Here is a 104,761-nt window from a genome sequence, read left to right on the forward strand (position 1 = left end):
GTTAATGTGTCACTTAGAGATTATCCACACACACCCTCCATCAACCATGTCTACAAGACGTGAAAGTGATATAGCGTCCTCAATCTTCACTAAATATGTTATGTTCGTTTTACACATAATGCTCAATCCCACACTGCTTTATTTATTAAAAAGTGTAAGACGCAAATCTACATGGGGGCACAGGGGACACGTGCCCCCAATAAAATGGTGGACAAATATGGGAGAGGGGGTGGGTAGAGAATAGGGAGATAGGTAAAGGGAATATAAAACGCTAAGACCCCTCTTCTATACCCTACACATCATTTTTGATCTTGCTATTAAAATTGAGATTTCATTAACCGAAAATGACCGATGCCGCCCCATCCCGGTGCCCCCTCAACTACGCCTCTGTCTCGTTTAAAGAATTGATTATTGTCTAACCTGGAGATTATAACATTTGTCGAAACATTTTATATTTAGTGGACCTAGGGGTACCATTTCGACGAGCATTGACGTTTCTTGCCCGGATTTCAACTTACAAAATTTCTAAAATTTTCGAGCGAATGAAGCGAAGAAAAAAAAATCACTTTATTATGGCGACAATGTAAGATTGTCATCAAATTATACAAAAGAGGAAATCAAAAAAGTACAAAGAGACCACCTCGCTGCCTGATTATGGGGAGACTGGTGCCTCTAAATGAGATGATGACTACCCAGGGGAATGCCGCCCTAAATGAAATCCCCTTAGTTTATGTCTCCAGCTATTGAGTAAATTTTGTAAGCAAGTTACCTCCATTTCATGTTGTTCTATCAAATTCCTTCTTAGGACATTTTACAACTATAATTATGCATACTTATGTAGGCGTAATGGGTCGTATACATGTGTATGCATGAACATAATTATATCTATTGCTTGTGCTATTCTTTTGCTTGAATCCGTATGCATTAACATAAGTACTTGCTTGAATGCAAAATCGTTTGCTAGGAAGCACAAGCAATTGCTTTGTAACGATCAAGCAATTGCTTAAAGACGTATGGATAAAACGAAACTTTTGTTCGTAAAAGCATTTGTTCCTTTTTTAAAGCTCCGTCATATGAACTTGAACTCTTGCTTAATCAGACGTTCGTGTTTAAGCATTATGTTCATGCGCGTAAGAGAAACCCAAAGTTGTACTGGAGTAGAATCAAACAAGAAGATAATTTGTATGCATACCGCCCAAATATTTTTCCTAAATCAAGATTTGTCGATTAATATTAGAATATACTTTTTTTGGTGGACAGTTGCTAAAATCGATTTTGATTTATCATTATTGATTTACTAAGATAATAATGCCCCCCCCCCCAAAAAAAAGAGGAAAATACCTGTTACTATTATGATTTTGTCACGCGTACCAAAATGAAATAACTGACGTAAGCCCCCTTTTTTAAATCCAATACCTATCATGTTCATTAATGTTTTATTTTTGGCGATTTCCTTATAACTTGTCTGCTTACAGGTGTGTGGGTTAATGAACTTTGATTAGGTCGTATCCCAAAAATCGGTTTCCACATTCGAACTTTCAACATAGGTATTTATAGCAAAATAGATTAAGAGCCTGATTGGATAACAATATTGTTGGTTTTGGCCGACTTCCATCTCAATAAAGTTACTATTAAATGTGTTTAATGAGGCATATGATACATTATATACCTCACTTAAGAAATCCAGCCATCTGATTGGTCGAATTGCATTCATAAACTTCAACTGTTCCTGTAAAATTCTCGGTAACCATGCATAAAACATTTCAATATTTTTAATAACCATGGTTATTAAAAAAGTTGGTCAGCCTCCATGGTTACCCCATAGGGTTACATGTTAAAAAATGGTTTGAGCGATGGAGGATGCCGTATGTGTGCGAAGGATTGGTCGGTAATTTCAATACAATTGAATCTCGATCGATCTTACCGACAATTTTATCTTGCATTGTTGACATGAAGACGAAAATAAACTTCCAAAAACAAAAAAACAACATCTGCCGATAGATCTTGATCTAAGTTCGTGCCAATATGCATTGCAAAAGTAAAAGAAGAGTCCGTATATGGAGCTTTTGCGAAGCATTCATCACACGCGAAGCCGGTTTCAATCCATTTTAATGTATATATCGGAGAAAACTGCCAGGCATGTTAACGGCGGGCCATAGCCGAGTGGTCTAAGCGTTGGTTTTCGGTACATCTCTTGTTGTACGCAAAGGTTCGAATCCCGTCTTCGACTAAAATGATAAATATTTTTCATTTTTCATTTTTTAGTCTATTTTTTTTCGGCATATAAATGTATTAATGACTGCTTTAATATTCGAGAAATAGTTGTTTTCATACGCTCTCGGGAAGGTTACAATTGGGCTATTCCCCTCGGCAAGCCTCGGGGAATAGCACAATTCTAACCTTCCCTCGAGCGTAATAAAACAACTATTTCTCTCAAAGCAGTCATTAATACTATATTATAACGCTATTTCACCCACCATAATCAGCTCATCAATTCAAGTAGGTCTTTTGTGTAGGACTCGCAAGCTTGATAAAAGAAATAGTTTAATAGACCTAGAAGAAGATAAAAATATCCCGTTTCCCATTCCTCCCTCTTCCCCTTCCTCCATCTACCTCCCCTACCCCTTCTCTCCCCCCTTCTCCCCCTCTCTCTCTCTCTCTCTCTCTCTCTCTCGTTCTCTCAATAATGTTTGGCCAATAGGAATACTATAATGCTGAAGGATTCTCAAATTATGAGCCCATAGCACTGCGAGAAAATGGGTGTGTCCCAGAGAGGCGGGAAGAGGGTACATTGAAATTCCTATATACAGGAACGGGCGACATAATGACAGTTGTTAGGGGTGGAGGGAGCAGCCTACCAGCGAAGCGAGGCAACTCGTGAGAATGTTATTATTCCAAATATTACACGTTTGATTACATGGATGAACACGCAGAAAGTTGGAGTATGATTAATGACAAACGAGCCATGAGCTTGACAGCATTTATCCTCATCTATCTGCGATATTTTAAGGCAAAGAATTTGACTGCGACAAATGTTCAGTGAGGGGCATAAGGTCAAAATGGTCTCGATGCATCGAAATTAAATCGCTTTCGGAAAATTTTGCGAAGAATAAAACATTTAATTTGCTAGAATAAAGATATGGCGCGTTTCTCATATCATTTTACTTCGTCAAATAAGGTTTACAATCTTTACATGATCGTGTAAATTTTCTCATACTTAATTTTAAGGTCTACAAGATAAAGGCTAAATGGAACCCCACCCCATTTAGTTGGGCCTGGGCCAGCCGAGACCTTCCATCTGTCAGTTAACCATTTGTCAGTGTTAAACCCAGTTCACAGCTCGCCTGTCACCTCGCTGAATTTCCAACGAGTCCCAAAAGCATCCCTAAGAAAAAGGCAAAGACCTAGCTGCCACGCTCCCATTATTCCGATGGTATGTCGATTACGTCCGCTGCTATTACAGGCTCAGTCGTTGCGGCGCGCGGCTGACAACCCACGGGAGAATTCTGGGCTAGGAGCAAGGGGTCAGCGAGAAGGTTTTGCGGTGTACCGGGTGGATTTAGCCCAACAGCACTATTTGGCGATTCTTTAACTTAGGCGCGATGAAAGAAATGGTGTCGGAAACGGGCTCTGTGGGGCCTCGAGACGGCATCTTTGCTGAAAGCGGGATAAAAGACTAATCTTCATGGAAATCCTGCACAAGCACCCCTAGCATCCTGCTTAACTTTTGACAAATCCCAGAACACGTGACGTGTGATGAAATACTTTAAACCATGTCTTCCATGAAAGACTTACAAGAGGTGACGGACTTCAAAGAATAAATTAAATATAATGATATATCACATCGGCCTCCGTAATTAAAATGTTTTACCCACAATACAACTGATACAATGATGAATTTAATGAACTGAATTGATGTTACATACAAAGCACAGTGTTAGCTAAGCAAGAAAGGGAAAAGAAGAAAAAAACACCTACTAAGAAATACTATGGAGCAAAATCACTCGACATACATCATCCATGTTATATGTTCATGACCATGCGGTGCCATTAATACGTGCTGAAGAGGCAATGAGTAGACGTAGAAAAATCAAGATTGGGAGGAGTTCGAGGGACTGTGGACAAGTTCATGGTATAGAAATATCCATATGGATACTGATGTAACAGATAAGAGAAGTAATTCTGTATATCTTGCACCAATAAAATGATGCAACGTCTCTCAAGAAACCATTAGAGGTCGCTCCATTAAGTCTCTTATCACAGCGACATGCCCCACACACAACTCGGTCGTCACCCTGTGAAATATATCTCGATAAAAATTACGACTGATGAAATGTTGACATGAGAGCAGGTCCAGACATCAACTGCTTACATCTTAAAGTTGATCGTCTAGAAAATACGGCGTCTTTCAACACAATATAACAATCACAAATAAATACAGGGCATAGCAAACAGCAGTTGTACATGGACGTATCAAAACCCGGAATCTCGTCATCAGCAAATATCGACGTCGTGATGTTGTTTGTCGTGTTACTTTAAATTCTGTAAAGGCTTCTGGTATAGCTAATTCGTCATTTATCTTTGATGTTATCATCTGTTGTATCTACCCAATGATTCCTATACTAGCATCGATCTGGCGCACTAACACTATTCAATTATTACTTAGACATTTGATCAAAAGTTGGATATTCTTATTTGTCTTATTCCATTACCTTTTCATATTATTTTGTCTTACTTTGGTTGATTTGACACTTCTATTTTCTTTCACATCTACACTTAAGAAAACCATGAAACATTCTTATTTTCCATTCATTTCCTGCTTCCTATTCTGTACTCGAAGGAATTTTTTCATCTTTCTTGCCCTCTCATTATTATCTTTCAATGATATTCTAATTTGTTCAAGGGTGACGAATCGGGCAACATTCAGAGAACATTAAATCATGAAAGAAACAAACATTGCATTTCAAAAGTAATCTCATTTGCAACTAGCTCTTTTCAGGAATCAAGGATTAACTTTTAAAAAAGTTAGCATCAGTATATATCACATTTCTTGCAAACAAGGATCTTAAATATCATAATTTAAATGATAAAGGAGTAAAGTTTATTCCTGGTCAAACCTTCAATTCTCCCTAAATTAGACGAGGTCTTTCCTTTAGCAATGCACTTTTAACGTAATACTTTAGCAACTGTTGGAGAGGGACAGAACATTGCGTCTGCGAATTCATCTCAAAGCATTTGATACTTAATTCAACCCTCAAAATTAAAACACAGAAACACTTATATAGTAAACTACGCTGAAAAATGAACTACCAAATATTACATTCCTCAAACATCAAAAAACAAACAGGGGTTAAGTTGTGGTATGACCGGTTATTTACCTCTTCTACCATAGCTATCTGAGGGGGGCAATCTTATACCCATGGAGAGATTTCTGGGTAAGGAGCGTGTCAGGCGGACGCCAGTGCTAGCGTGATTGGTAATCTAGGTTGATGGGAGGCTAACACACAGTGACACGTGGTGAGTAGTGGCGCCACTAAGACCACGTCCCATTGGTATCGCACGCCCCGGCCGGCCATTCTACTTACTCTCCGATTCCATAGAATCTTCAGCTAAAAAGAGATGCTCACTTCAGATGCTAATGGCGAAAATCGTCCAACGACGATGAAAAACGCCATAAAAACCAGCAACAATAACAACATAAAGTTACACTGAACATCAAAAGACATGACCAAATACGAAAGAAGCTGACATAAAAACACAAAAATTAATGAAGTTCGGGTGCAATAATGCTCCCCTGATCAAGTTATATTATAGCTCCAATATAGATACTCTCTTGATGGAACTGAATCCTCAGCTGATAGGATGCTTTCCATAAAAAGTGTTGATAATAGCTATATTATTGACAGGTAAAGTCGTATATTAATGTATATGCATCGTCTATTGCTGCTATACCTCTATTAAAAAATATAAAAAACTATACGATTGCAGTAAGAAAACGACAGAGTAGGATTCTTCTAGATGTAAACTATTTGAGTTTTACTCTGGCTCTGCAATTACACGGTGCAAGTGATGGTACAATAAAACTTGAATACAGATTAGAATATCAAAATGTAACATTTATGTTTTCTGACTTGCTGAAGTCACAAATATCATTCTTTACAATTTATTCTTTACAAGACATTCAGGAAGGAGTATTGGATCAAGTTAATACTACTGTTTCATTATGATTACGTAGTGGTATTTTCGTTCAAATCATAATGTCACAGGGTTTCTTCTGAGTAACAAGGCAAATCGTTGGAAGGAAATACATACTATCAGTTGTTACTACAAATCCGCATGGATGGAGGCAAGTGGAAGTTCACGCGAAAAAGGAAAACATGAGATTTGTTTACAATCATATTTTCTCTTTAGATCATAATTTACGCGCGCAACAGGACATCATGAAATATGGATGTAACGACGGAGCCAGTGCTCTTGCCCTATAAATTTGACACTGAAATACTTGTCATATTTTGAAATGTTTCTTATAAAGATAATCTTTCCTAAGTTCTATCACGTTGACGATACGAGTCAGTCTCAACTTTTGGCGGGAAAGTACGAGTGTATTGCAGGCAGGCTAACACTTGTTGTGCATGTATCATCCCTTCCCAGACTAGAAGGAATGTAGTTCGGCTTGTAAAATAATGGCGACCCATGAAATAACAGTTGTTAGGTCCAGTGAAGCAAGCCATTTTGCACTATGGATATTAGAGGAAGGACTAATAGTGTTTTCTAACGAAGTGAATAAACAACAACAACCGTCACAATATTGGCCAAAGCGCAATACTTAAAAGCCTACCAAGATAGAAAAAAAGAAAGAGAAACAGAGAGAGAGAGAGAGAGAGAGAGAGAGGAGAGAAAGAGAGAGAGAGAGAGAGAGAGGGGGAGAGAGAGAGAGAGAGAGAAAGAGAGAGAGAAAGAGAGAGAGAGAGAGAGAGAGGGAGAGAGAGAGAGAGAGAGAGGGGGGTAACGAATATTTGTTTTTACTGTAATTTCTGCTCATTATAATGAATTGGCATTTTCGACATGACACTATTAGATAATTTCACTTTCCCTTTTTGTTCGGGGCTGAAAGTATCGAATCAATAAGTAGTTTTCTTAATCATTGTTCCGTTCTAGTTTTGAATTATGTATTTAAAAGTGTCATTTGAGCTATTACCAAAGAAAAAAAAAGGTGTCCATTGAGTTGAAAAACGTGATGTCTTCCATTCATAATCAGGTCAAAAGTTTTGAGAAGGCTCAAGCAGCAGGGGTCTTGAAATCAAATCCTCCATCTCTAAATCTACTGTTGGTTTTATACCCTGATAATAGATCTCAAGAGAGCTGATCGGGTACATTCCCATGTGCGTAAAAATGTTACCAAATACTGTTATATTACTTTTAAAATGGCTCTGACTGTATGCGAAAAAGCTATGGGCGTCGACCGATAATGAGTTTTTTGGCGGGTTTCGTGACCTATGGGAACGCACTTCGGTAAGGAGCCGAATACCCGAAGGTGAAGATCGCACGCAGCTTTTGAAACAAGTTTCATTTCATATTTTCTACCAGAAAATCATATTTAGAAAAAACATAAAATGACATTTTAAAATCACTGATTTATGAAACCCAACCAATTACCAGTCAAGGAGCTATTGTATGTACCACATTAATGGGATTACACATATTATTAATATAGACTAATCCACCCAAGAAGTAAAATAACAGAGAAAAATCCAACAATTTTGAATCATAATTATGCACCAGAATCCACTTCTTCAGTCAATTGTCTCTTTTAGTTATCTTTTACATTTTTTTCAACCCTTGCATTTATTTCATGTATGTACCGATGTTTTTCGTATTATTATTTTAATAACTGGGAAACAGATGTACATGGGTTTTGATAAACCACTTTAAAATTATTTTCCGAAGAAATGTTTTATATTGTGTGAATGAATTAAAATTAAATTAAATCAAATCAAATCAGGAAGATCACGTATAGTCAGGCGCGGATCCAGGGGGGGGGGGCCGAGCGGGCCTTGGCCCCCCCCCCCCCCGCAAAAAAAAAAAAAGAAAAAAAGAGAGAGAAGAAAGGAAAAGAAGGGAAAGGGAAAGAGGAGAGAAAGGGAAAGAAAGAAGAAGAAGAAGAAAAGAAAAGGGGGAAGAAGGAGATCGGGGGGGGGGGGGAGGGACCGAAAGGGCCTTGCCTCCCAGGCTGTTGACCCCCCCCCCCCCCCAAATAAAAAAAATAAGAAAGAAGGAAGGAAAGGGAAAGAAAAAAGGAAAAGAGGAGATACTGGCGTACTAATAGGGGGGGGGGGCTTTGGGGAAATCAAATTCAAACGTGGTTTATTTCTAATTCCACAACGGTGGATTACAAATAAAGCTGAAATGACATAATTTCCGAGATTTGTCCTCACTTTTTAGTAATATTATTATTATTATCAGGCTATTATTAAATTATACGTTTGTATATGTATTTGTTGGAAAATGTCAAATTCCTAAATTTACAGCCAGGCAAGAAATATGATTCTTGAGATTCCTACATGTCAGGGCCCGAGGTACGGCAGGGATCGGGAGCCTCGAGCACCCCCCCCCCCCACTCTTGTGGGGGGGATCCGCCCCCTGGACCCCACGCCAAATAGTGACCTGCCAGTGTCACAAAATAATAGGTATTACAAAAAATGATCATCTGACCTTAATTAAACGCCTAAAACCCCTGAGCTTCCGGGGCCGGACAAGTTATCAAAATGTGTTTATCTGACCGCAGGCGCGTAGCCAGGGGGGGGGGGGGGGCGGTCCCCCCAAATCGGAAGAGGACGTAGGAAGTAAAAGGAGCAGACAAAGAAATTCAGACAAGGATTAAGAGTATAGAAAACGGTACAACGCATCGTCTTCTTTCTCTAATAATTTAATGAAACGTCAAAGCTTCGCGCAGGAGGGGAGGGGGGGGGGGGACTGAATTCAGACAAGGATTAAGAATCGAGAACGGTACAGTGAATCGTCTTCTTTCTCTCATAATTTTATGAAACGGAAAAGCTTTTGCGCGGGAGGGGGGAACGTGAATTCAGACGAGGATTCAGAGGCGAGAACGGTAATAATAATCTTTAATGAAACGTAAAAGCTTCCGCGCTTTGCGCGGGGTTGGAGGGGGAACTAAATTCCGACGAGGATTATTTTCGAGAACGGTACAACGAATCGTCTTTTTTCTCTATTGACTTAATGAAAATTAAAAGCTTCCGCGCGGGGAGGGGAGGGGGGAACCTGAATTCAGACGAGGATTAAGACTCGAGAACTGTACAGCCAATCGTTTTCATTCTCTCATAATCTTATGAAACTTAAAAGCTTCTGCGCTTCGCGCGGGAGGGGGGAGGGGACCTGAATTCAGACGAGGATTAAGAATCGAGAACTGTACAGCCAATCGTCTTCTTTCTCTCATAATCTTATGAAGCTTAAAAGCTTCCGCGCTTCGCGCGGGAGGGGGGGGGGGGACCTGAATTCAGACGAGGATTAAGAGTCGAGAACTCTACAACGAATCGTATTCTTTCTTTAATAGTTTAATGAAACGTCAAAGCTTCCGCGCTTCGCGCAGGAGGGGGGGGGGGACTGAATTTAGACGAGGATTAAGAGTCGAGAACGGTACAACGAATCGTCTTCTTTCTCTAATAATTTAATAAAACGTAACATTTTTCGCGCTTTGCGCGGGAGGGGAAAAACTAAATTCAGACGAGGATTAAGAGTCGAGAACGGTACAACGAATCGTCTTCTTTCTTTAATATTTTGATGAAACGTCTAAGCTTCCGCGCTTCGCACAGGAGGGGGAGGGGGCTGGATCAGTTAGACAAGGATTAAGAGTCGAGAACGGTACAACGAATCGTATTCTTTCTTTAATAGTTTAATGAGACGTCAAAGCTTCCGCGCTTCGCGCAGGAGGGGGAGGGGGGGGGACTGAATTTAGACGAGGATAAAGAGTCGAGAACTGTACAACGAATCGTCTTCTTTCTCTAATAATTAAATGAAACGTAAAATTTTCCTCGCTTTGCGCGGGAGGGGAAAAACTAAATTCAGACGAGGATTAAGAGTCGAGAACGGTACAACGAATCGTCTTCTTTCTTTAATAGTTTGATGAAACGTCAAAGCTTCCGCGCTTCGCGCAGGAGGGGGAGGGGGGCTGAATCAGTTAGACAAGGATTAAGAGTCGAGAACTCTACAACGAAACGTCTTCTTTGTCTAATAATTTAATAAAACGTAAAATTTTCCGCGCTTTGCGCGGGAGGGGAAAAACTAAATTCAGATGAGATCAATAGTCGAGAACGGTACAACGAATCGTCTTCTTTCTTTAATAGTTTAATGAAACGTCAAAGCTTCCGCGCTTCGCGCAGGAGGGGGGGCTGAATTTAGACAAGGATTAAGAGTCGAGAACTCTACAACGAATCGTCTTCTTTCTCTAATAATTTAATAAATAATAAAAAATTTCGCGCTTCGCGCGGGAGGGGAAAAACTAAATTCAGACGAAGATTTTGAGTCGAGAACGGTACAACGAATCGTTTTCTTTCTCTAATAATTTAATGAAACGTCAAAGCTTCCGCGTTTCGTGGAGGAGGGTGGGGAAAACTCGCCCCTCCCTGCACCGACCCCCCCCCCCGCATTACGTCACTGTTGGTCACCATAACGTACCAATATTTGGCTCGCATAATTTCAAATTTGGGCCCCCCCCCCCCTAAGAAATCCTGGATCCGCGCCTGCCGTATAGTTATTCCATTTTATTCGTGATAATATGGAAGGGTTCGATAGTCAAAGGGAATCCTTGATGACCCATCCATTAACTCCTTTCTACAGTCAATATGGCAAACTGGTCTGTTTTGGCCTGAACTTCCATAACATATCTCCCGACTTCTTTATGTTGGTTACTTTCATTAGTGTCGGCACCACCACCACACCATCGTAATCATTCCCGGCCATTATCGGCATCACCACGTTCATCATCACCATGGTCACCAACACCATAAGCATTATCATCATCATCATCACCCTCGTCGTCATCGTCATCGCTTTCATCACGTCACCCATGATCACCACCACCACCACCATCACCGTCATCTCCTTTTTCATTTATTACCAGGGACGGCGATCCGGGGGGGGGGGGGGGCAGGGGGAGGAAAAGTCCCCCCTCAATATTTACCGGAATATTTGAAACAGTGCAAATAACAAAATGTATAGAATACTGAAGACTGCAACACACAAGAGTGCAGCGTTTAGACAAATACAAATGCAAAAATCTTCTCGCTCGGTCGCTACGCTTGGTCGCTACACTCCCTCGCATAATATCCTTCAAAAATACAAGCAAATATTGTAGAAAATCTTATTCTGTTGGTACCACGCAAGCACAGTTTACACTGTATGTTTACAAGATTAAGAGTTATAAAAATAGATCAGTGCTATACAAATGGAAATCCCGCTTGCTCTTTTAAGGAGTCCCTTAACCCTTCGGACTGCACACTAATTACCAGCAAAGTAAAAGTGAAGTGTGGAAAAAAAGTATATTGTTCGTTGTTATACTATAGTTTTGCTATAAGGAATGTGATTTTGCAATAAAAAAAAACTTAAAAAACATGTGAGGGGTAGTCACTTTCGTTACCTTCGCCCCTCTCGTTCACTATGCTCCCTCGTACCTCGCATTTCGTCCTCCCGGTCACGAAAGAAATCGCCGCCCCTGTTTTTTTTTACAATGAAGGGGGTTTTCTGTTCTGTATCTATAGGTTTAACTAGGACCAACGCTCTCTTTGTTAGTTTGAAGGGACATTTGAGAGTTTTTCGTTTCGTCGAAATTTATCGGCGTACGGGCTACTCAATCCCCCCTCTTTTTTGGGGGGGGGGGGGGGAGGGGGGAGGGGGGGGGGTAATTGTCTATTTCAACAACAAAAAAGAGAATATGGGTATACGGCACACCTCTCACACCCATTGCCGTTAAGCAATTTAAAATGCCCGTTTCACCGAATTGTTTCATTCATGTATGATGTCTATTCTGCTTTATCGATATTTCTTCCTTATAACGCACATGCATATATACTTTCTATGTTTATCCTTCATGATCATATCTAATGCTAAGTATTGATCTGAATGAAATATGTAACCTGCCAATCTGAATGAAATATGTAACCTGCCAATCAGAACGATGTAGGATTTCGCGGGAAACTATTTTAGAGAAAGAATGAAGCATGACATCTCGCTTGAATCATGCTCAATCGCTCAGGGAGGAACAACAGTTTGCAAACCCCTTACTACCCTCCATTACAATAATATTAGACTTATTTCAATAATGAAGTTGAGGTTGTGTCCTCTTTCTAGTTCAGTCCCAGATATGAAAATTGGTGTCGCACTTTATTTGATCCAGCGTCCATCATAGATGCATTACCATCAATTGCGTTTCCCCCTTTCGACGTTTTTCCAGAGAATAGTTGTTTGTAGAAGAAAATCGGATTGGACAAGTTCAATCCTTGGACTAGCCCCATTGATCCATTCCGGCACCAGTGGATTTTCTCTTCTATTCTCCCCGGAACTCCCGGCATGTTTTCATGTTTGACGTACCACCTTAGTAGCTGCGGTCCGACCTGTCATCGCATTAGCACCATTACTTTTTTATGGTCGCAATTTGGGAAATTTAGGCCAAACTTTTCATCCTTGATTTCACATTTTTCGAGTGACTTTGCCGCTAAACCGTAATGACATTTGGTTTTGAAAGATTTGAAGGGGTAGGGGCGTGCACCTCTGGTGCATGCGTTTAACTTTATGATTATGGGAGTCAGTCAGCCAATGAGGGATTGTCTCTGGCTCCCCTGAACCTTCGCTGTTAGGTTAAGTGGTATTACGATTCCATGCTCACACTCAAAGGCCTCAGCCTCTCATATCATTCTGTATTAATTTGCTTCCAAAAGTATTATGTAAGAATGTAATATTACAACCTACACGTTTTTAAGTAGGACTAATCAATTTACATCATTGTAACATATTATAGCTCGCCCATTATCTACTCCTCTCAGAATAAAAAGTAACATATCAGGAAATCCCCATTTAATTTTAGGAGGTCTGAATTCGCGTATCTTGTAAATGTGAATGGCTCTTTGAAATAAGAATCATTTATTTTGATCTTCACGTTCACAGCAAATTTATTGATATTGTACACCAACCGACGATTTGGCCTACGCATCGCACATTAAAGTATTATGGCATAACGTCTATGAATTAAAATCATACATTGACGCAGTGGCTTGACGCAACTTGTTCCGTCATCACAATTATTCCGACAAGTTCACAACGTAATCCATGTGTCAAGAAGTTGTGACTGTATGCGTGTGCATATAAACCGAGAGTGTTCTTTGTTGTACATGGATGTGACTAAATGGCCTTGATTGACGCAATGGAATTGACACCACGTGTGCAGTTGGAACAAAGCCATGTCTTGGGAAGTTAATCCTATTTTTATTATTTGAATTAAGAATGAAACTGGAAGAAGTGTTGATTATTATTATGACGATGAAACCCATTTGTTGTCACCCAAAGGCTCATTTCGCGTTTGTCTCCTGCACAGCCTCTCTCTATCTCTCTGTCTCTCTCTCTGTCTATCTCTGTCTCTCTGTCTCTCTCTTCTCTCTCTCTCTCTCTCTCTCTCTCTCTCTCTCTCTCTCTCTCTCTCTATATATTTTTATTTAAATACACATCTGCATATAAAATTATTAATTACCTCGCTTTCTCGTCCTTGCAGTTACACGCTACTTTTTATATTTAATGTTATACCTAGTTTGTGTTGCCTTTGTCTTTTCCTCTTTGTCACAAATTGCCAATGCCTTTCCTTTAGCTCCCATAATCTCAATGTTTGTTGTCGCCCCTTTAACGCTTCATTCAATGTAATTCGCGTCATTCTATCTATCCTATTCTCGATCCCTCTACAACCATTTTCTCATGACATATGCTCGAGGTCTCTCTCTGATTGACCTTTTGGAATGAGTTTTGTCAATCTGTCTGTGTGCTAGAGACGTCTGGCCTACCAGCCCCAATCAGACCAAACTCTGATCACAATAACACAGGCCAAGTTTGATTAAGTTCACCAATCAAAGTGACCCTCCTACAAAACTAAATAGGGAAACCTAAACCGATGGCTCATAGTAAATGTGACATGTCTGAATTCCCCTTTCGTTCTGGTGTCCACGTCACAGCTTATGTTTCATTTGAAGAAAAAATCTGTGGGAACCAGAGCGAGTGATGAGAAAGTCACCATTTCAAAAATACTGGAGTGTGATTTGGCCTATGCATCCTTACATTCAAAGTTATTATGGCCGCAACATCAGATTTGTTTTCAAAAGGTATATTCGAAATTAATTCATATCGCCAGGTGATCTGCATACGTATCACAAATAATGAGCCAAATACTTTCTGGCGACCAGAGTATGTAGTCGATTACTTTTTATCATTTCAATTTTAAGATCGCTTCTGTGTTAATTATCATACTTACTATCGCTTTAAAATTGTATTGATATACACTGAGATTATACCAATACATTGTAGTTTATGTTAAGCAAAGAGAGATATAGACCGGATTCCGTAACTTACTCTTTTTAGAAGTTGACGTGAATGGAAAGTTAAATTTAACTTGGACAGACGTCTTGTTAGCCTAATTAATAGGTCTGTCTGCCATCGCTGCATCTGTCTAGTATAATCAATCTTACTCTACACATGTCCACATCGTCAGATGAATTCGAAGAAATGTCAAAGCAGACATATTTTTAGTTGACGCTAGGTTAATCTTGAGGAGAAAACTTACCCACGCACATGATGTGATTATACGTCTTTTCTTCGCAAAAAGTTAAAGAGTGCCCAGTCAAATTGCAGGGTGAATGACCGCATTCTTCCTTCACCAAGATTTTAAACAACATAGAATACAGGGGCACCCTGGTATATTGGTGAAGGCACCTGACTCTCGTTCCGGATTCAATCTTTTCTCGATAGTTCCGTCATTAGACAAAGTTATTTTGCACACATTTATCCTTCTCGACCCAGGTGTATTGAATATGTACCTGCAATTGCTGCAGTAATAATAACTACAGGGCTCGCATGCAAACAGTGCTGTAATAACAATGTGGCTATCCTTAATAATACGTCTTTATGGAACTGATTCTAAAATGATAAAAACCTACCCATTAGCATGCGTAATGAAGTTAGTGTATGGATATCGGTACAAAACATGAAGGGAGGAAATAGAATAAGACGATAACTATGATTCGAACGAGAAATTAGTACGAAAGAAGAAAACATGAGGATATAAAAATGGGTTTAAAAAATGGTGATGTTGATGACGATGATGATGATAAACAAAGTTATATCGGTGAATGTTTGGAAAGAAAGTCGGCACCGCCCCTAAACGCCCTCCTGGATGCATGGTCTGGTTGCCTAGATACGATAAGTGGTACTTCCAAGGCTGGTGCCGTGCCTCATCATTGATCATTATCGGGGTCGTTTTCGCCATGACCTCTTGTTATCGTCATCCAAATCATCAACGAACGTGTAGAAAGAGACGTGTCTGGTATGGGCATCCCTCAAGCAGGGGCGTCCAAACATTTTTAAGGATGGGGGAGTGGGGGGGGGGGGGGGGGGGGGGGGCTTTCGTATGCGGATTAACAGTGGAGGAAAAATCGCAGTGAAACACAAATTCGAACTGTCGCTGCCATTACGCTATTCAGATGTCGTGGACTTTGGAGGGTTTCAATTTAAAACATCCCGCGCCACCTTCATTCCTGAAACCATCTTTGACTGGACAGGGTATAGATTTCATCTTGTAGTTATTACGTTTGTGGTAACTGTCTCTTATGTATCCCAGGATCGACACCCTAGTCTCCCAGGATAGACGCCCTGCTGGCAGACACCCCCTCCTGGCAGTCGCTTATCTTTTTACAGACTGGGTGTACGGGGTAATGTAAGGATAATATGACGTATCTACTTCTCCTGCTTACACCACCATCACCACCATCATCACCACCACCATCACCACCATCATCACCACCACCATCACCAACAACAACAACAACATCAACAACAACACCATCACCACCATCATCAACACCACCACCAATACTACCATCACCGTGACCATTACCACCTTCACCATTACTAACACCACCACCATCAACACCACCCCACTAAAACCACCACCACCACCACCATAAGTAAGAAACAAACCCTTCATTCATTACGAGGATATCAAATACTTCGTATGTATGTTTAAACATGTTCTTACTTGTTCCTTGTTGCTGCTATGAGTTTATGTCCATGATTTTTATATAATTATTATTATTATTATCATTTTATTTTCGTAAATTATAAATTATTATTATTATTATTATTATTATTATTATTATTGTAAATTATTGGCATTATCACCATTATTGGTGATAATGAGTTACCCTGTCTAAATAACAGAAATAAATAAATAAATAAATAAATTACCACTTCCTTACACCACTATCAAGACTACCTGCACTCTTACAAAATATTGGGTAAAATTTTGCTCAGCACGAGTTTAATAAATTGTATCCACCCAACTCTTTGCCTAACTTAACTAATATAATGTTCAATTAGGGTCAAAATAGAGAATAATTACTTCAAAATGGGCAAGATATTAACCAAGTTTTTTTTTGTAATCAGTACTATCCCACCCCACCAGCACTATCACTATTGCAGCATGACAGCACAGAAGGTTTGGTGTATTTCACAAAGGAAGGGGAAAGAGAGGGATGTAATGCTTCGTTGCGAAAAATGTGGATAGGGCATTGCACTAAAAGTCATGTTTTGGGTTTAACGTATTCAAATTACTAAACTTTTATCAATCAATGAATCCTGCGAAGCAAGGTTTTGTTAAAACACCATCATTAGTGAATTTTCGCCTGTCCGTTAGATTAGAGAGGGGGGGGGGGTGACTTGCTTTCATGAGGGCAATGTGCCCCTGCATTTCCCATTGACTACCCCAATGGTTGAATTTTTAATTTCAATATTTTCAATTCACACTGTATGCTTATACTTTTACTTGATACAATTAATTTCGCTTAAGTCCTATACCTTAATACCTCTAGGAGTCTGCTACTCTTAGATCATTTTGTACTGCTTGGCCAACATGTTGATGTCACACCATTATGAGTTTTCCGTCAATCTCTACGCTCCGTTGCAGCTAGCGTTAAGCAAACCTCGGAAACAAACAACATTTCGTAAGGCTAAAAAAGAGAGGAAAAGGGAGGGAAATAGGATTGCAGGATAATCCCAGGATTAGGTCGTCGAACTTACATATTAACCTAGTTTCAGGGTATTAAAAACTTGAAATGAGTTGAATTGTGTTTGGTAACAGGAGATGGAAACACTGGTTTTATACCACTGTAAATTACGCACCTTCCAACCATTTTGATCCTTGTTAAGTTCTTTGTGAGAGGGTCAACTTTCCACGTAACCATGGTTACTTGATACATTGCTTTGTCAACTATTATCATTCAGTCTTCCACACAATACATTTCCTTCTATCTTGTTGCTAATTCTTTCCTGTACATGAATATATATATGAAAAAGTGATGTATATTGATAATAGTATAATAACAATAATACAATTCTTGATTTGTACAGCACTTAATTCTTTTGTTTTGCAGGTATTTCAAATTAGAGTTTGGTATTCAGAAAGTATTTACTTCTGTCCGAAATTGCATACTATTGATAACAAAATATTAAAGCATTTTCACTGACGTATAACAAATATTTTATACGCCTTATTCCTTTTGAATATCATCTAACATTGTTGTTGATATACATACAAACTATTCAATGGGCTGTGATGATAATCATATCAATTAAGCAAATAGTAATCTTAATTTTTTGTTCGCTTCTACCAGTAGGTTCAAGGCACACGGTTCCTTTATTTTCTTTCCTGTGGTTACTTTTGTAAGTTGAGATGTATCAATATCTGATAATTGTCAGAATTGTGGTGATGGAAGTTTTCCCGATTGATGAAATTTGGGCCGGGATGGGAGTCGGTGGACAATTATGCTCTTCTAAGGAATGGTGTTTTTGCCAGTTTGTCCATCCTGGATTATGAACCTCCTTAGGTCATGGGGAAAACTAGGAGTTTATTGAGTTTTCTCCCTTACTTTTAACAAGATAGTTTTCTCAATACGCTGTAACATAGAAACACTTTTAAAGAATAAATTCTTGAAAATAGTGTAGGCCTCAACAAAATTCTTCTGGAATTTCGAGTCAGTGACATCTCCGATTAAGTTAACCCAAACCCAGTAAATCCGCCATACCACATAGCTTCCATGCATACGGCGTGATCTTAACTGGTGTTTTTGTCCTTCTGTGCTGTCGATAACCTTCAAAATGTCAAGAAAATAAAAAGAAAGAGAGGAAGGATTCTCATAAATGATAAGAAAAGAAAGAAAGGAGAGAGTGGGATCCATCAACAATCGAATGGCATAGCCGGACCAGTCGTCCAAGACATTCTTTAGACAGATTTAGAGGATCATCAACAATTGCATCTATGATAATCTCCGTGCATGAGGTGGATTGTTTGTCATCAAACTAGACGCAATCCTGAATTCAATCGGACCTGTTTAACGAGTCAGAGCTCAAGAGATATGCAGTAAAGTCAAAAGGGATTCACTTGAATATTGTTGAGTTACAGTGTTTGGAGTATCCACAAAGAGTGTTTTTATGACATTTCAATCATCGTGATGTTCCTCGAATTCCACAGCTTTCGCAAGTTTCCACCTAACCACTAAATTAATTATGTATGGGATCGCTCAAAAAGGTTATCGCAGTTTAACTTTCGTGGTATCAAAATAGGTATTCATTATAAATTGATCAATAAGACGAAAGGTAGCCGACATGAATTACCAAAAAACAATAACCTAAACAATTTCTTTCAAATTCAGATATAATTATGCGAAATTCTGTTAATTTGAATTTTCACTCTCTGCTCTGTTTATTTTACAGTTATCTATAGAAGATGGTAGAACACTCCACATAAAATGAAAATAGGAAATGATGAGTTACAAGTCATAATTGATCGAGACCACTCCACTATCTTATAAATGCAAAATCGGAAAGATAAAGAAATAAAAACAACGTAAATGTATATACCTATAAACAAACTATGAAACCAATTACGCTATACAAGTTAATAAACAAGGGTGCAATAGGGGTGCAGATTTGCATCCACATATGCGTAATTGGCAGAGGGTGCTGCTAGTGTAGCAGAATCGTATCTTTATTTCTTAGTGTGTAGAATCACTTTGTTCCTAATGTTAGTTTTTTAGGGAATATGCGACAACATGGTTGACAAATGTATTAGTTCTCTTTTTTGTTGTATTTTGATTGATTGTAAATGACTACGAATGGTAGGCCCCGGTGTAGGCCTAGTAATTAATTGCATACGTTTGCAAGTTATTTCACTATGGAAGAAAAGAAAATACATTTTTAGAATTAAATAATTGGCCAATTTAGTATAGTTTTGATATAGAACCGGTTGGAAGCAGTAGGAGAAGACAGGGACAACATTGATTGTTATTACGTATGGAAAAAGGGTTTCAACTAAGAAATGACAGAGGAGAAACGGTGCTAATTCACTGAAATCGGTCGTAACTTTCGCAATGCATTGTTCTATTTTCCCCGTAAATCGTAGAGACAGTGTTTGATGACGACATGCTGAGGACTGAATCTAATAAACTACTGACTGCACAGGAATGGACATACGCTTCAGCAACGATCATCGTCATAAGAATAAAATAGATTTACCATGAAACCGATCCACAATGAATAAGAGGAAAGGATTAATACTGCGGTATCTAATCCACAATATAGTAGGAAGTTTGTGGTCAATTTGTTGGTTTTGTTAAATACTATTTATTTTAAGCCAACGTTTTATACTATTTCATGTTAATCGAAGGATAGAAATATTTCCTTTTATTATGTTTATTCTGCCCATTAGTGTTGACACAATTTAATCCAAGCACTGTTTCGATTGGGATGTCATTCCGCCTATGGGAGAGCGTACACAATAATAAAATGGCAGCTTTGTTTTTCTTTGAAGACAGGAAATGACTACCAAATTTTGTAATGTCAGGATGTTTAAAGAAATATGGAAAGCGTGATAAAATAACAAACCTGTTTACCAATCTCATCTCCTCAGAGTGAGAAGGGCGCTAACAATAAAAACATGTTTAACGACCTTCTGGCTCTCAAAACACGATCCGTCGATCTACGATCTAATGGAGATGTTGTATTCGAGTGGTTTAATCACTTGACTTGAGGTCATGGGTTCGATACCCGCCATGGCACTTATGTCCTTAATCAAAGCATTTGATCTACATTGCTTCTCTCCACCCAGGGATTAAATGGGTAGCCAGTACAGGATTCGAACGTCATTGTGGTTGGATTGGCATTGTAAGTGTCAATTAAATGGCACCTGACATGGAATGCTTCCCAGGGAGTGGAGAATGCACAAACAATGTGTGCAGAGAAAGGCTGTTTCTGACGACTAGGGTAATCATACGATGTATCTGGAAACAGGGTAAAGCCCTTCAGAAACATCATCAGTGTATTAAACGCATTATAATTCCAGAATATTATTACCATAATATTCCGCAATGATCTTTTATATAAACGTTCGAATATCAGAAAAATTAAGAGTCAACTTTCAAGGTGCTATAGATAAAGAGTTAAGGTATGCATTGTATTATTATTTTTTCTTCTCAAATAATGATTTTCGCTCCTATCTGGTGACGTAAAACAAAAGAAAACTCGTCTACAATGGACGGAGACACATCTGGTCGAGCGATATAATTGTGTAGTCGGTATGTTAGGCTTGGTTAGTAGCCGTGACATCCGCTCTTTTATATCATGGGAATTATTCTCCAGAGTTTGTTGATATGAATCGTGATGAGACGGATGGAAACGTCTGCGAACTACATGCATACCTCTGACTTCCTGTATAGGTGAAGTATTAAAGATGATGGTGAATGGTGGTCAGGAAATCACACTGTAAAAAAGCAGGCAAAAAAAAAAAAAGCCAAATAGGAAAAAGAAATAAAGAAGAAGACAAAAGAAGAAGAATATAAGACGTCTAGAAATTTTTCTGAATGGTTGATTTGGTGGTGAATATAGAAGTGATTAAGAATTGTGAGCTTTTAGGAGCATCCAAATTATATCAAGTTGACTAAATATTGCTGAAGGTTAGAACCAGTGAAAAGCGCATATGGGTATATGAGGCTGCACACATTTGGTTCAAAATGTAACTTCTTGGTCGTACTATCTGAGATACTTATTAGAGAGTATGATAATGACTCTTTCATTTTACTTAAACCTCCAGTTGAAAAAAAGAAGAAAATGGTTGTGAGTTTATGATAACAATTTGCAACCATGCACGTTTAAACACAGTGTGCGAGCATCTAATCTCGAATTATTTCAACGAAACCTTTCCTTCAGTTCCACTCCGGTACCATTGTATTTGCACCGGTCACACAGAGTCCACACGATGATGTAGCTATAATTCTTAATTAATTAGATTGATAAGATCTGCCCTAAACCCTAGACCCTGGATAAATGACTACGATTTAAGTGATACGAGGAGAGGTCTGGCGCTTTTAGGATAATATCCACCCCGTCCAGTCGGCGAGTCATCAAGCCATAATGATGGATACGTGCCCTAAGTAGCCGCCATCCATTGCTTGCAGATGCTAGCTGATGATAGGGGTTATGTACACCATGGATTGTGTTTCAAATAATTATACAATTTCATTTGGTCAGGGCTATACCAATATTTAAAACAAACGTTGAAAAGATGCATGAGTCTTATGGGACCTTGGTACTGTATTTAGGTGATTGTGGGCCTAGATATTAATCAAGTACGGTTTGTCTTTAACTAACTATCTTTAAGTTCAATAACCTCCTTTGAATCTCGCTCCTCCTCCCTAAATACAGGAGAGGGTAAGATGAGAAAAATTATTCAAATTACCCCTCTTAATCATTTCCCAATATATACCCCTAGATGAAGAAATAAACCATGCACAGAGTATAAATGGCATATTGTCTGTCATTTCAAATTATCATGTTTCTTAACAAGCGTATTCCTCGCAAAAATAAATCCTGATGCTTTATGTCGACGTGTAATTGCCTACGGAGCCAGTGAGGTGCCCCGTCGTGCAATCGAGTCCCTCCAACTGACTGGGCAGTGTAACCACAGGCCATCTCGCTTGGTCCTTCGCTCACTGCGGGAGCGCCAAGTCAAGATTGAAACAGGATCAACGCTTTTTCTTCTTTCTTCGTCTTTCTTATCTCTGCTGATGAAAAGGCATTTTGACTCTGGACTTGGAAACAGAAACTTTCCTCGACAGAAACTTTCCTCGAAAACTACCGTGCTAAAGTGGAAATGGAAACAAGGAATGAGACGAGGAGATCATAATATATTCGTATCATTTAAATACATTTTTAAGTATGCTCTTCAGCTATAATTGCTTAAAAACAGAAACTGAAACATTTTAAAATGGTAGTAGAGTAGAAGTAGTTGTCATTTCATACTCCCATTAAAGTCGTAGTGAAGTCTTGGGCGTGGTCATAATAGTAGTAGCAGTTGCAGTAGGAATGGTGGTGATGTTGGTGGTGGTGGTGGTGGTAGTGTAGTGGTATAGATTATATTGTTGAAGTAGCACTAGTAATATAACTCATGGTAATAGTGGGCCTCCGGACCTACAATCCCAGAGGATATAACACAGGATATTCAAATCCTAGTATACTTGTTAAAATGGCAGGTTTACTTAGACAGAGATGAATGATAACAACACAGTGTGAGTGGCGCAAACATGCTGATGTTGATGTTTATATTTTTCTGGATTAAAATCCCCCTCTTCAACATTTTACGGTCCATGGCGTCAACGAATCTCGGGAGAAGACAGGAGGAGGAGAGACAAGTCGTTGCCCTGCACCGATCGGCACGCATCTCATACCCACTATGAGATGGAGAGACAGCTGCTTGGTGACGATACATTGGAGTACCAAATGGATATAAACATGTGTATATTATGACAATTATGATTATCCTTTCGTTCCGTTTAGCTTATACCGGTTTTAATATTTCAAATACTTAATGATTGCGTAATTTCCTAAATGATCACAATAATCCCAAGCGATATTTACATGAAAATGTTACTCATGACGACAGACGTATTTTAGTTTGAGAACACATTCGATAAACGTTTAGTACCACATTCTGATTACTATTTATCATACAGTATAAGTCAATAAATATTACTTCGACATTTGACCCTTAAATTCTCAAAAACTATTGAAAATTACTTAACATAATTTGCTGATATAATAGCTTATACTATCCCCTTTGATATTTGAAGTAAAATATCCAAATATGGAAAGAGAATAGACGGAGGATTGACCTTTCCCTAAACGTGTCAGATTTCCCTCTTTCACGTTTTGGTTGAATGATAAATGTAATTTAAAACAAAGTGTAACGCGACTGATAGAGGAAGCGAGTTACAACACTAAAATGTAGATATTCTTTAAACTTTTCTGGATGAAATATTTTTTGAAGGCTATATTCATGTGCAGTGTGAGTTGGTCAAGTGGTCAGCTCTCTGTCTTCACCAACAAACTGACTCTGACATTCCCAGGATAGAAACCAAATCGCCTTGTTCGGATGGTCAATGTACGTTAAAGGTCGTTCCCCCCCCCCCCCGACGTTAATAATCGGATCAGGTTTGTAAAAATTAAGTTGAAAATATTTCGTGTGAGAGGTCAACGTCTCACATTAATGCTTGCCTATAATGTGACGTGACCGACGTCATCATTCGCCATGCTTCAGAAGCCAGGGTATATGAAGGTAAATGATATCCATGATACAGGTATCAATTCTTACCTGATTTATATGGGTTAAACTGGACTGAGTGCATGGTTCATTAAAGCCCCCATCAAGGATTTGCAAGCCCTCAAAACCTTATCTAGAAATGTTTCTGTAACAGCAAGATGATTTTATGAAAGTATGTGCGCAATATCAACAACAACAAAACTTAGTGGCCCGAATTCACAAAGGAGGTTTGTCGACAAACTTCCTTTTGTTTCGACAAACCTCCTTTTGTTTTTTTACAAACCAAGGTTTGTAAAAACGCGTCGAAACGCGTCGTATGACGTACATAAACCTCGGTTTGTCGACAAACCTCCTTTGTGAATTCGGGCCAATGGGTTTCTGTCTATGTGTGGAAATTGAAGCCCTCCTTTTGTACACAACAAATGGGGTGAATGAAATACTGCCAGTTGCGAATTTTAAATTCGAAAAGAAATGAAATGAAATGAAATGAATATTTCGCTACATACTTTTAAGAAAGTTTTTAATTACATTGTATAATATTCATCAACATTTTGGCCCTTGTACAAGTTTTAAAATTATCACTGTATAAAACCCTGCAACACCAATGTTTGGTATGTTAGTCTTATGATGTCACTGCAATTTTTTTGTTCTTCTACTGGTGGAGTTTACGAGAAATTTTTCAGGAGCCTCAATTACATCATTGAAAATGTGAGGTCTAAATACGAATGCTTGCTCCTTCAATATTGCAAGGTTTATACGGGTAAGTGGGAAAGAAACGACAGCCCCCCCCCCCTACATCCTACCGATGTCATTATATGCGCGCATACTTACGAAAGATTGTCAAAGAGAACTTGTTTACACAAATATGCAATTCCATCTCCTCAAAACACATTATTTCTAATATATTGTCATTTAACCAAATTAAATATGTTTGTATTTCACGCAAAGACCACTTCTGTATTGGTAAAACCCGATCCAATGGCATACAATAGCTTAGTAATGCCAATTTAATGTTGAGATTATGACGAGTATCATGGAATATATCTGGCAATGCATGGATAGTCATACTTGAAGAGATTTGTTTGTTCATGTGATTTGATGACGAGTTTGGCTTCATTCCGGCTTTGTTATCAATATGACTTTGTAAGCAAATTGTATCACAAAGTGGCGCCAGTACAGGGTTTATTCTTTGACTCGTTTTTTTATTAAGCAGATGGGTTATCTGTCAAACTTTAGTCCTCCTGACGTTTCGCTTTAGAAATTCATACCATTTCCATCACTCAATGGCATCATAAATAAGGCCTGAATAACAGTTTACAACATGCATTTCCTTTGTAGGAAAAGAAATCAAACGATTTTATCAATGGGATTATATTTTCTGCGTCTTGTTTCAGTTGGAAGTTTTTATTTTCCCCTTTTCCAAGTTGAATTTTAATTGGCAGTCAATATTTGCCAGCGTCGCATCTCGAGGGTTGTACTATGATAAGCGTAGCTGCTAAGGGAGATGTATGGTGCCCGGCTATCAGCCCAGGCTAGTCGGCTACATGCTAACTCGTGGAATAATAATGCTTCACAGGCGCCGCAATACAAATACATAGCAGCCGCGAGACCAGTTCAAATCCTTTATGCACTTCACACAAGCGACCATGTGTGTCGCGTTACCGTCTATTGCCTTGGCAAAGAGCTATTTATGTGGCAAGTTTTATGAATCATTATTAATATCGGAGCAGGCGGAGCGATAGGGGGCTCCCTTGCTCCCTCTGTTTTTGAAGCGATTTCAAAATGTTGGGTAAGTGAACTGGGAAGGGACGCTGATTGGTCGATAACTTATCCCGAGAGCGGACTTGATACGCCCGGGACCTGCCACTCAGTCGCCATGCACTCATATGATAGGACGTCAGACAGACTACCAACCCTGGTATCATCCCTTCTCGTTACTATGACAACCGACTCCACGGCGACTGTTGTTGCACTTGGCACCGAAACTCACTCCGCTACTAATTATATCACAGAAAATAGCTACCAGTCATGGAATTCCAAAAATATCGGGTGGCTGGGAGCAAGAAAGACGGCGCGTGCAGTTGGCCTCCGTAACGGAACGGAGGCGCGCAAGTCATTATTATGCTAGCAAGTCGTAACCAATCACACTTGGGACACCACACGCATTCCAACAAAACTTTTTTGGGGTAGAGAGCGCCTTTTTTCCGCGTGTGTCATCTTCTACAATAGCTACAGTGTCCGATTGTAAAGTGGTGGGTAAACAGTGATTATGAAGAGCCAGCGAACCATGAGCTACTATCCGTATCATCCTCTTGGCTAAATCTGATTGGAATCACATCATATCCACCAGATAGTCGGGAGAGGATCAGCATGACCCCGATTAGAAGCATTTTGCTAACACCACTTCATCCATTCATCACACGCGATTTGTAAAAGAAATTCATATCTGTATTTGATCGAATGATTCGATATTACCAGATGAACTGGACACGCCTTTGAACGAGGCACCACCACTACTACCACCACACCCCTCACGACTCCACCCCAGACCAGCTCGGTTACCCCCAGTTAAAAGAAGACTCTGTGGAAACTCGTCGTTCTTGGGAGGGGCATCAGCTTTCATTTTCATGAAGAAAAGAGGCCGAACTTCTTCAACGTTTTGTTCGTGACTCTTAACGTTGTAATCGATACTTTGGATGAAGGGAGAAAGTTCTTTGATGAAACCTTCCAAAATGGGGAGACGGAGATAACATTTAAAGAATCCTGAGAAACTGTTTTAGAAGCCAGGAATCAACTAATCTCCAGTTTCTTATTTAAATCGGACTCGTAGAATTTGAGCCGAAACGTGGAACATATTTACGGATACCATATCCAACTGGGATTTCCTAAAAGGAATTTTATCATTTCGTTCTCCAAGAATCTAAAAAGTGAGTGGTTCATTTCTTATTCACAGACATTTCGTTAACGTTTTTATCAACTCATCATTTCTAAGTTAGATTTTTTTCTTAACACATTTCTTTCGTACATGTACATGCTTATATTAAATTAAGATTTATGAAATACTTATATACTTGACAGACGTAGGAAGCTAAATAGTTTTGTTTAAATAATTATTTGAAGTTAACAAAAGCTATAGGTATTCTATTTATCTTAACTTTTAAAATATTGTTAATGTCTCTACACCAAAGAGAGCTTAAAGGAATCAAAAGGTATAATACGAACGAATGACCCGTTTTTAGTGATCTTGAGGGGGGAAATATATAAACTTTCTGACATGGTTCAGAATGCAGCCTTCGCTCTACTTTTTGATCTTCCCAAAATAGTAAAGGAGGATGATATATGATGAAAGAGGCGCCCGACAAGGATGTTCAATTGCTTTGAATAACCAGCCGCATTGCATTGTCGCTATCTCGCTCAATCATTCCAATTGGGGGGTGTTTCGTTTGAACTATTAGTTATCACTTTGACTGCCTCCGAATTATGTCGCGTTATAACTCTCGACTCAAATGAATGATTGTGATTGTGAACGAGAAGAAGAGTCTGAGTTTGAAAGAGATGGAAAAAGAAGAATATAGATGGATGATAGCAATGATCATAAGAAATTCGTTATCTGATTTATCGTGCTGTCATTTGGTATATACTTGTTATTCTATTGTACTTTCAACCCTTTGCTATCATCAATAATTGATTAATTACGTGGGAGATGATGTTTATATATAAAAACATAATTAGATGGTCCTCGATTAATCAGAAAAAATTGTTAGGAGATTAGTAGAATGTCATTCAGAAATACATGTATTAGGAATTTTTGAAATGACAAGTATGACTGATGTAGGTCATCGCTACAAAGGGATGGTGATTACTTTTCGGTATGAAATTAGTTTTCTGGGGCAAATGTCTCCATTTTTTCCTTTAGGCAAAACTAGGCAACATTTCAATATCCGTTGATAAATTAATTCAAATACAATAATATCTTCATTCTGCGTCTATTTTTCGAACCTCTCTTTCTTTCTCTCTCTAGATGCGACGACGATAATTAATTGGTTTCGACAACTATCATTTCCCTGTCTGTCTGTGCGTCTGCTTGCAATTTATTTCGATGTCCTTTCTTTTTTATCACTTTGTAAAACTCCTTTTAAAGATCCATTTCCTCATCGGCAAAACTCGTAAACAAACCAAGATGAAAGTGAACTTTGATTATGAATATGTTTTAGTTAAAGTTCATTACAAAGTATACACCCTTTTGTCGTTGATTAAGTTATCATTTTTAAAAGAAATTGCTAAATATTGACATGAAAAGATGAAACTTTGATTAAACAACAAAATATACAAACGACATTGCTGACCAACTTGTGGAACGATTCGCTCTCATTTAACACATTCAAACTCATTAATATATTCACGTCGTGTTAAGATACACATATATTTATTAATCTATGAAGTTAATCTAATAGTTTTGATAAACAAAATATCAATATGATTTAATCAGATTGATATAAACTGGGTATGATTTAGGCACATTAATTTTACATAAAAAGTATTTGATTGAATTTAGACGCGGTCCTTCAGAATATCCTTTTTTTTTTAAAGGAGCGAACAAGTGGAGACTAAAGATATGAAAAGCTCTCCACTCCAATCTGCTCTTGAATAGAGAGGGAGGGTTTTGCTCAAATCAATTGGACAAGAGGCGCTCTTCACGAGTACTCGAAACAAACTAAAGACCAATTTAAGGGTAAAACGTAAATAGATTCTCCCTTTGAGTATCGTGGCAAAAAGAAGTTATGGGGATATTATGATTCCCAGTGGATGGTGTGGTTTTCTTTCTCCGCCCTTGGCCCAATTCAACCTATTGTCAAACTTTGGCTAAATTGCCTTCACTTACTGTCATAGAGTTGGAGCGTATTGTGTTTGCAAAACGTTTGAAAGCTCATGCTTTTTCCTTCCTTTTTTCCCTTCCAACGACTTGTCGCCAGTCCGGGGCAGTTAATGAAAGGGGGCCACTTTCCACGAGTCTTCGCGAACAATCAAAGACTCTTTCCTAAGACTGGTCTGGGACCAAATTTACAACTCTAAAGGACGTGAAATATCGCGTGAGACGGAAAAAAAAAGAATAGAAGAAAAGGAAAAAGAAAAAGAAGCCAATTAATTGGCACTTGGCAAAACGTGACTGTTAAAATCATTAGGTATAATAGGAACAAGAACGTGGTGAAAACAAACTAAAGCAAAGCTATAAAATGACCCCGTGTCGCCATACGATTGAGTAAAGACTCGGTATATTGTGTTAATATTCATATCATGATTGTTCACTAAATTGCAGCACCAAGATGTCGAGACTGGACTCTTCAGGGCGATATCTAACAGAAAGTCTTATCAATATCATGTTTGTCTTAGGGATGTATTGCTCGTTTGCTATTTAAACTCGCCTTTTTGAAGACAAATTAGCACATTCCGGGCATGCTTTCAAGAAATGGAGACCACCCTTTAGTCGGAATATATAATTTAGAAGGTTGAATAGTTCAAAATTTGTGTGTTTTGTTGATTGCCTCTTGTAGAATCTGTGAGTAATACTTATTGAATTGTTCACTCTACTTTTACAACGCGCTTAACATATAAAAGATTGTCTCGCCCTGCAGAAATGTAATAAAAAGACTTAAAGTAAACACTGGATTTGTAAAGTCAATTGCTTGCCAACAGAATATAGTTCCCATTAAAATTCTTGTAAAAGCTTTTAAATTATTAAACACTCTTTTATTACTCGTTATTGATTCCTCGATAAACGTCCCATGTAACGCTCTTTAAACTTTGGCTAGCATCGCCTCGTTTGATTATTGGTCGGAAGTAAAGGCATTAATACCAATATTCTAGCAGGCAGTTGAAGCAATGGAGAACTTTTGCGGAGGAGGAGGTGAAGGGAAGGCATAGGGTGGAGTCTATAGACTTGAATGATGTTTCCCAAACAAACACGTGTCAAGTCGAATCATTCAGCTGGTACTTATGGCAGCGTGTATGTCTGCCCACTCATTCTATCCGAGCGTGTTAGAACCAAGGTAACTTCAAGTTTAAGCAACCTTAAGATATGAAATATAGTTACGGGATTCGTTAGATGATGATCGTGTGTTATTACGCCTGCCAGCGCTATTAACTCTTCATCATCGACAACCACATTTATGGCTTATAAGTAAAGGAGAATAGATAATGTGGGAGGGATCAGCCAGCAAGCATGTCGTTACGTGAAGGGTCCAATTACGGTATTCATTCATTCGTATTAGGGTTCAGTCATCGAGATGCTTCAGAATAGAATGGTCGGAAACCATTAACTCTTCAACTAAGTCAAATACCCATTATATACTATATCCATTAAGATGGCATGATATTCTAAGCGTGTGTCCCACTTGGGAGGCATAATGATGCTACAAAGTGAATATAAGTTGGAATGTCCAGAAAACTGCTTTTCAGGTGTGTCTGTTTCCTGAAGCAATATTGCATAATTATTAAAAAAATATTTTAAAAATAAACTAGCATGTTAGTAATGGTGGGCGGAAATTTAGATAGACAAACATATAGAAAGATAGATAGATTACTAGCTAACTAGCTGGAGAGAGAGAAAGAGAGATAATGGGTGAAAAGAAGAAAAACTTGAAAATGTGATAAGTTACACACGGCTTGGATCTTTAGATGGACCTCGTTGTTTGTTTATGTGTGTCTTTTCTTTTTATATGATAATCCATTGGTACTTTTGTTGGACTTTTCCAACTCATTGTCCACTGTAGAATTATGAGGAAATCGTGCGAGGAGAAATCTGCAACAGTTGGAATGTCAGGAGAGTGATTCTGCGACAGAAATTCTACCGGTATGGCGACGACATGCCAGTGATTAACAATTTAGTGGGCCAGGCAATCGTCTGAATAAACCAAAACAAAATAGCAGAATTCATTATGGATAGTCAGTTGAGCGAATAGTTCGCATTGTATTGAGCTCATTGTACGAATCACAGCTATTGTTGGAGCCAACTCGGTTGTCTTTATATCCATCCTGTCAAATCGGGCCCCAAATCCCTTTTCTCTCTCCCTTCATTCCTTCCCCACCTTCATAATTATCCCCCCTCCCCGTCCAGATTGATCGTTTCTTCAACCTTTCCACATTCGTACTTGCGTAGAAAATATCAGATCAGATCGAGCTCAAAGCAATACGAAAAAAAGACACGCATTGCATAAACACATTGATCAAAACTTACTTATTTTGCTATTTTCATGATGTAAGGAAGAATCACTATAAAAGAATTACAAGTCAAACTTCACAATGAGAGCAACTGTACCCTTGTTTTGTATATGCATATGAACTTTGAGGTTGGCACGAACTATGACGCCAGCCGGACAGACACTTCAAATCAGAGACAATGAAGAGAAAAGGACAAATTTGAAGGATTCATCCCTGGTTTCAATCTAGTATCATATAACGAAAGGTTAAACAGTGTATACTCATGACGATAATATACCCCATTCCTGGTGAAACAGTGTATACTCATGACGTAAAGATACCTCGTTCCTTTCCTGAACCTAAAGCAGCAGACCTACTTCTTTCTCCGGGTCACAAAAAGATTAAATGCAATCATTCGTTCGTAAAAGAGGAAACAAACAATGAAAAGAAAAGCAGACTATATTGAGTCGTCTGAGCGCAAAGTACCCCGAGGGTATATCTATTTGATCATACTATTTAATGTTATATAATGTTACCCATTGAGCCTACATTTTGAAGGTGAAATAAATTTTTCCTTCTTGTAGAAATCGACCGGAAATATGGACAAGGGATTCACGCAAATTGATTCATTAAATGCCTTTTTGCAACAGTTGACAGCCCATTTATATTAGATTTTGTAAGGCTTCCAAAACTTTTATTGGGTCAGAATTCTTTGAATTTAATTGATAAATAGCAAGATACTGATTATGGGATGTGTGCATTCTCTGTGTGAATACTGGGAGGTGCACTTCGGCACAGACAGATATAACCAATAACCTCGATTTTTTAAAAGGAAATTTACACTGACACGATCGCAACTGCTTTCCAACAATCAATCTTAGGCAATTTCAGTTTTTTTGTTCATTTTGAAATGAGTAAACATTACAATCACATATTACGTAATCCAAACACGATATGTATGAAACATAGTATAGGGTATTGGAATTGTCTGCGTTCATTTTTCGATAATAGCTGGGCTGGTATTATCACTAAGATTAATCATAAATCATGGACGGAACATCAACGTAAATTATCTAGCATATCAACGTTACTGTTACCTGGAGAACAATATAAGAACATATTTAATGTTAAGAACATATTTAATATATGTTTATGTTGAATGTAGAAATGTTTATTGGATCAATAAAAACTTATCAAATAAAACAAAGAAATATATATATTTAACAAGTATTTCTCTTCATTACCAGATATAATTTCCTTCTTTTAACTAACAAGTTCCCCCCCCCAATAATAATCTCAAAATGTTGATTCCTGTAAGTTTTGTATAATCTACAAATGCATGAAACCATACTTAAAACAAAAAAGTTGTTGTATGTTCGGTAAAATTATAGAAATACGGGTGAATAAACGAATAAACCAGATGAAAATCGAAATTTGCGTCTTTCTACAAACATTATGATTTGCAAAAAATTGCTATTGCTATAGCGTAAACAAAAATTCTCACAGAAGGATATCTGTTGGTAGGACGGACGGGAATGAAGGAAAATATAAAAATTTGTATATGTTTTGAGAAACACTGACTTGGCGACCTCAAAACGCGACATAATGGTACCGGGAACATCGAGAATATATTTATTCTACCGAACAAAACTAACACGAACAATTCAAAAGAACTGTTATCAAAATAAATACACAATGTGATGCCACATTATTATGAAATAAAAGAGAATAAAGAGAAACACAGGAATAATACTCACGTGTTGCTTCATGCTGCAGGCATTCAACCTGCAAGTATTAATACAATATCAATGCTAAATCACTGTGTACCGATGGGCCTGCTACTACTATTTCTACAAAAAATACTAATACTAATACTAATACTAATACTAATACTACTACTACAATAACTACTACTACGACTACTCTACTACTACTACTACTACTACTACTACTACTACTACTACTTACTAACTACTACTTCTAGTATTGTTACTACTACTCCTACTTCTACTTCTATTTCTGATACTACTTCTAATATTGCAACTACTACTACTACATGTACTACGACTACTACAAATACTACTTCTACTACTACTTCTACTACTATTTACTACTACTACTACTACTACTACTACTACTACTACCATATTACTACTACTACTACTACTGCTACTACTACTACTACTACTACTCTACTACTACTACTACTACTACCACCATATTACTACTACTACTACCACCATATTACTACTACTACTACTACTACTGTCCGGTCAATGACATTTGCACATCTGCTAGTCAGACCCAACTCTGAGTCACTCAATTTTTTTCTCTTTTTTTAAGTGCAAACAATTTGATTGAATGTTTGGAACAACATTACAGTAGAAATTATCAATTTAACAATCAAAAGTAAAAATAACTTCAAACGTGAAATATCGAATTTTGGGGAAATAATCAGGAAACTTTTTCAGGAAATATTATTTACATGTATATTCAGGCTATCGTTTTATTACTTTATTTACTTTTTGCAAAAAGTTATTAGGCTGAAACTTAATAACTTCGTGATTTTGTAAATCATTGGTTGAATCGACAGTGTACATGTTTTCCTTCTGAAATTGGCTGAAGTGAACTATTTTCATAACCAGTCTGTGAAACTCAAATGTTCAATGTAAAACAAAAATCTTACAATAGTCTTTCTGTTTTCAACTGTAACAGGATAAAGCTGGATTCATTAATGCCCTCCATGATTCACGTATTTTGGAAACAGATAATCAATTTATCTTCTTCTTGGAAATGCAGTTGAATAACGAAAGAGAAAGATACATTGAAATATCTGACATGCACTGATGAAGTTAATTTTTTTCATTCACTGCTCAAAGAATTGTCATCTTGGTTTTATCTAAGACTTTGGAAAAAGGCACGCACTTTTAAAAACAATCGTTTCTCTTCTGAATGTAAACATTGTGATGCTGTAAAAGCCAGTAAATTACAACCCCAAAGTTGTGTCTGTATATCTTGAGTGAGAGGGATAGAAGAGAAGAGAAAATAAGAGAAAGAGAGAGAGAGAGAGAGAGAGAGAGAGAGACAGAGAGGAAGAGAGAAAGAGAAAGAGAGACAGAAAGAGAGAGAAAGAGAGTGGGAGAGAGCGAGAGTGAGATAAGTCAACTCGGTTACGGGCACTCTGGCACTCTGGCGCGACACCCGCCGAAACTCCTTGGCACGGCACCCCCATGACCTCCCACGGGTACTAGAGGTCATCTCTCCTTCGGGATCTGACCTCATGACCTCAAGTTCAAGAATCCTCCCCTGGGATAATGATAGGAACACGTGACGTGATTATTTCTCCAAGAAAAAAACCTTGATGATCCGTATTTTCTTAGTTATTTCTGAAAAATTAAAAAAAAAAAATTAAAATTAGATGTTTGTAATATGTCATACGGATGTAGATTTTGTAAGTATTCTTGCTAAAATGTATCCAAAGATTGATGAGAAGACAATCTGCAGAAACTATTCTAAAAGACTTTTATCGATTTTCCAATTAGAATGTGAGCATTAATGTGGAATGAATAGGAATGTCGCTTTGGTGTTTTTGCAAAGCGGAAAAGTCTTTTGTTTTTATTCAAACCCATCTGATCATAAAATGAATTGATATGATTCACGTTTATTTGTAATAATCTTAACCAGTTCTTTGTCTATGTCTTTGACAGGATCATCATGTTGATACTGTGTTTGCTGTGCCTCACATGGATGATACCCATCCTGGCTGGGTCTACCTTAGTCCCTGCAGATCGTTCATCATCAGAGAGAAATGTTGACGATTCACACTACCTCCCCCAAACCAACCCACTCCTACTCCTCGAGGAATACACTTCATTAAAATCACAGAACGAGGACCTGGACCCGTTATTGTTCCCTCCTGGAACCGAGATTCGAATCGCCCCGCACAGGGTCCTGAAACCTTCGAGCGAAGAAGCCATGCAGATTACAGAAAAACAATACCTCCGCGGGGACTGGTGCAAAACGCAGCCCTTGAAGCAACGGATCGAAGAGCCAGGATGTATCCCAAGGACCATCGCAAACAGATTCTGTTACGGACAGTGCAACTCTTTCTTTATTCCCAAACAAGCGGCGTCTTATAACGAAGCTTTCAAATCGTGCTCGTTTTGTAAACCGTTTCGAGTGAACCACATCACAGTAACTTTACGATGCCCTGGTCAGAATCCACCTATCAAGAGGAAACGGGTTCCCAGAGTAAAACGGTGCAGGTGTATGGCGGTTGATGTTCCGTAGATCAACGACCATCGCGTTTAACTTTATAAACAATTATTTATATCTTGTGGACAAACTTTGCGATGAAAAGACATCTATGATGAATTTATCTATGACATGTATCATTATTACTACTATTTGAAGAAAAAAAAGAAAACACTGCCACGCAACACACATTATTCGATGTATACATATATTATTGTACATGTATATGGACGTGTGAAGCGGGCTCTGATTGGTGGATTAGGAAAATCAACGAATCATCACGTGACTTCACGAGATGACGACATTACTGAGTGGTGTCCAACTAGCTCTACGTATTGATTGAGCTGCTATGTACGACGACGGGAGCTCATAGGCACGACGCCATATTTATGCAATTAATATAATGCACTCATTTAATTATTGATATTTGTATAACAGAAGATATGAGATATTCACATTGTACATATTGTATAATGATATAATCTGTACTGTATTCAATGAAGATATTCTCTACTACTCCTATTTTTTTGTGAGTGAAATATAATGTAAATACATGGAGATATGTATGAACTATAAAGCTTATATTGTACTGCTTCATTTGTCATTACAGTGTTTCTAGAAATTGATTTCACGTTTGAAAAGAATTACGAGTTTCATATAGCCTGTTTAAACTCCCAAAACACTATTTTATTACGACCAGAGCATTTATACATGAAACAAAAAGGTAACAAAGATGTAAAACTGATATGAACTTGCCGTAAAACATGATGATGAAGACATTATTTACATGAAAGAGCAGTTTTAGAAAGGTGTAGAGTAATTCAATGAAAGTCTGTTTTGTCAAGAAGTCCATGCGTGATAAACAATAAATAGTTTGAAAATACTTTTTCAACTAAAGTAAAGAAAGAAGCAATTTATACGAAATCAAAGAGGAAACAAACACCTCAAAACTTTACTACAAACAGACATTGAGTTTAAATGAAAGATTGTGAGCATAATCATTCATGGCTTTGTAAAAAAAAGAACCATACCCAAATCTGATGCAAGACGTTATTTTTAAATTTTGACTCTTATTCGATATTTCCATATTCGCTGGCGCCCCTCTCCTAGCTCTAGGTTAAAATGAATTCTATAAACATTTTAAGGAAATGAATTACCACAGCTCTAGAATCAATAGCAAGTGTTAAAATGTTGGCTCCGATCAAAGTGGAAAACGCCGAAAGCTTTTTGAAACATAAACATAAAAAGTAGGAAGAGAAAATAAGGATGATAGAGGAGGGAATGAGAAGCAGAGGAAAGCGTCTCGCCGGCTGGACTGACTGCTTCTAGTTATTGCATCTTATTTAGAAAGAGATTGATCCCTTTGACAACAAGTTTCGGCGGCATCCACTGAGCGGCACACTTCCACAATATGAAACACAATACCACACTTTTTTTCTTTTTCGGGGGGGGGGGGGAGGAAGTGTGCATGTGTTCTAAACCTTCACGGATATTAGAGAATAAAATTTGATAAACAGTCTCTTATGATTTCTTAGGGTTAAAGTTGTTTTTATGGAAACCATTTTAATTTTTTCTTCCTCCCTTGCCTCCGTCAACATCTGGAGGTTATGACCAATAGGATGGTACCATGCCGGGTTCTTGCCGCCGATTCATGATCAAGACTAGGGCTGGGCACAGGACCGCAGCTGTTAAGGTCAACACCGCTACACAGAAAACAGGCAATGAGCTCTAAAACTCACAAACACATACACAAACTAAATCAGCATCTTTTAAAAACAACCTCTACCTTTGAAAACTCTTGAAATCCCGAAAAACGAATTTTGAAATAGGCCTATTTAATTCTGTCAGTAAGCTACAATAAATATCTTTAAAAGATGTGAAAAAGAAAATATACTCTTTCATATTTTACAGTCATTTTCGATTACATCATTTGAATTTAAGAAAGAAGAAAAAGGTGGAACATTTCGATTATGACTTCCGTTTATCTTTTAATGAGGCAGATTCCACCAGACATTGAACCTAAGGTCAATATTTATGAAACAAAACACATTTCCAAGAAAGAGGATAGAGCATAACGATGTCCAATCCATGATTACATAACAGACTACAGTGTACATGCGATTTTATTTGACAGTTTCATTATTATTTTGGTTACCAGCCTGTGATGTATATATTGAGCAGAGGAGATTGAAGTAAAATGCTACAATATCAGTTTGTGTTTTGTTATAGAACATGACATATAATATTATGGGAACATTGAATGAATAAAGGAGGAAGAGAGAGACAGACAGAGAGAGAGAGAGAGAGAAAGACAGACAGAGGGGGCGGGGTTGAGAGAGGAAGTGTGAGCTCGAAAATAAGAAAGTAGAGAGAAAAGTTGAAAGGCAGATGGAAACAAGATATATAAAAGAGCAAAGATGGATAGATAGAAAGGGAGAGAGAGAGAGAGAGAGAGAGAGAGAGAGAGAGAGAGAGAGAGAGATAGAGATAATATGGAGAAAGTAATCATGGAAAGATCTGCAAATGACTATAAAATGACATATTGATATGACCTTATTTATAATAAGAGTTATGAAAAGGGACATACGTCAGTTCGATAAAAAATATATAGATATATTAATGGGATAAAACATAAAACTGCAGATATTGATAACAACACAGTATCCAAATGGCCGCTAACTACATCAAAACTTCAGATAACACTTAATGAAATATTTATTTTAAACAAATTGATCTAATTTTCATCGGGACATAATTACAAGTCGACAAAATAATATGTCAAGTCTTCAGACCCTTTGATATTCTTGGCAGCATTTCATTATTGGGTGAAATTAAATTAATGTGTAGCACACTTTAAATATAAAGTGCATGCACTCGATCCGATGTGTATAAATCCAATTACGGGAAATTCAAATTCCTAAACAAAAACTGAAAGTAACATACGCATTCTAAGGGCAGCGTTACTGGATTGCTAGAATTCGAAATACTAAATTGCTTTGATGTCCAAGCAAACAGTCATTCAAGAGGACAACGGGAATAAGATTTTAGGTTTGGAAACGTTTTAGAACTACAGAAGATTTTGAAGTGCCTTTTACACCCACATCTTATTCGTAACAATTATAGATTCATAGAAACTGTTTAAGTTCACCAAAAATGTTATTGATTTAAAATTTAAAAATAATGGGAGGAGTCTTGGAATGCGATGGCTGCATCCGTTTATCCTCGAAAGGTTGCACCCGAGCGGACATGCAACCCGGCCCAGCGACTCGGCGGGAGCCCCGATCGCCTATAACCAACCAATTCATTGGCATGTACTGTGCCGTAACCACTAACACAGACGGGGGAGCTAGAGATGGGTGGAGCGGTGTCACAACCAAAGCTTGTTAACACTCCCACCACATTACCCTAGTCCATGGTTTCAGAGAAATCGTCGACAGAGATATCGGTACCATTGTGACTAATGGAATCCAGTGAAATTAGTTTCCGATTACCAATTTGGTTTAAACTCGTGACTCTTTGCTAGATTCTTCCCCATTTTCAGGGTTCATCTTTATCTCTTTCCTAATCATGTTCCCCAATCTTTCTCAGCTTTCCGAATTAGTTTACGCCGTCTGTTTGGTATTTCCCTTTCTTCCCACCCATTCCCACGTTTTTATCCACCAAAAGTTTGGCAATGTGTGTTTGAGGGAAAGGTGCGTGCGCATTACAGGCTTCAGCATCCGTTGATGCAACATTTCGACAGCCACCAACCAGCACCAAGAATGATTGGGGTAGACCAACTGCGGGTCTAGTTGGTCCTATGGGTACGCACCACACAACCATCAGCATACTGTCTTGGGTTAGAGCTACCCCTGAGTTTGGAATGTGACAAGTTCACACCAGGATCGCTCTCCCTGTCGCCAGTCAGACTAATCGCTGTGTCTCCATCTTCCAACAAAATCCTTGCTCCTCCACTTGACGATAAAGATTGGTGACAATTGCCATTTTCGGCAATAATTTGGATAAAAATACGATGCGGCTTCCTCAGTAACAGGTTATTGAACCCCATATACGTCATAATGCTGAGGTTTTTTCCTTTCTTTCTGAGTGACGACGAATCATTTTGTTCTTGATGATGATATAATTCTTTAAAAGGAGTACCGCTTTTTTCTCAGCTAAACATTCATATTTGTGAATTAACTTTCTTGAAAGAAAATGCAATATAATTTACGCATGACTCGGCGAAATTGCCATTAAATGATTGTCAAAGGATTTTCCAATAACTTTATTGCGATTGCATGTCTACAGAAAATAATGACGTATTTCTTATCTAGTCTTGTTTTTGCTACTTTTCACAGCGGAAAAATATTTCTTATCATCATCGTTTAAAAGTAAAACCTCCACCTATGAACTTCTCAATGAAATTTGAACAAACACATTGGAAATTCTAAAGATAATTTTGAGACTGAAAAAAAGGTTTAAATAAAGATGTTAATTATTTAGTCATTTTTTAAGTTAGAATTTGAATTTGAAATATTAGTTTGATATAATTTATATGTGAATAAAATTCAACAAATTAGGCAGATCAAGACAGAAAGGAGAATAGTCATTCCCCAAAACACCCCTAAAACACAAAAAGAACCAATAAGTACACCTAAATTTACAGAAAATAATATAAATATATCAAGTAGACGATATTACATTTGGTGAAATAAAACTTTTAACTTATGATCAATGAGACTTATCTTGAGTCTTTTATAAAATAATTTGATGGAAAATGTTGTCTTTGACGTCCTTCCATTATAATATGCATAGAAGAAGGCAAAACCTGTATTATTTGAGTCCTAATCTATCATTTTTAGGACTATAATCTATACGAGCCTACGATGATGGAACGAATATCATTACCCAAAATCCAAGGCAATTCAGAATCTAAAGTCGTGTGTCTCCTTGCGTGTATATTAGATTAGTGACTTTTGTATACCTGGATTTACCGTACCCAAAGAAAATACAGCCAATAAAAGAATGATCATTTATCGGTATATTTGGGGTACTCGACATGAAAGCTCTGATTTCGTAGTGAAAAGTACAAACTCCCCGAAAGACGGAGTTGCGTCGTGTTCTATCGTCTGCGTGGCGCCTGTTTAAAACAAGTATAATACGAGAATAATCGGTGAAGTATGATGACGCCTCAAGCTTATCATCCCATACAATACTCAGGCATTGATGCTAACCGAATAATACCTGTTAAATACAAACTTATATTTGTATTCCCGACACGGCTCAACGCTATTTATCGATCATTGCAGTACAATTACCTCTCTTTTCAGCGGCTTTCTTCCCGTTTTATTCTTTCTCCCGTGCTGCCTTTCTTGTACTAATATAAATAATTCATTTAAGCAGGGGAGTTGGACGCATCTGTCAAACTAGAAAGACACAATCCTAGACGATTATGGGGCGGGTATTTTCTGGCTTAATGCCTCAAGATCATCTCATTACATGAACAGTAGAATGCAGATCAAAAATAGTTGTCATTCTTTAAGGTTGATCCTGTCTTTATTATGACAAATGAATATCAATAGATGTCGTGTCGTCTCCATGTCCCTTTCCATGGACCCATTAGCCGAGTTTTTACACGGAACGTCGGCTGCACCTCGTTCTCAATTCAGTTTTACTGTCAATTTTATGGCAGCCAGAAGCAGCAGCCAGAAGCATGACCGAGTCAAGCTTGTTCATGGTAGTCGAGGAATGTCAAAGAAGCGACGTACTATCAATAATCTGGACTATTCAACTGATGCATTTTGAAAGACTGGAATTTTCTGGATGGGTTTTGTCAGCGTAATAATAGCAAATATCAGACATAAAATTATGACAATCACTCATCATAATGATGAAGCTAGCATCAACACATTAAGGGAGATTAATATGAATTATTGATTACTGATCATCAACCATATTGTTCAACTAGTAAATGACCAGTCATTAATCTTTGAATAATTTGACCAATCTGTCCTCTATTGAGCAGACCAACCATAAAACCAGATAATCATTCTTTTAAAATGGCCACACCCGCAAGCCACCGGCAATTATGAAAGCAACCATCCAATCAACCGACTTATAGAGACGGCCAGCCAGTAGAGACAGACAACTTATACAGCCCATCTAACAAAATCAATCAACCATTATAGAACTAGCCAGCTATTAAACAAGTCTAATTACGATCAAACAATAGACGATGTAGCGATTCATATAAATAAACTACTGAAAACAAGGCTAAAATGAAATATGAATCAATATCATAGGTCATCATTTACAATGATTTCACTGACCAAGTAAGCAATACAAGAATTACTGTATTCCCTGAATCTGCAGAGCCAGACTAACTTATCAAATCCATGAAGGATAGTCGATTCGATAACCAAAGAAATACTTCTTCGTCGCCAACAAGTCTCTGCCTATATATCTTTCTTTTACAAAACAAAACGCAAATTTCACTGATATAATTCTATTTTCATCTTCAGAAAACACTTCAATAATATTGATTATGAGCACTTGTTCCAAATTCATAGTAAACAAAAGTAAAGATTTTCCGATTTGTTTCATTCTCATAATGTGTGGAAGTGTGTGGGCGTGGGTATGTGTATACGTGTGCACGGTGAGGGTGTGAGGGAGACTTGGATGTCAGATCCATTTGCCAAGAAATAACATTAAGCAGAAAACTTTCAAAGTACAAACAAATCCTCATCGTATTTGCCGACAAGGATAAAAAGTGCCATTGGTTTCCATTTTCCCCCAAATACTAAAGAAAAAAGGAGAAGAAAAAAAAAGTAAAAGAAAGAACTAACAAAACGTTGTCGGTGGTGTTAACAAGTGTTATAGCTATTATAGTATTGTTTTGTTATAATTTTAGAGATTTATATTCAAGAGGTTGAATCATGAAGAACAAATATGCCCAAAGACAACAAAAAACCCAGAAATTTCAATCATCATTAAACTTTTGAGCTATTGCAAAATCATGGTCCTTTTCTTAGACGGAGAAGTTGTCATACCAAGGAAAAATGAAAAACGTTGACCATATCCAGGACGACACCTAACACAGCTAACTGCCCTTGACTTCTAAATAAACTGCTATACAAAATGTCTATTCATCCTCGCATCATCATAACAATAGGTATTACTATCAAACACTACATGAACACAGCAAGATAACCATCAAGAGTAAATTTCCATAATTTATTGCTCTCTTTGTAAATATACCATTCTCAAAATCATTTGCATAATACAAGTTATGTTAGATAGCTACCATTCTCTACATATTCTAACTCAGTTATGGTGAATTTCACCATCGTCAGCACATTAATTCACAATAATCTACAATAGCAGAGCCCATACAGGATGTGTTATACCCTAATTGACTTTGTATCAAAACTATAGTGCAAAATCTTTTCATGAATATTTCATCGAATTGAGGAATGCGTGAAATGTAAAGAAAAGGAATGAAATATAATCTTTGAAATACACTGGTTCATAATTCATTCAATAACAAACCCTCTTCCATAAAGAAACAATTGATGATTGTTTTATTTCTTATAAATTATATTTTACTCTCGTTGATTTCAATGTAGCACTTTTCCTTCAATTTTGTATGAAACATTTTGATAAGAATACATGTGTACCATAAAATATAAGAAGAGAGAGAGAGTGAGAGAGAGAGAGAGAGAGAGAAGAGAGAGAGAGAGAGAAGAATATAAGTGACATGATTACAATAAAACAAAGAAAAGAGGACAAATGGAATATATAGGAGGAAAATGAATGTGAAAGAATAAGAAATAAGGGTGATGAAAGAAGGGAAGAAAAGGTACTATAGCTAAATTAAGATCAAGTCAAAAAGACAATTCAAACTTTAACACTTTTTTTAATTTCACAATGAATTCTGCATCATATTTTGAATGGAAAAGCAATTAAAAATGATGTAAATGCTTTCTAGCAGTCAGGTAAAACAATCATAGAACAATACACTGTAATACTAAGCATGGGGAACTGGAATTGCTTGAGAGGAAGAGAGAGAGAACTACTATAAAATTAATACAATTTCAGTCCTCTACACATCATTGAAAGAATGAAAAAACATGTTACCACGCCAAAATATTTGTTCAGGGAACTGTTCTATTGATGTATAACGGTGATCAACACTAACTGCTGTGCAGACCTCCCATTTGAGCCACGTACATGCATTGTTCAAATAAACTGTACAGAAATGACATGGCAATGGAAACACAGCATCCAACTTTTCAACACTTGCTGAATTTTAAATCAATGTTTACATTTCATATGAATCAAGTTGATTAATAGAGCAAATACTGGATCTCAAATTATTCTTACAGATTTGACATTTCAGGTACAAAGAAAAGAGAGTTGATCGTCTAATGGCAATGATCAGTAAATGTTGGTAAAATACTTGAGATGGAGACCATTGACCCTCATAATACCCCAGCAATCACTAAACCATATTGGGGGGCACACAATGCATATAATCTACATTCAGAGTTCAAATGAGTTGGTTATTACGTGGTATCACTAAGATGCAATAAAAAGAAATTGAAGGATTATTTGAGCTGTGAGAGACATGAAACACTAAGAGTTACACTCCAACATGAAGCTAATACTCATCATCAACAAAAATTAGTCTGTCAACTTGGTCTCTTGACATTTTCTTTCTAAATGGAATGTCTTTGGTAGTACTTTTATCGATGAAAATCCTTTAATTATTGATGAATAATTGAATAATCTTGAATACCCCTTCATTTAAGAACATGTCCTCCATGTTCACCTTTTCATGTTTACAATACACCAAATTAGCATCGTTTAAAATCCAAGAAGCACATACATTATCTGCTATTCAGAAATAAAAAGGAATTTAACCACTACAATGGAACTCCACCCTTATCTGGAATATCTTTCCACGATCTGGACATATTTCCACAGTTATCTAAAAATATATCTCCCGGAATACCACACAGGAATGTTTTAATAATACATGTACAATGAAATATATATTCTTCAAAAATTTACAATAGTATGAAACTGTTTCCTAAATATAAATATAAAAGCAAGAAAGTTTGAGTTAAGTAACATCAGCCCTTTGTAGTAATTTCAGCCTCTTTCTTTAAGCATTCAGCAAACATATACAATTATCACTTTATAGCAGCTTACAATATAAAAAGATATGTAAATAATTCAGCCAATTCATGAGTTCAGACAAACTAGTTTATAAACTATGACTAGTATGAATACAAATATCAATTAATTTAAAGTTTATTGAATATATTGTACTCATAGCAAAAACATTTAAAATATGACCAAAGAAAAAAGTTCAACTTATGAACTTACTTATCACTGTTAAGATATACAACAAAATTGAGTCAAAATACTTTGTGAATCCTTTACATGTATCAGCCTTTTGAATACTTTGTTTACAAACTAATGTGAAAGACATGAGTTTCATGCAACAAGTCTCTTAGCAAATGATTCATTAAGAAACTAAAAAGAGGAAATGTACAAGTCAAGAGCAATCTTATAGTTATTCATACTGCAAACACATACATATGGATTTGATATCTCTCAAGAATATCCAGGAATAACATATTTACCTAAAAAAGATTTCGTAATTATATTTATAGTTAGACAGTACTGTTTTAACCCTACCTTGGATTAAATCATTTCACTACTTAGTACTAAGCATACATATTATGAAAGGAAATTTTATTGCACTACAATGAATGAACAGAGAACAGAAAATGAATACATAACTTAATCTCTTTTACAGATTTATATTCAGCTACCTCAATCTCTTATTGCTTGCTAAAACTTCAAATCATGACACTTATAAGATTAGATAACAACGTTTAATGTAACAGTAACAAAACAGACTTTTTTGTTATTCAAATGAAAATATTGCCTTTGGGAAGGCACTAAATCAGACAAAATATACCATACAAAGCCATAGAGGGCGACAAAGGCTTTATGTAAATGATACAACAGTTATCTCCTAATAACTGTAGAAGAAAACCCAAGCTTGTGACAGATTTCATGGCCAAATGCATCACTGTTTATAGAAATAATAGATACTAATGACCTAGTTACGAATTAGCAATCATACAAGATAATAGTAAACATTTGAAGAGAAAATAACATGAATGAGAAGTTTGATAAAGATTTAAGATGAATATATACATACATAAGGTAAGTGATACTCAAGGAGAGAGAGAGAGAGAGAGAGAGAGAGAGAGAGATGAGTAAATGGAGAAGACTAGATTTAAAATAATTTACTTTGAACATTCAAGTAATTCTCTAATACCCTTTTTTCTCTACTACACTACATGACACACTTTCCTTTGCAATGTATTAATAGTCGAGGGTATTGCCCAACTTCATCGTTATCTGCCTCTTCATCTGCCATTATTTTCTGCATAGATCAATAAAGATTCCTTTGTTCAGCTATACATCACACACAACAATCAGTTGAATTGAGAAATATTGGAAGCCAATGTGGTGCATCAACAAATAATCCATACATATCACACAAAGAACAACATGGTAACAAGAAAAACAAAAACAAACAAACAAGAAAACAAAACAAAAAACGATGGAGGGGAGAACGTAATGGTAGGAAAGGGTAAGAAAAATGTCACACATAATTACAAAAAAATAAAAAAACAAAGAAAAATACTCCAGTATAACAAATACCGGCAGACAACATTCAAAACTCAATGGAATTTCAAGAAAACAGAGGTGATAAAATTTAAACTTGCAGTACTTGCTTGTATCTGTTCTCAACAGAATTATCTGATTACTCTTGGAAACAAAATTGGAAAATGTTGAACCTACTTTTATGGTTCTACAATACTGCATAGTTTTATTGCTATGAATATAATGTAATCATTTCAGCTTCTGGCCAAGTTTTATGCTCTTCTCTTCAAATTGAAAGCAATCATAATTCAGCTGAATTAGAGTTGTTCAAACAAAAATGTGACAATATCATAATTGGAAGTGAAAGAAAGTGTTCTCTAATCATTTCTATTTCAAACTAAAGTAGGAATACAAAAATTGTGGCACGATTGAATTATTACTATTTCATTAACAATTTACAATTATCAAACGTATCTAAATAATTGAAAGATCATGTCCAACGTGACAAGATTTAGTTATTAAAAAAAAAAAAGCAGGTTCCCAAATGTAAGCTAATAAGTTTCACACTACACAACAAATCCCATGAGTGCCATTTTGTTCATTTGAATCTGGTCAGATTAAACTGGTTCAGCCTGTATTTCTTTTTGCGTAGTATGTTACCTTGAAAGTTGTTAACCATACATGTTTTTTGCAATATGTCTTGGAAACGAAAGAGAGGTGAAGGTGCTAATACCCTGTAAATCCAATCCAGTTTATCTGCCCCTCACTCTTTATTAACAAATCAACATATTCACATGGAACATCTTTAATTTGTAGTAAAATAAAATACTATTACATAGTTAGGTGTAAGAGCTAAAACACTAATACTCTTATTGACCAACTCAAAATGTAACCTTTACATTTGAGTCTATGGTACAACTCACAGTCAAAAGAGAGTAATCTGTGTATTCACAGACCATGAGTACACTTAGACTTTGTTTAGTAATATCTGAAGATTCAATCATATTTGAATACTTCCTGAAACCATATTCAAGCTTCTGCTCACTTACAATCCTTACAAAATATGACACTATTCCCTGAGTTGTATATATTATGTCAAGCACTGGCTCATCCTAAGTCCATTCCAAGGAGAGGAGGCAAGACATCTACTAGGATTTTGTTGAAGCCGTTCTGCTCAGTCTTGCTTTCTGTAAGTAGAAAAAACAAACGTGGGGGTAGGGGTAAGAGGTATGATGATCAACAAGTACACAACCAGAAAGATTAATGTACAAAGGTTAACATACAGATTAATTATTTCAAGTCCTTTTTGTTTGTCTTCTGGTAATGACAGAAAATCCAGACCAAACTTACGCTGAATGTTCTATACTACATAACAAGTGAAGGCTGCCAAACGACATTGATTCAAATTAATATTATCTTAAGAATGAGTAAAACTGCCTGTTGAACACTAGAACACATGGTTGAAGTGGATTTGAGTGTTTTTTCATTAGTATGTCTACAATTTGTTGATCTAGACTGCCAACATACAGCATGAAAACAATCCAGAATGTTTTCAATTAGTTTCTCTCCTGATGCAAGAGGAACTCAAGATTAGCTTCATACAGTCTTTTAAAAAAGAGAGACAACAATGACTTATTTAATGATTTGAATTCCTAGAGGTTTGTTGTTTTCAAATTTTAATTGAAATGCAATAACAATAAGTCCATTAACTTGATGTTAAGGATTATGTGACTTGGTTGTGCAAATGAAAATTCTGGTCCAAAAGGTACATTTGGTAATACATGCAATTGCACCAATTGGGGTAATCAAGGTCCCCTGACAAAGAGGAAAGGTATTTCCTACCAGTTTCACAATTTTCTTTTCATTCTTGATAAAACAATAAGATTCTTCATATTTCAAATGTATGTTGGGTCTGTTAAAACGGGAATACTTATTTACCAGTCCATCAGCTTTTTTAGTCCCTGTTTTTATTGGAGCAGCTTTCCTCCATTCCTCCTGCTTCTGCCGTACAAACTCCTGGCTTTCAATTAACCTGGAAAAGGAAAAAAAATACCAAAATTTAGAGTTCATACTCACTTACACAGTACACATCATCGATTCTTGCAATGATAGTCTTTACAATCCTTGAATTTAACTGAAAATGAAATATGAAGATTTAAAAAAAAAGTGACTATAAAAAAAAAACCTGAAGAGAGATGGGTAAAAACAGCCCTTCATTTGGGTTGATAGATAGCATGGTACTCACAATCAGGAAAGGGTCCAAAAATGGAGGGGTCACCAACATAATAGGATAGGGAGTATTTATAGATGGCTAATGCCTCCCCCCTCCTCTGGGTTGTAAGCAGGAGCCACCTTTTTAAACTGCAGTGTAATTGGGATATTAACAAATGTTGAGAGCCTGCTTTTAGCACCAGCTTTCAGGCCACCTTTTAAGGTTGGCTTCAAACTCACTTTTAGGTGAAACAGGGGTAGAAGAGAAAGAGAGATGGGAGAGAGAAGGGAGTGGGGAGGGGAGGGGAGTGGGGAGGGGAGGGGAGGGAAAGAGACAGAGAGAAAAGAAAGATCTGCTGACCAGTGTTTGATTGCATTTGCAGATTTAGCTTACAAATTAAAAGCCTATCATCCGCCACCGCATTTCAATCAACACCGTCTAGTGACATTGTCACAGCTACAACTAACAGGTTCTCATGTAAGGAACTAAAAACTAATTGCTTAAATTGAAACATCCATCAAGACGAAAACTCCCCTCTCTCTTGCCACAAATCATGCCACAGGTGATAATGACGTCAACATACGGCCTCTTGGTGTCCAAACCTAGCATAATTCAGCCATCTTGACCCTGGCCTTACTACCCAATATGGAGCTTTTTCTTTTAATCATAAAACCATATCTTGAACTCTCAAAGACTCTCAGCCTCTGCGGTTTGATAGGAGCAGAAGAAAGCAGAGACTTGGGTGGAGCCAGCACCGCAATAACTCTGTTTTTATATTATCTCATTATTTAACCATTAGATTTGATATCACAGAATTGTGGTCTACTTGTTTAATGGGTTTAACAAATGCAAGACCAGAATCAATTTCAATAAGACACAACATTAAAGATTAAAAACACGGGGCAATGAACAGAGCAGAGATGGATATATCAGGAGCAAGGAAGACTTCTGTGGAAAAGCATAAATTAATTTCTATGTATTCATGTACTACAGAGTACATTTTGAATCAATACAGATTTAAAGGTACCAAAGTCAGTATGAAATTGCTAAGGCCAAGGTAACATTAGCTTACCAAATGAGATGTAAACATGCTTCTTAAAGCTAAATATGACACTAGTATGATGGTGATATTAAAACAGATAGCATACTTTATCTTAGCAGCTATTTGCTGTTCCTTCTTCCATAGATCCTTGAAGTCTCTGCAGAGAGGAGCCCAAAGATTGAAGAAATAGGCTGGGGTGACCTCATTATCTCCGTGCTTAGGTTTGAGACAGAACCACTCTGTAACTTCATGGAACCTGTATGAAAGAGACATATGGATTTGGTTACAGATCAATATACTGGTAATAAAGCACGGAGGGATTTCTGGATTCAACAATTCAATAAATTGATGTCAATCAAAAGAAGGAGAAGGAGAAGGAAAAGAAAGAGGAGGAGAAGGAGAAACAATACCAAAATAAAAATAAAGCAAGATGACCAGGGAATCCTCAAGCATGAAACCCTTGACGTCAAGAAGTCATTACTATTAATGTCACTTTCATTCCACACCTATCCCCTGATAACATCTGATCCCAAGTACATATTAACCCATTAACAACTGAATTCTCTGATTCACATACCAGTAGCCTTTCTTACAGTAGCAAGCCAGTTCCCATAGGCAAAGTGTTAATATACAATGTAGAGAGAGTGATGTTAACACCCTCTGACTGTTCAATCAATTGAAAAAAGTTGGTAACAGCCACAGGAATTTACTACATCTCTCGTCACTTAATAAATGGTGGCACAAACTATGAAAATAGCAAGTGAAAGACTCCAAGATACATGTGAAGTAGTACATATGTTGTCAGATATGAAAAAAAAAAAATCTTTTTCACCCTCATACTTCCCATCTCTTCTACTAACTTGTGAATAGATTTTCCTTCTATTCTACATGTCAGCATAGCTTGTTAATGTTAGTTGAGATTCAGAACTATTTTTTTTCTTCATAGCATTGTATCAAGTATCATATCTTTTCAACAACAAAACATTACAATATGCATTTATGACAAGAAATCAAGTTGAGCAGAATAAATATAGCCTACACATACATGTAAATGAAGTCATCACAGATTGACTTACAATGAAACAATCACTAAACTGATAAAGCAAAGTTAATAACTTCAATGGAATTTTAATACACATTAGTGTGATGGAGAGGGGGCTGTTTATATTAGCAGCATGAAGACAATATCAATCCCCTTGGAAAATACAGCCACAATAGCCTTGAATCTCATATTTCTTTAAGGAGCAATGCCTTTTGCAGGATTTAAATCCTTGACCCACCACCCATATTTAGCTGTAGCATGCACTGCCCAATAAAATAAATTGTAACAATTAAGGCATCATTGCATTTATAAAGGAAACAAACAGGCTCATATACATAATGCACAAGTAAACAAATAAAAGGATGATTGTATAATGACATAAAAGATACATGTATCTTTGACAGAATTTAAGTTTCCAATATATTTAAACAAGTTCATTTTGACGCCAGTGCAGCTTTATTCTATGAAATTAAAAAATGCAAGTTTTTCTTTTTCTTTCTAATTTCATATTTTCCTTTGAAAGGGTTATTAAATCCATTTATATATAAAAACTAATTTCAGGACATGTAGATGTATAATGATAAATTAATTCAGAGAATAACTTTTTGTCAACATAAAACATCATGACCCCACGATAAAACCAAACCACAATGATGAGTCATTAATTTAAGGTAAATAATAGGATTCAAAACCTACAATTTCACTAAGAGAGCTAAATGACTTTAGAAAAGCAGTACAAAAGGTTGATTTCTAACAAATAGGCTTTCCAGAATGAATTTGAAAGCAATTCTATGAATATCTATTATTTTCTCAACATAATAGATCACATCACTTCAAATAGATGGGAGCAATTTTCAAGTGAAGCAATAAAAGATGTTGACTATCTTATGAGGACAACTTGAAACATGGAAGAGGGCAGTGTTATTGAATTGTTTGTTTAACCTGTTAACTACTGAATGATCTCATATCCCTAGGCTTTAATACATGAACCATCTGGTTCACATAGACTATGGGTTAATATGGTGTATGGAGGCACCTAAATAAGTTGTTTTAATTGATTATGTTGTAACATGTCTAACACTGTATCAATAATGATAAACTTTATAGTGTTTTTTACTTTTAAAATAGTTAATAGAATATCATATGCAGTCATTTATGTCTAAAATATTTTGTTTATGTAGTAAGAAAAATTTTCCTTACATATACTGTGACCAGATGTTACTAACACATTTTCTGATAAAATTTGCGTTCATTGTGTGATTAAAGATATTTGAAAACAATAACATTGTGTTGTGTTTCTTGTTTACAAAAATGTATGGGTTTCCCACTCCAAAAAATAAATTCAATTTCAATTTTTGTTGTTGTTGGAAATTCATAATACAATCTGGCTGTCTCTTTTTATGGTTTGATGCTACTACTTACAGCTCAATATCAGATGAAAAATACCAGAAAAAACATGATTCCCTTGTACCTTCATTATTAATCTAATGATATTCATCATTCTATTCATACCGATACTTGAAAAATACAGTCTTAAAACTTTTAATCGCTATGCTTAAAGCCATGCATTACGCATGAGGAGTTCTTACTTCTTTCTAGTATCCGATAATCTTCTGCTTTCCTTGCTGATATCTTCTAATGCTCCACTGATGAAGGAAGCCATGCTGTCACTGAAAGGTTGACGATATTCTTCACTTGAATTCTTCCGTACTGTCTCTGCTTTGGTCTCGCACCCTGCAAAGATTTGAATTTATTGATTCATTTGTCTTCGAAACATAAATTAAATCTTCCACTGGTATATAGGTATTACAAAGAATTCCACACCAAAGTCATACATAACAATGTGGTTTTCATTACAATGTAAACCAAATATCAGAAGGAAATGCTAACGAGGTTTGAAAAAAATTATAAAAAGAAGAAATACATCTCTCCCTGAAACCCTCCTTTCATATGCAACAAATTGGACAAATTAGTATAAACAGGCAAGTAAAGTAAAATAACGTTACTTGGATGAGACCATTAAAACAAAAAGTGAAAATAAAAGTTGAAACCCAACCGCCTTTTGACAGGTTGGGGGATTTCCAATTTCATCACATGTGTAAAGAATTGGCATAAAGGCTTATAATGCATTTCATACATTAAAAGGCATTCATCTTCAAATAATTGGGTGATATGCAGGTCAACAACAAGAGCTGCAACTTATTCTTTTTCATGTAAATGTGAAGACTGAAAGTATTATTATTGGGGAGAAACAGGTATTTCTTTTAATAATAATCTACCTCTCAGAGGTTAGATATCATGTACATGATTAACATTCAGGTATTTTGCTCAATATTGTTGGACAAAGAAAGCTTGTTTTTTTCTCAAATTTAAAATATTTCAACAAATTCTGAAGTTAGGTATGATGGAAAAGAGAGAACCATACTTGGAAACCTGTCTAAAACGAATTAAATCTATATTTACTACATGTCTATAAACTAGGTGGCAGATTAATAACTTTCCCACTTTGGTAAACTTATGAAACAAACAGTGGCCTACAACAGAGATTTCGGTCACAAATGATATGTATCTGTACTGTGTACAAAGTACTCTAAAGAATGTGGCAGTTTTAGGTTTCATTGTGTAGCAAGTACAGAGTACAGGGTTAATATCCTCTAATTCAAAAGAAGTCAACTGTTAGTTCCCCATTTCCAATAGGAGGGCAAGTCTCAGGTATGTGGCCATTAACTGCCTTGTATGATACCAAGAATAAGGAAAACTGAACAACAATTGACTTCTAAATGTCATTTTCCTTGATATTTGTTGTAGTTTGAGCGCATGTAGGATTCTAGTATTTAAAAAGTCAGACTTTTTAAATACTAGAATCATAGATGTAGTAGATTATGTATGGGACAAAAATACCTCTGGCTTGCCCATAAATGTGCTAAATACAGTATCAATACCCCTAATGACAAAGTACTGCAAGGTTCTGGAATCATCAAAATAATGAGAAATTTGGCCCAGTCTTGGTAAAGTTACAAGCACTGTACACAGAAAGATGTATATGGGACTATGCGACACGTGCACAATATCTATCAGGTCCAAATAGATATAATAATTTACCAAATATATCAATTAGTAGGCGGTTTCTCGGCAAAATTTATATCATTACGTATTAGTCAAATTTCACCTGATTGGTAGTAAGAGCTTCCATTTCATTTTTTGAGAGGGGGGCGTTTCCAAAACTGGTCTTTACCTTTAAGTTACTGCCCTGCTGGTTATAGGCAGATGAGACGACACTCTTTCAAATTTCAGCAATTGTATCTTATCTTACTCCCATTACCATAGTTACGCAAACGCTCTTACTAAATTGAAATTACAAACATTGGAAAGTCCTCGAAATGACCTATGTGGTACTTTCTTTAAAAAAAACTCTATCATGCACAGACCAGTTCAAACAATTTATACCCCAAAGAGCACACAATAGAACTTTGCAAAGAACTAACAAGATCCCTGAACCCAGGTGCAAAACTAAACGTATGCAGAATAGCCCAATCCCTGATTTGATCCGTTCGTATAACAAAAGTTTTTTATGATTGTATTTAATATACTTTGAAACAAATTAAATTGTCAAATTACAATTTCATATTCCTAAGTATATAATTAATTCATAAATTTGAGGTCTGATTTTTTACCAAGTTAGTCAATGTATTTTTTATGACATGAAGAATGCGTTGCATATCTATATTTATATTTTAATATTTCTAATATTCACCTTATAATATTCATATTTGTCTTGCAATGTATCTCTGTATTTTATCACCATGGACATAATTGTTTTCCCTCTCTGTCCATCTGTCTCCTTTCACCCCCTCTCTCTCTCTCTCTCTCTCTCTCTCTCTTTCTCTCTTTCTTTCTCTCTCTCATGCTTTCCCATCTCTCTTTCTTTTTTAACTCAAATTTTTAAATTGAAATATTGTATAAGATTAATGGTATATAGTATATACACGCTCTTCATAATTATGTAGATTGTAGTGTGACATCTTGAAATGTATACTTGCTTTTTTCATGCAATTTACTCATGTGCAATTCAGTTACTTTTTACTGTGATATCTCTTGACATGTATAATTGTCTTCACCATCAATGTTTTATTCATGCACAATTCAATTACTTGTAACTGCGATACATGGAAATGAATCAATAAATACCATTTATCTCTCTATCATCTATCCATTCTGATTATTGGTGCTTACCTTTGAGATCCTTTTGAATCTTTCTGAGGTCTTTTTCCAGATCTTCAAACTTGAAAAGACCTGCCTGAGTGACTTTACTTGGTTCAGGTAAGGGCAACGTTTTACTCTCAGTTTCCGAATCCTATCGATCAATCAAGAACACATAAAATCAGAAAATAGAATGATCCAGTATGACTATTACAACACATCAGAAAAAAAAATTGCACAAAGATGTCATTATTGTAATTGTAAAGGGTCCAAATATACTGAGTACCATATACCACTTTTCTGATTTCAAATCCTTGTAGAAGTAATATTTGAAGCTCATATTTTCAATATAGTATAGTGACATGGAATCCCTTACATCAAGAGCAAAACATGTTTTTGGCGATTGGTACACTTTAATTGTTGTTTGAAAGTACAGATTTGCATGGTGAGGAGTTAACTTAGAGAGTAGATGAACTGTCCTTTTCAGGACTTCTCAATCAACATGAAAGAATACAAACAATCCTTTGAAGGGCTATCCACATGGTTGTATTCTAATATGCTCTCTATCATACACTTTAACCAAGGTACCTGATGGACAAAATTAATTCCTCAAATGATCTGAGTGCCTAAAAAGTCAGACTGGTGAAAGCAGGAAGAATAATAACAAAGCTTGTAATGCAAAGTTGAGTAACAGACTTGGATAACTTACAGTAGTGATGTTTGCTGTAAACTTACTTTGTCAATTTTGTGAACATAGCAAGCGACAATGTACTCCAGCAGATTTGCGTCGTTGTTCTGTAGTAGAAAAGTCAAAAAGCAAAATAAATTAGAAAATGTATTGACAGAGACAGAGAGAGGAGAGAGAGAGAGGAGAGAGAGAGAGGGAGAGGAGAGAGACAGAGAGAGAGAGAGAGAGAGAGAGAGAAAGAGAGAGAGAGAGAGATAGTGGGGAGGGAGAAGCAAAACAAAGAAACAACATATTGTAGAAGCAATCAAAGGAGAAATTCTGATATAACACACAAAGTCTGATAACAAACTTTAATATGAATATTTAATATTGTAATTAATCAAATACTAATTGGCAACTCTATGATTTACCTTGCACGCAGCTCCCCCATTTATTGCCAGGAGCAGGAGAAATTTGCCACACTCAACCCAGGTGATGTAAATGGGTAATTAACTCCTTGAAATGCTAGAGAGCCGTAATGGCACCCGTGCTAAAGATCGATGGTGCATTACAGGTGCTGTAGTATTATTTCATGTATTCATTAAAATCTGAGAAAAGCAGATATTACAGGCTTCATGAAAATGATATCCATTTTTATAATTCAATCAATAAAAGAAATCAGTAATGGATGCAATATGTGAATTCATACTTTGATTAATTATGATAATGAATACACATAGATTTCACATTAACATCAAAGTCTATAGAGTCGATAATGGTTTAAAATACTTACTGCACTTTTGACATCTTTCAGCTTTGGGAGGATCTCAAGCCCAAAACCATCCGCTTGTCCTCTTGTTCTATTACCTATAAACATAAAAAAAATGTTGATAACGAAAGAAAATGATTTCTCTCTCAATAAAAGGGTTGAAACCATACAAAACATAACTCCCTCTTAATCCCAGGGTAAGAATATTGTGCAGAATCAGTTGTCACTTTGTGCTTTCATAATATTCCTGTGCAACGATCTAAGTTTATTTCTCAATGTCCAGTAAAAACTAGGTACCAATGAAACAAGGATTATCATGTCGTCAATAAGGACAGGAAATGGGTTATTATGTGAGAAATGTGAGCTTTTTATAATACACATCATAATGTTTCCTTTAATTTGTGCCGATTGTTTTATGCCACTTGGAACTCATGGCAAGCCTACAACTGTACCAAATGACACCCATGGTAGATGGAAGATAAACATTGTTACGAAGAAGCTTGGAAAAACATGTGGCAGCTTACAAAAATTGAACTACCGGTATATATAATTCTCAAGAATTATGGAAAGAAAAAAGACACAATGCTGCAAGAATCTGTCTCTCTATCCTTACATTCTTTCATCTTTTAGAATAAATTTTAATTGTTCATCTTAACGTCATCCTCCCTCTTGTAGATGTTTTACGAGGTGACATGAGTTATGCAACAGTCATCATTCTATCTCCCAGTTCTATATCATATATAAGTCTTGCAAGAATTTAATGACACTTAGTTTCATATTTTGTAGAGTTCATTGAACACATAATATCTTTTCAAAAGTGTTAAAAGTTACCCAAGTTGGTCAATACCCTCTGAAAACTTTGCAGTCTTATTGACGTGTCTGATACAAAGTGATAAAGTCTCTTATATTGAGGGTTTTAAGGCTCAGCTGAAACCCAACAAAGCATTTCAAATATTTTATAGCCGAGAAGAAAAACAAGTCCCCTCTTTACTGGTACATTAAAACAATTCTTGCAAGAATCTGACAACACTAAGTTTTCTACTTTGTAGAGTTCATTGACCACATATTTGGCTGAAAATTTTAATTGTTTGTCTTAACGTCATCCTCCCTCTTGTAGATGTTTTACGAGGTAACATGAGTTATGCAACAGTCATCATTCTATCTCCCAGTTCTATATCATATATAAGTCTTGCAAGAATTTAATGACACTTAGTTTCATATTTTGTAGAGTTCATTGAACACATAATATCTTTTCAAAAGTGTTAAAAGTTACCCAAGTTGGTCAATACCCTCTGAAAACTTTGCAGTCTTATTGACGTGTCTGATACAAAGTGATAAAGTCCCTTATATTGAGGGTTTTAAGGCTCAGCTGAAATCCAACAAAGCATTTCAAATATTCTATAGCCGAGAAGAAAAACAAGTCCCCTCTTTACTGGTACTAGAGAGAGAAATGTGGGATAAGTTACAAACCAGAGAACAATCAGATACCATGATGTTTGAATTATGACACTGTCAACAATGTTATCAGTCTAAAGCCATCAAAACGTATCTAAGCTATAAATATGTGACTTAATTCTGATCTATGTGCATGTATTCATATCATTTCTTCAGACTCCATTATTGTATTCCTGTAGTAGTAATCCAATCCAATCCAATCCAATCCAATCCAGGAATTTATAAAGCACCATATATCTAGTTGCCTAATCAAAGGCGCTGATGAGACTGAAAAACTACCAAAAATGTCTGTTCATGATTCTAACTGGGAAAGACAAAAAAGCAGTGACTAATTGTAAGCAATCTAAAATAGGTGGTGGTGGTGGTGGTGGTGGTGGTAGCAGTTGTAGTGGTAGTAAAAGCAGTACATTAATAGTAGTATTCACTAGAAGGAAACAGTATTCTTACCTCCATTCATGTAATTTCCAACTGCTAGCACCAAGGCAAGAAACTGCTTTACACTTGATCCATTTCGTAGATGCTAGATCACAAAATAAACACATGCAATATGTAATGAGAAAATGACAGCATTTCAATTATGGTTTGTCATACCATATCTATATGTGACTGTGTACATATTTGTTGATATATAATTTCTATATTTGATGCTCCTAAAATAAAATGAATAACAAGAACCAAAGGTAATACAATGTTTATGATCAGTTAAAATCCAACATATTATTACTGAACATCTAGCTATATCTAAATATTAAATAACTTAAGAATGAAAGTAGTAAATTAATGCATCATGTAAGCTCTGAATAGTGTGCAGCATGTAAGGCACAAATGGTGTACGGAATTGTATAACGATACTGAATAAATAAAAAAAATCATTATAGAAATAAAGAAATTAATAAATCAATAGATAAATAATAAACAAAACACAAGTGAATAATAAATAAATAAATATAATGCCAGTCATAAGAACCTTAAAGCTTTCACACAAAATACAGATGATCATTTACAGTATATACATTGTATATACATGTATGTACCTCACAAATGTCCCAGATAATTGTAAGTCTTGATTTGACAGCCACTAGATTCTCTTCGAAGGTCGACTGGAATGTGATACAGAACACTCGATTGGCAAAGTCTGGTATCTCAGACAGCTCCAACAAGAACCTAGGTAAGGAAATTACAATTACATAAATGTTTAAAACGCTATCGGAAATGATTGTCTGTACATGTATGAAGAAATTACCAGGTACAGCAAGAAAGAAAAATCAGTTTATCTCATGAATTGCTAAAAGTATGCAAATGACAGTGTGATGTTAATTTGGTATACCGGTATGTGTCTTATGGTTTGTTTGTGCAAACTTATAAAGATGCAAATTTGTGTTTAAATGTGCCAAGACTATTGAAATACGCTCCACTTGCTTTGCAAAATACTGTCACAGGGACAAATCAATATCTTATAACCCTGAAATCAAAGAAAATATATATGACACAATGGTATATTACACTAGCTCTGATAATATTTCACATGTCGAGCTGACTCCTAAAATATGCTCGACAGCTTGTGTGATACCCTTGCATCCCACTAAGGGCTATTCAATATTTACATAATTATCCTCTGGACACTCATCGATCCAGTAGCAACGGAGGGTATATAGGGTATACATACTGTTCAGGTTTGTCCAGTGGTTTGGCACTTTCTTTCTTTGTGTGTTCTTTGATGATCTTTATCTCATCCGCTTGAGGTCTCTGAAATCATACAGCACAAGAAAGACAAAAAAAATTAAAAAAATAATGAAATAAATAATACTAATTTTTCTCTGTAAATCAGTTCACAAATGTATTAAAATTTTATGCATTTCCATTTAAAAAAAAATGGTTCTTTAATTTGCAAAAGGCTTCTTGATTTTCCAAGTCCTTCAAAGTTTCCTCTAGGTTTCCACAATGAAATCAAACTTCTCAATGGAGAAAGCAATGACTTTGAATCCACAAGGTCACATATTTAGAACCAGATCAAAGCTTTTATGCCTTCAATGCAATGATCCTCAATACTGTTACCATCTTCAAAGCTTTGTTCTTGAAGACTCACTTGCTTTCAGAAGCTTTTAAATAGATTGGTGTGTGTATATGTAGCATTCAAAGGTGATTTTTCACCAAAGCAGAACAGAAAATATTTATATAGTAGCTGTGCTATATAAGTTTATCTTATCATTATTAATCACTCAGTTCCTTCAAGATGTATTCTATAAGGTACTCTTGGCTGGTTCCCCAAATCACATTATCACTAAAATGATGATTATGAAAACTGTGAGATAGATTTGTAGCATCTTTGAAATATGTACACAATCTCTAGGAAATGATTAATTACCACATGGTTCAACTGAAATACAAATATGCACACTGCTAGATTGATTATGACTTACATTTTATGCTCTGAAGAAAATTCCTATATTAACCATTTCAAACACTAATCAAATTTGATGTCTTACCATTTCATAGAGTGACTGAAGATTCTCCAGGTCTATGATGGACATATCCACATTGAGAACAGCATGTCTGATGTCACTCATCTCAACATGTAGACTGGACATGAAAATACCTACAGCCTGTGAGCGCTTGCTGTCCAATAACTTTGCCACCTGTCAAGAATAATATGAAATAAGATAAGGTGTTTACCCCTTCCATGCCATCAAGTTCTTAAACAATTATAAATTGTATCTCAGGAAACAGATTTTGACTTTAAAATGCTTTGATTCATTGTTGAATTGGGGCTAAAATCTCCTCCATGGAAATAAACCTTACTACTAAGGTACCTGTTCCTGTTTTGAGAAGAAAAAACATAGCTTTTTTTTGGTCCAAACACATTGTTCAACACTTATATTCGTAAGTTAGATTTGAGGCTTACGGCTTAATTTCTTCTGAATTTAAATTCACTCTGCTTTACAAAAAATTGTGTCAAAGTAAAACGAGATATGCCGAGGAATTTTTTCTATTTCACATTCATGACACTGCATTTCACCAAGTCATCACTTGCAGGTTAGCAATGCTTTTTCCAGACCAAGAGTCAGGGTTATTTGATAATACAGAGTGGAATGTTCCACTCCCTCGAAATGTCACATGTACATGTCTGCTGTGACCCTCACACAGAGGAGCTGGTAAAAATTTATTCCCAGCGTTTGAAGGCACAAAAAATATATCTATCAAGGTAGTTTGTTCATTCGTACAAAGAATATCAGGGAGTACATCATCTAAATAAGAAGATCATTATTTAGCCAACTGATTGTCTCATCAGCGAGCTCTCGAAGTCACCATGAGGGGATTTGTAGATAGGATAAGCATCGATGACATGATCAAGGTAGTGCACTATCAAGAAAGCACTTGAAATAAGCTCTATTCTGCAGGTTCATTTGGACTGTTCGGGCTGTAGAACAGCTGTCTCATAAAGACTTGTGACTGATCAGAATAGATCGCAAATAAATTTGAGATTGATATCCCAACTTTGTAGATAAGAGGCGATGGCGAATTCGAGGGAGTGATTGGATGATTTGAAATCTATAACTTGCAACTTTTTATAGGACAGGGCCCTGATGTGCAACATACATGTATGACCAACAAGCACATGCAAGTTTTCTTTAGAAAATAACAAAATTAACTTTAACATCTTTTATGGTATTTCTCCTTACATAACTCAACAGTAATGTCATCACCCTTCTCAATTTACTGGATACTGTGCCATATCCCCCCTCCCCCAATCCTTCTTATCGCAATAGCTTTTCTTTACCTGTTTGACTTTAGGCTTGCTGTAGTTATCAGACAATGGCTTCTTTTTCTTCATGAGCTTCTTGCTGAAGAGTAACTCAAGTTCTTCTGAAGTGACATCAGGTTCCTTCATATCCATCCAAACGGCTTCTTCCCTAATGATTACATCCATACAATATTGATTGATATAAATAAATTGAGTAATCAACATAATAAATGTAAGTCATTCACACAAGAATACTTTTCAAGCCTCATTGATAGATGATGCACCAGGCTACTGAATAAGGCTTCTTAAAAGTCTTGACAATTGTGATTGGAATGAAATATTTTTCCATTCATCATACACCAAATCAATCTTACAACCTTATTTAATTGTGATTAATTCTCTTCATTATAGGATTTTGGCTAAACCAAACTATCCTTTTTGTTATTCATAGACACATGTAACGGAGAAGGCTACCCACATACGATGTTCACTTCACTTAAAGGGCATCCTTTGTTGATCTATCTCATTTAAGACGTCTATTGTAAGATGATCTAACTGAGACTACTGTAAATATGAGCATCCAAGGTGAGCTTACAAATTGTTTCCTCGTTGACTGGCAAGTTTATGAAGCTGTATTCTATTCCAGTAGAGTGGTTTCATGGGCACCGATGGCTCTATGATCGGCCTGGTTGGAATCTTCTGGGTGATAAGCATGGCCCTCCCAGGTACACCTGGCATCCCTGGAGGTGCAGGTGGCGGAGGTGGCGGTGGTGGTGCAGAATGTCCTAAGGCACCAGGTAATGGTGGAGGTGCTGGAGGAGGGGGCATACCTGTATGTGAGGAGTGGGCAAGAGGTGGTGGTGGTGGAGGTGGTGGTGGAGGGCTTGGCATGCCACCTGGTAATGGAGGTGGAGGAGGAGGAGGAGGAGGAGGAGAAGACTGTGGTATCAGAGCACCATGAGGTATCTCAACCGGTGCTGATGGATGCAGCTCATTAGGAGATGAAGGGTTAGACCCTGTCTGTCCTTGATGTCTTGAAGGCTTCTGAGCTTTGTGAGGATGCTCTTGTGCCCCCTGCTCATGTGCAAATTCCTCAAACTTGTCAATATGCCTCTGCAAAGGTTCCCGATTGATCTCTATCCTATCAGTCTCGACAGCAACATCCACACATTGTTTGCTAGTATATCTGTATTGTTCTGCTTCTAGTTCCTTGACTCTCTTTCCCAGATCACTTAACTGATCCTCTAGCAAACAAACAAGGGCAGCATGTTGTCCTCTTACATCAAAGACTGACCCTTCATGTTCAGTCTGGAAAAATAAAAATATCAAGGCCTTAAATTAGCACACATCACAATCGCCATTACAAATCCAAGCCAATAATAACATAGTTTAAAATATCATTATATTTATCCATGCATAGAAAGAAGGACCAAGATACTCTTAGTAAACATATAAATTCACAAGATATGAAAAGAATAATGAAGGAAAAAAGGTCTCATACTAAGTAGGAGAAAGATCATCATTGTTTGGCAAATTTGAAGACATTCCTCTGCAATTACATCTTACTGAAAATATGTGATTCAACTAAGGTGAAATCTTGTCATATGCAATCTATTGTTGATAATAAACCGCTCCGAAATCACCAATCAGTCTTACAAGGCTAACTTCCATGTAGCTGATATAAATTGATAACCACAATAGTATGAGATTGCTTATTTGTTGTACAAAGAAAGAGGGAGGCACAAAAGAGGGGAGAATGTATAAGAAAGACAACTGGGAAACCAACATTCCTGTAGTATTCAAAATATAATGCTTGCAATGCAGTCAATTCAAATATGATATAATCCCCTTGAATTGAAAAATGTAAAAGGCTCCTGACAAAGAGATAAAATGAGGGTGTTCCAAATTTAGAAGTTTGCTTAATACAGGAGAACACACAATTTTTTTTAAATATAGGAAAGAGACTCGAATTTGACTTACGTTCAGACTCTCCAAAGCTTCCTTATGCTCTCGTTTCAGACCCATGATCAACTGCTGATGCTCTGTGAAAATGGAGAAAAATAAGGAAAGAATTCTGAATCTACAGGGACATGAAACACGAGTCAACTACCCTAACCTTCAGGTCTCTGCGACTCCACAACCACCTCCGCAATGTCTCAAAAATCTCCATCGATAAACATACTTTTTTTCCTCCTCCCCTTTCCCTCTCCTCTCCTCACTGCCTAAAGTAATAGTCCTCAGGTACAAAGGGGAAAGTGCCCCCCCCCCCAAAAAATGTCATGAACATGAATTTTCCCACTATTTCTTTCCCCACTCTCACTCCGCTTCCCCATTTCTCAGCTCATTTTATTTGCTTTTTCTCTCATTCTCTTTCTTTTTGTCTCTCTTCTTTCTATTTCACACTTTTCTTGTTTCCTCTTTACTTTTAATACCCCCCCCCCCGGCCTCTTTCTCTCCCATGTCATAGTCGGCAACCTCTCACCCACTACATTCCCACTCAACTCCTCAACCCCCCCCCCCCCCCCCCCCATGGCTACGTCTGGCTTCTGCTTGCCTCTCTGTTCCAATCCCTTATTCTTTCCAACACATAGGTCCATATTTCCAGCAATATTACTGCACAGAGGCTAGACTCACAAGATATTCACCTAAATGGACTACTGGTATCTAGAACAATTTGTCATCAGATTCAGAAGATACTGTTTACTTTGTTGAGGGATCAAATGTATTTAGTGGGTCAGTGGTTGGAATCGATAGTATGTGAGTGATCCTAACATGGAGTCCTGACAAAACACCAATTGACACTTTGTGGGAGTTCGCAGGTTTTAAGTTTTACAATCTGTTATAAGAACTGATAGGTTGAATATCAAGGAGGTACTGAGTATCTGAAACAGGAGAACATTTCCTAGGAAATTGGAGGTCACAAATCAAGGAATGTCAACTATGAATAATTGCTTACAGTTAGTTTTTATTCAGATTTAATCTTGTCCTGCTAACAAATGAAAAACTTTCACACTTGTAAAAACATCTACCGGTAATAATAAGTGGAGAAATAAATTGCTTTTGCTAGCATCCTCCTTAATTCTGAAAAACAGCTTTTACTTGCAATGAAGGTATTCATAAAATATACTAGAGACTACTCGAACTTGTTATAAAATTATGCAATTTTTCTTGCTAAGAAATTTGCAGCATTTTTGGTTCTTTTCTATTTTCTCACCTTTATTGCATCTTATGAAAGAAGTCAAGTACATATTATTATGGTTCTTTCTCTCCATGTAAGGTTAAATAAGAATCACCTATGCATCATATGATTGGGGTCAGAAGGGCTTTAACTTAAAAGTTATACAAAGTGAACACCCTTCAGACTTAGTTTGAACAGACAATATTACCAGTATGATGGTAAACAAGACTGATGTCTTGTGTTCTAATAAAGTAGGCAACACACTCTCTCTCTCACACACACTCTTTCTCACATTCTTCTTAAAACATTGATTTAACACTATATTTCAAACCTCCTCCCTAAACCCCATGCACAGGAAAATATCATTAAACATTTAATTTGCAGAAATCCTTGGTCAAATGCCACTTTTCAGAATTCAATTCTAAAACCATCTGTCTTACCATCACATTTCTCCTGTTGATTAAATTAAATATTTCATCCATATCAATTATTTTCACATTTCATTTCCGATATTCATACATTCAATAATCAACACAAATTCGGTTAGATTATATTTTTAGCTCAAGTCATCTCCCTTATGATACAAGATCCCAATTATCATTATTATTAATATTACGCATAATCTATCGTGCAGAAATGTCAGAGGCACATAATAATTTCACAGGTTTGAGATCCCTGCCTCGCAACCATCTGCTGGTGCATGCATCTACATGTATATATGGTCCCACAGTTGATCAGTAAGACAGCCTCATAATTGTATATGCAGGAAATTAGAGTAGCTAATTCAGACAGTGGTTGCCATTTGCTGGAGCTGTTGGGAAAGTGCAACCTCGCTCCAATCGATAGCAACTCAGTGAATTATCAATAAATGGCAGTCAACTGCATTACAGTCTCAGCATTCAAATGGATTTGAAAGAGGATCACTTAATTAGCACTATGTTCAGTGTACATACATAATTTAATTATTCAGATATACCGGTACATGTAGTTAAATCTACCTACATGCATCAGTAGAAATAGATATATATCTCCTAACATAAGTGGTTATCACACACACTATACGTCCTAGTTCATTTAAATTCCTTGATCAGACGTCACTATTATTAATACTCCAGCCATACCAATGGGACATGGGGACACCAGACCAAAAAAAAGACTGAGAAAAAAAATTACATTTCACCGAATGACCATGATTTGGTCAGTTTGGAATCAGTTTGGCGATATGACTAAGGAATACACAATAAAGTCCAGTTGAACAAATCAATGAGGCTAGTATCGGTATGTATCCCTGTCTCTGTAGTCTGTATGGGTGCGTTTATCATCTTTTGCCACTCAGAAACAGAGTTTCTATCCATACATATTGAATCCCACTATACGAACGTGATTTGCGGGATGTCACTTTTATCAACTCGTCACGATTCAAAATAAAGGCCTTGTCTCTGCGCAACTGCCGTTTGACCCGGGAAGCAGACAGTTGTTTGGAGGTCAACTAGGGCACAGCACATGGCGCACACTGTTTATTTGAAAAGGAAATTAGCCTGGGAAGGTCCAATATGTATGTGTATTTCAAAACAGCTTTGTGTTTATCATCTCTCAGAAACGTGATTCTGGCTCATTCTCACATTCAAAATGCACTTTTTTCGGTGGTTCAATAAACCCATATTTAAAGTAGTGCTGTAACATCACGGATATCTCCAATTCTGTTTAACCGCCAGTCAAAACCGGACGGTTTTTGGTTAAACGATTTATAAAAAAAATTAAATTTAAAAAAAAAAAAAAAAAAAAAAAAAAAAAAAAAATCATTTTTGTTTTTGTTTTTTGTTTTTTGGTCGTGTGAAAAAGCGGGAAGGACTGCGAGGTGATTTAACTGAAGGCGCCGATTTGTGCTTGTGAACTAGCCACAAATAATAGTAACAATGTCGCTTTAGAATAATGTGTAAGATCATTAATGTAAATTAAAAACAGTAGAGGACCTAGGATAGGACCTTGTGGTACACCATGTGTTAAACTTGGATGAATATATATTGAGATCTATTACAAAGATTACTTTCAAACCAAGATGACAGACAAATTGGAGTGTTGTTCTAGTTTCCAAGTGGTAAGTCATCACACTGATTACTGAGCTGGGAGACATTGCCAGGCATAGTGCCAGGTGGAGGGGCATAAATCAAAACTTAAAAAAAAAATTAAAAAATTAAAACGGGAAAACGAAACCGTCCAATTGAAAACGGAATCCGCCATGGGCGGTCGGATACCGGACGGTTAAACGTTTGACTACAGCACTAATTTAAAGACGTTTGAAAACAGGTTTGCGTTTATCACCATGCAAATTTGCCTGAAACATGTTTGAAAACGCTGATTCTAGGCCTGAAAAGGGATGATAGACGCACCCAATGTCTGTCAAATAAAATCATACAAAGACCACTGTGACATTATAATCCTCATGTCCTAGTTCATCTGACTTGATTGATTAGCCCTAGCTCACCAATAACCTATACAAATACAATGAATCAATACGCCAGTTGTGACGACAATATTCATGAGCATAATCTATTGATTTATGTTCACCCTGTCTGTATTTTTTCTGTCAATAAAACCAGTCATATTTCTAGCTTTATTTACACAGACGTGGATTCTGTCACATTGATCTTTCTTGATCAGACCTCCCCAGTACACAGTGCATACAGGAACATACAGGTGTACACATACAACAAATCAATATGCCTATTGTCACTACAATATTCATGTGCATAAAGTCATTGATTTAACCTTGACTCTGTTTTGCTCAGTCAATATAACCTGTCTGCAGCATATTTACAGAGCAAACTTCCTGGAATAAAGAAGCCATGGATGACTGCATCTTCTAATAAGTCATCTCAATGTTTATATAAAACTATATGACCACCAAGAACACTTCAGCTATTGATATCAGATTAAATTCACTAAATGAAGAATTCATAAATGATTATATCTCCAATTAACTGATGTCTTTGTTTGGAAAGAAATATATCTGAACACCTAGCCTAAGGAGAACAGACATATTCTATGAAATGAAGCTGGGAAGGCTGCATGCGCATCTCTCCCTTCATTCATAATATCCATGTTTGGAAAATAAGACTATCTGACATACTCAAGCTAGAGAGAAAAGACTGAATAGATGGAGTGAGGGTGCATCTCTATTAAAGGTAAAGACCAGTTATGGTCATGCGATTGCATTGTGAAAGAAACGTTGTGGAATCGATCAGAAAAGGTTGATCATCTAGCATCTAGCATCTGCAAGGTTCTGGAATCATCAAAATGATAAGAAACTTGGCCCATTCTTCGTAAAGTTACAAGCACTATACACAGAAAGATGTATATGGGACTACCCTATATCTCTCACAGACCATGAGAGAAACAAATTTACCAAATATACATGTATGAAATAGTAGGCGGCAGGCGCGGATCCAGGATTTTCCAATAGGGGGGGCCGGAAATTTGAAAATTGCGCAGACCGTTATTTCAACTCAACATACCAATACTGACAAGGTCATATTAGAAGCACCATACCGGTACAATTTTAGACATTTTCATCAGGGGGGGGGGGGGGGGGGGGGGGGGGGCTATAACTAGTTGCCCGAAAAAAAAGTAATTTTCTTGCTTCACAATTCGGCTAGTGAGCAAGGCGAGCGAGCAAAAATTTGAGCATAATATGTATTTTGTGAAAGTGTTATTTATCACCAAAATAAACGAGGAAAGATATCAAAAATTCATATTCGGGCAGCTCGCTGTCCCCCTCCCCCCTATAACGCGCGAAGCGCAGATGTTTCATGAAATTATTAGAGAAAGAAGACGATTCGTTGTACTATTCTAGACTCGTATTTCTTGTCTGAATTCAGTTTTCCCCCTCCGCGCAAAGCGCGGAAGCTTTGACATTTCATTAAATTATTAAAAGAAGACGATTCGTTGTACCATTCTCAACCCTTATTACTTGACTGAGTTCAGTCCCCCCCCCCCTATTACGCGCGAAGCGCAGAAGCTTTGATGTTTCATGAAATTATTAGAGAAAGAAGCGGATTCGTTGTACCATTCTCAACTCGTATTCCTTGTGTGAATTCAGTTTTCCCCCTCGCGCGAAGCGCGGAAGCTTTGACCTTTCATAGTTTATTGAAATAATAAGAGAAAGAAGATGAATCGTTGTTCCATTCTCGACTCCTAATCCTTGTCTGAATTCAGTTTCCCCCCCCCCCGCCGCGCTTTGCACGGAAGCTTAACGTTTCATTAAATTATTAGAGAAAGAAGATGATTCTTTGTTCCATTCTCGACTCTAAATCCTTGTCTGAATTGAGCGAAGCGCGTAAGCTTTGACGTTTCATTGAATTCATAGAGAGACAGAAGACGATTCGTTGTACCATTCTCGACTCTCAATCCTTGTCCTGATTCAGTTGCCCCCTTCCCGAGTGAAGTGCGGAAGCTTTGACATTTCATTAAATTATTAGAGAAAGAAGACGATTCGTTGTACCGTTCTCGACTTGTCAGAATTTTCAAAAATGTTTCTTTGTCTGCTTCTTTTTCGTCCTATGTCCTCTTACTGCCCTTACCGCCCCTGGCTACCCGCCCGCTTTGAAGGGAAAATGAAACAATGATGATTGTGATAGCACACAATTAGGTTAGTTGAAATTAAATTACACCAACCATGGATAAATCATGGCCGGGAGCGTCATATCATAGTTTTGTGTTATGGGCGAGGGCCGGGGCGTAGCGGCCAAGCGAGATTTTGCAATGTTGAAGGCTGAAATGATTATGCATTCTAGAAAATCCCTATGCCCAATATCTACGTTCTTTCCGCTATATTTCTTTCTAGCTATATTTCTAAATTATCTGGGGGATGTGATCCCCTATCGGGCCCAGGATCGCCGCCCCTGTCCATGATTACTACCAACATGAGTTCAAATACAAGCACAAGCGAGTTTGTATGAGCTGAATCCAAATGAAGGGCAAAATAGGAGTGTGAAGCGGCCCTACCGTTAATTTAAAATTTGACTGTTGAGTATATAGCTTCTATTTAAAAGACATACACAATGTTGTGCCCTTTTCAAATTTCTCACTAAAGAGTGATGACCTTTGTAGCGCAGGGACTCTTTTTAACGTTTAACCTTGAATCCGCAGCTCGAGATTCTATGCGGCCGGCCCGGCCCCCTCTATTCAATAACGTTTGCCAAGCCTTCTGTAATGACCCCAAATCTCCCGATTAGAGTTTTCTCTTATTCGTCGCTACTGTCACTTAGCACCATTTCCTTGTCTTTCCCCCTTTCGCACCTGACTTTTCTTTCCCCCCCCCCCCCACCCACTCAGGGTACGCGCATGTATGTTCCCTCACTTAGTTTGAAAGCACTGCCCTACCTCCGGTGTGTAAAGGCAGTACGTGCCGGATTTTTGTGTATTACGGGCCGGACTTTGTTGGGTGAAAAGTAACCCTTTATCGGAGATTTTAGGAACACAAATTCGGAGGGGGGGGGGGGGGGGGCTTTTTTCCCTTTTTCTTTTCACCTTTTTTCTTTCTCTCTCTGTTACTTTTCTCTTCTTTCTTTTCTCTTCTCTTTTCTTTTCTCTTCTCCTTTCTTTTCTCTTCTCCTTTTTTTCTTCTCTTCTTTTCTTCCTCTTTTTTCCCCCTTTTTTGCGCCGCCAATAGGGGGGGCCGCGGCCGTTTCGGCCCCCCCCTGGATCCGCCACTGGGCGGTTTCCCGGCAAATTTTTTATCATCATGTATTAGTCAAAACATATTCTTTCACATGATTGGTAATGAGAGCTTCCATTTCATTTTTTGAAATTGGGGCGTTTCCAATACTGGTCTTTACTTTTAAACAAAGTAATCTCTTTAGAGAACAAACTTCATGGACCTACCGATGAAGGAATGCATCTCTCATTAAATCATCTCAATTTTTACCTACACCTGTACCTGAAACACTTGAGCTTAAGAAAAACAAAAAACTATTTGGAGGATATAATCTATAGATCATAGAGACTGCATCTCTCAGTATATAATCTCAATGTTTGGAGAGAAAAAGACTGGTTGAGTACTTGAATTACATGAGAGAATAGACAAAATGTTTGGAATGGAATTTTTTTTAAATCAATGGATGACTCATTATACAGAAAATCATCTTTCTATGTTTGGATCAGTGATTGGAAAATGCAACCTACACTGAAACACAATTCAGGATTAACCCTCATTAGAGAAAGAATAGCCCAATCAAACCAGAACAAGTAATCATCCTCTTCAAATGAGCCAAGAGAATTTCTCACCCTTCACTGCCATCCTGGGAATTCTGGGTTTAAATTAGCCATGATGGCCGGAGCCCTAGCTGAAATTGAATTTTCATATTGATCCCATCATAAGTATATGGGATAGAGAGAGCTTTCCATCTAATTCATATATGTATGGGTTAAATTGGAAAGTGTATGAAATTGACCACCAAGTCAATTGACTTGTACTGACTGATGGGTTGTGTTGTGGTGTGATATATAACTTACGTTTCATTTCAACCGTACCAGCAAAACTAGAATAAACTAAATACCTCTATATTTTTTCCTTAAACAAATAAAATCACATGACTTTGCCTTATCAATTGATTCTGGAGTGCAAAAAAAAAGGAGAGAAAATAATAATTCAATGATAACTCTATGACATTTTCTCTTAAAAGACTATACGTATCTTAGGTTGCGTTTATCTAGGAAATTTTTGGCTAGAATCAGGTTTCTCAAACGTCTTTCAGGCAAATTTAGAAGTAGATAAACGCAAAGCCTTTTTCAAACGTCTTTAGATATGGGCATATCAAAAGACGCAAAAAGGTGCGTTTTGTATGTGACATACAGCCAGAATCACGTTTCTGAGAGGTCGATAAACGCAAAGCTGTTTTGAACGTCACATACAAATAGGACCACACAGGTGTTGTGTACAAGCATGTGTGTGAATTTGACCTCCGAGAAACTGTCTGCTTCCCGGGTCAAAACAGCTGGGCAGACACAAGGCCTTTATTTTGAATCGTGAAGAGTAGATAAACGCGACATCCCGCAAATCACGATCGTATAGTGGGGTATGATAGTGGGGTTCGATAGTGGGGTACAATATGTACATATCTAGTGGCAAGCCTAGATAAACGCGCTCTATGCTATTAATCCAAATGATATATTTGGTGTGTCAAACCAGAACACTTCGCATTTACCTAATAATTCTCCACAAAAATGAAAAATCAAACTACATTTAAGATCTAGTACACTCTTCACACAAATTTTGAGTATGTACATGTACATACAACCTGAAGGGGAAAGGCTTCCTTTTGGATTAACAAAGAGCAGAAACAAAATCAATAAATTCTTTTAAAATCATATATCTTTGCTGCAAGTCCCTTTCCTTTTGACATCACCCTTTAACAATGAATATTTTGTCAATATTGACAGGCAATCCTAGCCTAGAACCATGTTGGAATGCCTGGTAGGATAAGAACTGTAAAGGTTACAGCTTGTTTGGGGGTGTAGCTGTGTCAATTTGATCGGGTTATGATGAGCGTAGGAATGTTTGCTTCAGGCTTCTTTATATAATAAGCTATGCGATGAGTATAGGTGATCATTACTGATCCTACGTACACTACAATAGGTTGGGTCTGTTGTTTGCCAACTACCTACATTGTACACATGTATCAATCATACATCTGGGATACGTCAAGTGTTGCTGAAATACATCAATGTCATGGTGATTGTATTTCTATAATCTGTATGTAGGTATTTCAATTTGTTTTTAAATCAATGAAATAAGGTAGAAATCCATGTCATATCAGCATTTAACTAAACTTTTAAGATATTGGTCAATTTTATGAGCATTACTTTAAAGATTTTATTAACGTATTCTATTCAATTAAAAAAAAAATTCTATGCAAGTTTTGTGTGCCTTGAATATTAATTTCTGTATACTTTTCTTAGAGAACACACCTTTCTTTCAATACAAAATGATTTAATGATTAAATTAGTAAAAAGGGAAAAATCGAAGGAATACAAATGAATGGTTGAATATGAGGTGACCAGAAATATAAACTTACAAATATGAATCCATCATCTATGACACAAATGCAAACCTTTCATCACTAAACACAAATTTACCCTAATAGGGGGGTGTTTCACAAAGACTAAGATCGACTTTAAATTGGACTGAACTATGATAGGCTATTTAGGCCACTGTTTGCTCTCACCATCATGATGTTTAGATCATATTTTTTCCTTCAATAATGAATTATCAAAAAGTTAATTCTGTAGATTTGTGACCATGATTTCTATGTCCCTTGAGAGACCAATGCCAGTAAATGGTGAGAGCAAACAGTGGCATGAACGGCCTTCCATAAGTCCAACTTAAAGTTCCATCTTAGTCTTTGTGAAACACCCCCGGGACTTTAAGTGGGCCTAGTCAAATATCAGGAAGGCAGGTCTCTTAAGTATCACTCTTCAATCTTTGTGCTCAATTATTCCCTATTAGCTACATTTACATGCACTTTAACCTGGCATAGAGCATAGATCTTTAGAGTAGAGATGTTACCTTCTACCTTTCCTATTTGCACATTGGCTCTAAGTTAAGATCTTATTGTTGCTCTACAGTCTGTAGGTTCTCATGGAATGTACGGGACGTGAAACTGACAATACTAACTCCCACATGGCCCAGGGGAGAGTGATGTGAATTAGTGGGCTAGTTTCATCAATGCATGGGACTTCAGAATTGAGGAACAGCCAAGAAGATGGTATAGACATCAAAGAAATTTAACTTGCAATGAGCCAGTAGACTGTAAACTCGCATCATTTAACACTGAGTAACTGCCATTTTAGCTCTCACAAGACAAGTTCTTCTCAATAACAAATAATAATAAAACTTAAAAGAATAAAAACCTTGTCAATCATAATTTCAATTACACAAGAAGTGTATACCTTTTACAACTATATAGCCATGCCATTCACATACATATAAAGAATGTAAATTACAATTACCATTGGTCAAGGTATTGCAAAGCATCCTTGCTTTCAAAATATTGAATTTATTTTAAAAACGGGCGGCATCTACAGTTACAGAAGTGATATTTTGATTGGCATGTGCATATGTCTTTGTACATGTAACTATTCTATGAGGTGTGAAGAGCCTTGGAGAAAATTATGACTAGCAAATCTTGCTATGATATTACTGAGAAGAAAGAAAAAGAAGAAGAGATCTATGCATGCATGCATGTGCTTGGTTCAGCTAGCTTGGACAGGGATAGCCGAATACCATAGGATTATGTTTTATTGTAGATTCTGGAAGTCTATCTGAGGATTTGTGACAAAACCTTGAAATTTGATCAAATATTCCAAAGCAAGAACTAGAATAGCAGAATTCAAGGGAAAATGCACATGTTATAGAGGACCTGGACAAACACAATTTAATGAAGATCTCGTCTTAAAATAGTCAATGGATTAACAAACTGATAATTTCACTTTGCAGAGCCTCGTAGACATACAAACATATGTCTGCATCATGTTCATGAAATACATTGTAATTTGAATACATGCAATTATTTGGAGTTGATATAATGATGGGAGGCATGTAAAGAAATTGAAAGGGGAAGAAAGAGGTAGGGAGTGAGAGAGACAAACATGTAGGGAGAAAGGGGGAGGGGGAGGGGGAGGAAGAAGGAGAGAGGTGGGAAGAGTGAGAGAGAGGGAGAGAGAGAGAGAGAGAGAGAGACGTAGAAAGGGAGAGATAGAGAAAGGGAGAGATAGAGAGAGGGAGAGGGAGAGAGAGAGAGAAAGAAGCGGGAGGGAGAGTTATCACACATAGTGACTCAATTTTGCAGTTATAACTGGCTGACTTAATGTACATGGGATGTCATTTTTTTATCTTTATTACTAGCATTCAAATATTATTCTCTCTTAGTCACGAAGCATCATAGCACCAAGAGCTTAGGATAATGATTTTTCATGCATCAATTTATTGGTCTGCTTATAATATCAAAATGAGACGAAAAGGAAAGAAATATAGAGCATGACTCACCCACAAATATCCATTATTTGTGAGGTTCAAGCGAGGTTTGTGTTCCCAGAGACACACAACGGATGAATAATCAACAGAAATTTGACTAGTGGGAGGGACAAAGGATGAACCAGAGGCCATGTATACAAGAACTAAATATTGTCTCTCTATTTTTTACACTTGGAAAACCATTAAGGACACCTTTACTTGTACCAATGCAAGTCATGACCACATTGCTAAAGGATGCTCGTAGCTCTATTATTTGAGAAATGAATTGCTATTTGTTTAACACTAAAAAAAGAAATACTATACAGTCTACTGGTGTGGCTGTCTACGCATTGTATATCACAATGGCATATTTTCTGACTGGTTGAATATAGTCCAAATTTAATATCTAATTGGCATCTTGAAAATAAGCCCACTAACATGCTTGATATAGCATATCCTCATTAGAAAAATCATCAAATTGTATTTTCATCATAATTACAAGATGAAATGTTTGATGTGTATCTTTTCTGATTAAAATAACAAGAAAACAAGGAACTGTTTGTAATAAAATTTTTGAATATTTCATTACTGAACCCCCCCCCCCCCCAACGCTTTCATTCTAGTCCAATATCCTACAATACATGAATATTGAACAAATTACAGAAAGAGCAGTACCGGTAGTCTTCCAGAAGTGACATTATATCAACTTACTTCCACACTGTTTGTTTTCATATATATATATATATATATATATATATATACACAAACATCATGTTTAAAATCACCCCTAATGACTTCCTTTTGGATTGAATTAACAAAGAAATAATTATTTACATCAGCCACAATTACTTCCTCTCATTCAAATCTTTCAAATAAGCTTGAATGCTCAGCTACAACCAACAAAATGTAGGTTGATTTGGCAGTGCAATAGTGCATTCCCATGAAAATTCTTTAAAAAATATCTGTCTGAGAGAAGGATCACTTGTGTTGTGAACACAAAGCCTTGACAGACAACCAATAACCAAATGAACTTCATGGCTCAGTACAAAGCCAATCATTCAGTCTATTTAGATTGTGGCTTCATCTACATTTATAAGGTTTCATTGTAGATCTATGGTTTCATCAACTGACATCACACACTGATTCAAGCTGTTTTTTTTATATGAAAGGCTTCAAACTTGATTATCCATGATAATCAGGTAATTTATGATCTTGCAGAGATGCAGTGCTCTGATAAAGTTTGTTCAGTGCAAGTAAACAAATTTATCATCTTGAATCTTGCAATAAAACATGCAAAATGTTTGAAGTTAAAGGAAATGTACAGCATTGGTTAAAGTCAAAAGGGACAAACTCTGGATTTCCATAATTTTCTTACATTTTTGTATACACCTCTGAAGATAAAATATGACCCCATTATGTTCTGCTTTGGTTGCATACACTTCATTGTGTGAATAAATTACGTAAAAAGTTTCTTTCTTTTGTAGTTATTAACTGGGTATTGTTTATGTAGCTTTCATTGGTATCAGTTAGCTTTATAATTACTATCTAATAAATGGAGGTGAATGTACAGTAGGTAAAAGAACAGACAATTCACAAGGAACTATCCATATTTACAGAGCTGGGAATTCCCTACAAATAACAAAATATTAAAAGAGGAAAAACTGAATTTTCCCACAGGACAGACAATTAAATAGCCCAGACTTTGTATGTCTGCTTCTGCCTCACAAGGCTTCCTGGTAAAATAAATCAATCATATTTCTAAACCATTTACATAAACCTGTATCAAGAAGATCACATTTCCACTAATCTTTGACCTAGATCAATACTTTGTATTATCTTTAACTTTATTCTATTAAATAATTGTAGATGAATGTCTTGATTTCATACAATACTACAAATAAATGCATGGGTGCTTCCTAATTGCTGTTCACAAAAATGTGCACATTCATCAAACGTGGGACAAATTATTGCAAACATTGCAATGTACTCCCACAAAGCCCTGTAACTATTCCCCAGGCAATACAAAGTTAACAAAAAAATGAGTTAGACAGAAACGAAGAGGAGGAAAAAAAATTGGACTGCATGTTCATATGATGGGAAAAAGGAATATAAAAGGTAGGAAGAGAGTGGGGGGGGGGGGGGAATGCTACAAAATCTTATTTGTTTTCTTTTCTCTCTGGCTAGTAAAAATAAGGGGGGGGGGAAGGGAAAACATAAAGTCAGGGCAAGGAGCTTCACATATACATGTACATTCACACAATCGTACATTGTACATTCACGATCTGGTGTTGCTCAGTGGCTGCCGGGCTCACGATCAATTGGGCAAAAAGAATTTCCATTTCGGTTTAATAGAATTTGGAGTGGACTATTAGGCTATTATTATTATTGATTTTTTGTCCCGAATCAATGTCTTCAACTTACCAGCTTCTGTGTATTTTCCACCAAGATTGTCATCATCTTCTGGTGACTTCTGAGGGGGCCATATGGGAGTGAGTTTGCCAGGAGATGTAGCTACCGAACCACTGGAGAGAGAAGACGAAGAGGAGGGCTGGTTCTCATGCCTCCAACAGTACATGGAGTCCAACTAGAGATAAAAGGAGGAGGCGGAGAAGGAGGGAATAAGAGGGAACAAGAGAGAGAAGGGCGAATGAAACTATGCCCTTACATCAGTTCTACAGATTTCATATTTCAGTCCTGAACAAAATATTTCAAATTAAATTTCTTTGCAAAATGTATGTGCTTGAGAGAACATAAGCCTGTTTGTGTGTGTAATGAAAATTCATCAAGATAAGCTTCTGTAACCCAACCTTACCATTTGGATGGATGGACTTCCCTCATACATATTCATACACCTGCTCATTCAAATATTATCCTATTAAATATGTAAAAAACATCTTGTCCAGTTATCCAGATCCATTTAAGAAGTAATAACAGATTAATGATATCCACAAAATGTGAGTGCCCTGATAATAACAGCAGAGCATGGAAACAAACTTCACAATGCTGGGTAATTTCTGTTTCAAAAAGAAAGTTTTACTATAATAGCCACATTTATATCATATTTGTAAATTGAAAAAAGAAACCTGCATGGATGATATATGAGCACATGTGTGGACTTTGATTAATCTCCTCGACCCTTCTTAGCAACAGTTGCCATTTAAGTAATCTAACGGGAATGAATTGATGCAATGTGATAATTTTATTGGATAGGGAAATAACCAAAGGATTCGCAACATGAAAAATACCCCCAGCTGTCATGGCTTGCATTCAGATGCTGTGGCTTGCCCAGTTTCCATAGCAATGTAGGTGAATTTTAGAAATTAAATATGAGAACAATTTATGAATTTGACAGCAGTAATAAAGCCTCTAGTATTCTAGTTACAGGAAAAAGCTCTTCTCATATACCATGTTTAATTGAATACTTCAGCAGACATAGTGAGAGTGTAATGGGCATTAAATATCATTATACATGTACTTGCCATTCTGTGCTTGTAACTTAAACATTTACAAACAATTACTGTCAGTGAACTAACGACTCTAAATTAAATAGCTGTCTCTACGGTTCTTTACTTGTAAAATCTTTTGAGAGTCAAGTTGTGAGTTTTTGAATCTTTACCTAGACATGTATATCAGTTATTTACAAGTCTATGTAAAGATTGAACAGCTCAATTTTTCCCCCTAGGATGTTTAGAAATACCATAACCAGAAACCACTGAAAATATGCCTACTTTGAATATCTTTGTCTTTAAGGGAGTGAGGCACACCCTAAAACCATAACTATAACCAGGAAGGATAACTATAACCAGGAAGGATACCTACATGTATAACTAGGAGATATCAAAGGTTACCCACTATGATTCTTTTAGCTTGAAGAAAGATGTCCCTTATTGTAGATTACTTCAGTTGAGTAGAGGATACCTATAACATGGAGCTAAACTTTTGTACTTCATTATTACCACTACTGATTCTCCCGCATATAAACTAAAGATTATGCCTTTGACCTTGAGGTACTCCCTGAAGTTCCAGGCTACCTATAACCAGCAAATGTACATGTAATTAAAAAGTTACCAACTATTAATCAATCTCCTACCTTAAAGACGTCTGTCCCTGAGGCGCTCTCAAGGGGCTGTAGGATACCGATATCTAGGAGATTGGTGCAGAGCATATAGGCAGCAGACTGGGCTTCCGAGATGGAGGATGGACTCAGCAAACCCCCATCTTCCTGGTATGGAGGTGAGCAAGGCAAAGAGGAGAAGGAGGAGCAGGAGGAACAGAGCCAGTCTAGAAGGCGTCGACCTGGAAGGCAATGCATGAGATATTTAAAGCAATGCGCAACACTCAGAGTGACAAAATAACATCTACATGAGTTCAGAGCAGTGTCTGTTCACTGGCAGTTGGTATTGGAAATATTACGTCTGTAGATAGATCTAATTTAATTTAGTGAACAGTGCGCTATGGCAAGGACACTCAATGTAAATTTAACCAATCTGGAGCTCTAACCTTCCAATAATTTGATACCAATATAGCTTGTGATCATGGATTATAATCTAATTCCACTGGCTTAAAATTTGAAAGGAGAATTATGAAACCATACAGACAACATTTAAGTTTTAAGAGTACAATACATCAGAAAAAAGATTTACAAACAAGAGAGAGAGAGAGAGAGAGAGAGAGAGAGAGAGGAGGGAGATTATCAAAGAGTGTGAGAGACTAGAAAGGGAAAAAGAAACAAGAAACTGAGAGACACAATGGATAGATGGAAGGAGAAAGGGAGGCACACTGACACACACATCAAACAATGTAGTTATGAATACACCAACAAGTTGTTTATTCCATGTAAAATGCTTAGAATTTCCTTTACTATATTCATTGTTTAAGTTTTTATTTAAAATTTATATATTTCATGTAAAGCTATGTATAAATGTTAACCTTTAATATTATCATTACTGTCATTACTATTATCTTTATCAAAACAAGCATTTGGTGATTTGATAAACCATAAAAAGAATTTGATAGTTATACTAATTTCACTTCTATGTAATATCTAAAATTAGTTACACAGAACAAATATCTGATGAGAATACTTTGTGAAGGGGAGGGGGAACCTCATGAAACACTGCATGCAAACTAAAGATTCAGAAAAAAGTCATTATGAAAAGATACAAGAGCAGAGGAAGCAGAGAGAAGTTCCAGACTCAAATAACCAGGATTATGCTACATGTATCAAATTGGCAGATCAATATCAGACTACTAATTACACCCTGCAATCAACCTCAATATATAATGGCTAATCTATGTGATTAGGGGAATGAAACAAGATCTACATGTACATGGTATGTACAGCATATATCATATATGGTACATGTACTGCTATAATATACATTGTAGCAGTAAGTAGTTACACAATGTAATATGATCAATGATATTTTATGTAGTCTTACATTTCAAATGACATTATACACTACTGATATACCTTGTTTCAAACATCTGTACGGGAGGGGGGGGGGGGGGGGGCAGGCAGGCGCTAAACATATTTTACTATTCAGTATCTTTAATACTCTACATATAGAAAAGCATGCTGTTAAATGTAGGAATTGGCTCATACAGTGGCCATCGGTAGATTCCACAGTATATGAAGTTAACATGTACACAATAATCACTTTTATAGCTCAATGGATTAATTAACAAGTATTTGTGAAATTGGCAATGATTTGAGTCATGGATGGTGGAACTGTCCTGCTGGTTTATGCATCTAATTGACAGTGTAACATCAAATATTTAAAAAACATCCTAGTAAAGCTATTTAACCTATAATGATTACTAGTAACAAAGTGCATGTTAAAGCCTGTCATGTTCTACTGGCTAAAACAACAAAAAGATGCACAAAATATTATAAGAATATCCCATTCCCAATGGTTCTTAATTAATTAATTTCTGTTGAAACTTTCATGAACTATTAGGGACTGTTAATTGCTAAATGTTAATGTTCATGTATGTTCTATGTTGTTATTATAAAGATTTTTTTTATCAAAATACATTTATGGGTCTCAAGCACTTGTGAAATTCACCAAAAAGTTTCATGCATGCAAGAGTTTCTAGTTTTGTTGCCATACATGTACCATTAAATACAAATATAATTTCACTTGGTCAAGTGGCCCATCTGACATAAATACTATCTAGCCCAAAGGGTTAATATTTTCATAATGTGGTCCTGATAAAGGCCTTCAATAATTTCATCTTTTTCCCCCATAAGAAGTGTCTCCCTCCTTGGTTCTTTGCACACTCAAAATTGCCCCCTTTATTTCTTTGTTCCTTTGACTCCAATTTTTGCACATCAGACCACAATTTGCAACAGTCTCCATGGTACATACATTTTAAAAAAATGTACCTTAAAACTCACATTGCATAAGACCACTATGGGAAAACCCAGAATGTACTCACAGCTGAACAATTGTCAATCCACCCCCAAATGCAAATCCCTTTGCAAATCATGCTGGAATGCATTCTTTCAAAGAGTTTCAAGAGGGTCTTTCAACATACCCCAGCATGTGACCTCGTGCCATTACAGCATTAAGAAATCTCTCCCGCATAGATGATGTTAACATTCAATTGAATTGGAGCAATTTTGCCATGACACAAAGAACAAGAAAAGATTTCTTTAACCATGCAGATTCAAATTGCCTAATAAATCACAATATAATATAATATACACTCCCCCTTCAAAAAACAAATTCCATAGTGCCTTATCATATTCAATTCAATTCAATTCAAATGAATATTTCTTTTCTTCCAAACAATACAAAGTTATCAAAAAAAAAGGATCAAAAGCAAGTACACGATTGTCTGATATAGCAACAACTAATATATGCAAAGTTTTTAAGACTTTTATTTACATATATATTTCATCTTGGTATACAGTTCAAATAAACAGGGGTCCTTGTGCAGGACCCCTGTTTATTTGAACTGTATACATTTAAAAAATGTTGATAGGGATGAAGTGCACATAGACATTCAGGATCCCCCTCCCATCTTCTTCTTGAGAACAATAATAGTGAGTGTGGAGCTGTGGACACAACATAAAATGTTCTTTCAGACATTTAAGTGGGAAATAATCACAGTGATTAAATCAGGGTCGAATAAAAAAAAAACAATTATAGATACATGTATTATCCTTCAAAATCCCTTCTGAACTTTCATGTGGAAAGAGTATTAGGAACCCTGGGAAGTAATCTCCAGTACTAGATCAGGTGAGTCAGAGGCTTCTCTCTCTATGGTTACGATGTACCTACATGTACAGTGTGGCTTCAAACTATAGGGCTGCATGGTATCCAGTCATAACAGCAATGCTTTTGATGAAATGCAAAATACATGCTAGATGTACAGTGTGGTATTTTATTACCTACATGTATTTAAACCCTTCCATAAATTTGTTCTTACACAAAGAAAAATCACTATATTTTTCCTTCCAACTTTGTGACCGAATATGATCTCCTTGTGTTTGAAGTACCTACATGTGTGCGATGCTACATTGTACATGTACATACAGTGTACATCCCCTTGGTGCTTCAATTTGGTAAGGAGAATTGCAAATTCCCATTTCATCAAGGCATACTGCACCACAAATTTAAATAGAAGAGTGGTCCCAAATGAAATGACCACTTTGCCAATATGAAGTTCACATAGTGATCTACATTGTACATGTACACTTTCAAAGAACTTGTATCTATTCTTTTAATACTATGTCATTTTCCATTTTGCTTCTCACTATAGATCTCTCTGATTTTTCTGATTTCATCCAATTCAACTTCTCAGGAAGGTGGGTTTCCCTTTTAGCACAAATAACAGCGATGGTTGTTTTCTTCTAGAAAATGGATTATCATTTAATTTGAAAAGAGAATCCACACATATGGATCATGCATCTACATCTACATCTCTATTAAGATAGATAGTTTATAGATAGTTTATTGGTTTCCACAATATCTCATTTTACAAAGAGTGTAACAACATATTGAAAATGATTATTTTATACATGTACATATAATACAATGCCAGTACACACTATTCAGAATATTGTCCAGTAAGTTTAACTTAAGAGATAAAGTGGCGGAGCCTATGGAAAAGCAGAGCTTGTTGTGGATAGGCTCCTTAAACTAAAAATGACATGATTAACTAAAGTAAAGTTTATAAAATACAAATACACGCTAAAAGAGGGAAAGAGGGATTACAGGGATACATGAACCGATACTCACAATTAACTACAAAAGACAAGGAAAAGGGAAGGGAATATATCTGCACTCAGCTTATTGAAACAATATTACAATATAGTTTATTCTCGATATGAGTATATAATAAACATAGTTGGTATGGTCATACCGTTAGTTACTCATTGTAATGAACAAAAGTATACAGTTTGGAGACAAGAATAGTCAGGAATCAGGAATGACAATATGTATTCAAATAATAACTTTTCAATTTTCTTCTGAATACGTACACTTACAGACCTTTAATCACAGAATCGAGAGAATTCCAGAACTTAGGACCTGTATATATTAAGGTGTTTTGAGTATTAAAAGCTTGTTCTCGTTCTAGGAAGGTGATAGGAAAACGCCTGTCGGGTAGAATATTTGTGGACTTGATTTCTTTTCTTAAACAAATAAGATAGTGCCTGGGGCAGTTCGTTGTTATTCAGCTGAAACATGAGGCAGCCTAATTGTAAATTAAAAATATCCCAAACTCTCAGTACTTTTGTATTAAAGAAAAGAGGGCTCGAGTGAGTACGAATAGGTACATTGCAAATTGTTCGTATTGCTCTTTTTTTAACAACCAGGATTTTGTCCAGTTGAAGTTTCAATGAACTACCCCAGGCAAGAATACCATAGTTCAAGTAGGGCAACATTAAAGTGGAGTACAACATTTGCAATACATATGATGGGAACATAGGTTTCAGTTTGTATATCACACCTGCATTTCTTGATAGTAATGAACACAAATAATTTGTTTGTATTTATTTTGGAGAAAAGGGAGGGGTGATTAAATGGATGCATCAATACATAATATATAACCTTGGGGAAAAGATGCAAGCAGTCCATTCTAAATGAAAATCTGTTCAATCCTCAACATTTCCATACCGGTATACTGTACATTGTACTCATTAGCCATGTACATGTCACTATGAATGTGACGGACAAAGAAAGCGGACAAAATATACAGTTCCTCAGGTAGATAAAGGAACATCCCTTCTCTGCTATTATGTAAAAATATGTAGAACAGGTGAATATGCATGGGACACCTGTTCTACACATTTTTACATAATAGCAGTGAAGGGATGTTTCTTTGTCTACCTGACGAACTGTATATTTTGTCCGCTTTCTTTGTCCGTCATGTTCATAGTGTGTACAGGTGTATATAGCCATATCCCATAGCCAAATAATTAAAAATAATAACACATGGTACCCACATGTGTAGTTATGAATGAAAATCAACACCCATTACTGGTCAAGTTGCCCTTTAAAGCCACAACTAATTGGTGGTCACAGAAAAGGTCAGTCTAATAGCTGCTACTTCATTATTATACTACTGTAATGAAATAAAAATCAATAGATTTAGGAGAGAAACACACTATAATGTTTAAGTCCTTGTGGACAAACCGGTTATATGTAATGCACATGTACATGTATGCATCTACGCTAGATGTACTGTAACATGGTCATGCTGTAAATCAATCAATCAATGCAGGGTAGCTTTGCTTCTATACAGTAACTTGATTATGCAATGTTGTATGCTACAGTATTGCAAGGCATCTCATCCTCAACATCCCATTTACCTGCTATTGTTGTGCAGGCATGTACTCTATGCAAATTCTGCATGAACCACAGTCAAATAATATTTGGAGATCAAATCGCCTGATACAGTATATTTGTGTTTGTAAAAGGCATATTAAAGGGCTCAACTCTTAAATCTATTCTTTTAGCATCAATTTCATTTCACACAATGTGTCCTGAAGAAGAGGGGTATTACAGGAATATCAGTTCATTTTTAATCAGGAGACATTGACATTTTTCAATTTTTGGTAATTATAGATTTTAGACTTCAAGTGGGTGTGTATTCCAGGGCTACAGTCCAACCCATGAAGGAAAATTGTTTAATTGAGAGAAAGACACCACCCAAACACCTTAAACTCTGAATATCTTCACAACAATTGTGTTGTTTAAAAATTAATTGTACAAAATCCTACATAATATAATGAAATCATTAAGATCTCTTGATAATTGGGACAATGAGATAAACAGCTTGTGTGTACGTAAGAATATACAAGTACTGAAAATTATAAGTGAAATATACAGGAATACATTTAAGTTTAATAGAACATACTGTAGATCACTGATCAATAATGACACAAGATGGGCTCTTTATTTTTTTTTGTTCAAATGTGCTGCTCTGACACACTCTACCTACACCATTCCCTACACCCTTCTCCAAACAAAACAAATGAAATACAACAACCCCACAAAAATAAGATGGGAGGGAAAAAAAGATGGAAAACATGATATCAAACATAGTTAAACCTCAGTTAAATGTGATACGTTATAAAGAATTCAGAATTGTGTATAATAATTATCAATACAGGACTTGCCTTCAATAAATATGCAAAAAAAGAGAAAATAATGCTCATTTCACTATTTATGGTTTCTTCCAGTTTAATTTGCTGCATGTACCTACATTGGCAAGTAATCTGGATTAACTGGTAAATCATCAAAGAGAATTTAATAAGAAGAATCAGAATAACTTACCTGTAAAGTTTGCCTGGTCCTTGAAGTTGATTCTAAAATCCAGCTTGGCCTGTTTCTCTCTGGCTGCAATGTAAGCTGAGGGTTCCCTGGGAGACATTGGTATCCTTGGGGTTCCAGGTGACCTTAGTAGTCGTTCACTGGCAGACATTGGACTGGTCAACCCTTCAAAGGGTACCTCAGTAGATCGCCTACGGGTTTTACGTGTCTCTGTATTCTTATCATACGGGGAGGTATTAAACTTGAAGAGTGTCTGAGGTCTCTTTAGAGATATCTCAGGAGAGGGGAAACCATAAGATGTATCCTTCCGCCAGCTCTTCTCGCCACGTTCACAGGGCGTCATTGCTGGACGTCCTCTGGATGGTGATGAATGGGGCTGCTCCTCCTGGGAAAGGTTGAAGGATTTGAGAGCTTGGGTGGAAGATGACAGGTCCGGAAGAGAAGGGAAAGACATGGAGAAGCTAGATGGAACCTCTTTGATTTTTTGAGGTGGATCCTTCTCCCCAAATGAAATGAAACGTTTGAATCTTTCCATAGCACTGGGACTCACACTTCTTGTGTTTTTCACTTGCTTGGGATTCTCACCATCTCCTGGGTCTTTTTGAAACCTTGGGATACGAGTTGGATTGGGTGGAGATGGAAAATCAGCTCTACTCATCTGTGTGGTATGCTCAATTTTCTTCTTGCCTAGACTTACATCCCCTTCTTCTGAATCATGTAAGGCTTGGTGCATAGCGATGGAACCTTCTGTTCCAGTATGCCATCTCTCTGAAGAACTTGACATGTCACTTCTGTTCTTCTTGTCCACATTTTGTTTTAATAAGCTGCTGTCAGTTTCTGGTGTAAAGAGTTCTTGATCAGGAGTCTCTCTCTGTTCACCAAGTTGTGAATGACAATCATAGAACTCTATATCACTTGGTGTGTTGTCCTGGGGTCCTGTTACAGAGTGCTTCTCTTTCAGAAATAATGAAGTTGGAGGTTGCAAGCGATATCCACTGGATGGATCATAAGTAGTCTGCTCAGGGCTATTCTGTTGATATTTCTCCTGAGGATACCCTAGGTTAGATGACGGATCACCAGCTATAACTGGTCTACCCATATCTTTATAGGCAGGGTTGTGTTTAACATGATAGTATCCATCTACAGGGGTTGAGTGCTTAACATCTATGTTCTTATCCACCACCTGAGAATCTTTCCCATCACCAGCATGACCAGCTTTTGTAGTTATCAGTGGTGATGTCAAGTCTGTTGGACTGGTTAAATCTGACTTCAAAACTGTGAGGGGTGAAAACACCTCTTCCACTGGCTCAGCATGTCCAGGTAGATGATTAGAATTGCTATTCTCCTTCTGATGCAAGGCATCATCCCAATTAATACCATGTGATGTGTTTGATTGGATACCACTTCTATTTCTCCCCTGCAGCATATCACTACCAGAGCTGGGACTGGATGATCGTCTCCTTGATGATGCACCATTCCTCATCACCTCTGCACAAAGTGTATCTGATTTTCTCCTCGCTCCTAGCTCATCGGTGTCCTTTCCTGAATTAGAGATTTCATAGACACACACAGTCTCCTCTATTGTCTCGGTCCGCACTGTTTGCATTCTGTTCACCCTTCCATTTCCTGCCCTTCCTCCATCAGACATAGGCGAGGTGGGTGAGGTAAGTGCTCTATGATCCCTCCCAGTATTTCCCACACTATGTGCCATGACGCTGCTGCTTATATTTCCATCAGGATCATCAGCCCAAATGCTGTTATTTCTGACATGTTTATGATTCTTTTCCTCCATTTCTGTTTCCATTAACTGGAGAAATGATGCTGAAAAATGTTGCTAGCTGCCAAACAGAGAAGAAGCTTTTTTTCTTCTTGCATCATTATTGGATCATTCCACTCTATCACAAAAAAATCATGACATTCCTGCACACTAATGTGAATTTCTGTTCACATGTACAGCAAGTTCAGCTCAGGAACTGAAAATACGTAAATATTTTGTCTATGTTCCTTCGTCTTTGTGACCAGCCAAGCAAAGCAATGACTGTCGCTGTGGTATTCCAACTGACTGACTGATTTCATCTCAATGATTACTATTCTAATCACCCATGGCAATTTTGCATTATCCAAAACTGCTGAAATGATTCCAATCACCTTTATCCATAAATCTCATTCAATGCAGTTTCTGTTTCCTTCATGCACATAACAAAGCCAGGGTACACACATCAACTACAGTACATCAAGGCAAGGAGAGGCCAAATACCTAGTTGGAAATAACAAGCAATATTTTCCAGATCGTTCGCACACGCAATTAGCTCTGTCTTGCTTGGGTATTATTTCATGAGCTTAACTTAGCTTGATCTGGATAGGGCAGTGAGTTCAGTGTTAGACAAGCCTTCCAGTAATTAATCCTGATGTTTCTGTGGATGCCATTGTCTGGAAATACAATGATGTGCACTGCTTCTGTAGAGAAAAGAAAGAAAGAAAAAAGAAAATTCAACCCAGTGAATAAAAGAAGTACCGCTATGTTATAACAACATATGAATATGATCATTCCACTTATTATTCTGCGGGTACCAACCACATCACATCACCATTAAAGAAAAATAGTAAACTTGTTCAGATTTATAAATGTAATTTTTTAAAGGGTTGAAAATCATTCCAATGTTTCTTTTAACATTATATAATTTCTGTAGTATCTATATTAAAATTTGAAATTTGTATAGAGTGAAAAGGGTAACAATTGGCATTTGTGTAACAGGTGTAATTTCAGGATAATTTGGTACTATACACATAATTTCAGATACATTTTATTGCATACACAAGTAGATGCTAAATTGTCCTTTTTTCTTTAAAGATAAAGACCAATTATGGTCATGCGATTGCATTGTGAAAGAAACGTTGTGGAATCGATCAGAAAAGGTTGATCATCTAGCATATAAGTATTGGTGTGTACTGCAAGGTTCTGGAATCATCAAAAAGAAATTTGACCCAGTCTTCGTAAAGTTACAAGCACTGTACACAGAAAGATGTATATGGGACTACCCACACGTGCGCGACACGTGCGCTTATCTCTCACACACCAATAGATAAACTAATGGTTTCCCAGCAAAATTTTTATCATCATGTATTAGTCAAAACATATTCTTTCACATGCTTGGTAATAAGAGCTTCCATTTCATTTTTTGAAATTGGGGCGTTTCCAATACTGGTCTTTACCTTAAAGGTGAAATTCAAAGAAGATCACAAATATGTCAACTAATGTATCACTAGAAACTGGTAAGCTAACAGATGGCCATCGTACAAGTTTTAGGCCAACTACATATCGGGTGATTTGTAAAAATACAAATACAACCACCTCCATAGCAGGTGGGATATACGAGAGATTCGCCGGAAAAATAACGATGTTTTAATGACGTCACTATATGGACCAACACTGCCCAAGCAGAGGACATCCCATAGAGAATGAACATAATTGCAAAGCTATTATTTGTCAAATTATAATGAGTTTAGTGTATATAAATGTAATGGCATGTCAAACCATTCAAAAGGGGATATGACCCAATTCTGATAACTAAAATCTTTTGCTTGTAAATACACAGAATAGGGGTTAATTAACAATCAAAGAAACCAGACTTTCAAATTGAAAACTACCTAGAATGATATTAAGGACGGCATTTGTTCCCTCTTTAAACGCCGAACATACCCCGGTGTGTGCAGCTGAATATACAATGGCGTTTTATTTCGTTTACAAGCGACAGATTCCTTTATTTTTGTATCGCTGCATTTGTCATCAAAATAAAACCATGCACGGGTTTAGAGTGAGGCAATAGAGTATACATTTAGCCTGACGGTAGTGAAGTAAGAGAGAGAACTCAAGAGAAGATGAAAACACAAGCACTGAAAATGTGTGAGATGTCATGGGACATCGTCTGCTTGTGCTAGTTATATCCATACTATGATCTCACACATCTCAGCAGCGTTCGGAGAGCTCTTCAGGTGCTATGCCGGGGCTGTATTTAAGCATTTTGTAATTTATAATATTCATTACTTTGAATGTTTCCAATCATTGAATTTTGATAACCTTTCAAATCAAAGTTTCAACTTTGCAGTAATGAAAATAAAGTTAGTTTTTAAAATCAATGAATATCTACTTTAAAAGGTATAGTTGAGTTCTGTTTTCAGAACGCAAATGCCTTCAAAGTGCATGGTTATTGCTCTTATTCTTATCCAAGACATTTCTAGTGCCCTTTGAGAACCTAAAATTGCTATGAAGGTAATTTTAGACCCCAAAATGTGTGAAATTTAGCCAATACGATCATACCAATTCAGCTCCACTTTCAAAAAAAATATGTTGACCGGTAGAAATAACAATACATGGGCTGGCTGGTTATGCGTAATATAACCAACACGAAAAAAAAAGAAAAGAAGCTAACATTGGTATTGGCTGAAATATGAAGTAAAAGGCACTATTTCGTTTTTTCAACAGCTTTTTCAAATTACCTAATATTTGTGGTGGTACACAAGTATTAGAAATCGTTATATTTATGGATATTTCAGCCGTCTCTGAACCGATTTTGATCAAACAAAGATGATTTTGTCATTTAAATTGTATGTTCTTTCAAATTTGACACTCAGTTTTTCATTATCTCACAACAAAATTATTTTGTGTAGCGCCCTCTGCAACAGAACTCAACTATCCCTTTGAGGATGCAGTAATGCTTGTCAAGAATTATTCTGAGTGGAGTAAACACACACATTCTAAAGCTTTACGAATTAGGAGACTGCTTACTGTATCTGATACCAACAGTCTGGAGTACATTGTCAAAATTTGAATGAGATACTGCTCACCTAACCGTATCTTACAAATCTAAGCTTGTCTGCTTTGCTTAACAAAGGCTTTACAAATGGACCAAGACTGCTTTATGTCTAAACCTCCCTTATCACCTTTCATTTATAAGTACATTCCTTTCTTTTGTTCAGTTTTGTTCTTTACTATAGATGCATTACCCAGCCCAGAGTCAATAACAAAGGCTTGGAGAGTGAATCAAAATGTTTGTGTGTGTTTATCGCTCCACACAAAATTGACCCATTGCAAGAAATATTTTTTCCACCTTAAGATTTATATTTGAGTACCGTAACTACCGTTGCAATTCAAAGAGTCTAGCTCTTCAAGTGCGAGTTCATAGAAAATCACAAATATGGCAAATAGCGTATTACTAGAAACTGGTAAGCTAACAGATGGCCATCATGCAAGTTTTAGGTCAACTACATATCGGGTGGTTTATAAAAATACAAATAAAACAACCTCCATAGCATCTGGGATATGCGAGAGATTTGCCAGAAAAATAACGATGTTTTCATGCCGTCACAATATGAACCAACCCTGCCAAAGCAGACGACATCCCATAAAGAATGAACATAATTGCAATGCTTTAATTTCTCAAATTATAATGAGTTTAGTGTATATAAATGTGATGGAATTTTACACCATTCAAAAAGGGATATGACCCCCATTCTGATAACTAAATTCTTTTGTTTGTAAATACACAGAATATGGGTTAATGAACAATCAAAGAAACCACACTTTCAAATTAAAAAAACCTCCGGAATGATAGCATGGACGTCATTTGTTTCCTCTTGAAACGCCGAACATGCCGCGGTGTATGCAGCTGAAAATACAATGGCGTCTTAGTTTGTTTACAAGCGACGGATTCCTTTTTTTTTTATCCTTGCATTTTCCATCAAACTATACCATGCACGGGGTTAAGAGTGAGGCAATAGATTAAACATTTTGTCTGAGGGTATTGAAGTACGAGAAATAAAAGGAGAAAAGATGACAAAACAGGCACTAAAATTGTGTGAGATGTCATGGGACATCGTTTGCTTGTGCACATCATGTTCAACATGTGACGTCATATCTCAGCAGCGACCGGGGATCTTTTCAGGTGCTATGGCGGGGCTGTATCTAAGCATTTTGTAATTGTTAATAATCATTACTTCTAATGTTTCCAAGCATTGACTTTTGATAACCTTGGCCAATCAAAGTGTCACCTTTGCGATAATGACATTATACATGTAGTTAGTTTTTTAAATCAATGAACCTTCTCTTTAAGGTTATTGCTTCTCCTATTTGGTACAGTGGTCATTCGTTTAACTCTACAGACATTCAAATTGTCAATGATTAACAAGAACAGGAAATTAGGATAAAAAAGAAGATTTCATTAATCAAGACTCACACGCACATTCAAGGGCTTCAACTAGTCTACTAGTCACTTTTGAGTACTAAGCCATTCAAAAACAGTGTATTTACACTTGCAATATCTCTGATCAGAAGTAAATTTGAAGCTGATACTAATAGGCATTCAGGTCACATGGGCACACAAAATATCCAAGTCCCACCAAATCTTGAAATTTTGACATTGGGGTAATAGTCATACTGTTCATTTACAGACTGTAAAAAGTTACATCTGGACCTTCCCCAAAACTTAGTTTTTTGAACACTGCCAAAGTATACCTTCATGGAATCCCTTACATAAAAAGCGATTTTGTGTGTGTGTGATTGGTCCCCATTAGCCCTACAATCTCCCATTAACTCTACTAGCCCAATTCACTGTACATGAAATTTCCAGAATTATGAAAAATGTGTCAATTAGTCATATCAGAGATTTGAAAATAAAAATAATAAACTGCATCAAGCAAAAGAATTGTATTTTTAAAACAAATGATAAATAAGATTCTACTTCGACTTATGCACTACAGGGTTGGAAGTGATGGTGATCCTTGTTGAATGACTTTCTCTTGAACCAAATTATGTTAGGCACTAACAGATATACCGGTAAGAACAATCAAAAGCACTTGCATCAATATATTCTTTATTTTTGTAGAACAATTACAAATCACAAAGAAGTCAAAAGTCCAGATTTAGCTATAATATTTAAGGTGAGCACATACATTTATTGTTTTTCAACTACTTTTCATATCTAAACTTTTTTCTTCTGAAGATCTCTGTAGTTCATGTAAGCCTCTCGTTCATCGATCAATTAATGTACAATTTATCATAATAATTTATGATTTTTCGAAAACAACGTCAAGACAGTCGTAACTTTATCCGCCAACTACGGAGATGTCTCTGATCTTCCTAAACCGTTTTTACGAAGAGCTTAATAGCTAGATATCTCAAGAAATCAATACTATCGGCAAGAAGAGGAGCCAAGACACAGCCTTAGTTGCAATTCCACCGGATTTAAAAAAAAGGAATTTTAGGAAAACTGCAATTATTTAAATGAATTAGGAATGAAAAAGGATTGAAAATAGTACCAGGGAATGACAGATGCAATAAACTTTAAAATTTGTGTAGATTATACAGATTGTACCATAGAATTTACTTGTAAAATATAATTGGGAGTATTTCGTTTCATGACCAGTGAATCAGTTTTGTTTTTGAGATGGGTACCCCGGATAGTGTATACAAATACACCCTTATATTATTCTTAGTAAAAATACGATGTTATAAAAGTTTTGTCCAATGTTTTAAGCGTCAGCACAATATTAAAATGACAAAAGTTCAATATTCCAAACATTAAAACATGTAGGTATGTTTTAAACATTGGTTTACACATTTGAAGATAGAATTTATCTCGAAAATAATATGAGTCTGAAAACTAGAGAATACACTTCTGACTATGGCTTGCCTGCCATTGTAGATTACCATCCCTTTGAGGATTTAACAATGTGGAAATAAATGCGTTTAATCATAGTATTTAAGTGGAAAAAGTATTAGACATAAACATGGCATATATCTTCATTAGACTTTCAAATACCGGTATAAAAAATGATGATAATGTGTAGAAAGATCATAGCTGTAGGATTTCTTGCCCTTTTTTGTCAGCCATAGTCTACCCAATAAATGACATGTGATGGAGCTGCCCATCTTCTAAAACGTCATGACAGAGATATGACAGGTTTTTTTTACGTCATAACTACTTAGTCAGGATCTTGTTCCTGATCTTGGCAAAGAGTGCTTCGTGAAACACGTTGTGGACAACTAGCTCACTAACGCTGATTTAGTCAAGAAGTTAGATTTATGACGGTTTCGAGGAACAGGCCCCGTTTCTCGAAGCCCTCTTTGCCAAGATCAACAACAACATCTTGACTAAGTAGTTATGACGCCTCTGACACTGTCATAACTTTTTAGTCCATGGGCAGCACCATCCCATGTCATTTATTGGGTAGAATATGGCTGGCAAAAAAGGACAATAAATTCTCCAACTATGATTTTTCTACACATTCACTTAAACAGTGAGTTATAATCGTTTTTTGTATTTGAAAATATGCCATGTTTATGTTTAAGGATTTTCCCACTTAAATAAACTGATTATACGCCTTTATTTCCACATTGTAAAATCCTCGAAGGGATGGGTATTCTGCCACGGCAGGCAAGCCATAGTCAGAAATGTATTCTCTAGTTTTCAGACCCATATTATACCAGACCTGCCAACCTCTGGGAGTTCAAAAACTGTATGCTTTAATCCCAAAAGTTGTATTTTACTGACAAAAGTTGAATTCTTAAAAAAAACACTGACTGTTACGTGAATCAATGGCGTGTTCATGCTTCACTTTTTCTGGCCAGAATCAGGCATCTGTTCCGCGTTTAGTTTAAAACACGGTTGCGTTCATGCTTACTTTTGTAGAATCACCGAAAAACGGCGATCACGATCGCCGATCGTAAACTCACAAAAAGATGCGTTTACAATTTGTAAAAGCGTTTAAATGGGGTCAACGCACTGACCTCTAGTGGGTCTACGTAGCATGCACAGTGAAGGTTTGCGAATCCAGCTGGAAGACCAATTAAGGCCACACACGGAGAATTGCCTAGATGAGCCAGAGAAGTAAGCATGAACAGTACACCGTGGAACTGCGATCACGATGAGCATTTACGATGAGCGTTTCAGATCGCTCATTCTAACTTCAAAATCAAGCACGACCACGCCCAATGTCTCTTACAGTTCCTACATAGGAAAAAAACTAGATGGAATTCGACTGCGCGCAGCCGAAAATGATGCCTCCGTCATAGAGCAATTTTACAAACCAAAACAGAACACATTTTTCGAATTCAAGTTCAATTGAAATCCATTAACAGGTTCTCAGAATATCGTGATTACAAGCAATTTCTCATATACATATATGACCCTTTGATCTTTGACCTCATGACCCTAAAATCTACTCAGTTCATTGGCTCTGCAAGATGTCCTGAGTTAAATAGTAATCCATCTGTCAGTTCTAATGAGAATGTGTTCACAAGCTATTTCTGCATACATAATGAGCCCATGACCTTTGACCTTTGACCTTATGAACCAAGAATCTACTCAGTTCATGGGCTCTGCAAGTAACATACATGACCTAATTTTGGCAGGAATCCATCAATCGGTTCTTGAGAACGCGATCACGAGCTGTTTTTGCATACATAATGTGCGTTGTGGCCTTTGACCTTTGACCTCGTGACCCCAAAATCTAATCAGTTCATCGGTTCTGCAAGTTACATACATGACCTAAGTTTGGCAGCAATCCATCACTCGGTTCTTGAGATAACGCGATCACGAGCTGTTTTTGCATACATAATGAGCCCTGTGACCTTTGACCTTTAACCTCATGACCCCAAAATCTAATCAGTTCATTGGCTCTGCAAGATACATACATGACCACAGTTTGGCAGGAATCCATCAATCGGATCTTCAGATAACGCGATCACGAGCTGTTTTTGCATACATAATGAGCCCTGTGACCTTTGACCTTTGACCTCGTAACCCCAAAATCTAATCAGTTCATCGGCTCTGCAAGATACATACATGACCAAAGTTTGGCAGGAATCCATCAATCGGTTCTTCAGATAACGCGATCACGAGAACGGGACGTACGTACGTACAGACGAACGTACGTACAGACGGACGGACGGACGGACGGACAACCCGAAAACATAATGCCTCCGGCTACTTCGTAACGGAGGCATAAAAATTATGGATCATTGGTTGAATATGCATGATTTCGTCACGACTTGTGTGTTCGATGAACCAATTAACATCCCCAAATTGCCGATGTGATATGCTTTTGGAATCCTTTACAGGACAGAATGGGCATTTTGCCATTGAAAATGGCACACACACACACACACACACAAAATACAAAAAATATATATATATATATATATATATATATATATATTTTAAAAAAGTATGTTTTTGTTTTTTTGTTTTTTGAAAAACGTATTTTATTGAGGAAAATCGTACTGTCGTATTTGCTTCTAAAAAACGTACAAAATACGACCAAATCGTACTGGTTGGCAGGTCTGTTAAACCCCCTTCAGATACACAGATTTTCTTACGAGTCCTTAGGGATTGCACATATCCTTGCGTTTTGGCCACTTTTACGATCGATTTAAGAGTTGTTACGAGCTATTGACGATGTATAACAGATTATTACAAGTTATTACGAGTTGTTACGGCAAAATTCCACGATTTGTTATGAGTTGTCACGAATAACTACGAGCAACTAACGTGTTATTAACGACCTGTCTACGTGTTGTTACGAATAGTTACGAGTTACATGTAGTTACGAGTACTAATGAGCCTTTTGATTTTTAACAAAATAAAAAACTGAAAATGAAGTGTTTAAACTTGCAGCTTTTATACATTTTCCCAAATCGTATAATTCCCAATATACGTAACATATACTTATCGATTCGGAAAGTACTTGTAACTGTACGTAAAGTGCTCGCAATAACCAATAACAATCCGTAAAGCCATCGTAACACGACCCGAATCAAATCGTAAATAACATGTAAGTACTCGTAATAATCCATAAATAATCTGTAAACAAATTGTTAAAAAATTCTTATAAGTCATTTACGGATTCTTGCGAGCATTTTACGATACTTACGGATTGTTATGAGCTAATTACGAGCTATTTACGGAAAAATAAATCTGTGGAAAATGGTCAGAAGATTTTTGACATGTCAAAAATTTGCCTCTCCTTTCACGGATCCTTACGAGTGTATGCGAGTTGGTACGATTTTTTTAACGAATACCAGCAAGTTCTTTACGCTTGCGTGCGATTGTCTACGATTTGGTGATCCGTAAGGACTCGTAAGGAAAATATGTGTATGTGAAGGGGGTATTAATTTCGAGATGAATTCTATCTTCAAATGTGTAAAGTGAATGGTTTAAACTACTTTAAACATATGTTTTAACATTTGGAATGTTGAAGTTTTGTAATTTTTATATTGTGCCGACGCCAAAAACATTGAACACAAATTTCATTACATGGTATTTTTTCAAAGAATAATATAAGGGTGTATTTTTATAAACTATCAAATGAAAATATCCGGGGGGTACCCATCTCAAGAACAAAACCGATTCACCAGTCGTAGATCTATAATGAAATAGGCCTACTCACTATTATATTTTACAAGTACTTCTATTGTATAATCTACACACATTTTGAAGTATATTGCATGATTTGCATCTCTTATTTCCTGGTATCATTTTCAATCTTTTTTTACTCCTCATTCATTTAAATAATTGCAGTTTTCCTACAATTACTTTTTTTAAATCTGTTGGAATTGCAACTAAGGCTAAGACTCAGCTCCTCTTCTCGCCAATACTATCGATTTCACGAGATATCTAGACTCTAGTTAGTAAGTACTTCGTGAAACGGTTTAGGAAGATCAGAGGCATCTCCGTAGTTGGCGGATAAAGTTATGACTGTCTTGTTGTTGGTTTCTAGGAACGGGCCCCTGGATACCATTGTGTAGGAGAGTCACTCCCTATATTATAATTGCTATGCTATGGCTAAGTATGAAGCCTAGGTCTAGAGTCTAGTTTCAGCCTAGCACGTTTAGAAAATCTAGACTAGAGTCTATCTATGCTAGATCTAGACTTCTTGCAAAGAGTAGGGTGTAAAAGCTGTGTTTTGTGTGCCTGCATACACAACTGGTAATGTTCAGGATAGGCTGCAAAGCTCCTTAGAAATTAAGAAAGACTACAATTTAGACACACTGATTTGTTTATGAATCACCCGGTTTGAGCGGGCTCCAAGACTAGATCCTAGGCCCTCGCCATCGGGCTCGGTCTCGGTCAAGTTAAGGCACCGGTAGGGTACCGGTACCGGTACCGTACCCTACCATCCAAAATTAGGCCTACATTCAAATTAAATATGTTTTGAAAAATATTAAGTAACCTTTACATTTAATTTTTTTAAACGTAATTAATAAACTAATTATTTGCAAACAAACAAAATTATCTCTCACTCTATCTTGTATTTGCGGGGCGTCTTACTCGAACATGTCGAGATCTCAGTAGTCCTGCAGCTGGCGTGGTACTATGGAAAGCTGAAGGTGATCATCAGTCCGTCCGCGACAGCGGTCGTGATCGATAGACCATACCATGAACGAACAGGTTGAAGCACCCCATCATTTGACACTGTTTTTATAGGCGCAATTGTGTTTCATACATTGCGAGGATTCGAAATTCAAATTCAACATTCAATTCAATTCATTCAATTTCAATTTATTGTCCAACATTGGAAATTTGTTTTGCTCACATTTTACAAACATACACAGAATCAAAATAACTGATTCGAGGTGTCGTAGTCTAGCAAATACCTCACTTATTGACTTTGAATCATTATATTGGTTCGCGGTTCGAGTCCCGCCGCACTAAATGTCGTTTGGCAAGATATTAATCTTCATATACCACTCTGAGCGCCTTATCATGGTAGCTCGGCAAAGACTGGAGGAAATAAACGGGACTCCTTAGGAGAACATTATTGGTATACCCTAATTAATACTCACAAGGCAACCCTGGGTAAACAAGACATATTATTTATACGCCCCCTCCGAGTGTATATGCCTCCTCCTATTTTAAGGTTTAACTATATATTTAAAAATATTCAATTTAAAACGTGGCGCATAATTAGGGTCGAATACACATAATCGGGACATATAACCGCCCTTGAACTTTATAACTTACATTCTGCAGATGATTTTGTTTGTGTCTGTTCTCACTTTTGGATTATGAGAAGGGTTCACAGATTTCTGTTTGTGTGTTTGTGTATATTATGATGTCAATATACAAGTGGTAGGTTTAGACGAATTACGTTAAACATTGTATATAATATATTTTGTAACCAATATTATGTTTCAAATACCTGGAATGGAGAGAGCTCTATGCTTTGTGAATGGCATAATACCAACCGACATGGCGAGATGTACTCAGATTGAGTACAAAGCATTGAGCAAACTTAAATGTTTGGTAATACAGACGTGCCGGTCTGTTATAGGAAAAGGGGATTTATTTTTCTTCTGAGTATTGCATATAATACGAATCAATATTTGACCAGCAATGAGAGCATGATTGTGCTGAATGCTCCTGCTATGGTTGAGCTTATTTTTGAGAGGGAAAATTATGTAGAAGTTTTAGAATAATAAGCATGATAAAATGATGATTCAATCGAGTCGATTTCTAAGAAGAAAAGAGTGAGTGTTCACTCTATTTTCACTCTCCGGGAGTCACGTTATAGGGATCACTTGTTTAGGAGTGTATATCGATTGATTTTAGAGTCCTCTCTAAGAAGAAAGAGTGAATGTTCACTCTATTTCGACTACATTTTCACTTTGCAGAGGAGTGACATCAGTGATCACTCGATTTATTTGAGAGAGATTAGAGAGCTCGAGGCCTTATAAAACCATGGTTACCATGGTACTTTTTTTATAAGGGTTGTGAATGACATTAAAGATAAACTTGAGTTCTGGTAATACGATTGCATTGTGAAAGAAAAAGTGTGGAATGGATCAGAAAAGTTGATCATATAGCATGTAAGTAATGGTGTGTAATGCAAGGTTCTGGAGTCATCAAAATCATCATAAATTTGGCAGAGTTTTGGTAAAGTAACAATCACTTACACAGAAAGATGTATATGGGACAACACACATGGTGTCGGGGCTAGTACTACCCTGATTTCCTTATCGTTCTATGCTCATTACTCAGCCAGTATACATCATCTTCCAAAATTGTTTGGCACATGACATTTATTTGTAATCTTGAACATTCAGTGTAAGTTTCGTTAGATTCTGTGAGAATTCATTTTCTTTTTTTACCAGAACTCAAGTTTATCTTTAAAACGCCTATCATGGTAAGGTGTACACAGGTGTGAAATATATTAATGGGTGATTCTATTTTCACATAAATATACATAATAAATGAAACACGATTTTAATGAGTATTGCAGAAGAATCATTCGAATAGTATCATGAGAGCTCTTGTACATCTGTAAAGGATACCCATGCTGTTAAAGAGCTTCGTTTGTTAGAGAGAAATCTATTAAACATAACATTTTTTGGAAAATAAGATATTTCAAGTACTATAAGTTCCATTTGAAAAAATATCGCGAAGTGTACGCAGATGGTACGGAGTGGTACATCTGCAGAAATATTGTAAGATTGCAAATAAATCACAGGTCTAGATAATGTATTCACGAATTCAGAAGTAGAATATTTCTCCAGTCATTGACAGAGAAGATAATTATCGAATTTTCAAATTGATAAAGCAACATATCGTAGTTCACATCGAAAGAGCCAATTCACTTTATCCTGCAAAATTATATAGTTTGATACGAATTTTAATTTTAATTTGAGAGAACGAAGTGTGAACTATCTTGGGATAAGAGGAATGTTTTTTTTTTTTAGCATTACGCGTTGGTTTGGTTTGACAGTTAAAGATAAACTCCAGTACTGGTTAAAAAAAAAAAATAATTCTCACAGAATCAAACGAAACTTACACTGAATGTTCAAGATTACAAATAAATGACATGTGCCAAACAATTTTGGAAGAAAATGTATACTGGCTGAGTAATGAGCATAGAAAGACAAGGAAATCAAGGTAGTACTAGCCCCGACACCATGTGTGTTGTCCCATATAATTATAGCTTTCTATGTGAGTGCTTGTTACTTTACCAAGACTCGGTCAAATTTATTATGATTTTGATGACTCCAGAACCTTGCAGTGCACACCAATACTTACATGCTACATGATCAACTGTTTCTGATCCTTTCACACGTTTTCTTTCACAATGCAATCGCATTACCAGTACTAAAGTTTATCTTTAAACAAACCGTAACTATACAGGTCGTCATGGAGTATAACAAGTTTTGTGATTTGAAAACACGGGTAGATAAAGAGAATTGCAAAATTATTACAGCAATACGATCGGATAGTGCTATTTTTTTTTAAAGAAAGAAGGAAGAAAGTAAATAATCGTATTAGTTCAAATATTCGTAAACTAAAATTAGAACTTTGCTCAATTTTAGCTGAATATTTTGGAGGAAAAAAAAAATCATTTGTCATTAAAAATGTTAATAACGTATTGTTTAACAATGTTTCCAGTTTTACAAATCTGAGATGCATGGCCCTACGTGTTATCAGTGTCTGTGATATGGTTATGTTGTAATATTGAAGGCCTAAACAAATGCGCTTCAAAATGATCATGAAATGCCACAAACTTAAAGTAAAACTCTTTGAGTGACTGGTTTTACCATACTCATTTTCCCCAATAGACTTTATCGTGTTTTAAATATCGTTGGGAAGATGGTTTTTAAAATTTCGAATTTTAATCATAAATATCTTGATAATCAGACAGGCGATCGACTTGTAAAAGTCATGGGATTCCTGACTGACCTAAAGGTCTATAATAAGCTAGCATGAGCTAAATCCAGGATTCTGTGTAGAATCTGAGACAAAGAATCCCTTCAAATGGGTGGAGTCATGCCCGGGAGTCATGCATAGAGGCGGTCCGTTTGCAGACGGGCCAAAAATAATGATGTCAATTTTTTGTTTGAACCCCGAGTTGAGGAATTATTGATGCTAAAGGATTTTGTTGTTGTTGTTATAGATCATGTGGCAAAGAAAGTCAGGTAAGTGCATTAGGACTTAATCTGTGTGGTCAGATTAACATAATCAACAACAATGGAGGGGGTCTAGGCTTGGTCTCTAATCTGTTATAAATTTTATAATCCCCTGGCTCCATGTACCCTCTTACCAAGAGTGTGAATATGATGAGCTAACACCCTATTAAACAGTACTTACTACTGGTTTAGAGCTCTAATTGGCTGTTCTCGTCATGCATGTATTTTTTAGCTTTTAAATTCTGCAGATATCAGGTTTATCGCATTTTAAGCTTGTTGTTCAGTAGAACGAAGTTTGATGCTTGCTTGTGCCATAGTCTGTTGTCCGGTAGTGTTCGACATCAGGAACAACGTACTTAAAGTTTAAGAAAATCGGACCCCTGGGAAAGCGGTTATTTTCAAAATGAAGAACAAGATGGCCGCCAATACCATAACAGAGCCATAAATCGTGATATATACATCTTATAGATGTGATTTTAGTGTCTATACCTAGAGTTTTCGGGTCGAAGTATCTATATCCACTACCCTGTTGCTCATAAAGTCGGATTTTTTTTTTTACCCCAATTTATGGAAATATTGTGCCCATGCCTTGAGCCATAATGCATGGCCGTACAGAGGATTCTTGTTTATGTTGGGGACCGGGGTAAAATGCAATGAATTATTAATAATTTATTTCATTTTCTTTTTAAATTTTATTTGTGGGAACTGCCCTCTACCCTAGCCCCCGCTGCGTATACAGTCATGGTTCAGTGGCAAAGCAATGGCCTCGTAACTGTGAGGCCCCAGGATCAAAACCGTGCCGGTGCTATATTAGTCCCCTTTTGTGGGGCATTAATCCTCATTACTGTCATTTATGACTTAAGGGCGTAGGTCCCCTAGTTGATAAGCATAGTAACACACACATGCTTTAGCAGTCACGCAAAACAAACATTGGCAAATTATTATTCAATAAAATCTGAGAATGTATATTATTATCTAGATCTATTAGGAATAAATCATTGTCAAAATAATTCAAAAAGAATAAATTCAACTTTATGAGCAACAGTGTACTATGGCCACCAGAAAACCTGGAAATCAAAGATGGCATCCAAAAGGGTCGTTAGTCTGTTATAAATGAGCAAAGTGATTACTAGTTACGCTGTATCTATTGAGACTAAAAGTATCTTTTTAGAGATTTGGATATTCATTGGTCTTGTTGGTATGGTTTGAATAATAATTAAGTATTAGAGTGGCCTTATTTTCGATACGGAACTTAAGATGTCCGCCATTTCGCAATTTTAGATGGCTACCGTAACCTCAAATTAGCCTCAAATCAATTAAGTATCAAGTACATGTATCAAGTTTATTTGTCTTCCAGAAAACACGTGTGACAAATTATAATAGAGTATAATCATAACAGTACAATGTAGAATAAAGGAAGACGAGGAGACCTTGGTTAAAGCACAGCTTGTTAAGTTAAGGCCCCCTCATAATTATGATGTGACAAAGATAACTGATTCATGAATACAACAATATGGAATATATAAAACTATTTACAAAATACTCTCAGAGAACAACTACCCAACGATGCATCGACCACAGCGCATATCCCCATCACACCGGGTGAGCTAACAAACTCACCGGCCCTAATTCACAAAGGAGGTTTGTCGACAAACCTCCTTTTGTTCTTTACAAACCAGGTTTGTAAAAAACGCGTAAAAACGCGTCATATGACGTACGAAAACCAAGGTTTGTCGACAAACCTCCTTTGTGAATTCGGGCCACCGTGTGTGTGAAAATATGTATCATATGTGCAAAAATCAACCCACCCACTGGAGGGCGATCTAATATGGACAAACCCAAGCTGACACCAAATCGAGACTTCAATGAGTTATCGCTCTCTGAGTGCAGAGGTCAAGTAGGAATATATATGTACAGATGGAAAAGAAGAAGAAAAAGAAAAGGGATCAAGGGGATTATGTCAAAGTCAAGAATAAACGAAAACAGATCAAGAGTAGAGTTAAATATGCTACAGTACACAAACAATAAAGCTTGATAACACATTCATGTGTCATCGACATACTTGTGAAGAAAATATGACTTAAGGCTACGTTTAAAAACTGATATACTTGAAGCATTTGTTATAGTAGTATCAAGTGAATTCGAGAAACTGGGGCCAGTGGACATTAGTGTATTCAGAGTGAAGGTTGTCCTTGCATATGGTAAATGGAGAGCAGAAGCCTGTCTAGTATTATAGGTGTGAATTTAGTTATTTCTTCTAAAGATTTGAGCAAGGGCAGGAGGGAGGTCCCCAGAGTGAATGCTAAACATGAGCATTCCAAGTTGCATTGAATAGAGATCTTCTAGTTTTAGAATACCGTTTTCATAATAAAGTAGATTTGTATGTGCACGATAATTCGCTTTACAAGTTATTCTAATAACCCGCTTCTGCACAACAAAAAGCCTGATTAATGCCGATACCATACCTCATACAATGCAAATTTCACTCATGAGTGATTAAAAGCAACTTGAAGAAAGGATACAAAAAGTCATTTGGCGGGCGGTAACTGAATTTCAAAGAGAAAATCACATTTCTAGAAAGTTCATTTTCTGCCCTTTCATTAGTTTCATAATGACACCTCAATCAGGAAAAATGTGCCAGGAATAACAGAGTTCTGTTTGTTTAAAGTAATGCTTGCATTTCCATAATTTGATTTAACGAATTCGTTTTCACTGGCTGCCTGCCATAGCAACAAACAGAGTTGACGAAAGACTTAACTCCAATTCGTTGACGATCAGTTCAGTTCTAACTATCTATTCTCTCTATGTGTGCGATGGTCCGCCAGCCGTATTGATGCTAACTATTCCGCAGGATGACGTGTTCTCCTCGGGAAAGCTAGATTTATTAAGATAAATGGTATCAGTCGACCCAAAATGCCTAAGAATTGACAGACATAAAATTACAACTACCCCCTAGGGCAACCACCCTCTAGGACGACTACCCCCCCCCCCCGAGACAACTACCCCCTAGGTAAACTACCCTCGGTCAAATTCCCCCGGACAACTACCCCTAGCGTAGTTGTCTGGGGGTAATAGTCCTGGGCTAGTCGTCCTAGAGGTCGGTTGCCCTAGGGGGTAGTTGTCATAGGGGGTAGATGATTAGGGGGTGGTTATCCGGGGTGGATGTCCAGGGGGTAGGTGTCCGTATACGCTTTTTTTTAATGGCACAATGGTGCCATCTTGGATACAATGTTCCATAAAAGGCTACAGTTAAAATTTGTATTACATTTATTTTGTGTATCAATGAATATTCTTACCCTTATCAAATTTACTATTTAAACTCTTTATTGTAAATAGTAACCCGAATCCCATTATGTTTGGGTACTGGCAACCATTTAGAAAGCCTTCTTATATTTCCAGTATTTCTGGTGGCCATAATACATTTTAATCAATCTAAGTGGATTTGCCGACTCCCAAAACCTAGGCACAAACACCAAAATGCCATCTCTAAGATGATGGATACATCCCGGTTTGTGATAGTTTGAGTATGAGGCTACTCTAAACCATTATGATAATTAAAAGCATACCAGTGAATATCCTGACTAATTATAGCTTTACTGTAAATAGTAACTAAATTCGGGTCATTTTTTTTTAGAAAACTGGCGGCCATTTTAGATGCCATCGTGGATTTCCA

The 104,761-nt window shown here is 36.7% G+C and overlaps 1 protein-coding gene and 1 long non-coding RNA gene across 3 annotated transcripts; one reads left to right on the plus strand and one right to left on the minus strand.

The window, feature by feature from the left end:
• The first annotated feature begins 25,628 nt into the window (after positions 1–25,628).
• On the plus strand, positions 25,629–35,942 carry LOC115929760. The gene is made up of 2 exons (XR_004066718.1): positions 25,629–26,841; positions 34,819–35,942. It is a non-coding gene; the product is annotated as an uncharacterized LOC115929760 (long non-coding RNA).
• Positions 35,943–44,593: 8,651 nt separating this feature from the next.
• Positions 44,594–97,547, minus strand: LOC115929551. Of its 2 annotated transcripts, XM_030998826.1 has the most exons (18): positions 97,438–97,547; positions 85,143–87,596; positions 78,443–78,648; positions 76,774–76,936; positions 63,143–63,204; positions 61,758–62,470; positions 61,199–61,331; positions 59,907–60,056; positions 59,087–59,166; positions 58,455–58,584; positions 57,868–57,940; positions 55,990–56,063; positions 55,265–55,324; positions 54,563–54,683; positions 51,919–52,063; positions 49,394–49,543; positions 47,972–48,065; positions 44,594–47,220 (listed from the first exon to the last, which is right to left on the minus strand). In XM_030998826.1, the coding sequence occupies exons 2-18, from the start codon at positions 86,941–86,943 to the stop codon at positions 47,182–47,184; spliced, it is 4,194 nt and encodes a 1,397-aa protein (XP_030854686.1). In that variant the 5' UTR covers positions 86,944–87,596; positions 97,438–97,547; the 3' UTR covers positions 44,594–47,181. The 2 variants fall into 2 exon arrangements, with proteins under 2 accessions (XP_030854686.1, XP_030854687.1); XM_030998827.1 differs by lacking the exons at positions 44,594–47,220; positions 51,919–52,063.
• Between the last annotated feature and the right edge of the window lie 7,214 nt (positions 97,548–104,761).

This window comes from Strongylocentrotus purpuratus, unplaced genomic scaffold (assembly GCF_000002235.5).
Source record: "Strongylocentrotus purpuratus isolate Spur 01 unplaced genomic scaffold, Spur_5.0 spur5_scaffold_5, whole genome shotgun sequence".
NCBI classification, from domain to species: Eukaryota; Metazoa; Echinodermata; class Echinoidea; order Camarodonta; family Strongylocentrotidae; genus Strongylocentrotus; species Strongylocentrotus purpuratus.

What these genes read in the sequence shown, in the direction of transcription:
- LOC115929551 (XM_030998826.1), bottom strand. Translation starts at nt 86,943, where the DNA reads ATGGAAACAGAAATGGAGGAAAAGAATCATAAACATGTCAGAAATAAC. An exon ending in CAGGGACAGACGTCTTTAAG is followed by an intron (nt 76,937 to 78,442) that starts GTAGGAGATTGA and finishes TTTTATCTCTAG; the next exon opens with TTGGACTCCATGTACTGTTG. An exon ending in TGGAAATTACATGAATGGAG is followed by an intron (nt 56,064 to 57,867) that starts GTAAGAATACTG and finishes TTATGTTTATAG; the next exon opens with GTAATAGAACAAGAGGACAA.